Raw genomic sequence first — 138,844 nt, forward strand, 5'->3', positions numbered from 1 at the left:
AGTTTGAGTCTGGCCTGAGCAAATTGGCAAGACCTGTCTCATTGTTTAAAAAAAGGGCTGGGGTGTAACTCAGTGGTAGAGAACTTGGGTAGCAAGGCCCTGTTCAATCCCCAGAAATGCAAAAGGAAGGAAGGGAGGGAGGGAGGAAGGGAGGAACAATTGACCAGATTCTTAGAGAAGTTAGCTGAGCTGCCTGGGGCTGCCCCCTCCACCAGGAAGCCTTCTGGGGTTTTCTCCTCTCCGTCCTCTTCCCACCACCAGCCTGTACGGCCCTCTTCTGTGACTCGCCCGTGGTGTGGGTCAGTAATGGCTGAGTCACACTTGTCTTCACCTGTTTGCTCCTCAAGGACAGGGGCACCACCTTACCGCCCAACCCCCAGCGCCTTCCACAGCAACACAGAGCCAGTGGTGGAGTCTTTGCTGAGTGCCGGCTGCGCTGGCCCCTGCCCCATGCCTGCTCTATCTCCCAGGCATCTTGCAGAGGGGGTAAAATTACCTCCATTTAACTGTTGACACAAAGGAGGCCCAGAGAGGTGAAGCAACCTGTCTGAGGTCACAAAGTGAGGAGTGGCTGACTTGAGCCCCGAACCAGGTCTCCCGAGAGCGGTGCCTCAGTCCATGCTCTGCCCGAGCCTCCCTGCTGTGGCCTGACACCTGCTGGGTGCCCATCTGCTGCAGAGATGGCGAAGTGGGTGCCACCAGCTGGGAGGCAAACCCTGGCTCTCCTTTGCCCACAGTCCTCTGGATGCTCCGGAAAGACACCTTTGGGTTCACACTTAGCCATCTTCCAGCAAACTCCCCTTCCTTTGGGGCCAGTGGCCAGGTGGTTGGGGTGGGCGGGTGGCTGAGGGGGGGTCCGAGGCGGCTGGAGGACAGGCTAGTTTCCAGGAGCCTCCAGACAGAAGAGCAGCCTGCCTGGCAGATGGGCACCGGCAGCCTCCTGGTGGGAAGGACAGCTCAGAAGCCAGGGCCTCGGTGGAGAGAGCTGAGGGTAAGTGCAGGAGAGGGGCCTCAGCAGCCCTCGTCCCAGCCTGGCCGGCCACAAGCCTCCGGAGGGCCAGGGATTGCCCGAGTGTTTGCCCAGGTCAGCCAGGGGCGCAGCTGGCCGCGGTTTGGCCCTCTCCAGGGGCTGGCCGGAGAGACGGGACATGGGCCCATCTGGGGTTCACTGATGGCCATGCCACCCTCAAGCTGGTCACTCCCATCCCTTGGGCCTCAGTCTCCTGGCTGTGATCCTGTCACCGATGCCGCTCGACACCTTTGGAAACGCTCCTGCAGCCCTGGACTCCATGTGCACCTGTGCCCGGGCAGAGCAGGCCCACCTGGATCCACGGCCAAGGCCTGCCTGGCTCCTCCTGCAGCCCAGAGCTGCTTCTCAGCCCGAGACCCCAGACTTCTTTGCTCCTAAGGATGTCACACTGTCTGAACTGCCTATGGCTGCTGTGACAAATGCCACCTATTGGGGCCCAAGAAGAGGAAGGTATTGGCTTGGGTTTGGACTGTAACTGGAAGTCTGAGGTCAAGGTGTCCGAGGGTCCGTTCCTTCCAAGCCGTAAGAGAGACGCTTTCCTGAGTCTCTCCTGGCTCTGGTGGCCCTCGGCATCCCTTGGTTTGTAGGTACTGCAGCCCAGGCTCTGCTTTAGTGTCCACCTGGTATTTCTCCTCGTATGCATTTGTTTCTGGGTCCAAATTCCCCTCTTCATAAGGGCACCAGTGACATTGGTCAGTGGCCCAGCCTACTCCAGTGTGACCTCATCTGAACTCATTACATCTGCATTGACCTAATCCCATAACTGGAGACATAATTCCACCGTAACAATGCTGTTGTCAAGTTGGAGTCACAAACACAGCCTCAAAAACAAAGGGACTTCGCTCCTTCCCAGCTGTGTGACTTTGGACAAGTGGCCTTACCTCTCTGGGCCTCAGTTCGCAGAGCTATAAATGGTGATTGTGCACATTGTTAGCCAGCAGTTCTAGCTGCTGCCCTCTAGATCTCCCCTCCCATTCCTACAGGAACAGGCTGCTCCCAGCCAGCGACTGAGCACAAGGGGGCTCCTGAGAGATTGGGGACCCCGGCTGGTCTGGTCAGCACTTCCTTAGGCTACACGAAGGTCTGAGCCCCTCCTACCAAACCCCCTTCATCTCCCCTAACCCCGGTCCCCTGTGCGGGACGCTGACCTGCCTCTGTCTGGGGAATTCCCTTCTTCTCTGGCTCCCCTCCTTTCCTCCACAGGGGTCTCCCCAGAATACCTGATCTTGGCGCTCACTTCTGGAGGGCCCGGAGAGCAGGGATGACAGCCACACACCCGTAGCCCTGGCACAGGAAGTAATGAATGTGCCGCTTGGTGAGCGCTCAGTATATGCTCATTCACCAAGCATTTATTTGGTGACTGCTGTGTGCGAGACACTGGGGTGGCAGAGAGGAGTAGAACCGACCCCTGCTTCCTGGAGGGCCTGTGCCAGGAGGGACAAGAAGGTCTGAAAATCAGGGTGCACAGAGATACCAGGGACAAGACCTGGGGACACTGTCTGAAAGGGGTGCCCCAGAGGCGCGACAGTCTCTCACCCACAGCCCCACAACCGGTCCTGCCCCGCAGCTAGAGGGAGTGTCCTCAGGTCCTGTGTCCCCTGCTGCACGGCAGGCGGGGGGACGCCGGTCTCTACCATGGTTCGGAGTGTGGCTGCTCCGGCCCTGCCAGGCTGGCCGTGGCTCCCTGTGGACTCACCACACTCAAGACAGCCGGGCCTCTGCGTCCAGGTGTCCCTGCGGCTGCACCGTCTCCACCAGCTCCCTGCCCTGGCCAGTCCCTCTCCGCCTAGGCACTCTGCAGGCCTCAGCTCAGGTGTCACCTTGTCCAGGAAGCCGCCCCTGATTTCCTGAGTCAGAAGTGGTGGCCCCCCGGCTAGGTCTCCTACCCCATCCTCTATTCTTAATTTTTTATCTGTTCTTTTTAGATAGACATGACAGTGGAGTGTATTCTGAATTTTGAATTTTTTATTAAGAGACATTTCAAATATACCTTTCAAAACAAGAGAGGGCAACAGGAAATCCCACTCGCCCCGCACCCCAGATCCCACAGAGATCTAGATTTCATCCCACGGGTCTTCTTTTTTCCTTTGCTGAAGTGTTATAAAAACAAATCCTCCCCTTCCCGCGGCATTTCCCTGTGCCTCTAAGAAGTTCAATAAGTAGCTCTTAAATGCACAAGTGAGTCCTCAGTGCACAGCAACTGCAGAGAAGTTTCCTGACCGACCATCTCCAATTGATGCAGCCATTAAGATGGTCAGTGCCAAGACCGCTGGACACAATGCTCGCAATAGAGAAGGAATAAGAAGGCCAAGGGCTCGGCTGCTGCTCCTCGCCCTCCCATCAAACATCTGTCTGGGATCCGGGTCAGAGCAAGGGGAAGGAAGGGGGCGGAGGTGGGCGAGGGGAGAATCTTATTGTCCCTCCAAGACCTTCTCCCACGTGTCATCTTTTCAAGGAACTGCCTGCAAACCAGGTGGCTGCAACACCGTATGAGAGGGCGAAGGGGCGACTGGCATCTGCTGGCTGGGTGGCGCTGCTGGGGTGAGGGGCCCTCCTTGTGACGTAAGAGGAGGTCTGGAACCTTCCCTTCTCGGTTCCCAGAAGGTGGCTGTTGCGGCCAAAGCTGATGGTGTCTGGGCCTGGAAGGTCACAGTGCAGTCATCGCAGATGTGTGTTCCATGGCGCATGGGGACCCTGGTCCACCCCAGCCAGCCCGCCCACGGGGACAGCTTGATGTGGCCCAGAGCTCACTCTGGCTGTTTAAATGGTTACCAAAGCCAGTGGCTGCGGTGCCTCTGTCCCTCTGGCAGGAGACAGTCTTTTTTTTTTTTTTTTTTAAAGAGAGAGTGAGAGAGGAGAGAGAGAGAGAGAGAATTTTTAATATTTATTTTTTAGTTCTCGGCAGACACAACATCTTTGTTGGTATGTGGTGCTGAGGATCGAACCCAGGCCGCACGCATGCCAGGCGAGCGCGCTACCGCTTGAGCCACATCCCCAGCCCAGGAGACAGTCTTAACTGACTGCAGACTCCAACATGACATGCACCGTTCTCCTGGGAGAAGAGGATCCATTTAGTTTGGCTTCCAGACACGCTGTCCCTAGAGGGGAAGGAGGCCCGTCCACAGCAGACGTCCTTGTGTCCTTCCTGCAGTCCTTCAGAGCTCAGTCCCTCCAAACAGAAGGTGCTGACTTAATGTGTATTCTCCAAGGGCCACTCTGGGCTCAGGGTCCTCTTATTTATTATTTTATTGGGGGGACATGGTCCAGGGATTGAACCCAGGGCAGTTAATCACTGAGCCACATCCCCAGCCCATGTTATATTTTATTTAGAGACAGGGTCATGCAGAGTTGCTTAGGCCTGTGAGGATGGCCTGAGGCCTGAGCCTAAGCAACTCCATCTTAAAAACTCCAGTTTAGCCTGCACTCTCCCCAGGCACACCCACAGAGCCCTCCAGTGTGGCCTCAGACAAGTCACTTCCCCTCACCCTGATAAACAGAGTGAAGCCCCCAGCAGGCTGTCCTCGCCTGGAAGTAGGGAAAGGCCAGAAGAGCAGGGTGGGAACCACCAGATCAGATGTCTCTGACCCCAGACAGAATGATGTCACTGAGAAATCTAGTGGTAGCTGATAAGGACTGAAAGGGGGGTCAAAAGCCCCCAAAATTTAGTATAAATAATAGAGCTGATGAGCAGGGACTCAGCCAGCGGAGACAAGGGTGCACTGGAGCTGGAGAGCCTGATGAGGACCTGACATCCCATCACTTGTCATCCTTCCCGATCCTCTGTGTGATCCTCACAGCTCCAAACTCTACCCTGGTGAGAGCCGCAACTTATCCCTGCAACCTGTGCGTGCAAGAGCCACCAATCAGGTGCCAACAGAACTGCCCGTCAATCAGCGGGGTCTCCTGGCCAGTCCTGGATCATAGCCAGCTCCCCCGACCAACCCCAGTAGGACAAGGGACTCTAAAAAACCCCCTTTTCCTGTCCCAAGCCCTCCCTTCCTGTCCTAAGCCCAATAAAAATTCCAGTCCTGTGGAACCCTGCATGCTTCTCCCCGGATCCGCCCCGGTGGTCTGGAGAGACTCTCCCGGGAGTGAAATCTCTATAAAGCCTCGTTTGGTGGCGCTGCCTGACCTTACAGCTATCTATGGGGTGACTCACCGAATTGGGGTTTCCTGCTGTACAGCACCCTCTAACTACCGACTTGAATTCTCTTCTTGTCTCAAAAACACCTCAAACTCCACATGTTCAAAAAGAACTCACAGCCATTCCCTTCACTCTCCCCACAAGCCCACCTGTTGTTACCTGAATCTTTGACACCTCTCTTCCTGTCACCACTATCTAAGTCCATTTTCTGTTGCTGCAACAAAATACCTGAGACTGGGAAATTTATAAAGAATAGAAGTTTATTTGGATCATAGTTCTGGAGGCTGGGGAGTCCCAGAGCCTGGAGCAGCTGCTGGCAAGGGCCCTGCGCTGCATCACAACACGGCGGAGGGCGCTGCAGGCAAGTGTTCGAATGAGTCTCTCTTCCTCTCAAAAAGCCATTAATGACATCGTGAGGCACCCCCTCAGGATCTCCGTAATCCTAATTAAGTCCCTAAGGCCTCACCTCCAATTACCATTAACACATGAATTTGGGGTTTAAGTTTCCAATATATGAATTTTGGGAGGACACTTTCAAACCTCAACAACCACCCACAACCAATCCAGGATCAAATCATCTCCTAAATAAAATTCACCCACAGCCATCAGCCAACACAACTGTTAACCTAGAAGAGTCCCTAAATTGGTCTTCCTGTCCCCACTCCCATCCCCCTGAAAATATCAAAGGACTCTTTCTACCAAGGGGACGGTAATGGCTTCCTCAGGGTTCGACAGCTTTGCCTTCAAGAGGGATCGCTAAGCTTCTGCCTGGGCCCACGCCCCTCCAAGCTCCTCTGGCTGGCCTTGGTGGCCCTCTGTGACCTGCATGCTTCCTGAACTCACTCTTTTCCCTGGTTCCTCTGCACCAGTTCCCTGCACCTGGCCTGTGTCCCTGTCGCCAGCAATACCACACTCCAGTGCCTCTACACTTGAACTTCTTTCAATCATTCAAAACCTTGGCAATGTTTTTGGTATGTCAATTCTGTCCTTGCAAATTAAAACGTTAGCTTCCGGAAGGCCTGTTCTGCTGGTTGTGAAATTCACTATGGGGCCAGGCACAGACCAAGAGCCTGAGTTCACTGAGTGAATAATTCACTCCCCTGTCCCCCTGATTCAGAGCCCTAAGCCAGAGCCTTAGGAACCTTAGGAACCCCCTCGGAAAGGCATCCTGGAGATGGCGCACGCCTGCAATCCCAGTGGCTTGGGAGGCCAAGGCAGGAGGATCGCGAGTTCAAAGCCAGCCTCAGCAACTTAGAGAGGCCCTAAAAAACTCAAGCGAGTCCTTGTCTCTAAATAAAATAGAAAAAAAAGAGGGTGGGGATGTGGCTCAGTGGTTAAGTGCCTTGGGTTCAATTCCAGGAACCAAAAGAAGAAAAAAGAGAGACGGGCTAGGAACAATCTCATATGGAGTGTTAAATAAGATACTCCGCATATTCCGTCCCTGGGGCTGGGGGGTAAGGGTGGCAGAGCGCGCCTGCGCACATGGTCCGCGCGCCCCATCCCGCCTCCCGTCCTGGGTGGCGCTGTGCTCACGCGCCCGGCGGCGCAGTCCTCCGCGGCTCCTTAAGCCGCTCTAGCCACCCTACTCGTTGCTCCGCCCAGAGGAGGGCGCGCCGCGGGGGTCCTTCCAAGATGGCGGCGCAGAGGAGGAGTCTGCTGCAGAGTGTGAGGATCCGACCCACTCCAAGTTTGGGGGTTGGGAGCCCGGGAGGGCTGTCGGTGCAGGCGCCGCTCCTGTCGGTGGCGGAGTGTGTCCGCCGCCCTAGCCTCCCTCTCGAGGCCGACGGCGCGTGCAGCGCGCGCGAGACCCAAGGCCCAGCGTGGCCTGCGCATGCGCGCCGCGGGCCAGGCCGCCGGGGTCTCGCCCGGCGGGAGCGTCCGCGGGCCGGAAGGGGTCTGTGGCGCCGCGGAGCCCCGAGCGTGCGTGCAGTAATAGCAATAGCCGCCTCCGCTTGCGTGAGACGTGATGTGCCAACGCCCTTACGTCTGTGAGTTTAATTTTCATGACAGCCTCAGGAGATAGGTACCATAGTGATTCCTGTTTACAGATGAGGAAACTCAGGCACAGAGTGGCCGTCATCGGCCCCCGGCCACGCAGCTGGTAAGTGGCAGAGACAGGATCAAAATCCGGCAGTTTTTCTCCCCTTAAATTAAAGCCCCGTAATCTCGGGGCTGTACTGAAGCCATGACAAGCGGTGGGGACCCGGGTTTTGGTCCCCCTGTAACTCACTGTGCCTTTGGCCTCCGAGAGAGTGGGGCCCAGGATGCGCCCACTCCCCCAGTCGCCCTCAGGGCTTTCTAGCCCCTGCATTTCCTGACAGGCAGGTGCACACGCAGGTTGGCACTGTGGCCTACTCTTGACCTTCCAGGGCAGGGTGCCTGTCCCCTGAGTCCTCCCCTGTTACGGCGCTCTGTGGGAATTGCCTGTGGACTTTTCTGTCCCCTGAACTAGAAAGTGGACTCCTCTAAGACAGAGGCTGTGATCTCTTGCTTACCATTGTGTCTCCTCCTATCACCCCTGTACGCTGGGTGCTCAATTAATATCGGTGAAATATGAGTAAAGTCAGGCCCAGTGTTAAACCTCTCCCTTACAGAAATGAGCAGACTGTGGCCCTCCTGCTTGTGAGGGTTTTTGTCGTTGTTCTTTTTAGGTATACATGACAGTAGAATGTATTTGGACATATATACACCTGGGGTATAACGTCCCATTCTTGTAGTTGTACATGATGTGGAGTTCCACTGGTGGAGTCTGGGAGGGTCTTGAAGCGTGAGGGGTGGCCATCACTGCTGCATGCTAATGCGGACTTTGTGTAGACTGGAAGCAGAGAGTTCTGGCCCTCTGCTCTGTAAACTCCTGGAGGGCAGGGCCCCTGTATAAATGTCCTCATTGTAGAAAGCATCCAGGAAACACTAGCTTGATTGCACCCTTAAGAAAGAAGGACTGGGAAGAAGTGGTAAATAGGGCAGATTGAGCTGTTTTGCTGAGGAGCAAACAGTCACCTGGATCACGCAGAGCAGGGTGGCTGCCAGCTTCCCTCCCTCCTAGGTGTAATTGGGCCCAAGGGTCCTGAGTTAGATAGAAGTTCAGCTTTATGAGCTCTAGAATGTGCTTCTCTGGATGGTGGTGGGCTTTTTTAAAGAAAGAATTGTGTCGTGGGGCATGGTGGCACATGCCTGTAATCCCAGTGGCTCAGGAGGCTGAGACAGGAGGATCACAAGTTCAAAGCCAGCCTCAGCAACTTTGTGAGACATTGTTTCAAGATAATTTTTAAAAAGGGTTGGGGATATGGGTCAGTGTTGAAACACCCCTGGGTTTAACCTCTGATACCAATAAATAAATAAATAAACAAACAAACAAATAAATAAGAATAGCGTTAAAAACATAGCATCTTGATGTAAGGCAAGGGGCTGGCTGGCAAGGTTGTCTATACAAGGTCCCTCCTGGCCTCATAATAACCAGGACGTTCCTACGGATGTGAGGGTCTAGTCCAGAGTGTAGGCCTTGCTGACCTGGCCTCTGACCCAAGTCTGCTGAGAGCATCTCAGACACCTGTGCTTAGCCACCTGCTCTGTGGCTGCTGGCCCTGCAGGTGTGAAGATGAGTGAGGCCTGGTGTCCACTCTTACTGTGTTTGCAGTTCAACTTTGTGAAGGAGCCTATACCACTGGCACGGTGGGTAAGGCACTCTTGGGAATGTAGACCTGGATCAGCTAGGAGCCCTGGGCAGGTAGCAGAGAACTGCAGAGGCTTTAAAGGACATTGGAGCTTGCCAGGCAGGGGAAAAGAGGGACATTCCAGGGGGACATGTGTTTGTTTATTTTTTTATTTTATTTTTTTTTAAAGAGAGAGTGAGAGGAGAGAGAGAGAGAGAATTTTTAATATTTATTTTCTAGTTCTCAGCGGACACAACATCTTTGTTGGTATGTGGTGTTGAGGATGGAACCAGGGTCGCACGCATGCCAGGCGAGCGTGCTACCGCTTGAGCCACATCCCCAACCCCCCGGGACATGTGTTTAAATATGTATGCATTAGGTGTCTGGAAAGCCTTTCCCAGGCTAGAATGGGTACCAGAGTCTGTGTTGAGCAGTGCAGCCTTCTCAGGTGACTGGGGCAGTGGGATTGCAGGCAAGGGTGGGGGTTTGCTGATTTGGTGCTTACCAGGCTGTACCCTGATGTTGGCAGAGCGGAACATCATCCTGAAGAGTTTCGCCGTTCCTCCCTAGGTAGATTGATACCTTAATACATCTTTTTGAAGAAAGACTTTCAGGGCTGGGGATGTGGCTCAAGCGGTAGCGTGCTCGCCTGGCATGCATGCGACCGGGGTTCGAGCCTCAGCACCACATACAAACAAAGATGTTGTGTCTGCCGAAAAACTAAAAAAATAAATATTAAAATTCTCTCTCTTAAAAAAAAAAGACTTTCAGAGAAAGCTTGATATCTTCTAAAGAATCCAGCCGTCAGCCATGCACAGTGGTACACCCCTGTAATCCCAGCAACTTGAGAGGCTGAGGCAGGAGAATCTCAAGTTCAAAGCCAGCCTCAGCAACTTGGTGAGGCCTTAAGCAATTCAGTGAGACCTTGTCTGTAAATAAAATATAAAAAAGGGCTGGGGCTTGGTGGTTGAACGCCCCTGGGTTCAATCCCTGGTACCAGAAAACCAACCTCCCCCCCCCCAAAACCCCAGCCCTTTCAGCCTGATAAAACAGAGTCACTTGTCCCTGAGCCTCAGTTTCTCCAAACCAAGAAGGTTCCTGGGAATATTGCTGGTGTTAAATGAACTCACACATTATTCCCCTAGCCTGGCACGGTCACACTCTAGCCATGAACTTCCAGCTTTAATCCTGCTTTTGAACGTCTTCCGTTTGTCCCCTCCAGTGTCACTGAGCACTCACCATGTGATAGGTGCCTGCAGGTACAGGAACATTGTTGTGGTGAAGCTTATGTGTGGAGACAGGCAGTGAGCCCTGAGCCCGCACGGATGATCGTGACGGCACAGTGTCTCTGATCCAACCGCAGGTGTGTTGTGAGGCACACACAAGGGTGGAGGGCCATTTTTGACAGGGGATGACATGTCAATTTTTGATGAGATGAAGTGGGGGACATGGGAAGGGAATTGGGGGTACAAAGGCCTGCCCTTTTTAGGACTCCCAAGAAGGCCAGTGTGGCTGGAAAGGATCACGTTGGGTCAGTACCATCCAAGGAACTGGGCCCTTTCAGGTCTGTGGGTGCTGGAGTAGCCTTTGGATTCCATCCTAAGCATGATGTGAAGCTTCTGGGTGGTAGGGGCCTGATGTGGTGTGATTTATGATCAGAGAAAAACCCTCTTTTTAGTGGCAAGAATGGAAACCTGGTGCCTGCCAAGTGGCTACTAGAATAATCTAGGTGCGATAGGACAGCTGGTAGCCGGAGTGGTTGGAAGTCTCAGAGTCCAGCAGTATTTTGGCAGAAAAGCTGGTGTGTTTTACTGATGTTGGGGGCATGGCAGAGGAAGAAAAGCCAAGAAGGGCTTCAAAGTTAGTTTTGAACAACATTGGTGCCTTTTATGGTTTGTGGTCAGGGAGGACAAGTTTTTGAGGACGGTCATGTAAGTATAAAAAGAAAATCATGGGGTCCGCCTGTAACCACAGCTACTTGGGAAGGTGAGGCCATAGATTGCAAATTTGAGACCAGCCTGGACAACTTAGCAAAACTTTGTCTCAAAATAAAATTTTAAAATAAGGGCTGAGGATGTAGCTTAGTGATGGTGCACTTGCCTAGCAAGCCCGAGGCCCAGGGTTGGGTCCCCAGTCCTGAGAGAAAAAACAGTCAGCCAGGCACTGTGGTGTGTGCCTCTCTGGAAACTGAGACCGGAAGTCACTTGAGTTCAGCAGTTTGAAGCCAGCCTGGGCAACACAGTGAGACTCTGTCTCCAAAAAAAATAAAAGTTAAATACAAGATAATGAGGTTGAAATCGATTTTTTAAACTTAGACATGCGTGTTGTAAGCAATTACATCTATGAAATCACAGGTGCTAGTCATGCATTTTTTTCTATTAAAATAAATATATACCTACGAAAGTAAAAACATCTTTTAAAAACATCATTAGGCTGTCACCTGTAGCTGTTCAGCGGCAGTCAGTCATGCAGTCCATCTGCTGCCCTGGTCCCCATAAGTACCCCTACAGGTGTTTGTTAGGGGCTCTGAAATGGCAGCTCAGGGGGCCTTTGGTGGAAACCCTTGGGGCAGTGGAGGCTAGGAGGGAGTTGGCCTTGGAGAAGTGGGTCATTCAGCAGGATAGACATGGCTGGAGGCTTTCTGGAGAGGAGAAACTGCCCCTGTCGCTGAGCCACCTTCCCGGAGGCCTTTAGCCCCCCCTGTGAGTGCCTTTTTGCCTCAGACATCCGGGTGCTCTCAGCACAGAAACACTTGGCCTTTCACACCATAATCTGACATGGAGGCTGAGCCCTGAGCTTGGAATTGTGCTTTGTCCTCGTGTGCGACTCAGGTTGGAGATGTGTGTGGGTGTTTGCTCTCAGTGTGACACCACCACATGTGCGTGTGTAGAGTTCATGCTCAAACAGACCTGCTCAGGTGTTCGGAAGCCCCTGGCAGGTTAAATGGGTCTCTGCAGAAGCTCTTCATGCCAAATAGGGCTCATGCCAAATAGGGCTTCTGGACACAAAGTCAAGTCGGCGTGAGGACCCTTTTGAGCAGCCTTCTCTTTTTGCCATATTTTTCATAAATTTCCTTTGAATGGCGGAGGAGGGAATTTTCTTGTGCTCACTGTCGTGTGCGAACAGATCTGTGCTGAGGGTGCCAGCAAAAGTCGCCCCCTTCTCAGCTTCCTGGAGGCTGGTGCCCTGAGCTCACCGCCTGGCATTTGGGGATGTGGGAGAAAGCATGCCTCAGGGATGGCAGGGCGGGTGGGCGGCTTGAGAATAGCAAATGTGACCTTTCTTGAAACTGTTCCAAAGCGGGGGGGGGGGGGGGGGGGGGGGGGGGACAAGCCTTGGCAGGCTTGCTGGTGGAGGGCCCTGGGTGCCTTGCGTGGGTGACTCCTGCCAGAGATGAGATGGGAAAGCTCGAAGCTCGGCCTCCACACTTCGAAGTCTCCTGTTGGTGGGACCTCCTGGAATTCTGGGCCACCTGTTACTGAGTCAGTGTCTGAGATGCTCTAAGGATCACCTTCCAGGCAGGGCTGCCACCAAAGGAGGGCCCAAATGACACAAGAAATTGCCCTTTTGTTAGTGAACCTGAGACACCATTATGGTAAGGACACATCAGTATTTTTCGGTACTACTTAGGAAAAAAAATGCTAATTAGCTTGTAACATACCCTCTGCAGACATCATAAAACAGAAAGTGCAGGTACTTAAGTCAGCTGACTAAGGGAGCTAATTAACAGTACCAGGCTCTGCCTGGGCACGGTGGCACACGCCTGTGATTCCAGTGGCTCAGGAGGCAGAGCCAGGATTGTGAGTTCAAAGCCAGCCTCAGTAATTTAGTAAGGCACTAAGCAACTAACTTGGTGAGACCCTGTCTCTCAATAAAAATACAAAAATAGGTCTGGGGGTGTGGCTCAATGGTTGAGTGCTCCTGAGTTCAATCCTCAGTACCAAAAAAAAAAGAAAAAAAAAACCCCACCAGGCTCTAGTGTGACAATGGACAGAAGCCACAGGCTGCATGTACATAGAGTGCCAAGGTGAGGCCACGGGGAGAGTCTCAGGGCAGGAGCTCCAGGGTTTGAGCCCTGTGCCCGAGTCTGGGCCTCCATGAGCTGGTTCAGAGTGTGCTGGAGGGACAGGGAATAAAACTGATCTTAAAAGCCAAGAAAGCTCCTTGCCTTTCCGTTTTCAGATTTCTGATGTTCTCCAGGGAAGACTTGATTTGGTCTTACCAGTCTCTGGGACTGTACCTGTGGGGACAGAGCTTCTTTATTTGAGGTCCCAGATTGTCTCCTGCCTTCCAGGAGTGCAGTGTTTGGTGGAAATGTCATTCTCTTCTGTGTTTGGTGTGGGCCCCTCCTGCCAGAAGTGGGTTGGTTAGCTTCCCAGGAGTTTGGTCTGGTTACAGTTTACAACAGTCATTTGGAGCCCTGCGTAGGTGGCTTTATCTGCACGCGATAGAGGCTGCGTGAGGTTGTTGGTGTGAGAGGGCAGTGTTCAGTACTGCGCCAGCCTCCTGGGATGAGAGCATGAAGACAGAATCAACCTATATAAATCTAGATTTAAAAGTTTTCTGCAGGAGTGTGGTTGGGGGACACTGACACATTAGGACTTACGGGAAGATGTTGCTGGTTTAGTTAACAGCAGATAGGAACTTTGAGAAGCCAGCTAGCTGCCCGTCTTTCATTTAATATATGAAGGCTGTTGGTTTTTGAGTGTTAACTTTCTATCCTGCCACTTAATTTCTTTTATTGAGTTAATTTTAATGAATTCTTTAGGATTTCCAGGTATGCTATCATATCAACTGCAAATAGTCCCTTCCCCCTTCAATTCTTATGCTCTTATCTTTTCTCTGGTCTAGGTGCCTGGGTTGACTCCTCCAGTGGAATGTTAAGTAATGGGGAGAACAGGCATTCTTGCTGAGTTTCTGATCATAATGGGTTCCTAATCATAATGGGAAAGTCTCTTCTGTTGTCTTTCCTACTAAGTAAGATGCTGGCATTGGGACTGACTAAAGTATACATTTATAGCATATTTAAAAAGTATTGATCACTGGGTGTGGTGGCACATGCCTATAATCTCAGCTACTTAGGAAGCTGAGGCAGAAGGATTGCAAATTTGAGGCCAGACTCTGCAATGTAGACCCTGTCTCAAAATTAAAAAAAAAAGTAAAATGAGGGCTGGTGGTATAGCTCAGTTGGCAGAGTGCTTGCCTCACATGCACAAGGCCCTGGGTTCAATTCCCAGCACCACAACAAACAAATAAATAAATAAATAGATAGACAGACAGATAGACTAGGGATGCAGCTCAGTGGTACAGTGCACTTGGGTTCAACCCCAAGTACCTCTTCCCCATTCCCCTCCAAAAAAAGTCTTAATCAATTTCTATTTTCTTGATTATTTTTATCAAGTAGAACAAATCCAGTTCATAAGAAGGGTTAGGGATGTAGCTCAGCACCCCTGGATTTAATCCCTAATACCAAACAAAGGAAGAAAGAAGGAAGTAACTAGACATTAGTCTGACTCACTGTTCAGCAGACTTCCTCAGAAATAAGGTGCTTGCTGAGTAGGTTGATCATTGTCACGCACATAGGTTTTCTAGTTTGGGAGAATTTGTTATTCCCACATCAGCCAAATATGACAAATTGTCAGTACAACTTCCTGCCTGCTAGCATCGTCCTGGGCACCCCCATGAAGTGCTTCCAGGTGAATTGTCCTTGTGCCATGATACCAGTGTGGCGAGCCCTGCAGTTGTCTATTTGAATAGTTTCCTTCTTGGCAAGACAACTTCACTAGTTTTTTTAATAGTGTATCTCTAATATCAAGTTGGCCCATAAATTGTTTGGGTAATGTTTACTTTTTGCTGGAAAGTATGGATTGTTAGAAAGATTCCAGCCCCGGATGCCTGTTCCTGCCCCTTGTGGGAGTTAGAACATGGCAGAAGAGGCACAAACTGCAGTATCCATGACAGGCTTTGCATCGTGGGCGATGCATTTGTATTGTTCATCTCACAGGATGAGCTCAATCAACCCTTTGTTTTTCTCTTTCAATACTGAGGATTGAACCCAGGGTGCTCTATCACTGAGCTACACTCCAGCCCTTATTTTCTATTTTGAGACAAGGTTTTGCTAAGATGCCAGAAGCCCTTGAACTTGGGATCGTCCTGCCAGCCTGTTGCAAATGCTCAGCAGATGTTTGTTGAATGAATATATTAGTTGAATGTCCTATAATCACATAATATCACAGGTGGGTTCCCAAGACTTAATTTCCCATTTATGTAAAGGGAGACATTTATTTTGCTTTAAAATGAGACAGGTCAAGCTGGGCGTGGTGGTGCATGCTTGTAATCCTAGTGGCTTGGGAGGCTAAGGCAGGAGGGTCACGAGTTCAAAGCCGGCCTCAGCAACTTATTGAGGCCCTAAGAAACTTAATGAGACCTTTTCTATAAAAAAAAAAAAAAAAACACATGTTGGGGGTGTGCCTCAGTGGTTGAGTGCCCCTGAGTTCAATCCTCAGTACAAAAAAAAAAAAAAAAAAAAAAGATGACATAATAAGTATGGAGACATGCCATGTTGATGGATTTAAAAGAACAGCCAGTGAAGATTCCAGTTCTCCCCATATTGACCCATGGGTTTAAAACAGGTGTAATCAAATTCTGAACAAGACCAGGCGGGAGGCGCACACCTGTAATCCTAGTGGCGCAGGAGGATCAAAGGTTCAAACCCAGCCTCAGCGAAAACTCAGTGAGACCCTGTCTCTAAATAATATTCAAAATAGGGCTGGGGATGTGGCTCAGTGGTCTAGTGCCCCTGAGTTCATTCCCCAGTAACCCAAAAAATAAAAAATTCCTAACAAAATTTTTAAAATAAAATTTATATGGAAAGGCAAAGGACTAGAACAACCAAAAGAATAAAGTTAGGGCTGGGGTTGTGGCTCAGCAGTAGAGCACTTGCCTGGTATGTACGAGGCCCTGGGTTCGATCCTCAGTACCACATTAAAAATAAAAATAAAGATGTGTGTCTACCGAAAACTAAAAAATAAATATTAAAAAATTCTCTCTCTCTCTCTAAAAATAAATAAATAAATAAACGAAATAAAGGTATTGTGTCCAACTACGTCTAAAAAAATAAATGTTTTTTTTTAAAGGATAAAATTAGAAGAATCACATTGTGTGATTTTAAGACTTAACTATAAAGCCACAGTAATAAAGCTGAGGTAATAAACTGTGATATTGGCAGAGAGACACACAGATCAGTAAAATAGTGGAGTCTGGAAATAGACCCATACAATGTGGCCAGTCAACTTTGACAGATGTGCAAAGGTAATTCAGTGGAGGAAGGCTAATCTTTTCAACAGATGGTGTTGGGACAATTGGATATCATGTGCAGGAAAAAAATGGACCTCAAGCTCCTAGTTTCTACACAAATTAATTCAAAATAGATCACAGATCTGTAAGATATAAAACTAAAAACTTTCAGAAGAAAACAGAAGATCTTTTTGACCCGAGCCTGAGCAAAAAGTTCTTAGGACTCCAGAAGTGTGAACCATGAAAGGAAAAAAATTGGTGAGATGGATACCATCAAACTAAAGCCTGCTCTGCAGAAGACACGGCTGAGGGAGTGGAGTGAACGGCTGCGGACTGGGAATTTATTTATTTATGTAATTATTTATTTTTGGTCCCAGGGATTGAACTCAGGGGCATTCAGTCACTGAGCCACATCCTCAGCCCGATTTTGTATTTTACTTAGAGACTGAATCTCACTGAGTTGCTTAGCACCTTGCTATTGCTGAGGCTGTAAGAACTCAAAAAACTCAATAGTTAAGGAAACTCCATTAAAAGGGGGCTTAAGACTCAGATGCTTGAGCAGAGAGACAGGTGGCAAATAGGCACATGAAACTCAACATCACTGACCTTGAGGGAAGTTTGAATTAAAGCAGGAGGAGCGCCTGCAGCCTCCTTGAAGTCCAAAACAACAAATGAAACCACACAGCGGGGAGGGGGAAGTGCAGCCAGTACAGCCACCCTGGAGGACCGCCTGGCAGAGTCTGATAAACACACATTCACCGTATGACCCAGCAGTCCCACCCCTGGGTATTTACCCCAGAGAACCAAAGTGAATGTTTATAGCAGCACTGTTAATGATCACTAAACCCTGGAATCAGCCCTGTGCCCTCCGGTGGATGAGTAAGTAAACATCCGTTGCTCAGAGAATGGTCTGCAGCATGAGGAGCAGCTGTGGGTGTGCACAGGAGCACACAGAGGGGTCTCGGGCATGGTGTGGATAAAAGAAGCCAGCCTCAGAGGGCACTGAGATGCACGCCCATAATCCCAGCTACCCAGGAAGCTGAGGCAGGAGGATGGAGGATGGCAAGTTCAAGGCCAGCCTTGGCAGCTTAGTGAGACCTTATCTCAAAATAAAAAGAAAGGTGGGGCCCTCCTCTGGGAATGTAGCTCAGTGGTAGTGAAATACTGTCTCAAAAAATAAAAAGGAAGAGGGGCTGGGAGGTGGCTCAGTGATAGAGCATCCCTGGCATCAATCCCTAGTACAGAAGGGAACGTGAATGTACACTGCATGATTTCACTTACACGCTTTATTTTGTTTTGTTTTTTCCTTGTATTGGGGACACACATAATAGACAGGTATTCTACCGCTACTTCAACCTTTTTTATTTTTTTGAGAAAGGGGTCTCACTGTTGCGCCAGCTGGCCTTGAACTTGGGATCTTTCTGCCTTAGCCTGCCAAGTTGCTGGAATCAGGGGCATGCACCACTATGCCCAGCTGCAGTGATCTCTCCATGTGTTAACAGGACTCTTAAAGTGAATTTTACTATGGGTTAATTTAAGAATAAAATAGACTCCCACACCCTGCCAAAATTGCTCCTGTGTACTAAATATAGAACTAAAACACTGAAATAGATAAATGTAACATAAAAGTATTTAAAATGGGGAGAAAGGTAATAAAGCAATTCCCTCTAAGTATGTAAATAAACAAAAGATGAAAATAGTCACAAAAGTTAGACATAGAGCCTGCTGTGGTGGCACATGCCTTTAATATCAGCTATTCAGGAGGCCGAGACAGGAGGATTGCAAGTTGAGACCAGTTTGGGCAATGTAGTGAGACCCTCAGCAAACTAGCAAGACTCTGTCTCAAACAATAAAAAGGGCTGCAGCTGTGGCCGAGTGGCAGGACCTGTGTGAACCAGGGGTGGTGCTCAGGTGACAGGCCAGGCAAGGAGCAGGAATCACACCTGGGCCGTGTTTTGGGTTGTCTCTGGGCTTATCAAGATACAGCTACTCAGAGCGCACCCCATAGAGATATAGGAAGTTCATCACAGATCAGGGCCTGGACACCTGGGTGAGTATGCACGTGTCAGCCGCAGTGATGGTGTGTGGAGTAGGGTGGGAGTCAGATGCGGACAGGCGGAGGGTGGAATGGCGTGTAGAATGAGTCCCCCAGAGCAAGGTTCCTGAGCCAGAGTCCAGAGGACGTGGAGGATTGCTGGGCAAGAAGACGCGGGGTGCTCTGCATGGAGGGAGAAGGGTGTGCGCAGGACTGCGGGCTATAGGTGTTGGCCCAGGAGGACAAGCTGGAGGGGCAGAGGAGAGGATGCCAGCAGCAGAAGCCCCAGTGTCAGGGAGAGGGTCTGCGGCCAGCTTGTGAGTGGGAGTTTCTCAAGTTCAGGCCCCAGTGAGAGTCCCGTGTGGGGAGCTGTTTACCAGGCAGATGTCCAGGGCTGTGCCCAGGTTGGACGTTGAGACCTGCAGGTGTAGCCGGTGCCAGGGGACTCCTGTGCATGCAGTCAGAAGCTCTACAGGGAGGAGTGGGGCTGTGGGGAGCTTCCTGCGGGGCGTTTGCTGCACAGCTCCCTGGTGGAGACCTCCCAAGCCTTGTGCTTGGGAATGCCTCTGTCTTGGGGAACCAGTTTGCGGACTAGCAAAGCCCCCTCAGGTGTCTGTTCACAGAAGCATCACTGTTCTCCAGAAAGAAGTGGAGCCCTCTGTGCGTATTGCAGGGGGTGGGGTCCAGGCTCTGCTGGGCCTGGTAGGATTTTGTTGGGAAAGAAGGTAAAGGGAAGCAGGTGGTGCACACCTGTGATCCCAGCCGCTCGGGAGGCTGAGCGGGGAGGATTGCAAGTTCAAAGCCAACCTCAGCAACTTAGGGAGACCTTGTCTCAAAATAAAAACTAAAAAAGGCTGGAGGTGTGGCTGAGTGGTTGAACGCCCCCAGGTTCAATCTTTGGTACCCCCCCCCAAAAAAAAAAAAAAGAAAGTGAGATGGGGTCTGCCCTGGGAAGGTGACTTCATGGCTTCCTGGCCCCCTTTTCTAGGAGCAGCAACCGAGTTGGACAGACGACCTGCCACTCTGCCACCTCTCTGGAGTGGGATCAGCCTCCAACCGCATCTACTCTGCTGATGGCAAGGGCACCGAGAGCCACCCTCCAGAGGACAGCTGGCTCAAGTTCAGGTGTGCATGCTGGCCTTGCTTTTGGCAGAGGAAGTTGGTTTGTAAGCAAGAAAAGGCGCCAGTCTTGCCACTGTCTTCGTGGGATTTGCCGATGAGATGTGGCCTACAGGAGTGGCCTCTGTTGTGGTCCCTTCATGTGTAATTCAAGGCCTGATACAGCTGGGGGAGGGCATCCCAAGAGAGCACAGCCACAGTGACATGATAGCTAAAGTGGGGGGACCCCGGTGGGTACCTGAAGCTGCAGCTGATCTACCTTAGTCTCCCCAGTTCCTTTCCCTCTCCCCCGCTGTCTGTGACGCCCTGGTCTCAGGCCTTCTGTGCCTTGCCTCCGCCAGGAGTGAGAACAACTGCTTCCTCTATGGGGTCTTCAATGGCTACGATGGCAACCGGGTGACCAACTTTGTTGCCCAGCGGCTGTCCGCAGAGCTCCTGCTCGGCCAGCTCAACGCCGAACACACCGAGGCTGACGTGCGGCGGGTGCTGCTGCAGGTACGGGGTGCAGGCTGCTGTGGTACCCTCGCCCACTGTGTGTCCTCCCCGTCCCCCAGAACTCGGGTTCCGCAACTGTGAAATGTGACAGGATTGTTCTGAAGACTCCTGGCTTCTTCATCCCACCCAGGGTCAGCCCTGGAAGCCCTTCCCAGCGGCAGGGAGGAGCAGGGCCAGGCAGGGAGGAGCCATCCCTCCTGTGACTGGCCAGCCAAGGAGGCAACTCGGCTGGAGAAGGGGAGCCAGGGTTGTGGGCTCCGGCTGAAGTGTGGGTGGGTGCGGCCAGGCCTGGTAGGTGCTTTAGAGCGACTCCTTTCCTTAGATGTGGTCAGGTGCTTGCCTCCGACTGCGAAGAGTCCTGGGTGGGTATTCAGGGGCCTGGCCTCCCCACGCTTGCTGGGAGTCTGCCTTTCCTTTTTCTTTTAATGTGTTTTTAGTTGTATTTTATGTATTTATTTTTATGTGGTGCTAAAGCCAGAGCAGCAGGAGTTAAGGGAACAGTTCCTGATGGGGAGGCTGGTGGGTCCCAGCCCCCGGGGGGAGTCTGCCTTTCTGCTGCTGCTGTGTGGGGAGCCCTCCTGCGGGCTCCTTTCAAAGCCTAGCTGGAGGCCTTTGCCTGAGGTGAGGCTGTCCTCCTGATCCAGGAGAGCAGCCCAGCCTTCTCCTGTCCTCCTGGGCCCCAGGGCTTCTGGGCCAGTGGTTCTCAGCAGGCCCCACACCCCAGGGAAGGTGTCCGTGTCACCAGTGTCCAGGGAGCAGGAGGATTTGCAGAAGCCCTGGGAAAGGCCCCCTGGCTCCTGCAGAGGTTGTGCCCAGCCCTCCTCTGGGCCGGGGATGTGCGGAAGGCTGGGGAAGCTCATCTCACTTCAGAACCTTGTGGTCCCGTTCTGCAGCTGAGGAGCCCAAGGTGGCGGAGCTGCCAGTCTGATTCTAGGTCTGTGCTCTGGTCCTGCCTCCCTGAGCCTGTCTTGCTGTCCCTTCTACGATGGCTCCCGTGCAGTGTGCCTGTCCCTTGGGCCTAAGTTCTTTGTCAGAGGTGATTTGCAGGAAGCATTGGGCGCCTTGCAGTTTGTGAGACAGGACTGCTGTGTGCAAAGCCCCTGTCACATGACAACGGTGTCATCAGTAGGGACATTTTTGGCGTCAGGTGCAGTGGTGTGTGAGCCAGGCTCTGCCCCCTTTCTGTCCCCACAGGCCTTTGACGTGGTGGAGAGGAGCTTCCTGGAGTCTATCGACGACACCCTGGCTGAGAAGGCCAGCCTCCAGTCCCAGCTGCCAGAGGTACACTTTCCACACACCCGGGGAGGTCAGGGCCAGACACCTCCACTGTGTCGCTCGCATGCTGGGCCCGAGCAGCAGGAGCTAAGGGAGCAGATCTTGATGGAGAGGCTGGGGAGTGCCAGGGGTTGTCCTCAAGGGGCCTCCCTGGCCTGACGTGGGCAGTGAAGGGCAGGAGGAGAGGCCTTTCCAGGGCCCAAGGCCTAAATCAGTCCTCAGCCTCATCACTTATCCCTCTTGTCACCCACCAGCACCTTTGGGGCCACCACTGAGCTGGGTCACTGCCACTCCCTGGGGTTCAGCCCAGGCCTCCCTCCTGGTGGTGCCACAGACCATCTGTCCTCCGGGGCTCACATCCTTGCTCCCAAGGGTAGGAGGGCATTGGTCAGCTGGTCCTCGAGGCCCAGCCCTGCCCTGACCCTCTGGTGGTGTGTTGCAGGGCGTCCCTCAGCACCAGTTGCCTCCTCAGTATCAGAAGATCCTTGAGAGGCTCAAGGCGCTGGAGAGGGAGATTTCAGGAGGAGCCATGGCCGTGGTGGCCGTCCTTCTCAACAACAAACTCTACGTCGCCAATGTAGGTGAGCTGCTCACCCATCCAGGCGCGGGGAGGAAGTTTTGGCTTCAGGGTCCACACGCGTGGATGCTTTGGACGCAGAGTGTCTCAAGGCCATCCTCTGTTTCCTCCTCACTGCCACCGTGTGTCGTGTCCCAGCTGGAGGTGGGCAGATGCAGGCATGAGATGCCAGCTGTGGGAAGTGAAGGGCAGGAGGAAAGGCCGTTCCAGGGCCCGAGGCCTAAATCCCTCCGGGCTGGGGGTTCCTCTCCTCCTCCGCTAAGTCTCTGGTCACTGTTCAAATCCTACTGCAGGTACGAACCGGGCACTTCTATGCAAATCTACGGTGGACGGGTTGCAGGTGACCCAACTAAACGTGGACCACACCACAGAGAATGAGGATGAGCTCTTCCGCCTCTCACAGCTGGGTGAGAGGGGGCACCAGGCCGAGGGATAAGTGGGAGAGGAGACTGGCTCTGGGACTCCCCTGTCCTCCTTTGGTGGCAGGCAGACAGGTGCATAGTGGAAGAGCCACGAGACCCTGGGACCAGCCTGCCTGGGGCTTTGTTCAGCTCTGCTGCTTACTAAGTGGTGACTTGGGGACATATTTAAGCTTTCTCTGCCTCAGATTCCTCATCTTTGTAATGAGAATGGTAGTAACACCTACCCCAGGGTGTTGTGAGGGTTAAAAGAGTTAATAATACATGAAAATGCTCCCTAAGGTACCTGGCACACAGTAGTACTCACTGTTATTGACAGAAACTGAGAAAAGCCAAGGAACCCTGAGATTCCAGCCACTGCCTAACTTTCCTTCTTTTCCTGAGCTCCTGGCAGATGTGACAGACATGGAGGCCCTGAGGGCAGCTTGCTGCTCCCCAGGCAGACAGGGCCATGGTGGGTGGGGCCGCAGTGTGTGGAGGAGGGCCTGGGCATTCTCGTGGGAGTGAGGCTGAGGACAGCAAGGGACCTTAGGTTGCTCTCCAGTGCCCTGACGTCTTCACTTCCTTCTTGGTGGGTCCTCACTCCTCGTCTTGGTGGATCTGCCTCTGTCCCCTTTTCTTGGTTTTTCATGTGCACTGTTCTCCCTCTGGTAGGTTTGGACGCAGGAAAGATCAAGCAAGTGGGGATCATCTGTGGGCAGGAGAGTACCAGGCGCATTGGGGATTATAAAGTCAAGTACGGTTACACTGACATTGACCTGCTCAGGTAGGTGGCCAGCCCAGCTGCCCCCAGTTCTTTGTCAGACTTGAGGGTCTGGGGCAGAAGCACATTGCAGGCTGCAGGGGTGGGTACAGTTGAAATAGTTCAGAGCACAAGGGTATTCTGTCTTCCTCCCAAAGAGGTTGGTGTAGGGTGGGACCCGAGCTCAGCAGAGTTGGGGGTCTGTGAAGCCAGACTGGCAAGGTGTCATAGTAGGGCACTGGGCCAAAGCCCAAGGCAGCGGTAGTGCCCCAGAGCCTGGGGCGTGAAGCACCTGGCATGGATGTACCTGGCATGGATAGAGATGGATGGCTGATGGATGCTGCCTGTGACAGGCCAGGCCAGAGTTGAGATTAGTTGTCCATTTCCCTCCAGGGACAGTTCCCTTCTGGGTGTCACCCAGGTCCTCATGGCAACAAATTAGCAGTAGTAGGGATGGCGAGCCCTTGAGTCCACCCTGCACAGCTCCTCAGACATGGACCCCCCACTCAGCAATGACGTGCATGCTGTCACCACCCCATAGGCATGTTCCTAGGAGGAAACTGAGGTGGCCGCCAGTCTCAGGGCTAGGGATGGTTGCGGCGGGCCTGCATCCCAGGCAGTCTGAACTTGGAGCATGTGTCCTCACCTGCTGGCTGACCTTCACGGGAAACAGGCTGGGCAGACACGCCTGTGCACTTGTAGGGCACCAGTCACAGCCAAGGCTGCAGGGATCCTGCCGGAGACCCCAGCTGCAGGCAGGCCTCGTGGCTTAGTTTCAACTCCTTGTCCATCCAAGGTTTAGGAAAGCAAGTTTAGAACCTTTGTCCCTAGTTTGTGGGGTTCTCTTTGCTTTATTTGAAAGTTAGGTCTCTGGTGGGCTGGGGATGTAGCTCAGTCGGTAGAGTGCGTACCTCACATGCACAAAGCCCTGGGTTCAACCCCCAGCACCATGGAAAAAAAGAAAAAAGAAGAAAAAAATTAGGTCTGTGGTACCTGGGTGTGGTGGCCCCCTGCTACTTGGGATGCTGAGGCAGAAGGATTGCAAGTTCCGGGTCAGGCTCAGAAACTTAGCAAAGCTGGGCATAGTGTCAAATGCCAGCCACCCAGGAGGCTAAAACAAGAGGATTGCGAGTTCAAAGCTAGCCTCAGCAATAGCGAGGCACTAAGCAACTCAGTGAGACCCTGTCTCTAAATAAAATACAAAAAAGGGCTGGGGATGTAGCTCAGAGGTTGAGTGCCCCTGAGTTCAATCCTTGGTACCCCCCCAAAAAAAAACAAACAGTGAGACCCTGTCTCAAAATCCCAGTACCACAGGGCTGGGGTTGTGGCTCAGTGGAGATCACTTGCCTAGCACATGTGAGGCACTGGGTTCAATCCTTAGCACCACATAAAAGTAAATAAAGTAAAGGTATAGTGTCCATGTGCAACTAAAAAAATATATACTAAAAAAAAAAAAAAAAAATCCTGGGCTGGAATTGTGGCCCAGAGGTAGACCGCTCGCTTAGCATGTGTGAGGTACTAGGTTAGATCCTCAGCAACACATTAAAATAAAATAAAGATATTATGTCCACTTATAGCTAAAAAATAAATATTAAAAAAAACCCAACCCAGTACTACAAAAAGAAGGAAAGTAGGTCTGGTTAAAGTGCTTTGAACAGGCCTTAGGATATGTGTGGTGAAAGCCAGCCAGGACCCCCACCCAGAGCCTTCTAGTTTCTCATGTGTCCTGCCCACAGATGTCTGTGCACGTTGTGCATACATGTGCCTCTGCATAAGTTTGTGTTTTGTGGCAACTGAGAAGCAGGCTGCCACAAGTTTGGACACACCTTCCTGGCGTTCTGATCTCACCCTTTATTGAGGTTGACACACAAAAGCTGTGTATATTTAATGTATGCAGCTCGGTGAGGTTAGAACTGAGTTTACACCGACCCCCTGTTTTCACAAAGAATGTGCATCCCTCCTCCCCTCACACCTGCAGTGGAGGTTGCTGGGATTCCCATAGGATTCCTTACCTGAGTAGCCCCCAACTGACCAACCCTCAGGATACACTAGATTTCTCTCTTCCAAGTATTGTTACCAGGCACATCCTCATGTGCACATACATACAGACACACACTGGAGTTTTTTTTTACATCTAATGACCCACACATCAGAAATGGTCCCCAAGCCCTTAGTCAGCATGGGAATCTGTTTTGGTGGAGCCCCAGTAACAGCAAGAGGCGCAAGCTTTAAGAGACAGCCATTCCTAGCCAGCACGGTGGTGCCTGCCTGTAATTCTAGTGGCTCAGGAGACTGAGACATGAGGATCATAAGTTCAAAGCCAGTCTCAGCAACTTAGCAAGGCCCTAAGCAATTTAGTGAAACTATCTCAAAAGGACGGGGATGTGGCTCGTGGTTAAGTGCCCATGGGGTCAATCACTGGTATAAAAGAGAACCCACAAGTGTGCACATGCTACCTCTTGCTGCTCTGCCCTGCAGCCTGCCAGGGCTGAGCTCTTGGGGGTAGGAGGATGGAGCAGGGCCAGAAGCCAGCACTGGGCCTTTGCTGTCTTGACCCCACAGCCTGCCAGTTTTTCTTGCCCTCTGAGCTTTATTCTAGCAGCTGACTTTCTCTTGTCTCTCTTTCTTTCCCTCTCACCAACTCATGCATTTTATTTTACACTCTGGGTGTAGATTCTTCCCCTCAGCAGACTCAACGTTTACCTGGAGACCTTTCCACACAAAGTCCTCCCTCCACTCTCTCCCCATAGTGCTGCCAAGTCCAAACCCATCATCGCAGAGCCAGAAATCCATGGTGCACAGCCTCTGGATGGGGTGACCGGCTTCCTGGTCCTGATGTCTGAGGGGCTGTACAAGGCCCTGGAGGCCGCCCACGGGCCTGGCCAAGCCAACCAGGTGAGCTGGTCGGGACAGAGCTGGCAACCACGGGGCATGACTGGCTGGCCTGCAGGGTAGGTGCTCTCCTGGCAGCCCAGAGCACTGATCCCCAGATGCCATCACCAGACACCTTTTCTGAGTGCAGAGCTGAGGGAAGGGACAGCCCAGAGCTTGGGCTGGGGATGTGGTAGAGCACTTGCCTAGCACGCATGGGGCCCTGGGTTCCATCCTCAGCACCACCAAAAAGAAAAGCCCATAGCCCTGAAAACACCTGTCCCTCCCAAAGCTCTGTTCCTGGGTGAGCAGCAGTATCAGCGCCCAGGGCCCTCAGGCCTGAGGGCAGAGGGCAAGAGGGCAGTGAGTTCCCCCTGGCAGCCTTGTTCTGGGGTGCTGGACAGAGGCCTGGACCCAGGGGGGCAGTGGGTCAGGCTTGTTCCCCTTTCCAGGAGGGGTTCTCTGGGGCTTCAGTTCCTGGTCAGAACACCAGAGTGTCCTCCCTCCTGTAGTGGATGGGGAGGGTGACATCTCCCTTGGAGGGACTGTGGTGAGGTCAGGCGTGGGAACATGGAGTGGCTTATTTCTTCTGCACCGTGGCAGGAAGTGGGACTTGCGGGCAGGTGTTCAGGAGGAGGCTGCCCTTGCCTATCCTTGGGTTGTGTTCCGTGTCTTCCTCCATCAGCAGTGGGTGTGATGGGAGGCTCACCTTTTCTGCCTCATCCTTCTTCACTAAAAGGAAAAAGTCTTAAGTGCCTGACCATCCCTGATCCCTGTGCTCAAGGTTTTCCCACCATTTTATCTTATTATTCATTTCAGCAGCCTCCTAACAAGGGGGGCCGGTGGCTTACTTAGTTCTAGTTCAGGATCTTGCCTGAGGTGACAATGCTGATGGCAGTGGAGCTGGGTTCCTCAGGTCCAGGTCCGGGTCAAGGTCATTGCCCTTAATTGCCCTCCCTTCCTGCCTCCAAGAAGCTGGAGCCAAAGACTGGGTGCAGTAGTGATGCCTGTTATCCAGCTACTCAGGAGGCTGAGGCAGGAGGATTACACTTCAAGACCAGCCTCAGCAACTTTGTGAGACCCCATTTCAAAAAATAATAATGACTGTGTACAGAGCTCTGTGATAGAGCACCCTTGGCCCAGTAATGGGGGAGCAGGCTGTAGCCAGCCCTCATGTAGAGGATTTTGTGCTTCTAATTTTTTATTTTTTGGTACTGGGGCCTGAATCAGTACTAGCTCTACCACTGAGCCATATCCTCAGCCCTTTTTATTGTTTATTTTGAGGGCCTTACTAAAACTGGCCTTGAATTTACAACCCTCCTGCCTCAGCCTCCTGAGTAAAATGGGATTAGATCCATTTTTGATGTTTTCATCAGTGTGGTTTTCTTTTTCTTTCTTTTTTTTTTTTTTTTTTTTTGTCTAATCATTAGAATTTTCCAGTGGCTTCTACGGGGTTCTAGATTATGCTGGACGGGGGATTTATCTGAAGGCAAGAACAGTGTCTTTGTTCCGCATCCCTAATTGCTAATAAAATGCCTGATCTGGTGCATCATAGCCTACATGAAGTCTTTCCAGAAGGAAGTCCTTACTGATGTGCATCTACACTGGACCCCATGGTAGTGTGCAGAGTGCTATCACATCCGTGTTATGTAACCCTCATAATGACCAGCAAGGTGGATATTACCCATTTAAACAATCAGAGAGGTCACAAGGTCACACACTTTTGCTAATGAGAAAGTTCTTAATACTCTTAATACTCTGGTTTCTCTTTGGATCATATAAATCTTTTGCCTTTTGCTAATGAGAAAGTTCCAGAAGGATTATCCTGAATGCCTTGACAAACTCAGATTATAGGCTTGGCTAACGGGGTACTTCCTTCACCTGCTGGTCTGGTAAAACCTAAGTCTCTCAAAGAAGGCTCTGGAGTGACCACCCCCAGTCCCTTGGCCACCCCTCATTTCTCACCAGGTTCATTGCCCTGTCCCCAGGAGATTGCTGCAATGATTGACACTGAGTTCGCCAAGCAGACCTCCCTGGACGCAGTGGCCCAGGCTGTGGTGGACCGGGTGAAGCGCATCCATGGTGACACCTTCGCCAGTGGTGGGGAGCGTGCCAAGTTCTGCCCACGGCACGAGGACATGACCCTGCTGGTGAGGAACTTTGGCTACCCGCTGGGTGAAATGAGCCAGCCCACACCAACCCAGGCCCCAGGTATGTGTACCTTATAGAGAGGCTGTAGGTGGGTGCAGAGCCGCTGAGCCTTGGACTCGCACCTGGAGTGCAGGTGGAGCTAGGAGGTTTGGGTTGCAGTTCTAACCCAGGCCCCTGACCTCCAGCCTCTGAGCCGCCCCTTGTTGTTTTGTTTTATTTATTTATTTTTTGGTACCAGGGATCGAAGAACCTGGGATGCTTAACCAAGAGCCACATCCTCAGCTCTTTTTTTTTTTTTTTTTAATATTTTTTAGTTGTTGATGAACCTTTATTTTATTTATTTGTATGTGGTGCTGAGAATCAAACCCAGTGCCTCACACATGTTAGGCAAGAGCGTTACCACTGAGCCACAACCCCAGCCCCGTCAGCTATTTTTTATATTTTATTAAAGGCAGGATCTCACTGAGTTGATTAGGGTCTTGCTGCTAAGGCCGGCTTTGAACTCGTAATCCTCCTACCTCAGCCTCCCAAGCTGCTGGGATTACAGGCGTGCGCCATTACACCTGGTTGCCCCTTTATTCCTTCTGTCTGTGAAATGAGGGTAGCACCACCTGCCCTGTCCTCGTGCAGACCTAAGGGGTGAACAGGTGGTGTGCAGGGTCACAGAGGCACATGAAGGTGACAGCACCCCTGGCTGAGGGCCTGCGAGGCCAGATCCTGACCTGCATTGCTTGCTGTAGTCCTTGTGAGCAACCGTAAGGACAGGAAGAGAAAACAGTTTCAGAGCAAAGGGACCTGGGTAAGATTAGGTACTGGACAGATGGTCAGGCTGCAGCATCTGGCTCTGTCTCTGGCCTCATTGGACAGGGAAGACTGTTACTTTCTTCCTTTTTCCTTTTAATTCTTAAATCATAAGCGCAGAGGTGGTCGTGCCTTGGGGTGTCCCTCCCAAGGCATCACTGGGCTCCTCAGGGCTGACTTCCTTTTCTTTTTTAAACAAGGAAACCTTGGAGCCCAGGCATCCCTGATGCTTTGTGCCCCTGGGCTTGCTGGAGTTTCTCAGGCTCACTGTTCCTGCAGCCATGTTTGTATTGGGTCGAGATCCACTAGGAGCAGACCGTCCTTGGATCATCCACAGGAAGCCCCGTCCTTGGATCATCCATGGGAAGCCGGGCTCTTGATTCCATTGAGCACCAGTGGCTTCCCTGGTGGAGGGAGGTCCCAGCCTCTCTGGAAGAATCTCTGCCAAGGGACACTCCTGGCTGCCCCAAGGGGCAAGGGCTGTGCCAGGGCTTGAAGGGTTTCAGCCCCCAGGTGCCTGTCAGGCCTCAGAGTAGCCCTAACCCTCCTCCTGATCTGGTGCCCAATGCTCTCTCCCCCTACAGCTGCAGGGGGCCGCGTGTACCCTGTGTCCGTGCCCTACTCGAGTGCCCAGAGCACCAGCAAGACTAGCGTGACCCTCTCCCTCGTCATGCCCTCCCAGGGCCAGATGGTCAATGGGGCCCACAGTGCTTCCACCCTGGACGAGGCCACTCCCACGCTCACCAAGTAAGCCCTGGGGCCCTGCTGAGGGAGATCTCCTTAGAGCCCAGGGCAGGAAGAGGTGGCACTGTTGGTCCAGCAGCTGGATGAAGCTGGACCTGCGGGGGGGGGGGGGGGGGGGGTTCTGCAGGGGGTCTGCCAGGGAGCGGGGCTGCTGAAGGTGCCAGCCTGCTGGTCTGCCTGCTGGGGCCTGTGTTCTGGCTTTTGTTCACCGGGACATGCTCTCATTCTTCTCCCTGTGGCGTAGGTGGCTCCCTGTGGCCTGGCCTGGCACAGCTGCTGCTCTCAACTGTGATGCCCAGAGTCCAGCTTCTGAGGGGGCTGTCTAGATTAAGAGGGGTGCGTGGAGGCCGCAGCCTGGGTGGGATGCAGGGGGCACCTCGGTGCAGAGCTGCCTGGCAGGCCTGGTGTCCACCACCCACACCCCCCACCCCAGGAAGCCCTGAGACAGATCTGGTTTCCACATTCCAGCACAGAATAATAGAGATGACACACCCAGCCCATCCCAGGGTGGCTGACAGGATGTGGCCAATTACAAGTGGCTGAAAGGAGGGAGTGGCCTGTTTTCCTCCACTCTGCAGGGGTCCTTCCTTCCCCTGCCTCCCCCCTGCTGTCCTTGCTGTCCTTGCTGTGGCGGGTGGGAGCCTGCCAGGCAGCCAAGCTCCACCTCCAGCACAGGGTCCGGTGCCGATCCTTCACCCCTGTGGGGCTGCCCCAGGAAGCCACCAGCTGTGTCCACAAGGCAGAGCCTGATGGCCGTGGACTGTCCCGGATAAGACAGGACACTCAGCATCCTCTGCCTCTAGCCTCCTGGGCTGCGCGGCTTCGTCCATCCCCAGCTCCGAGAGTTGGTTGGGTCCCACCAGGGCTGACCCTGTGCCTGAGCTAGGTGTCCTGGGCATTGACAGGTCAGCGGCTAACAGATAGTTCTGTGACAGAAGGTGGATGTCCAGGGCCTTGGAGAGCATGGGCACCTGTCCCTGTGTGGCCAGGGAGGGAGCAGGGGGAAGGGAGTGGAGGCAGGTGTCTGGAAGGGACTGGCTGCCTGTGCTCAGTGGGCCGAGGGTGGGGTGGGGTGGAGGCGTGGCCAGGCAGACTGGGAGGCTGGCAGGGGTGTGTCTGCCTGTCCCACAGGAGCCACTCACCAGGAGTGGCTGATTTAAACAGCCACATGCGGCCAGTCCTTAAGAAACGTGTCTGACATTTTATCTGTCCTGTGGCCACCTTTGCCAGAGATTCCTGTGGCCCAAGGGCCTGATGAGTCAGGGAATTCTCTGTCCCCAGGCCAGGGGCCAAGGCCCCCTTGACCCAGCCATCCCAGAGTGGTTCTCCCCTCTTGTCCCTGCAGCCAGAGCCCGACGCTGACCCTGCAGTCCACCAACACGCACACCCAGAGCAGCAGCTCCAGCTCCGATGGCGGCCTCTTCCGCTCCCGGCCCGCCCACTCTCTCCCACCTGGCGAGGACGGCCGCGTGGAGCCCTACGTGGACTTTGCTGAATTTTATCGCCTTTGGAGCATGGACCATGGCGAGCAGAGCGTGATGACGGCGCCGTAGCCTGGCCAGCGAGTGCAGCCCAGTGGACCTCAAGTGAGGGCAGGAGCCAGCCCTGGTTCAGCCTTTTCTGACTGCCTGTGCCCAGGAGCAGGGGCACCCCCGTCCTCGGCCTGCACCGGCCTCTGCCCCATGGCTCTTGGGCTGTAGAGCTGCGGGTGCAGACTGTGCTGCTTGTCCACTCCTTGTCACCTCACGGGATGTTGGAGGCCTCTCTCTGCCGCAGCCTCAGCCAGGACATTGCTGTTCCTCAGAGCAAGGGCCCAAGTGTGGAAGCTGTAGCTGGCCTGCAGGCCACCGGGGATTCCTTCAGCCCTGCAGCAGCATGGGAAGAGGCTGTCCTGTGGGCCCCGAGTGCCACCATCTCCTGTAAAATAACCTGGGCCACTGCTAGCGCCCCTCCACTCCCAGGAAGTGGTTTCCCCTCTCCAGCTTCTCAGCCTTGTGTTCCCATGGCCACCGGGACCAGGTCAGACGGAGAGGACCCGAGAGAACTGGCCCAAGAGAAGCCCTGGAGCTGCCAGAGGGGCATGCACTGGGCAGCTGGGCCTTCCCAAGAGGGTGCAGGAGAGGTGAGGCTGAGCCCCACTGAGCTGTGAAGAGGCAGGGGAGGCCCAAGTTAGTGAGCCAGTTCCACCCTGCATCCTCCCTACTGGTGCTGGGGAGGCCACATTAGGAACAGGTGAGGTGCGTGGCCTTTACACTGGGGACGATTCTGGAGGACTCTGGTTGACACAGCCTGCCTGTGGGTCAGGCTGATGGGCGTGGTCAAAAGAGAAAAGAGCAAAAACTGGTTCCACGAGGGAAGAGATGCCTCAAGGCCTTGAAGGGGAAGGACTGGGCTGGCCAGGCCTGGGCTGCACCGCTTCACACGGTCTGTCACCACTGGAGGGACACCGCCAGGGCTGCCAGGCAGGGTTGCCATTCCCATTTTCAGAGGAGGAAACAGAGACTTGCTCCTTGCCAGTGTCACACCATCGATGGCAGAGCTGGAGCTCAGGCCTGTGGCTTCTTTAGAGTCTGCAACCCATGATGTCCCTCTGGCCAGGGACCTGCCACCACTGAACAGCCCCAGTGTGCTTGTTCTCTGCAGTGTGGAGGCTGGCCCCAGGATCTCCTGCCCACTCCATGATCCCAAAGTCCATTTCTGCAGCAGAGCTGAGGCCAGTGCAGTGCCAGGGACAGGCCGGGTCTCCTGGGGAAGCAGAGGAAAGGCAGCTGCCCGCCCCTGTGAAGCCACCCATCACTCTCCTGCAGGGAGCAGGTTAAACTGTCACAAAGGCTCTGGAACAAAGGGAATTCTCCCAGGAATGTCTCTGTCGCTGTTTGGTCTCTCGCAGTGGAGTTCTGTTTTTAATGCAGTAAAGTCACACACGGTGGCATCACATGGTGCAGTGTTCGTGCTGGCACGTCTGTCCCACATGACTCTCTCCCTGGGAGGTGGCTGCCTCCTGTCCTGCCCAGGATGCTAAGGACCAAGCTAGCCAGGCTGGTAAGGGCAGGGATGGGGTGGAGCCAGGGGTCCTGACTACATCTGTGCCCATCGTCCCCAGGGGAGCACAGGCGCTGCCTGCCTGGCGCTCACAGCCACACCGTTGCCAGGCGGCAGGGCCCCAGCCGTGCCAGGGGCTCCCCTGTGGTGCTCTCCTCACTCCCTGAGAAAGTGGAAGCCCAGGGCCTCTGTGTGGGGGTGGTGCTGTGGTCACCAGGGGAGGGGCCTCGCCCTCTGGCTGGTTTGCTCTACTTGGCTTTGTTTGGTTAAGGATATTCTATAAGCACCAGGCCGCAGGGGGCCTCTTTCTGCTCCCTGGGACAGATTCTCCCTCTGGAAGTGCAGGCCTGGCAGGCTGGGTGCTGCTTTGGTCCAGAGCTGTGGGTGTGGTCAGGGAGTCCTGCACACCTGCCTCGCTGTTGGGCCTTTCAGAGTCTCTTCCTCCCTCAGCACCCAGCCGTGCCCTGGTGTCTGATGACCACGGGGCCCTGCACACTCCTGCAGCCATGGTGTCCCTCCGGCCACCCGCGGGGAGGTTGTGAGAGCACTGCTCTCTGGTGAGCCACAGGTGCAGGAGGCTTGAGCTGGCCAGGCCTGGGCTGCACCGCTTCACACGGTCTCCGGAGGAAACAGGCCACATCCAACCCGAAGGCCCTGGGCATGCCCTATTGGCCTTGTCTCCGTCCCTTGCTTTGGTGTCATTTAGCTCTGTGTGAGCCCTCCTGAGGGCAAATGGAAGGACACCACTGGAGGCCGGGTCCCCTTGGCTGATGGTGAGGTGAGAGCGTGGGACTGAGGGAAGAGCCAGAGGTCAGGATTGGGAAACGTCCGACTGCCAGGCAGAGCTGTGCCGTGGCCAGTCACTGGTGAGCCTCTTCTCCAGGTGTCCAACAGGTGGCAGGCGGCTGGCCCTGGGCCCAGGGTCTTAGGGCTGACCCCTCCCACAGCTCCAGGGGGAGACCCTCGTTCCCTGAGGCAGGTGAGAGCCGAGAAGCCCACTGCCAGCCCCATCCCTTGACAGCAGCCTGGGGCTCCACTGGGGCCCTGGACTGGACCAGCCAGAGAGCAAGGTCCCCAGAGCCACTGCACGGCCCAGCTGAGGCAAGAGGGCACTGAGGGAGGCCCACAGCACCTGGGCCACCACTGGTTGCTGTGGCTTCCGGGCCTGGCCCCGGCCTCTGACTGTCCTGAGCTGGCCATCCACCAGGCTGCAGCGCAGGTTCCCAAGACACCCCTGCTGATGGGGCACCTCCATGGGTGGCTGTGGGAAGGGACAGGAGCAGGGACTCTGGCTGCCCTGGGTCACAAGGGAAGGCACAGGTGCTCTCTGCATGCTGCCCCCTTCTCGTTCCCTCCTGTGGGAGGCCACCCGCCCACTCTGCTCAGTTTTCCTAGAAACTCACGAATGTCACTTGCTTCTTTTTCTGTGTCATCTCCTTTGTTCACTGTTATCCATTTTGTGAGGACAGCGACTTTGTGACCTTTACTCCACTGGGTCCAGCCCTAAGGCCCCTAGTGGGCCCTCTCACAAGTGCTGAGGGACTCAGTGGACAAGTGAGTGGGAGGAGGACTCGTCCTGTGGCCTGGGCCAGGGGCTCGCACTGAGCCTTGGTCTTCCCCTCTGTGAAGATAGGATCCGCTTGTTGAGATTGGCCAGTGGCCCCAGGCAGTCCCCTCCCTGCCTCTGCCCTCCTGCCCGCATGGAGCCTGGTCCAGGACACGTCCCTAGAGGAACACTACCCACAGGCACATGCTCAAACCTGGGGTGGGGGGCACGGACAGCAGGCTTGATGCCCCTGTGGCTGCTGGGACCCAGGGGCTGGGTGGTGGCTGTGGTTCTTGCCTCCTCTCAGCTGCAGACAGAGGCCGTGGCCAGGCCCCCTACTCCCCCTCAGGAGTCTTTGGTGATGCTTCCTTCTGGGGACCTCCTGAAACCTGGGAGAACTCTGGTCACTGCCACTCCTGGTGGGCTCAGCACAAGCACACTCTGTTCCCACTCAAAGGTGACACCAGCCCAGAGCAGACCAGTGCTGGACATTTCCTTGAGACTGGGTGGCCTCATGAGGACAGACCACCTGGCAGCCAGCCTTGAGCAATGTTGACCCCAGCGCCTGGACCCCATAACTGCCTTTGGAGACCCCACAGGTGTCGGAGGACCCTGGACTGTGGCCGTTGCCAGATGCAGCCCTCTTGCCTTGTTCTCGGGTCACCAAGGGACCGGGGTAGGGCAGAGGCGGGCCTTCAGCGCCGTGGCTGGTTTCCACGTGCACCAGGATGAAGGTCCTGCACTGTGGCCTCGCAGAGCCATCCCAGGACCCGCTTCTGAGCTCAGGCACCTCCATGGCCCCAGCCTCTACCTCCAGCACCTGCTTTGCCGCTGGTCCTCCCCAGCCCCAGGACGACCACGGACAGGTGTGAGCCACAGAGCAGGGCTCCAGAGCGTGGCTACAGGAAGGTCTTCACCCCAGGCCCCAGGGTGTCAGTAATATTAAAATTCTCTCTCTCAAAAAAAAAAGAAGTTAGATGTGTCCTCATTTTGTTCTATGTATGGGGGTGCCGGGAATTGGACCCCTAGGCAAGCACTCCCCTAGAGCTATGTCCCCAGCCCTCGTCGTTCATTCTGAATACGTGGATTCTGTAATTAAATTCATACTATCCCTGTGTTGATTTTATTTTTTTATGTAAAAAGGATATTTAATAAGAATACCTTTCTATTTATTTACCTTTTTTTTTTTTTAATGCAGCAGAGTGCATTTCTATTGCACACAAATGGAGCGCACCATTTCAATTCTCTGTACACGGTGTAGAGACGCACTATTCATGCAATCATACCTGTACTTAGGGTAATGATGTCCATTTCATTCCACCATCTTTACTGTCCTCAGAACCCCTCCCCATCCCCCCCGTGTTAATTTTTTTTTTTTTTTTTTTTTTTTTTGGTACCAGGGATTGGACTCAGGGGCACTCAATCACTGACCCACACCCCCAGCCCTGTTTTGTATTTTATTTAGAGACAGGTCTCACTGAGTTGCTTAGGGCCTTGCTTTTGCTGAGGCTGGTTTTGAACTAGCGATCCTCCTGTCTCAGCCTTCCAAGGTACTGGGATTACAGGCATGTGCCACCACATTCCCAGTTCCCTGTGTTAAATTTTTTGTTTTGTTTTGTTTAGAGTAGGGATAGGAATTATTTCATCTATGTAATTGACAAAAGTTATACATGTATGTGTTTGTGTACCTTAATATTTTTTTTTTAAAGAAAGAGTGAGAGAGAGAATTTTAATATTTATTTTTTCAGTTATCGGCGGACACAACATCTTTGTTTGTATGTGGTGCTGAGGATCGAACCCGGGCCGCACGCATGCCAGGCGATCGCGCTACCGCTTGAGCTACATCCCCAGCCCTGTACCTTAATATTTTGATACATGTATACATATAGGAATACTAAGTCAAGCTAACTAATGTTTATTAGCTCACACACCTATCATTTTTGTATGTCAGGTCCTGTGTTAATTTTAATACAAAAATAGCATCACTTTTTTTTTTTTTCAAAAACGATATTTCACGGGGCTGGGGTTGTGGCTCAGTGGTAGAGTGTTTGCCTAGCACATGTGAGGCCCTGGGTTCAATCCTCAGCACCATGTAAAAATAAAATAAAGGAATTGTATCCATCTACAACTAAAAAATGTATTTAAAAAAAAACGATATTTCAAATTACTCATTATCAAATCAGTGCATCAAAAAAAAAAAACATCATGTTAATCATACAGGTTTGAAGACCCATGTGGTCTGGCCGAGGGGCCCAGGTGATCCTAATTAGAGACTGACTGTTTTGTGTGGCCGTGTCCCCTGGGTGCTCACAGTGCCTTAACTCCGGCCTCAGGTGGGGGTGTGAGCTTAGCAGGGGGTGTGGGTCTGGGCAGGTGGGGGGACAAGGCAGTGGAGTGTGGGAAGGGGTTGCCATCGCCAGTCTTGTCCAGTCCTGGCCAAGAGCTCAGGCCCCTTGGACTGAGCCCAGAGAGCGACATGTACACCAGCAGTTCTGTGACCTTGGGGGCAGGGGCGGCTGGAGTCCACTGGCAGAGAAAGATAACTGGCCAAGCAGCAGGCCCCACACCCCACTCAAGCCAGGTGGGCCACCCTTCAGGCCTAGGACTGGCCTGGACATTGGGCAGCTGTGCCTTTGCTGACACTCCCTGACAGAGCTACTCACCTACAGGCCACAGCTCAATGACACCTCCCTCCCCAGGACATCCCTGCTCCCAGGCCTTCCTTGAATCCCAAAGGCCCAGGGCATCCGGGACAGTTCCTGGACTCAGTCCACAGTGTGACCCTGAGGCTCCTGCTGACACCCACATGTGGTTCATCTGTAGGTCCCAGCACCCTGCACAGGGCAGCATCTGGGCATTGGGTGGGACTGGAAGGGCCACTACTGTTCTGTGGAAGGGACCACTCTACTGCAGAGTCCGGGAGCTCAAGATGGTGGGTGGCCCTGGGCATGGGCATGGGTGCACTTGGGCTTCCATGGGCCTCTTCTGCAAAAAATAAATAAATAAATAAATAAATAAATAAATAAATAAATAAATAAAATTGTATTTTCTGACTGTGTTGGTATCATTCATATATATATTGGTCCTGGGGATTGAATCCAGGGGTGTTCTGCCCCTGAGCTACTTCCTCAGCCCTTTTAATTTTTACTCTCTCCAAGTTACCCAGGCCTCGAACTTGCAATCCTCCGCCTCAGCCTCCACAGTTGCTGGGATTGAGGGTGTGTGCCACTGCATCCAACTAAAATTCTTTGAACTAAAAGTTTTGGGTTTTTTTTCTGACTCAAAGAAAGTGAAACATTCTCATAGGCCCCTAAAAGCATAGAGACCCAAGGCTCTGTGCCCCCTGCACCCAGTCAAGAAGACAGCTCTGTCACACGGACCTGCAGGGCCTAAGTCCTCAGTGGGGTGGCCTGGGGGAGGCCTCAGTCCCAGCCTTCTTGAACCTGAGACCACTGGGGTCTGGAAAAGTTTTAAGAACAGGCCAAAAGAGACTGGAGAGGGAGGCAAGGGAGGTGCCCACAGGGGCCCTTTGTGACCTCCCGGGGTTTGCAGGCTATATCTCCACAGGTGCCCGCCACTCTGTTCTGCAGCACAAAGCACAAGACGGGGCTGCAGTTGGAGGGCGCAGAGAAAGGAGGACTGGGTGAAGGAAGCCACTGGGGGCCCAGCAGAATGGGCACTGAGGCCAGGCCAGGGGAGCCTCCAGCTGACAGGGTCCGGGAAGCTTCCCAGAGCAGGCGGGCGCTGCACCAGGGCTGGGCACTGCTGGAGGCTGGTCTTGTCCTGACCAGGCTGCTAAGTTGGCAGGCGGAACACAGGAATTTCTCTCTCATTAAAATGACAGAAGAGAGGGCTGGGCTATAGCTCAGTTGGTAGAGTGCTTGCCTCCCATGCACAAGGCCCTGGGTTCAATCCCTAGCACCACAAAATAAATAAATAAATAAATAAATAAATAAATAAATAAATAAATAAATAAATAAATGGACAGAAGAGGACAAGCACTCTCCCTCTCCCTTCTTTCCTTCCCTCCTGGTTAAACCCACAAGGAGGTCTGCTCAGTAGTAGAGCACTTGCCCAGCATGCCTGAAGGCCCTGGCTCCTCCCCAGAATAGGAAACAAAACAGCAACCACAAACAAATCAAAACAAAAAACTCTTAAGAATTGAACAGTGGGTGGGGTGAGCTGAGCAATAGAGAACACCCCCCTTCTTTTTTTTTCTGGTACCTGGTATTGAATGCAGGGCACTTCACCACTGATCCATATCCCCAACCCTTTTTATTTATTTACTGACTTATTTATTTTGAGACAAGGTCTTGCTAAATTGCTGAGTCTGGCCTTAAACTTGTAATCCTCCTGCCTCAGCCTCCTGAGTCACTGGGATCATAGGCGTGTGCCTGGCCATCCACATGATTTCTGAAGCTGGGAAGTAGATGTAAAGAGGCAGCTGCCTGGGCGGGCTGTGGATCTGTGGCAGAGCACCCGCCAGCATGCGTGGGGCCCTGGGGCCCATCCCCAGCAGCACAACAACAACAACAACAAAAAACAAATAGTGGTGGAACGCTTGCCTACCATGTGTGAGGCCCTGGGTTCAATTCTCAGCACCGCATATAAATAAAGGTCCATCAACAAATAAAAACATTTTTTTAAAAGCCTTTAAATAAAAAAAAAATCCAAATAAAAAAAATAAAGGTGTTGTGTCCCTCTACAACTAAAAAATGTATTAAAAAAAAAAAAAGGCAACTGGCCAGGTGCCGAGGCACACACCTGTAATCCCAGCAGCTCAGAAGGGCCGAGGCAGGAGGATCATGAGTTCAAAGCCAACCTCAGCAACAGTGAGCAAAAGCAACTCAGTGAGACCCTGTCTCTAACTAAAATACAAAGGAGGGGCTGGGGATACAGCTCAGTGGGTAGAGGGCTTGCCTTGCATGCACAAGGCCCTGGATTCGATCCCCAGCAACCACAAAAAGAAAAAGAAAAAAAAAATTTAGGGCTGGGGATATGGATCAGTGGCTGAATGCCCCTGAGTTTAATCCCTGGTACTCCCATGCCCCATAAAAAGAGGCAACTGACTTAGGGACACTGAAAAGCTATATCCCAAGTGTTCAGGGTAGCAGCTGAGTCACCAGTGGGCAGCCAGGCCTACACCCTCCAGGAAGGACATGAGAGATGCCCAACAAGTGCTCCCACACCTTACCTCACTGAAGTCAAGTGTCTGTCCTCACACTCTTAGGAACCAGCTGACCTTGGCAACTTGGAACTTTGATAAATAAGGTAAATGTTAAAAAGACAGAAGGAGCCAGCCATTGCTGTGTGAGCCTCAATTCTACTCCTAAGAAATGAAAACACGCATCCATACATAAACTATACAAGAAAGTTCACAGCAGCGTTACCCATAATAGCCAAAAGGAGGAAACAATCCACACATTCATCAACAGATCAAGGGGTAAACACATTGCAGTATGTCCATACAATGGAATATTATTCAGCTGTGCAAAGGAATGAACGTTTTCATGCCTTACAGTGTGAACAAACCTTAGAAACCTCATGCTCACTGCCCGGTATCGTGGCATACAACTGTAATCTCAGCGATTCAAGAGGCTGAGGCAGGAGGATCACAAGTCCTAGGCCAGCCTCAGCAATTTAGCAAGACTGTCTCAAAAATAAAAAGGGGTGGTAGAAAACCCCCAGGTTCAATCCCCTGTACCCACAAAACAAAACAAAAGCATCATGCTCAGTGACAGAAGCCAGACACAGAAGGCCACGTGTTCTATGATTCCCTTGAAAGGAAACGTTCAGAAGAGGCAAATCCTAGGGATGGAAAACACTGCAGTGTTTGCCTGGGGCGGAGGCAGGATGGAACCAGCGGGGACCTCGTGTTCTCTGTTTGCCACGTCGGCAGAATCTGGCCGCCTTCTGCTCCTACAGAACATTCCCACAAGGCCGGCCACCCTCTGGGGCTGCTTGGCCACGGGGTTCAAGGTCACCCCACTGGATGGTACAGCTCCAGACTGTTTCCAACAGAGTCTGGACATCATCTGAAGAGTGTGAGGGGGCTGGGGATGTGGCTCAAGCGGTAGCGCGCTCGCCTGGCATGCGTGCGGCCCGGGTTCGATCCTCAGCACCACATACCAACAAAGATGTTGTGTCCGCCGAGAACTAAAAAATAAATATTAAAAATTCTCTCTCTCTCTCTCTCTCTCTCTCTCTCTCTCTCTCCTCTCTCACTCTCTCTTAAAAAAAAAAGAGTGTGAGGATTTTTTAACTTGATGGATTTTTTGAGTCTATAAATTAAAACCATATTGACTATAATCCCATTTAAGATCATGTAAATAAGCACCTTAAAAATGTCCTAAATAAAAAACCGACTTCCCTCTGGACCCCACAATTCTTCTTTGGGGTACACATCTCAAAGATTTGAAAGCGAAGACTTCAGCAGATGCTCCCGGTGAGACTTGCCGGGGATTGTTCACCATGGCGGAAGGTGGGAATGGGCGCCACGGGGGATGGATAAGCCAGATGCGTCTGTCCAGACAGCAGAATGTCATTCAGAGAAAGAGGGTGGGCATCCTGCAAGGCCACAACCTGCATGAGCCTGAGACCCTGCCAAGGAAACGCGCCAGTCACGAAAGGGCAGATAGCACCTGGCTCACCACGTGTGAAGACCAAGGGCCAAGTTCATAGACCGAAAGTGCTCGAGGAGAGGAGGACATGGATCTCGAGACGGGCAGAGGTGACCAGTGGAACACGCTCAATGCCCCCAGGCTGTGTTCTCCCCGCCCCAGGCCACACCCTCGAAAGTGGCCAACATGGTACTCGTGCTGTGTATATCCACCACAGTCTTTTTGTTTATATTTGTGCTTATTCAACACTGGAGATTGATCCCAGAGTCCCTTTTTCACTAAGCCACATCTCCAGCCATATTTTGTATTTTATTTAGAGACAGGATCTCGCCGAGGTGCTTAGCGCCTGGGTTTTGCTGGAGGTTGGCTTTGAACTTGCCATCCTCCGGGCTCAGCCTTTTCCTCCTACCTCAGCCTCCCCAGTTGCCGGGATTCCAGGCGTGCGCCAAGCTTGGCCACCACAGTTAAAAACTGTCCTCCTGCTCAGTGTGTTAGGGTTGGTGTTGACCAGGGCACTGGGACCTTGTAGTCACTAGAGGTGGATCAGAAAAGACGGGGAAGACTTAGTGCCCAGCTGAGGTGCCCGGAATGGCCCTGTACTGTCAGGCACTATGTCGGCCAACGGTTCACAGGGTGGCTGGACACAGGAGGGGACAGGGAGAAGCGGGGCCATGGTGGCCAAGGCCACCTGGCCCTGGAGACCCAAGCCCTCCTGGGCTCCTGAACTCCTGCCTGTCGTGAGCAGGGAAGCCTCTTCCTGCTGCCAATCTGGATTTGGATTGGTTCCGATGCCTCCTCTATATTCCTTTGTAAATTTGCTTAGCGTCGGAGGCCAGCTGCACACAGCTGTTTCTACCTGGCTCAGCGTCTGCACATATTTAAGAAACATCCTAATAAAAATGACTGAGGACCACCCCAGGCTACATGAGAAGGAAGCTCAGGCATCACTGGGTGGTGAGTCATGCTGTGGTTTGGCTTCTGGTATCTTCCTTTGAAGCGAGGTCATCTGTGTCCCCAGGGGTTGCATCCAGGGCCAGTCTCAGAACTGTTTCCTGAGTGAAGCCAGTGAGGGAGGGGGTGAGTGGAGGAGCAGGGGGAGGAGGAGCTCATCCCAGGGGAGGGGAATCAGGGAAGGCTTCCTGGAGGAGGCCTGCATCCCGGCCTTGGGGGAGCAAGAGATGAAGGTGGAATGGCATATCCAGGGGGGCCGCAGCCCCAGTGCAGGGAGGGTTGAGGGCACCTGGCTCTGCCCCCATTATGTCACACCTGGAACCCAGACTCTGAGCCCGGTTTGCAGGTTTGCAGGGGTGGGTAGCCAAGGGGCAGCCTAGCCCCTCAGAGCCCCTAGAGTCAGTGCCCCACCCCTTCCTGCCCCAGCCTCCACAGAGTGCCTGGACCTGTTGGCCTCTCCTCCTTTCTAGCCTGCACCCCTGGCCCAGGCCCCTTAGTCACACCTCTCGCTACCCAGCGGCCCCCATGGGCCTCCCCTCTGCCAGTCTTGTCCATCTGACCTGCATCTCCAGGAACGGCCAGTGGACGCCGACTCACTCCTTTGGCAAATACGCATTGAGCACCTAGTATGTGCCCGGGGAGAGGAAGCCAGCACAAGAGAAATGGTGCCCGTATCACACCCAGCCAGTGGCCAGGGCAGCAGGGGAAGACAGGCGAGGGAGGAAGGGCGCTCGGGAACCTCTGTGCCCTCAGAGGCCTGGCCCCAGGCCTCCTGGGAATGCCAGCCCTGCCCCGTGTGACCCCTCAGCCTCTGTCAGCTGTCAGGTCTGCACACAGCCCAGTTGCCTGGGCCGGACCTCGGCCCGACTCAGTCCCCACAGAGGATGGGGTGGCTGCGTGATCTGGAGCAGGTCAGTCTCCAGGGGGTGTGGAGAGCAGAAACGCTTCGGGGGTCACAGGATCCCCAACCCTTCTGGGAGGCTGAGGGACCCCATTTATAAACAGCCCCTCTCCTGTCCCCAAGCAAGAATGCAATTGCCCACGCGCCACGAGTCCAGTACCAGAGGTCCCCTCCTGCGGTTTCAGGGGCTGCCATGGGATCATCAGTGCCTCCTCTTGTCCCCAGGTCCCAGACACCAGCAGACCTGGGAGTGTGGAGGGACCCGCAAGGCAGAAGCAAGCCAGGGTCCCCGGGCAGAGACACCTGCTCAAGCCACGTGGGGCCCCGATGTCCGGCTCAGGGCTGGCGCCAGGCACCTGCTGGGGCCAGGCTTCCCCGTCACCTGTGACGTGGAGGTGGCCCCTCCAAGGTGGGGGGAGCAGGTCATGGGAGGAGATCGCACACCCTCTTCTACTGGAATCAAGGGTTAAAAGTCGGTGGCTGAGGAGCAGTGGCCACCTCCGCTCTCCCTTAAGCCCCAGGGAAGGAGACGCCATTTCCGGGAGCTGCTGAGATCAGATCAGAGCCAGGTGCCAGGCTCAGCCCTTTCCTGCTGTGTGACTTAGGCAGGTGGGACCCCCCTTGGGCCTGTTGGCTGTGTCTTGAAGAGAGGCAGAGCCCCCTGCCCCATTACAGTCCGCCAGCAAAGGTCACAGGGGACACAAAAACTTATCTCTATCTTCTTAGGGACTTTTGATAGGACATGAAAATTAAACTGTTATAAGACAGAGAAGAGAAGAACATGCACATTTATTTAATATAAATTTTAGCACATACAGGAGCCCTCAAGAGGAAAGGAAGACCCAGGGAAGTCAGGAAACGGGTGGGGAGGCAAAGGAAGGATTAGAATATTCAACGAGGTCCGCAGAGAACCTCTCAGTCTGGGGTGGGGGGATGTGGGATGGGGTCCAGTGGCCCAGTGGTACCACACTAGCTGAGCATCCGTGAGGCACTGAGTTCCATCATCAGCAACACACACACACACACACACACACACACACACACACACACACACAGCTGTGGTGCCTTCACAGCAACTCATGAGACTGAGGTAGGAGGACAGCCGGGGGCAACTTGGTGAGCCCTTGTCTCAAGTTAAAAAATAAAAAGGACTGGAGATATGGCTCGGGCTTGAGCGCTTGCCTAGCATGTGCAAAGGCCCTGGGTTCCATCCCCAGCAGTGGAAGCAAAAGAAACCTCTTGATCCCAACTTCCTGCCTGGAAGGTGAGCATGGTCCTTCCTGGTGGTGCACAGAGGACATCTTGCACATGGAATTTCATCTGTTTTCAGGAGGAAAAAGGAGAGGCTCAGAGAGTCTTGCACCTTCTGTTTAAGGGCCTTTAGCCCCAAATAATTCTTAAAATGAGGGGCTGGGGATGTGGCTCAAGCGGTGGCGTGCTGGCCTGGCATGCGTGCGGCCCGGGTTCGATCCTCAGCACCACATACCAACAAAGATGTTGTGTCCGCCAAGAACTAAAAAATAAATATTAAAAAAATTCTCTCTCTCTCTCCCCCACCCCAATCTCTCACTCTCTCTAAAAAAAAAAAAAAATTCTTAAAGTGACATCTCTGGGGAAGGCCTGTTCTGTCACTCTTCAGGATGTACCACCAAGGGCAGAGGCTAGAGAGGCCTCTGGCTGGGTGGGCCCCCAGGGGTCAGCCCCAGGACCTGGCTGCCCTGAACCCTGCTAGTGGATGACAGGGTCTTGCTTGGGTCTTGTCTGCTGCAGAGGTGACCAAGATAAGGGGGCTGGCGAGCAGTGGGCAGTGTCCAGGCCAAGCAGGAGGGTCTAGGGTGGGCTCTGGGGGGAGAACCATGCCCAGGCGCGGGGGATGGAGCGGGCAGTGGGAAGCAGGCCCTGCGGAGGGCAGACCACGCAGCGCCGTGGCGGTTTCCAGGGGTCTTGGTGACCTCCAGTCCCCACGGGCCTCAGATGAACCTACCACTGACTTACAAAGGACGTGCTTGCTGGCCAAGCGGACATGTGTCCCCAGGCCCCACTGAGCCCCTCTGTAGAAATTTAGTCCCACAACCCTTCTGGGTGGGCTGAGCACCCCGAATTTCTGGCAGTTCCTCAAACTGGAGAGCCTGACGTGAGGGGTGGGAGCAGGACTTGGCCCAGGGGAGAGATGGCCGGCGGCCATCCTCTTGCTGTGTGGCCCGGGGCGTGGCGCCCACTTCTCTGGGCTCTGGGGACACTGGGCTCCTGAGGGTTCTCAGGAATGTGGCTGATGGGGGAAGGCGTCACCCCTCCCCATGACAAGCACGTGGCTCCTTGAGCCAAGCTCTTGGTCACCTTGCCAGAGAGTGACAGGCATGGGCAGCAGAGCTGGGGGGGAGGGGAAGAGACACGGGGTGGACACTGTGCCACTCTCCAGTTAGCCTTGGCAGGTGGCCCTGCTCATCTTCCCCTCCCCTAGAGCAGGGGAGGACTAAGGTCAGGTAAAAGGAGGACAGACCCAGGGCCACCAGACCTGCCAGGCCTGGGCTGGGGTCCAGCTCTGCCCAAATTCTGTGACCGCGGGGAAGTCACTTATCCCTCAGCCTCCCGCCTGGGGCTGGAGGAGGCTCAGACGTGGCGCAGGGCGGATGTCACTCAGCAGTGGCCTGTCGAACGGGGATGTCCATAGCTCCCTGGGGCCAGCTGGGAAGGGGTCCACCTGCTTCCGTCCTGGGGCCTTTTACCTTAGAAGACCCAATCCCAGGAGCCCGATGGCTTCCCTGAGCGGGGAGAGAAAGACCCCCTTCCCCCCGCTCCATCTGCCTGGCTCAGCTGACGAAAAGCAGCCACCATGGCTGGGCAGAGCGGTGACAGGAAGAGGCCACCCTCCCGTGGGGTGGGGACCCTCCAGGGAGCCCCAGTGCCCACCCCCTAGCAGCAGTGAAAACGGCGCCTGCCCTTAGCCCTTCTAGTAGCAGAAGCGGGACTGGGACCTGTCTCTGCAGCACGCAGGGCAGGACAGCTGGGCCCTGTCCCTGGGGGTCTCCAGGGCTGCTGCTTCCTCGGTGGCCTCTCTCCCCAGCACCAGGGCCATCAGGTTTCCTTCTGCGACCTCCGGCTTCCACACGGGAGGACAGGGACACTGCAAGGTCTCCTGAGGCCCAGGCCTGGAAATTTCCAGGTCACTTCCTCTATTGGCCAAGGCGAGTCACAGGCCAGCACACATTCCAGAGGAGGGGGACTGGGAGGCGTGGGCTGTGGCTGCGAGGGGGGACGGGCAGCGCCACCTTGGCAGACTCTTTCACCCGTGGGTACCCACCTCGGAGGCAGAGTGGGGACACAGAGGGCTGCCAAGGGGCTCCTGGGCGACAGGGTGGAGGGTGGGTGTGCCCGTGAATGCTGAGGCGGGGCCCGCGGCAGGCGCTGGGTGCTCAGCTGGCCGGGCCGGCCCTTTCTCCCAGGCCTCAGGGCCTTTGTCTTCCTGGGCCACTGTCACCCTGCTTCCCGCCCAAGGGTGAACCGCCAGGCCCCAGCGAGGAATGAGGCTGGGCCTGCTCCTCCTGTTGGGGGTCACTCAGTGGGCCCTGCCTGTCCTCTCAGGCCTGCCCCTCCCTGCCTTGGGCCTCCGTGACCCTGAGAACCTTCCTCCCCTGCCCCTCCCTGGCCGCACCCTGTTACAGGTTCTGAGAAAAAGTGCAAGGATAATGACGTTAATGATTTTTTTTTTTTTTTTTTTTTACAAATACAGAGACAGATGAGGCGGGTCTCCTGTGAGGATCTTTTTTTTTTTTTTTTTTTTTTTTTTTTTTTTTTTTTAAGAGAGAGGAAAGGGGGAGAGAGAGAGATAATTTATTTATTTATTTTAGTTCTCGGCGGACACAACATCTTTGTTGGTATGTGGTGCTGAGGATCGAACCCGGGCCGCACGCATGCCAGGCGAGCGCGCTGCCGCTTGAGCCACATCCCCAGCCCCGTTAATGATGTTGATGGTCTCTGGGGAGGGTGGGGTGGGTGGAGGGTCCTTCTTCCTCCTCCACCCTTAGGAAGTCCCAGGAAGTCTCAGTGGCCACCCTACCCAGGATGCACCTGGCTTTATAGGCAGGAGGAGATAGGCACCGAGAGGTCAGGTAACTTGCCTGAGGTCACAGTTGGGGAATTCGGGATTTGGGCCGGGGTGGCCGCTCTGCCCCCCACCCCTTCTGGTGTCTTGGCAGTGTGGGAAGAGCCAGCCAGCTGTGGTCAGTGCCTCTCAGTGGCTCTGATCACTATCACACACTGTCACCATCCTGGATCCTCCGGGCCCTCTCCGCTCTCCTCCCTGTCCATGCGGCTCCCAGGTGCAGGCCAGTGGTGTTGGGGGCCGCCCTCACCACCAGCCGCGTCTAGAACGTTTTCATCTTTAGAAACAGACTCTGCGCCCATCAAACCCCAGCCCCTGCCCCACACCCCCAGTGGCCTCTGGCCGCTGTCCTGCTGTCTGTCCTGTCTGTCTGTGGAGTTGCTCGGGGCCTCACTGCGGTGGAGGCCTGCGGCTCCGCCCTTTTCTGATTGGCTCATTCCGCTTGGCACCACCCCAGGCTCACCCGACCCGGGCAGTGACAGACGCCCTTCTTTTTAAGGCCAACGTCCCACCGCGTGGACATGCGACTTCTCTGGACGGCTGGCTTGCCTCCATCTTTGGCGTTTGAGTGGCGCAGCCGTGAACATGGCGCCCTGCTTTCCTTTCTTTTGGTGTAGGTGGGGACTTGCCGGGTCCTGTGCCAACTCTTACGTTTGGTGGCTTCCCGGGGGCCATTGCGCGGTTCGACGTCCCTACCTGTGGCGCACGGGGGCTCCTGGCCCTCCAGCACCCAGTTTGACTCCATCCCGGGCACCAGGTTGGCCGCTGCCGCAGGCGCCTGGCAGGATGGGCGAGGAGCCAGCAGAAATCAAACAGCTCCAGCGCGGGTGGCCGGGGCAGGGTGTCCTTGCCACAGGTGGGCCCCAGAGCCGGCTTGCCGGGTCCCCACAGTGGTCACTGAGCCCTTGGCCCTGCTCTACCAGGGCAAGGAAGATGCCCGAGGCCAGCCTGGGGGACACATGGCACCTGGTAGGGCTCAGGCCTGGGGAGAGTCAGGCCCTGGGGTAGGAAGCTTCCTGTCACAGGGTCCCTAACGTGACCTGCTGTGTGGCCTCTGCCACACACCCTGCCTTTCCTGGGCTCAGGGTTCCCTTCCCCTCCCTGGGTTGACAGTCACTGGGGGCACAAGGCTTGAGGACTGGCTTTATGAACTTGGACGCTCCCAGCTCCTCCGAGGAATCCCCAAACAAGCTGCTCAGTGTCCAGGTGACTCTCGGCAGATCAAGGGGCCTGGCCCCAACTCCTGGAGCCCACCCCTGCTCTCTCCACACCCCGCTCAGGCCTTCGGGAGGTAGGTGTAAGGACAGCAGGCCCAGAAGTCCCTGGTCCCATGCTGAGGTGTTGGTGCTGTATCCTTCGAGGGAAGGTGCCAGAGGCAGGGTGTCCCTTCTGCAGAGCCTCTGAAGGTCCCACGGACCCAGACTCTGCAGCCCCAATCTTGGCTGGGGGCGGGGTGTCCATCATTCTCAAGGGTGGCAGCACAGTGCCACAGGAGTGGTCAAGTGTGGGTCCTTGGTGCCATAGTCCTGCTGAGTGGTCATGGTGCTGGGGTCCTATCCTAGCGGCTTCCTGTGGCTCTGAACAGGCCAACCTCCCTGAACCCCATTTCCTCACTGGTGTAATGGGGTACTCCAACTCAGGAGCTGCCAAAGAGCTTCCCAACTAGACTTCATGACCCTAAATCCCCAGAAGGAGGGGGACCCTGAGCAGCCCGTCTCTGGGCAACACCCACAGAGTAGTAGCAGTAGTGGCACTGGATGCGCGTGCACCCATTCCGTCCCTGCCACAGCTGCTCCAGGTTCCCCTTCCACAGATGAGGAAACTGAGGCACAGAGAGGTTGAAAGATCGGCCCAAACATAAATAACAACAGAATTTGAAAGCTTTCGTTTTTTGCAGTACTAGGGGTTGAACCCAGGAGCCCTCTACCACTGAACTGTACCCCGAGATGTTTTTATTTTATTTTGGGACAGAGTCTCCCTAAGTTGTCCAGACTGGCCTTAAACTGGCGGTCCTCCTGCCTCAGCCTCCCCGCAGGGTGCCTAGAACCTGGGCAGGGAAGTAAGTGGTGAGAGAGCTGCCGGGTTCCTGAGGAGGACCTGGTCCCATGGCAGGTTCTAGGCAGCCAGAGCTGCCCCATCAACAGGAGCTGGCAGAGCGGCAAGGGGGTTGGGGAGGAGATGGCCTTGAGCCCTGAGAGCCTGGCAGTTCTGCTGCCTCCGGGAAGGTCATGCAGAGCCCCTGCTTCTAGCTCAGGCCCCCAGCAGGCAAGTCGCCTTCTCCTGCTGCAGGTCAGATTCCAGGGGCGAGTTTCTCTCTTCCAGTTCCACCCACAGGCCTGACTCCGCTGGACACCAGACCCTTGCCCGGGGTCCTGCAGCAGCTCCCCAGCTCGTCTGAGTTTCCTGTCATCAGCTGGTCCAGAGAGACCGCTGGCCCGCGCCGGCCACCTCTGGGCCTGTCGTTCTCAGGCTCAGAAAAGATCATTTATAGCAGATGCTCTCAGGTCCCTTCCAGGCCTGGTCTGCACCCGCCTTCCTGTGTCCAGGGGAGTGTGTGGCCCAGTGTCCGGGCCTTGGAACCTGAAGCAGCCCAGGAACTGCAGCTGCATTAGGTGGACGGGCTGTGAGTCGGCGCTGGCTTGTGGCCCCACGTCTGTGTCACAAACCACCTTCACCCAAGCAGGCGAGGGGTGCGGCTGGAAGAGGAACCTGGAGGAGGGGGCTCTGGGGGGCTCATGCCACTGTCCTCGCGGTTCCCAGCCCTGCCCTCCCTGCCGTGACCCCGCGGAATACTGTCAGGGGAGGTGGGGGGGAGTGCCCCACCTGGTGTGTGGGTGTCCACTTTTCCTCTGGAAGAGTCCCCAGGCCAGAAGAAACCAGTTGGGGCCACTGGTGTGACTCAGCCCGTTCCCCTGGGGCATCCAGCCTCATTCTGCAGGCCACGTGCCTGGGCCAGCGTGGACAGTAGTTTTTGCTCCTTGCTCAGGGGACCTTGGGAGTGTCTAGTTACTGGCTTCTGCTTGGGGACTGCATCCAGCCTGCAGCACCTGGGCATATTGGAGCTCACAAGGGTGCAAGCCTGAAAGACCTCCCTCGTCCCATCCCTGCGTGACCCACCCCTCCGCTAAAGGCACTTGGTGCTGATCCTCAGCCAGACGCTGCCCGATCCTAAGGGCCTGGGGGAAATGCTGGCCCACTCCTTGGTCCCTGTGTTAGCTTTTTCACTGCTGTGACCAAAAGACCCAGCAAGAACAGTTTTAGAGGAGAAAAGTTCATTTGGGGGCTCACAGTTTCAGAGGCCTCAGCGCCTAGATGGCTGACTCCATTCCTCAGGGCCTGAGGTGATGCAGGATATCATGGAGGAGAGGGTGGTGGAGGACATCGGCTCCAGACAAGGGACCAAGGAGCAGAGAGAAGGAGCTCTGCTCACCAAGAACAGAAAGTATCTATAGCCCCAAGGCACGTCCCCAGCAACCCACCTCCTCCAGCCCGGCCACCTGCCCACAGTTCCCACCAAGTTAGTCTCTTCAGGGGACTAATACAGTGATTGGGTTAAGGCTCTCATGACCCCATCACTTCACCTCTAAGCCTTCTTGCATTGTCTTGCACAAGGGCTTTTGGGGGACACCTCATGTCTGAACCCTAAGAGTCCCTAAAGCAGACCACCCCTCCTCCCCTCTGCTGGCTCCTCCCTGCCCTGGTCCAGGCTCTCCTGGGGGTAGGGACAAGTTCGACTCATATTCACGCCCAGGATAGCCAGGAGTCCAGGGCCTGGCGTAAGCAAGGCACCCAGTAAATAAGCGAACACCCCCCATGCTCATCTTCCTCTCTGTGGGGTCGGCCACTTCTGGGTAGGTAGCTGGGCGGGGCCTGGCCCTGGTGGCCAGAGAGACCACTGACCCTGCGGGTGGGTAGAACTGGGAGAAGAGAGAAATTCACTCTGGAGTCCCAGACCCAGGTCCCAGTCCTAGCTCCCTCCCCTGGGGGCCCCACAGTGGAACATTTGGGGAAGACAGAGAGCCACGGCTGTGGTCACAGTGGGGTGTCGGAGACACAGTAGGTGCCTGAGTCTTCCGGGAGCTGTTGCCAGGACCCAGCTAAGAGGACAGCACATGGGTGTATCCTGTATACAAAAGGCTACAGTATCCCAGGTCACACTCAGGTGATGCGCAGCCACCCTGGCCTCACTCTGGGGACTTTCCAATGCAAAGGTGTCCCCTTGCCTGGAGGGCTGGCGCTCCTCTCCCTGGGCTCCTACCAGCCCGTGCCCCGGTACTAGACACTCCCAGCTGAGGGGTGTGCACCCCACATCACACCAGAGCCAAGGAGGGGGGTTCTGACGCACCTTACTGTGCAGCAGTATCTACCAAGCGCCTACTGGGTGCCAGGCTGAGCTCAGTGAGGGGTCAGCAGCAAAGGTCCCTGCCCTCCTATGGAGGCAGGCCGACAGGGAACTACAGTGAGCTGCCGGGCAGCTGGAAAGTGAGACCTGCCCGGAAGAGAAGGAAAGTGGGCAAAGGGACCAGGGAGGCTGCGCTCGGTCAGGGGTTGGGGGGGGGGAAGGAGGCCAGGATGTGAGGGAGGCTGCATCGAGGAGCTGTGGGCACCTGGGGAGAGCCGTCCAGGCCGAGGAAGCAGCTACGGGGGACCCGGGAAGCCAGCGTGCTGTGGCCGAGCCTTAGGGGCCCAGGGCAGCACCAGCCAGAGCAGGAGGCCCTGAGCCAAAGGACGCTGGCCTCATTCTGGGCAGGGTGGGAGCTGTGGCAGGTTTGAAGGAGGGAAGGCAAGGAGCTGGGTCCAGGATCACCCTGCTGCCTGGGGCCACTGAGGGTGTGGAGGTGGGGAGAGAGGCTCTGGGAGCCCTGGATCCCCTCTGGGAGGAGCCCAGGATTCCTCGCCTTGGTCCTGACCCCTTGGAAAATCGGAAAACAGCACGGAGCCTCCCCAGGGAGCATGCGCTGGGCAGGCCTGTGTCCACACGCAGGGATGGGTGTGCAACACACCAGTGTTCACAAGCTCACCTATGACCACATGCGCACGTGCGCCCTTACACGCGCACACACATAAACCCCGCCCTGGATCACACACAGTCACACATGCTCACAGACACTTGTGCCACACTCCTGGGGATTTTAAGAGATGCCTGCGGGACACCCTGGACCCCAGATAGCGGATCCTGTCCAGTCCACGGCCCCCGCTTGACGGTGAAACTGAGGCTTGCGAGAGGAAGGGACTCGCCCACGGTCACACAGATGGAGAGGGACTGGTCAGCAGGACTTGGCCAGACACCCAATCTGAAGCACCAGGGGTCCCTGCCTGAGGGTCCTCTGACCCCCAGCTTCATCTAGGAGCCAGCAGGAGCCCTTGTCATCCTTGTGTCCTGAGAGCCAAGAGCAAGCCAGGCAAGAGGCCAGGATTCCAGACAGAAGGTGCTCGGGTCCCAAGAAGGTCCCAGGCGGCCTGTGGTGGGCCAAGATGAAATTCTGAAGGAGCCTGGCGAGGTGGCCTTTGAACTGGGCCGGCAGGCTGGCTCGGGGCCTGGGCTGGGTGGAGAGAACAGGGAGAGGGCTGGAGGGACACTTTTGCCCCAAAGCGGCAAAGGCCTTGAGATGGATGGGAGCGAGGCCTCTGGAAGCCAGAAGTCCCTCAGGGCCCTTCAGAGAGGGGGCCATCTGAAGGACATTTTTCAGAAAAGCCTTCTGGGCGGGACTTACATATGTCAAGTGCCGAGAAGAGAAAAACTAGCTGCAGAAGCGGTCACTCCCGAGGGCTGTGGCTGTGTGACAAGGGGGGTAGGGGTTAGGGTTGGAGGTTGGGGGAGGGGAGGAGGCTGGATGACTTCACCCGACAGTTAACAGGGAAGAAAGGGACCCAGTATGTACTGGATGCCTGCCCACTGCTGCCCTGCCCCCTGTTCTCTGTGCCTCGGGCCCCGGATGCCATGGGGCAGCCCCCTCCATGCCCATGGGGGCAGACCACGCAACCAAGGCTTTGAGCACAGAGCCGGGCACGCAGGGAGGGTGGACTCCATTGGAGCCGGCTGCTGCCCACCACCTCCGTGCTCCCTGCCCCCAGTGGGCTCCCACTGCTGGTGGGCAAGGCATGGGTCAGTAGACCCCCACGGAGAGTGCGATGGCCAGGGAGGACCAGGGAATGCAGGTCCCCAGGCCAGGCAGCTGCTGCTGAAGGGATAACAGACCTGGCAATTGTTCCCAGAGCCCAACCAGCCCCAGGTGACAGGGGAGGGCAGGGCTGTAAGGCGACACCCTGGGGCTGGCTAATCTTGTACTCTGCCTCTCTGGCTCCCACGGACTCTGTCAGCCAGCCAGTCCCCAGGGGTGCGTGGCGGGAGGACCATCTGCCCAGCCCTGCCTTCCTGTCCTCACTAGGGACTGGAGAGGACGGAGAGGACTGTGTCACTGAGGTGGAGCCAGTGATCTTCCCATCCTACAGAAGAAGAAATGGAGGCTGCAGCACCCAGTGGAGCTGGGTCAGAACCAGGTCTCCACACCCTTCACTCGGCTGCTGCACCTGCTGCGTACCTACTACGTGCAGCCTCTATAAACGCCGGAGGGCAGAGGCTGAGAGGCGGCTGGGGGAGGAAGGAACTAGGATTCATTTTCCCCTGTGGCCAGCTCTCTCCGAGGCGGCCACGGGTGCCACAGGGCAGGAGCTGGGAGGGGCGAGGGTGGAGCCTGGTGTGCCAGGCTCTGCCAGGGGCTGGCTGTGTATGTCTCTTGTTATCTCTGAAGGGCTGGCAGAACTGCACTGGGGAGATGGAGGCGGTGGACTTTGGAGGCGGACTTTGGTATGGCTACACAGGGCTGGCTCCCACTTCCTCCCTGAGGCCTCCCAAGAAGCTTGGGAATCTGGAAAGGTCGGGAAAACAAAGACCCCAGTGGGGGAGGGGGGATGGAGAGCAGGCAGCAGGCCCCAGAACCCTCCTGAAGGGGCCAGCTCTGGGCAGGGCAGGGCAGTTCCACACTCAGCCAGCCACACAACTGCCACACAACTGCGAGTGGGTGGCGGGTGCCTCTCTGCATTTTATGAGCAGAGGCTAGAGGTCAGGTACATGCTGGTATTGTCTGTTTTGCATCTTGTTTAAAAACCAAAACAGACTTAGCTCAGTTATCCAGAGCACTTGCTTTGCATGCACGAGGCCCTGGGCTCCATTCTAGCCTGCAAATAACCAAACCAATTAATTGATTAATGCATTAATTTAATTAAAAACCTAAAAGGGAGTCAGCTGTAAGTGTGGTGGATTGGTTCTTGAGTGTTCTTGTTTGCACCAAGAACAATGCCTTGTCAGAGGTAAAGGCACACTGCTGTCATCCCAGCAACTTGAGAGGCTGAGGAAGGAGGATCATAAGTTTGAGGCCAGCCTAGATAACTTAGAGAGACACTGTCTCAAAATAAAAAAAATAAAAGGACAGGGGCTGCAGCTCAGGCTTAATGCTAGAGAGCCCTGGGCTCAAGCCCCCATAGTGAGGAAGGGGGAACAATGTCTTGAGGGTTACTTACAGGTCAACGGGGGGCGGTAGGGGCAGGGGCATGGCCTTCCTTTTTTTCGCTGGATGCTTTGGTAATATTTTTTAATATTTTTTTTTAGTTGTAGTTGGACACAATACCTTTATTTTATTTATTCATGTTTTATGTGGTGCTGAGCATCGAACCCAGTACCTCGCACATGCTAGGCAAGTGCTCTATGGCTGAGCCACCACCCCAGCCCAACAGTTTTTTGTTTCTTTTTTTGGTGGTGGTGGTGCTGGGGATTGAACCCAGGGCCTTGTGTATGCAAGGCAAGCAGTCTACCAACCGAGCTATATCCCCTTATGGTAATTTTCATAATTTTGTGTGTAGCTATAATCTATTCACCTGAACTCATTTTTTTTTTTTTTAATAAAAAGGCAGGGAGGGGCTGCAGAGGTAGCTCAGTGGTAGAATGGTTGCCCAGCAAGCAGGAGACACTGGGTTCCATCCCCAGCACCACAACAAACAAATAAACAAATATAATAAAGGACAAAAAGTCACATTTTTTTTTAGCTCAAGTTTTGCTCCAGTCCTCAGGGCACAGAGTCCTGGGAGAGCAGAGTTTGTCCTGGGAAGAAAGAGTACGTGCTAGGTGACAGATGAGCACTAGGGACACCCACCTGGAGCACGCTGACAAAGGGAGTAAAGAATGAGACCCTCCTATCTGGGGGTGAGCCCCAGTTTCAGTGCTTCTGTGCCCAGGTGAATCTTGGGGGACCAGCCTCCAGGCTTCTTTGATGACCAGAACGTGGCCCATGGAAATGTCAGATTAGGAACAGTGCCCCTTTCCCGGGGGACGCCAGTGTGGGAGGGGCAGAGATCCGGGCAAGGACCATGTCTGCCAGAAGCCAGGGATCTGGGGCAGAGGCAGCCCGCGAGCACCTGTGAGCAGTAGTGAGTGTTGGATGGGTGGTGGAGGGACACACAGAGTCCCCTGCAGACACAGGTAGGGGACAGAAGGCTGACATAGGGGCAGGGGAAACAGACTGGATCTGCATGAAGTGACGGATACCCCAGGCCGGGAAGTGGGGATGTTATCATGGGCTCAGAGAAGCACTCAGAGCAGTGGGGACCAGGAATGTCTTTTATATCCCCAACTGGTTGAGGGGACAAATGAAAAGAATAATGCTTCTGGACCCAGGAACATGATGCGAAATTCAAGTCTTAATATCCATAAATAAAGTCTTATTGGAAGGCAGCCCTGCTCCTTCCTTGACACATGGTCTATGGTTGATTTTATGTCCAATGGCTGAGTGGAACAGTTGTGACCGAGATCGTATGGCCAGCAAAGCCCAAGATATTTACAATCTGGCCCTTCCAGAAAATAGTTTGCCCACTCTTGGCTCAGAGGGAACCTCCAGGAGAGGACAGCAGTGTCTGTGTGCGGGGGAGAGGGGTGAGATGAGAGAAAGTGGCAGGGCCATGGCACCAGGACCTCCTTGTGCCTCACTAGACACTCAACTCAAACTGAGGGTAAGTGGGAGCCATGGAAGGGTCAGGGAGGAGAGTGACCTGCCCAGAAAATGCTGGAGAAGAGTCACTGGCTGCTTGGCAAAGACAAAGGAAAATGGACAAGGGAGCACCTGGAGCAGGAAGCCTGTCCTGAGAGAGCACCAAGGTTCTCCAGGACTTCTGCTGTGACACATCCTCAAAGGCGTCTCCCCATCCTTGGCAACACACCGGTGCTGAAGGCGCCTGGTAGGTACCCAGCAGGCAGTGCAAGCAGCATAGGTGGATGCCCTGCAGAACCCCGAGCCCAACAGAAACCACTGGAAGGGCAGGAATCACACAGAGGTCCCTTCTAGGAGCTGAGAGAGGTGTGTGGAGTCAGGGTGCAAAAGCCTGGGCGTCCAGAAACCACAAGGAGCAAGAGCAGAGGCTGCAGAGGGGAGCAAGGCCTGCCAGGCCCAGTGCCCCTGCAGGAAGGTCTCCCCAAGAAGTCACACAAGTGAGAGCAGCAAAGGCCGGCTCTGGGCATACTGGTGGGTGTAGAGGGTTGAGGGACAGGGGCCCTGGAACACGGCTACCACACCCAACCAGACAGCTGAGTAGACAAGGAGGTGACAGGCCCCACACGACACACACACCACAGGCCCAGCCTCTGCACAGAGTCACAGGTGCGTGTGCACTTAATCACAGCCTTTAGGGCCCGGCACAATCCTCAGCCCCGGCCCCAGAGTCCTCCCCTCACCGCATGTGCGCGAAATCACGGTCCAGGAACCAACGGTAACGCGGGTCTGCACATCCACACACACACAGGAACCGGACGGGCACACGCCGTGACTCAGACCCCAGTGCACCGCAGAACGCAGACACACACGTCCACGCACACTCGGAACCCGCCGCGCAGCCCCACGCGCACCCCCCACACGCACTCTGCCCGGCCCCGCCTCCCACCGCACACACACAACCGCACAGGACGCCCGGGCCGTGGGCCGGCGCACGCACGGTCACAGGCAGGGCGCGCGCACACTCACACACTTGATCCGAGCACACGCGGGAGGCGCGGAGCGCGGCACGATCTGCGGTCCCTGGCGCCCCCGGCCCGGCCCGGCGCGGCGAGCGGAGCCCGGAGGGAGCCCGGCGGGAGCGCGGGCGGGCGGGCGGGCGGGGAGGGGGCTGCGCGGGGCGGGGCGGGGGACGGGGCTGCCCGGGCCGGCGGGAGAGGCACCTCCGTGCGCAGCGCTCGGCCTCGCGCCGCGCCCCCCGCGCCGGTCAGCCCGCTGCGCCCCCGCCGCCGCCCCGGGGTGCAGCGAGCGGCCGCGCCGGGCCCGCGGGACGGGGTGGAGGTGGGGTGGGGGGCGGGGATCGGGGCCCGGCCGGGGCCGCGCCGCCTGCGATGCCGGGCGCCCGCCGCAGCCGCCGCCGCCGGAGCCCGGGATGGGGCGAGAGGCTGCGGCGGACGCCAGCATCTCCCCGCCGGGGGCCCCGGGGGCCGCGGAGCCGCCGCCGCCGCTGCTGCTGCCGCCGCTGCTGAGACCCAGCGGGCGATGGGTGAGTTGATCCTGGCGTCTGGGGACCCGCGCCGCAGCCCCGCAGCCCCGCGCCCCCGGCCCTCGCCTCCCGCGCCGCGCGGCGCCCCGGCTCCGCTCCCGCCGCCCCTCCCGGAGCGCGGCCTTCGGGGCGGGGGCCGGGGCGCGGGAGCCGGGGGCCGCGGCCGAGGTGGGGGCGAGATGCACCGAGGCTCCTCGCCCGCGCCCCCTCCCCCAACGCGGCTGCTCCGCGGAGCTCTCTGGGGCCGCAGGGCAGAACTGCGTCGCGGCCACCCCCTCCCCCGGCTGGGCGGGGGGCGTCCCGAGGCGCCGAGCTTGAGCCCTGCTTTGTGCGCCGCGGCCCCCCTACTCCGGCGCGGCGCGGGGCTCGGGTTGGAGGCCTCGGCGCCCGCCTTCCCTACCCCCCGACCCGGGGCTGCGGCGGCCGAGGCCCAGGCGCGCGCAGGGTGCTGGGCGGGTGCGGGGGCTGGGGCCATAGCGGCCAGTGGGGACCAGGCAGAGGCCAGGGGCAAACAGCCCCCATCCTTTCCAGAGGGGGAGGGGTGCTCCCGCTCTTTGCACTGCACTGCCCAGGGCGGAGGAGGGATCGTGGCTGGGGGAGGGCGCTATAAATATCTGCAAATAGTGAGTTCTGGAACCGCGGGTGTGGGGGGGAGCCAGCCCCGTTGTGTTTGTAGGGAGGGGTGCCTGAGCTGGGGTGCAACAAGGAGAGATGGGTAGCTCAGCCATCCCCAGTGGCCTGAGGTCAGATGACTCCAACCCTGAAAGGCACCCCAGAAAGGGTACTGGCAAGAGCGCTACTTCCCCGGGGGATTCCTCTGTGGTCCCCCTTTATTCCTGAGACAGACACCAGTACAGCTATGACTTGATGGGGGAGTCCTGGTGTGTCACCTGGAAGGGGTACAGTTAAAGGTCCAGACAGTGGGTCACACACGAGGATGCCGGGGACAGCAAGGCAATGCCTTCCCACACCGCAGGAATGTTCAGGCTACCCCGAGCTAAGGAGATAGGCTCAGGTCCTGGGAAAGTTTGAAAGAGGGGCTCCCAGCCCAAGGGGGTAAGAACTTCCAGGAGGAGAGGACAGGAATGTGAAAGGGCTTGTGGGGGGAGAAGGGCAGGAGGGATCTGGGCAGAGGCAATGACATGGGCGAGGCTCAGAGGCCTGAGTGCCTGGCCTGGGCTGTGCCGTGGAGGTGGGGCATGACAAGCCCCTTTGCTACCACAGAAGTGATGAGGAGGCAGGTGAGGCAGGGGGAGGGCAGAAGGGCTGGAGGACCAGGTGGAGTCAAGGTGACTGGCCATGCTTCATTTGGCACTGGTTCCTGAGGACAGCAGGGAGCTGAGATGACGCTGACCCGGAACAGACTGGCTCAGCGGCCCTGAGGTGCTGATGTGGGCAGGGCTGCTGGTGGACACTAGCCATCTCCTCTGTAGTTGCTGGCCCACCTCCAGGGAGTCGGCTTTCTGAGTCTTCATTTCCACCTCTGTCAAATGGGATTTCACAGGATTTTGGAGGGAGTTGAGTAAGATGTTGGGCGTGGGATGCCTGGCACCTGAGAAGTTTGGGAGATTGCTGGCCACCACATTGGTGTTATTACCTGTCAAATGAGGACATCTGAGGTCAGCTGTCAGGCCAGGCCAGAGCCCTCTAGCGCAGGCAGGTGGGCTGGATGGGAATGGGAGGCAGCTGAGCGCGGAGCTCAGTGTCCAGTCCTCAGGTAACCCTGGGAGGAGATATGGGGCAGCGGCAGGGTGGTCTGCAGACCCACACCTCTGCCATCTCACAGCCGGATGTTTGGAGTATACCGCTCTGTTTCCACATCCTCATAATGTACCCCGATTTCCACAAGGACTAGTGCTCCCTTCCAGAAGTTTCTTCTGACATTTGGGCCAAGAAGCACAGTGCCTTCAGGCAAGGAGTCCTGTGCTGGGTCGAGAAGACACAGGCCATTCTCAGGATATTGGCATCTAGTTGGTGGTAGATCCCCCCAGGCACCCTCTGTCTGCCCAGGGTGGTGCTGGCTGCCTGGGTCAGGGGGAGTTGCTAAGAGTAGATTCCAGATCCATCGTCCTGGTTCAAATCCTGCTCACACCACTTCTTACTGTGTGACTCTGCATCTCTGTTCCTCAGTTGCCTTGTCTGTAAAATGGGGATGGTGCGCTCTATTACCAGTTGAACAGGCTGGTTGGTGTGTTTTCCGCTGGCATGTGCTTCTCCACCTTCAGAGTGAGCCTCCTGCTTTGCCCTTGGCAGAGGACTGTTCCCTTCCCTTCTGACTGTGGCCCTATGGCCTTTTCTGAATTGTTGCCCCAGCAGCAGGCAATGGTATGTTCTCTGAGAAGATAAAATCCGCCCAGTTAGTGCTGACTGATTCCCATGCTGTACATCTTCCCTGTGTGGCTTAACAAGAGTCTCCTAATGGGAGGTGGTGCATGCCAGCTTCAGCATCCAGGCATTCAGTAGGTGCTTAATAATGATGGTTGAACATGGAGAGAAGACCCCAGGTACCATTGGTCAGATAGACTCAGGGGAGCTAGAGCCAGGAGATACTGTAGGTGAGGGGCTTGCAAGGGAGGTGTGGATGGGCCCGAGAGCTGGGGACGAGTGGCCACCCCCAACAGCCTGCCGTGGGATGGGGCAGGCACAGTTTGAGAGTCTTCCTTTTATGAGACCTTCCAAACCTTTTAACCTGCCTTAACCTTGACCTTGGCCTTGGGTTTTGCACAGAATGGCCCAGCTGGACCCCATGCTTTAGCTTAACAGAGCTCTGAGCTGAGATCCAAACAGACCCACACCAGTTCCTATCCTTGAATATCTGTTCCGCTCCTCGCTCTTCTCTGTCCCTTAAGACTCTGTCACCCCTCAGAAGTTTCTTCATATGCCTCCTCTGAGCTGCCAGCCTCCACCCCAGGATCAGACAGACCTTCTCCCCACTGCTGTTGCCACCAGCCACACAACCCCTTAGATATGCACATGTCTGCCCATGAAATATTAATAACTGTCATTTATTGGGTCCTCTGCAGAGGGGACACTGAGGCACAGCTTCTTGTTGGCACTCACCCACCCTTTCCAAGGCAGCTTGGGCATGGCTGGCTCAGGGACCCCTTGTGAGTCAGGTCCCCTTGCTGAAGCCCCCCAGAGCACATGCTCATTTCTCTGACAGGCTTATTGTTCCCCTGATGAGTGACAGTGACGGATGTACCAGGTGCATGAATGAATGAATCCATGGGTGAATGAGCGATTCTTGGCCCAGGCCCTGCTGTCCAGGCCTTACACCCCCTGCTCCTCCCCTGGTGGGTGGACTGACCCTTCAGAGGGCAGCTTTGCACTGGAGGGGGATGGCCCCCGGGAGCTGGCTTGGCAGGGATTCCTGCCCCAACCTCCCAGAAGGGGACAGGGAGCACTTCTGGTGGAAGGCCTGGGACCCTCTCCCGTGGTCTGGAACCGGGCTGGCCAGGGGCCACGCCTCTCCTGTAGCCCAGGAAGCTACCATGATCCTCCAGGACTTCCCTGTGCTGCCTGAAGTGGAAATTCCTCCTCGGCTCACTTATTTTCATCTTTTCTATAAAAATAAAATTGGAACAATAGAAATCGCTCATGCACCTAATTACTCTGTTGTTTTATGGACTCAGGGCTTATTGGGCTCAAAACTTGCCACTGAAGTGGGCTCCCCACGGGGGAGGGGGGGCCAGGACGGAAGGCTGGATCTGGCAGAGACCTGCGGGGCTCCTCAGGCCTGTCCTCTTGCTGCCCTGTCCAGGCAAACTGAACTTTCCAGAAGGAACAGTGCAGGGTCTGAGCAAGGGCGGGTGACGCTGGTGGGCTCTGGGCTTCTGGCTGGCAGAGTCTTGATGGGCGAGATAGGCTTTCTAGGTGGTTCTCTCCATCCCCACCTCCAAGACACAAAGACTTGCTGCTGTTTGTTGAGTACTCAATACGTGCAGGGCAAGGGCCAGGCACTTTGTGTGCTCTAACCCAGTGACTCTCCATAACTTCCTGGGCATGGATCCTGTTGTTATCATCCCTGGACAGTTGGGAGGAACCTGGAGTTGGGGGTTCATAGCCAGGAAGTGGCAGGGCTGGGATTGCATTCAAACCCTAGGACCCCAGAGCCGTCAGGGCTGCCCATTTGGGCCCCTTGGTCACCCAGACCTGCCCTTTCCCCATGGGATCCCAGCAGGGGGCCTGCCCTTGCACCCCCAAGGCAGCTGCCTCCTGGCTTCCTGGCCTCAGGCAGCCTCCTTTAACAGCAGGCCTCCTTCCTGTTGTCCTGGGCCGCTGGGAAAGCCCGCACTTCCCGGCCCCACCCAGCCCCTCTGCGTCAGCATCCTGCTGTGGCAGCCTAGGAACCCAGTTTTTAAAATGCTGCCCTGCCCTGCACCTGAGGGGATCCGTGGACCCCAAGATGCCCAGTCCCGCAAAGTGCAGTGCCAACTGCCACATGAGACCCCCGACCCCCACCTGCTCTTGGCCTCCGTCCCTGGCCACCCAGCTCTCACGCACCTGCTGTCCCCACCCTGAGCAGCAGTGTCTCTTCCTGGACGCTGGCAGGGCTGGGTGTGCCCCTCCCCCACAGCTGCTTCACACTCTGGACGGGTCCTGTGGTCCCTGCTCCTCTTGTTACTGGACGCAGCCTTTGGTTGGGTGAACCCTGGCAGGCGATGGATGCCAGCCTCCCCAGGAGGGCGCGCAGGGAGAGCCTCGGATGATGGGAAGGGCCGGGCTCCAGGGCCAGCACCCAGGTGGGCACTGCCCGTGCCTGGCACACAGAAGGCAGAAGGCGTTCCACAGATAATGCCTTTAGGTATTTGTTGACCGTTGGTTTCAAGAGCTGCCAGGGAGGGAGTCTTCCAGAAATGGCCGGAACTGGCTGGTTCTGGGGAAGGCACCCGTCCAGCAGCCGCGTGAACATGAGCTGGTGTCACTCATGAATGGCATGGACAGAACCAGTGTGCCACAGTTTTCTGTAGGATCCCCTTGAAGTGTCACAGGACAGTCGCGTGGAAATAACCCTCTTTTCACTGTGGAAACTGAGTCTCTGGCGGGGGCAGTGACTAACTCCTGTCACACAGGCTGGAGGAGGCTTTGCAAGACAGGCTGGGCCCTCGGCTGGGTGACCCGAGTGGCTCTAGCTAGTGAAGTTCAGCCTGGGATCTGGGGTGATTCTCACGGTGGGCAGGAGGGGACGCCCTGGGTTCAGAAGTCACCCGAGGGGCGTGCTGCTGCGTCTGTGAGGGGTGCGGAAGGGGAGGAGCCCCTCTGCCCAGGCTTCTAGGAGATGAGATGCACTCGGGTCAGGGAAGGCAAAACCAGCCCTGGGCTGGGGCCCGGTACCAGCTAGTCCCTGGTTTGGCCCCGTCTGGAATGTTTACTATTAACTTGGTTCTTGAAACAGCCCAAGATCTTTAGTCCTGACACAGAGGCCCAGAGAATGGGGTGATTAGTCCAAAGACATACTGCTCATGCCCAGTGGAAAGTTCTGGTTCAGCTAAAGGGCTGGAGCCGAGAGTCTGGGCCAGCTTGAAGAGGTCAGGAGCTGGCCATGAAGGCTGTGGTTCTGCAGAAGGGACTCTGTTAGGATCCCTCAGGGACTCTGCTGTTGGGACTAGCCTTGGGCAGAGGGCACACCCCAGGATGTCCCTAGCAACCCTCCTCCCTGGGGGCATCTGGACACCAAGACGTCTCAGGCTGAGTGGGGCCTGGCATGACACTGCTGTCACGAGTGTCTGGAGCCATACGTGGCACAGGCTGGTGACCCGCACACTAGGGGAAAATTGAAGGAAACCTTCAGGCACTTGCCAGTGGGGAGGGCTAACGTGCCCCACATTCTCAGGGAGACGTACCAGCACCCACCACCCCAGAAGTCCCCCAGGGGCTGGTTTTGCCCTGGGGCCTTTGTAGGCCCGGTCCCTGTCTTGAGTGTGAGTGCCCCCCTTGTGTTCTGGATGGTTCTGATTGACCTTTAAACTTCCTCCGGGACCCCACCCCCAAGTGCAGTGAGGCCGGCCTGTGGGATGTCTGTCCTGTGGGATGGTGAGACCCTGGCTGAGGGTCTGTGCAGTGCTGGGCCTGGTAGGAAATGCTGGTGGAGTGAGCAGAGGGGACGGACCAGGAGGATGCTGGGTGCGTGTCACCAGGGCCACCAGCAGGGCACACTTTCCTTGTTTCTAAGGGCAAAGGGAGAGATTCGTGGGAGGGATCAGGGGGCCTCCTGACCCAGCTCCTGCCAGTGTTGGTTGGTAGTGGGCAGCTGAGTGCAGGTGATTGTGAGGTCAGCCCAGAGAGGCCAGCAGAGGATCTTGCTCAAGGCCTGTGGCCAGCTGAACCTACCCATTTTGCAGAAGGAATACTGAGGCCTGGGGTGCTTGGGGCTTGGCCAGAGTGCCACAAGAGAGGCTTACGGTCTCCTGCGTGGGGAGTGGGAGGAGAGTCGAGCAGGACTTCACGGGACTGCACTCCTGCCCTCTCCGCCGTCTCCAAGCAAGGACATTTTCCTACAGGTCAGATCTGGGAGTGGACAGGAAGGAGCCAATGAAAGCAGGGTCCCCAGGGCTCTGAGCTCCTGTCCTTTAACATGGAGAAGGCCCAAAGCTGGATAGAAAGAAATTTGTGTTGCCCCCATATTGGCAAGAAGTGCCCGGAGATGGCTCCTTCCAGCGAGAGGGGGAGAGCGGCTGAGGCGGCCCGGGCCACGAGGTCGTTACTGCCTCTTGCTGCTGCTGTGCTTTCCGGAGTTTCTAGAAAGTATGAGAAACAAGAAAATGAAGCTCTATCCTAAGGCAAGAGGGAAGAAGAGGTGGCAGCTGCTCGCCTTTGTCTGATCCTGGGGCCTCCACTCGTGAGCAGCCTCCGGGTGTCGGCCGCGGGCTCCCCACAGGAGCTGCCTGGTAGCAGGTGCATCCCCAGGCTGGGCGCCTGTGCCAGCGGCCTCTGCAGCTCTCATTCGGGGAAACTGGGTCACGGAGTCCAGGCCTGGGGCTCCTGGGGCAGTGCCCAGGAATTCATCCAAACACATCTGGCCTCCTTCCCGCGGCCCAGCCTGGCCTCTGCACCTTCTTCCTCCGAGCCCTGTGTCCAGCCTCTGGGCCGTGGCTGCTCATCTCCATGTGGTCCTCACCTTCCTACTCTTGGCCTTGGCTGCTGCTGGGCCCAGCCTCCTCCTGAAGAGCCGCCATGGTCATCCCCAATGGGGAAGCCATCCTGCTTCCCAGCCAGGGGTGGCCCCAGGGCAGGGTCCAGGGCGGATGGTTTGACCACCCCCCCCCCCCCCCGTCCCTGTTGGCTGCAGTCCTCACTGACTTTGGCCTCCACGCTCCTTCCCGGCCATCCTCCCCGGCCATCCTCCCACACGGGACAAGCTCTGTCCTGTGGTCCTGTGGTCACTTGTAATGGCATCTGAGCCTTATCCTGGGTGAGAACTCAGTCTGCCTCCCTCCCGGCTCCTGATTCTGTACCTGGTTCAGAGTGCTCACCCCACGCCCTCAGCTATTGCCTGAGTGCCTACTGTGTGCCAAGGGCTGGGCAAGTGGCAAGGCACAGATGGCGCAGATTGGCCAGTCTCAGGGTGACTGCATGCACCTGTGTGTTGGTGCACACCATCAGAGTCTTTGACCCATGGATACACGCCTCTTACGCTTTGCCCATAATCTGTCCTGGGGTGCCCATTCAGCACCTTCCAAGCTGTGCCAGCCCTGACCTGGAAGCCCAGTGACCCACAGTCTCCATCTTGTGAAGCTCCTGTCTTGTGACCATTGCGGGGCGTCTGGTGAGGGCTGGGGAGACCGGGAGAAGGTGCAGAGGGGCGTTGCTGCCTGCCTGGGTTGTCTGTGACGTCGGTGGTTTTGTGGCTCCAGAATCCCCTGGAGGGTGATGGGCCCGGGGCCTGGAGTGCTGGGCTGGTTACAGGGTTGGGGGAGTGGCAGGAATACTGAGCCCTGAAGAGGTCACATGGTCACTGGAGGGCACAGAACGTACGACCTGAGGACGCTGGAGGAGAGCAGAACCGTTCCATGGGGGGAGAGCCTGGGACCAGCAATTAGGACGCCGCTCCTGTGGGACAGGCTCCTGGAACATTGGCGCTCCATGTGACGCAAGGGGGCAGCGTGGAGGAGCAGGCCTAGAGAGGGGTCTTCTGGAACACTGAAGTCGGCTCCGCGGCCCCTGGGGGGTGGAGGCCAGGGGGCGATCCTGAGCCTGGTGAGGACAGGCAGCCTCTGGCACACGCAACCCCTGCAGGCCCTCTCCACCACTTGCTGGGTACCTGATAGCAGGCAAGTCCTGTCCCCTCGCCAAGCCTCAGCTTCCTCATCTGTAAAATGGGTTGTGGGAATGGAATGAGGTGGCACACATCACTTGGGAGCCTGGGGTCGATGGGGGCCGTAGTGGCTTTGCTGAGACGGAATTCCCTATGCATGTCACGTTGCTGCCACTTCATTCTCACTCCTTCCTCAGTGTCAGCGGGACGTTTGGGCACTCGCGTGCCTGTGTGGTAGCATTCTCTGACTCTTCCAGGTGAGAAAGGTCAGGAGTTGACAGGGCGAGGACAGATGGGTGGTGGTCTCACAGGGTTAAGGAGCAGGCTCGGCCCCTGCAGCCCTGCTCGGCATCCCTTGTCATTTAGTGACAGCATCCTTTGTCCCAGGGAAGTGGGGAGCTAAAATGCCAAACTTCAGTGCCTGCATTCTGACCAGAGAGAATTCAAGTCAGACACCAGGAGCCATCAGGAGAAGTTTAGTCCAAGTGACAGGGGCCGGGACCACCTCTGCACTCTGCCAACCAGGTGTTCAGTGCCTTCACGCTGGTCTGTGGGGTTGTGACCTGAGTTGTCCTCTCTGGAACTCTCCTGGTGGCCTTCCTATTTAGGGGGGCTTCATCTACAAGTCTGTCTCATTAACATGGGCACTGGGTCAGTGACTGGTCAGAAGTTACCTTAGTGTGCCTGTGCTACTGAAGGAACCGTCCCTCCCAGACAGATGGAGTCACCCGTGGCCATGATCCCAGCTTCACACCCTCCTCAGTGGGTCAAGAGTTAGCCCCAGGAGCTGGGGCTGGGGCTCAATGATAGAGCACTTGCCTGGGTTTGATCCTCAGCACCATATAAGACTAACCAAACAAAATAAAGGTATTGTGTCTATCTACAACTGAAAACGTTAAAAAGGGGCGGGGGAGTCCCATGGATCCTTTCTTGTAAAATGAGATCCATTTTACAAACAGAAGCAAAATTTCCCATTAGCTCCTTTGCTTCTGTTTATTTCCCACAAATTAACTACCACCCTTTGCTCTCTCATCTACTTTGAACGGAGTTCAAAGAACTCTAAAGTAATCTAAAGAGTGCCTGTGACCTTGCCTGCATTTCACTGCTGTTGGTAGCTTCTGCCTGACATCCCCCTCTCTAGACTGGTGACCCTGAATCACAGGGAATAAAGGGTATGAAGTCAAATCAGTAGCTACTTCCTGCTGAGCTGGGGCGTGGGCTTACAGGGTGGGTGTATCCAGTCCTTGCTATCTATCAGGGAAATGCTTCAGATTATGAGTCAGGTCTATCCAGGGGGTCATGGTGATTCTCTAGGTTAGTAGAAACAGGTTGTAAAGCCACCTGGGAGGCCGATGCCCTATGAACAAAATGAGAAGACATAAGTATTGGAAAAAGATAGACACAACAATAGACACAACAACATCAAATACTCCAGTGATGTGATAATGACTCAATATCAGCAGTTTCTTCCACCAGGAAGTGTTAGAACGCTGGTAACTAAAACATTGATCCCAAGATGAGACAGGTGAGGACATCACTTTGTATCTCATTGAAAAGGTAAATCTTAGCCGAGCACAGTGGCCCACTCCTGTAATCCCAGCTATTGGGAGGTTGAGGCAGGAGGATGGCGAGTTCAAAGCCAGCCTCAGCAAAAGCGAGGCACTAAGCAACTCAGTGAGACCCTGTCTCTACATAAAATACAAAATAGGGCTGGGGACGTGGCTCAGTGGTGGAGTGCCCCTGAGTCCAGTCTCCCGTACAAAAAAGAAAGAAAGAAAATGTGAATCTTTAAGAATTTTCATTACATTGTCAGAGTGGTCAGGAATGCAGACACAGCATTGGGTAATGGCGCAAGTGCCACCCTGAGCTGCAGTAGGAACATCCAAAGCCATCCAGTTGTGTAACACAGCTTTTCTCATGAGAGCCACCTCCGTGGTAAGGAGAGAGAGACCTCTTTGAGGGTCATGGAGAGCTTTTGGGTGTAAGTGGTCAGAGTTTCCACATGCCAGATTATGTCCTATAGACTAATCGGAGGGATAAATAGCAGAGTTACACAATCAAACCAGTGAAAAACAGATTAAGTTTACCTATGTAGGAGGTTAGGAAAATTTGTGTGTCTCAAATTGACCCAGAACAAGTTGTGGCGATGTCTTTTGTAATAGTTATTAGACACTCCTGTATAAGAGTCTCAAGTTACATTAAAAGGACCATTGTCTTTTTGGGGGGTGAGGTGGGGGGGGTACCAAGGATTGAACTCAGGGGCACTCAACCAGGGAGCCACATCCCCAGCCCTATTTTGTATTTTATTTTGAGACAGGGTCTCACTGAGTTTCTTAGGACCTTGCTTTTGCTGAGGCTGGCTTTGAACTCGATCCTCCTGCCTCAGGCTCCCAAGTAGCTGGGATTATAGGCATGGCCAAGGCACCCTGCAGCTTCACCATGCTTGAACCAGGAGCAGTGAGTTTGCGTCAGTACTAGAAGTCAGCATTCTATTTTGTCTTTCCTTAGGTGATGACTTACTGTCTTTAATTAACTCAGGTTGTTGTGTTAAAAGTATTTCTTCTGGGCTGGGATTGTGGCTCCGGGGTGGAGCACTTGCCTAGCATGTGTGAGGCACGGGGTTCGATCCTGAGCACCACATAAAAATAAATAAATAAATAAATATAAGGCATTCTGTCCATCTGCAGCTACAAGAAAAGTTTTTAAAATGGTACTTCTGCAAAATAGTAGCAGGTAACAATTATAAAGTCTTAGAAGGAAAACACAAAATGAATTTAAGAGCAACAACATAGTTTGTATAATAACTTTGTATCAAAAAACATACTCTCTATCATTGCACTAGTGTATATTTGATATCTATTTAGCCTATGTAAAGATCCATTCGTTTATGAACTCAATTACATGTCAAATCCTTCACAAGTTTTATTTTTTTTTAACTCTTACAACCTTAAATACCTTTTATAATTTACCAAAATCTTTATGTAATTTTGTACTCTATCCCTTGTTTATTTTGAGATCATAGTAATCTTTACAACAAAAATCTATCTTTTGATAACAATTTTAAATAAACTTAATTCTGGCCTACTTTAGAGCCATCAACATGGAGTAAGGTGGGAGGCAGTCTTAACTCAGGTGAGGATCCAAAACAGACTCATTATCTTATATACAAATGTATCTTATTTATGTAACAATGAAACATTTATGTAGTTAAAGCAAACAGATGCAAGCCAGGTTTTAAAGTGGGCACGTAGCCCTTTATGTCCAACACAACCTATGAAAGAGCACTTAGTGGTCACCTTGTAAACCTACATAAACCTTTATTTTACAAACTTTTACAAGACTCAGACAAACATAGTTAGTTCTCAGATGTATGTATATCTCTAGTCACATATATTTTGGGTGTCAACTATATTGTAGTAACCTAAAATAATAGTCTTTTATTAACCAGCTATGAAGTCATCAATTAAAAGACCTTAGAACAGCTACAAACCTTGATTCCTTTAAGACTTAATTTCTCTAAGTAATAGAACTTAAAAGAAAGAAATGATCTTGATGGATAAGAGCAGATCAATGTTTTAATAAAACCTTGTTTTTTAAACAGATAATTGGAATTTGTTTCATATTAATGTATTAAATGTTGACTTTGGGGGAGGGAAACCCTTAAATTAAACTTTGTGCTGATTATAGCCAAATTAATCACACACAAACATTTTGAGATTTACCTTTCACCAACCTTTTGTGACTTACTTAGACATTTTAAACCAGTTTACATCCTTAGTTTTGTCCTCTCTTTCATCTTGAAGTTTAGAACAAAGATATTATTTTACCCTACAAGATGCTTTTTCATCTAGAAATATTTCCTTTCCCCTTTAATTTTTCTTACCATAATATGTTTCTATACCTCTAACTTGATTACATTTCTTTCCTAGTTACTGACCTTTTAAGTTTACATTTTAAAACAATCCTTAAAAATTTATGAATGTATACAAAATACATTTTAATGAAATAAAATACTTTGTTTTTCTCATAGATTTTTTTAATTGAAACTAGTTTGGTTTTTCCCTCCTCCTCCTCCTCCTCCTCCTCTTCCTCCTCCTTCCTCCTCCTTTTCTTCTTGAACTCAGGGACACTCAACCACTGAGCCACACCCCCAGCCCTATTTTGTATTTTATTTAGAGACAGGGTCTCACTGAGTTGCTTAGTGCCTCACTGTTGCTGAGGCTGGCTTTGAGCCTGTAATGCTCCTGCCTCAGCCTCCCGAGCTGCTGGGATTACAGGAATGTGTCACAGTACCAGGCTGAAAGTAGAATTTTAACCCTTAATCATCTTGCTTTTAGAAACAAAGTAATCTTAATTGCTTTCCATTGATCAACAATTTATAAAATCATATTTATAAATGTTCATCCTGTTTATGTTAAATCTGATTTACCCATTTTTAACTTAGGTTACCCATGAAAACCAAGTCAAGTTAATATTTTAAGCCATCTTTTAAAATTTAATATTTATTTCTTAGTTGTAGTTGGACACAATACCTTTATATTATTTATTTTATTATTATGTGGTGCTGAGGATTGAACCCAGAGCCCCTCATGCATAAGGCGAGCGCGCTACCACTGAGCCACAACCCCAGCCCCGACATCTTCTTTATTTTAATTTATTTTTTTAGTTGTCAGTGGGTCTTTTATTTCATTTATTTACTTATATGTGTTGCTGAGGATTGAACCCAGGGCCTCACACATGCCAAGCAAGCGCTCTACCACTGAGCCACAACAATAGCCCTAAGCCATCTCTTTTGTTGAAAAATCCTAGAAGCAATGGACATTACACTTTAAGCATTTTTTTTTTTTTGCTTTTTAAAAATTTCTTTCATACATGACAATAGTGGAATGCATTACATTCATAATTATCCATTCACAGCACAATTTTAATAACTCTGTATAGAAAGTATGTTCACATCAAATTATGCCATTATACATGAGCTCTCTTATTGATTTTTTTTTTGCATTACAATTCTTAATACACCTTTATACCATAATTTATCATATCTCTGTTTGTATATAAGATATGTTGACACCAAATTCACTTCTTCATACATGTATTTTGTATAATGATGACTTAAGCAGTTTTTATACATATATTTTTTTAGTTGTAGTTGGACACAATAGCTTTATTTTATTTACTTATTTCTCTGTGGTGCTGAGGATCGAACCCAGTACCTCCTACGTGAGAGTGCTAAGCCACACCCTCACTGTAAACATTTTATAGAAAACAACTCTCTTCATTGGCTGATCACCTAGGGAAAAAAAAAGTGTGGTTTAATAACTTTAAAGACATTTTTATTTTTATCTCTTTTCAAGTCGTTTTAAATCATGTAAACTAAAAGGTATTTGAATTATTATTATTATTATTTTTTGATGGGTGCTGAGGATTGAACCCAGGGTCTTGTGCATGCTAGGCAAGCACTCTACCAACTGAGCTATAGCTCCAGCCCTGAATCCATTTTTTAAATATTTTGTGAGCACTCTTGGGCTGGGGATATAAGTCAGTCGGTAGAGAGCTTGCCTCACATGCACAAGGCCCTGGGTTCAATTCCCAGCAACACACACATACACACACACACACACAAAAAAAAAAATTATGAGCACCCTTTATCTATATGCCAATTTTGGCCCCATGTACATGATATATAGACACAAGCACACATGTAGACACCACTTAGAATACACACAGGTGTGCGCGCGCACACGCAAACACATATATATAAATCAAGAGCAAAGACCTTTTAGCTTTTTGTCAGGTATGACTTCCTCCATAGGCTACAAAAGAGCTATAAATATTTATCATACAGACTGTCAGATTTAGTCCTTTAGAATTGGAATGGAGCCTGTGAAGTTGGGAACCTGAAGAATGGCATCCTGTCAGTCAAGGTCAGTGCTGAAGTCCACTGGCTGGGGGCAAATTCACTCCCACCACCACTGTTTATTTCCCCAGCTTAGGGCTCCTCAAAGAAGATCTCTTCCTTTTTCTAGTGTATTTGAGAGTTAACATTGAACACTGGCCTCTGAGTAAAGACAGCAGAAAGAAAAACAGAGGACAATAAAAAAGACTAATTAGTTCAGGAGAAAAGGTGAATTCATTGTTAACAACAAAAACCTTGAACTCAGAAAAAAAAAAAAAAAAACCACTTAGCTGTAATTACCCTAGAGAAGGAGGACACAGAACAACCTTATCAGACCAGAGTGCCCTTTTGCATGAGTCAGCCCAGATATGTAAAGAATGTGGGAGCCTGTGGAGTCCTTAGGAAAAAAAAAAAGCTTTTAAGAAAATGAAAAGGGCTGGGCATGTGGCTCAAGCAGGTTCGATCCTCAGCACCACATACAAACAAAGATGTTGTGTCCGCCGAAAACTGAAAAATAAATATTAAAAAATTCAAAAACAAAAAAAGAAAACTTACACATTTGGGATCTTTCTATTTTTCTTCCCTGTGCCCATCTGGAGAGAGGAGAAAACCCTTTAGGGAGGAATTTATTGAAAGCGCATAATCCCAGAGTGTGAGGAAAGGGAAGCCGTTTTGTATGTGCCACAGCAGCTTGGATCTAAAGGTGACACTTTCCCTCTGGCCTCCAGTCAGTTTGGGCCCTTGCTTATGCAGCTTACACCCAGATGGTATCAGACCAGCTGCTAGGGAGCAAGGGAAGCTGTTGTTTTGATTGTGAGGGGCAGAAAGCTTATACGTGGGCACTTTTGACCATTATTTTTCTAGTCCCTGGTAACTTTTTGTCTCCTCTTCCTTGAGTGGCCATGGAAGGTCGAAGGCTGCCAAACTATGCGCTCTGACTGGTGTGGCTTGAAACCCTGTGAGGGAGTATTTCCCCTCTGTGAGAGGAAGCCAGAGTCTGTCCATACCCCAGTGTCCCTCAGCAGTGCTGATGACCAAGAGAGATGGATGTGTGAAGGTGTCCCTCCCGGACACTCCATTCGAAACCCAGAACCAGGATGCGTCCCTGCCCTGGTTCCCGGGAACTTGATGTAGCGAGTCTAAGCTCTGCGACTCCTGGCTTATCATCTGCTGACCCACTGTCGCTCAATCTCGTCATCTAATTAAAAAAAAAATCTTCAATAACTTGGGGAAGTGACCCTTAATCCTTCTGCATAGCATTTTTAAGAGTAGCTTAAGCTGGACGCTGAAAGTGGAGGAGAGGAGTGGTGTTTGTGTCACTATGTTGAAAACAGAGCACATGACCACAGGACAAATGGCGTAAGAAAGAAAAAGGAGCCTGGAGTCGGGTCGTGGCTCAGAGGAAGAGCGCCCGCCTGGCATGGGTGAGGCCCTGGGTTCGATCCCCAGCACCACATAAAAATGAAATAAATGTATTGTGTCCACCTACAACTAAAAGATATTAAAAAAGAAGGAGGATCCTGGTCGACGAAGATGGTGACCTGTGTACCCCCCAGATTCTGGATAGAGCCTCTAAAATGAGATGGTGCAGTACCCACTCCTGAAGGGAGGTGGGTGTGTGCCCCAAGACAATAGCCACATCAGTGGAGGTGGCCTGTCTCCTCTGTCATGCCCCTCCTACAGATTAAGAAGATGCTGCAAAAAGCAAGGGAGAGTACAAGTCTGCGTGCCACCCAGGACGGACAAAGTGTCACTGCAGCTGCTGCCTGAATAAAAAGCTGAGCAAAAACAACAAGATGACGTAAGACGAGTCGAGCAGGTGGGCGTGACACGCAGGGGAGCTTTGGGCAGAGGTCAGTGAACCCCGGGAGGCTCAAGGCAGAAGGCAAGGTATCCGAGGCCAACTTAGATGGGTGACGAACAGTGTCGATGCCCGTCCCGTGGTTGGCTCTTGAGCGGAGTCCAGGCACCAAGTCATAATGTCCCAGGAAAGCAGCGAGTGGAGACTCCACACCTCAGATCCGATGAAAGAAGATTTCAAGTCAGACACCAGAAGCCATCAGGAGAACTTTAAGTGCCACGAGGAGAAAGGAAAGGAAACCGCAGTGAGGCTCCTCCAGACTCCTCACTGTCCGGTGTTGACCGGGCCGGGACCACCTCTGCACTCCGCCGACCAGGTGTTCAGTGCCTTCACGTGGGGGTCTGTGGGGTTGTGACCTGAGTTGTCCTCTCTGGAACTGTCCTGGCAGCCATCCTATTTAGGGGGGGCGTCATCTACAAGTCCGTCCCCTGTTAACATGGGCACTGGGTCAGTGACTGGTCAGAAGTTACCTGAGTGCGCCCGTGCTACTAAGGAACCGTCCCTCCCAGACAGATGGAGTCACCCGGGGCCATGATCCCAGCTTCACACCCTCCTCAGTGGCGCCCGTCAGGAGATGGTACCTGGATCCTTTTCTTTTGACGTAGCTTCCGGTTAGCGTTTTTGCTTCTGTTGATTGTCTACAAATCACTACCGTTTGCTGTTTCATCTACTTTGGAAGTGGTTTAAAGGAGACCCTAAAATAAGTTAAAGAACAATTGTGACCTTCCTGCATTTCATTGCTCATCCTGAGTGTCCCTGGTGATGGCCAGTCCTGACCCAAGAGGGCTGTGGCCCCTGGTTGCGGAAGAGTCCAGCCTGCCCTGCTGCAGCGTGGCCCCGGGTCCTCACCACCACCGTGACTGCACCCCTAAGACAGCTGGAGGGCATCTTGCTGCCCTGGGCCCTTCACTGTCACTCTCAGGGGCCTGGTGGATGGAGGAAGTGACTTCATTGAGGTATTGCCCCTGGGGCTGTGGCTGTGCTGGGCAGGTGGGGCTGCCCTGGCACAAGAGGGGCACGAGCGTCTCACAGGCCCCTCACTTTTCAGAAAAGCAAACCACGCTTCCAAGAGGGCACAGGTGGCTTAGCGTCTGTGGGTGGCTTTTCCAGACCCAGGCCTGGTTCTCAGCCAGGCACAGCAGAAACGTGAGGAGCGGGGCAAAGTAACTGGGCAGAGGAGGAGAGAAAGGCACATTGTGCAGCTTCCCGCTTGCAACAGGCACCTCACCAGGTGCCCGGAGCCCAGGAGAGTTCTGCAGGTTCGTCCCTCCTCCTCTGGGGTTAAGTCCATCCCTGCACCTGGGGGCGCTGGCTGAATGCCCGCTGAGCCGCGGGCCTGCGCTGTGCACTGAGCTGCAGTGGGGACAGGCCAAGGAGGGTCCCGCCTGCTCGAAGCCATTTCTCCTCAGATCCCCAGCTTCTCTCCTGTCACTCCTCCCAGGGCTTCCCACGGAGTCCCCGCAGGCTGCGTCATTTCCTATGTCTTTCCTCTGAGCCTCCCACATTCCAGTTGGAGGGGACCTTAGAATTCCCATAAATGAGCCGCTTCAGTGGCATGAGGAGCCTAAGGTGGCATGGCAGGCAGGACTGAGCCTTGGGCAGCTTTTCTGAGACCCGAGACCAGCAGCATGGTTGAAAAGCAGATGTGTGGACTTGGCTGGGCTGAGGCCTCTCTGTCGCCATGTTCTGGGGCCTGGAAATGCAGGTGGTGGAGCAGCACGGCCCGTGTGGGGTATGGGGCGCAGGTGGGCGCAGGCAGGTGCCAGGAGCCTGCAGGGACTGGCCTGGGGAGGGAGTTTGCGCAGGAGCTCCAGAGCCTCCTCGAGCACTTGGACTTTATCCCGGGGTAGTGGGTCCAGGAGGGAGACCAGCGTCAGCTCGGCCTTGGCTGGCTCCTGGGGACCTGGTCGGGAGTCCCTGAGGAAGCTGCTGTGGTGTCGCAGTGAGAGCCGAGGGGTCAACCAGCCAGGCCCCGGAGGAGCAGGGCCTGAGAAGTACCAAGCCGCGGGACAGACTGGGCGGTGGGTGAGTTGGTCACTGAGCGGGATGATGCCTTGGGGCTCCTGGTGTGGGCTGCCGGTCACGTCACTGATGGGGCCCAGAAGGGACTGGTGACTTGTCAGAGTGCCCCTCGGTGTCAGGCACGGCTCACACATTATCAGCCTGGGTTGTCAGAATGATTCAGAGTTGGCCTGCAGAGGAGGGTTCAGAGAGGCCGGTGGAACCAGCGCTGTGTGACTAGGGCCCTGCTCAGGCTCTCCTTGCCACCCCACCCAGGTCACTCCTGCTCAGCTGGCAGTTAGGCCCCTCCGATGCCCGGGAAGCCTGCACCAGCCTATCCGGGAGCCGGGTGGTGCCTGTGCCAGGAAGCACCGCAGTCCTGCTGGGGTGCTCTGGGCCAGCCCTCGCCCGCGCCCTCTGCAGGCCCCTGGCCACCACCACCCCATGACATCTGGGACAAAGCTTCCCAGGCCATAGCCCTCCTGCTAGAGAGGGCCCCAAGAGGACAGGGAGGGGTGGGTCGCACCCTCCGCGCCCTTCCCCCAGCCTCAGGGCTACAGACAGAGCCGAGGCTCCACACTGAAGTGGCCCTTTGTACATTGTCCCTGGAGGACAGGGAGCCTGGGCTGGCGGGAGGGGCTGGCCCTGAGCTGATCTCAGCAGGGAGGGGGCGGGGGCTTTCTCTGGACAGGGGCGGGCACCCTGTCAGTTGGGCGTGCTCACTGGAGGGGCTATACCCCATGCACCCCCAAACTAGTCCCCCACTCACTAGGGTTCCCTGAGTCTTGGGGTTGTCACTTGGCAGCTGTTTAGAGAGCCTGGGGCAGGCTGTGTGTGTGTGTTGGGGGGGACAGGCAGGGACCCTTCTCTCCAGGGATTGCTCTTCCTGGGGAGGACTCGGGCCTGGGGTGGGAGGAAAAGCAGATTCCCAGAGATGAGCCGTGGGAGAAACCCAGAGTCGGGGCTGTTGGCGGGGGCGGGGGTCAGGAAGGTCTGTGGGACCACTGACATCAGAAAGACCGGAGGTGGCCAGCACACAGAGATCTGAGTGTGAGGACCCTGGGTTGGGACCCTGCGAGGGGGCACCAGGGTCAGGAAGGTGGGGAGTGTGGCTGGAGCCTCAGGGACTAGGGGTCAAGGTTGGTGAGGATATTGGGGACAGGTCTGCAGGCCTTGTAGGTGCTCAGAGGTGTCTTGGCTTCAATCCAACTGTGACAGGGGCCACATCTGGGCAGTGGGCAGGGGATGATTCATAGAGGGAGGTGGCCTGATGGGGAGTTTGTGGTGACCCTGGCTGCTGCAGAGACAGGGGGAGGTCATGAGCAGGGCTTTGGGGGTCGAGGGGGAAAGGGAGTCGGGGTGCAGCAGGCCACATAGCTCCCTGCCAGGCATTCGGTGTCTTGGTGTAAGAGGCCACCGAGCCCCAGCGCAGGGACTTGGCCTCTGTGCCAAAGCTCTTTGGATGTCATTGCATTTGATCTCATGGGTCAGGGGGTGGGTGGTCTCACTTTGTGAATGGGGACACCAAGGATATTCAGTGGCCCCCCAGGATCCCATGGGAGAAGGAGGGAGAAGGGGCATGACTTGAGTCCAGACCCCAGGAAGCTGCTGCCTCAGCTGCCCCTGGTCCACGCTGTCCTCTGAGAGGTTGGGCCGAAGGGATCCTCCCCAGCACTGGCCAGAGGAGCCCAGAAGTCTCTCCGTCGTGAACTGAAGCCCCTCAGCCCCAGCTCCTCGGGTCTTGCTTGACCTCGGCCTCCGTGGTAAGCCGATGAGGGCCACGTGTCTCAGATCACTGCCACCCTCCAGCCCCAAGATGATGACACCACTTTACTCAGGAGGCATCCTGTCTCCCGTTGAGCTCTGGTCTCTGTTCCACAGTTGTGGAAACCGAGGTGGGCAGAGCTGGCCTCAGCCCTTGACCCCTGGCCTTGTCTGCTGTCCCTCCTTCCCCACTCCAGGCAGGACAGGGCTGGTCCTGTGGGTCTCGGAAGCCAGGCGGCTGGGGTAGTAGGGAGCCACAGGCCTTGGGTGCAAATGACCCTGGGAGATTTGTGCCCACTGGCCTCTGGGCTCCTAAGGACTCCAGCAAGAGGCCTGGTGGCTGGCCGTGGCTCGAGGTCGGTAGGCGCTGGGCTCTCCTTCCTCTAAGCAGAAGCTGTTAATCATTTGCCCAAGTAACAACTCCAGGCCGGTGCGGCCCCTCCCCATGGCTTGACCCGCTCTGGCCTCCTCTCTGCTCCTGAATCCTTTGTCCTCCTCACACCCCACACCCAGCTGCCCTCTCCCTCTGTCCCAGCCTCCCTCTGCCCCAGCCTCCCTCTGCAGAGATGCCAGGGCCTGTGCCCTCTGGAAGCCCCCATGCCTTGTGCACACCAGGGGCCCCTTGGACTCCTTCTCACTGGGGGCGGTTCTCAGCAGCCTTGCAGGTGGGTGGATGCCCTCCCCTCTGACAGATGGAGGTCCGGGGCGCGGGGCAGCACGGCCTGCCGAGGGCACCCCATTGCTGAGCGGGCCTGGGTGGCTCCTGGCTGCTGGTGGAGGCAGCCAAGCAAACAGGAAGTTTCTCTCCAGTCTCAGCCGCCTGGGGAGGGGGTCTGATTTGTCTTCAGCCTCTAGAGAGGGTGACTATTGACAGGGCAGGCGGGGCCTCGCTGAGGGGGCCTCCAGGCCCAGAGCCCAGCAATGCAGGGTGATCCCCTAACTCTCCCCATTTCTGCCTGCAGGGATGTTGGCACTGGCCACCTTTGGCCAGGAACATGGGCTCTGGCCTCTGGCCCCTGGCTGGGCCAGGCACGCCCCACCCACTCTGGGACACTGGTCCTTCTGCGCAGAGAGAAGCTTTCTGACCTACGTATGCTCCTCTGCTCCCGACCACATCCCTGTGGAATGTCCAGCAGCGACCAGTCCCCCCAGTCAGGTGGCCATCCTCCAGGACCCTCTGCCCAGGGAGGAAACAGTGAGAGGCCCAAAGAGGAGAAGGCCTCATGGTTTACACAGCCTTGGCCTTGAGGGCACCTGGCCGCCCAGCCTGCAGGGTGGGGCTGCCTCCACTGTTTAGTTACCTGCTTTACAAATGAGGAGACTGAGGCCCAGGTCGGGAGTCACCAGCTGGGAAGAGGTGGAGCTGGGAAAACAGTTGGGTGAAGGGCAGGGCTTAGAGGAGGCCAGCTCCTTATGTAGTCACCTGACACCTGTGCTGGGCCCAGGGAGGCTGGGGACAGCCTCTAGGGAGAATCACCAGCTACTAGAAAGCCAAGTGCAGATGCTGCTGCAGGGGGGACTGGGACCAGACACTGCCAGCTGTGGTGGTGCCCCTGGGGAGCCTTGAGGCAGGTACTAAAACAGGGGAGGTGGGCAGCGATGGCCAGGAGGGGCCCAGGCAGTGACCTGACGTGGGTGGTGGGGAGTGCTGGCGCAGGTTAGTGTCGGAAGAGCTCTTTGCAGGGAGAGTGTCCTTGGACTCAGAGCTGGCTGGTGTCAGGATGAAGCACTTAGCAAACCCTGCCAGAGGGTGACCTTGGGTAGGTCTCGGCAGAACCCTCTCCTTCCCTATTTACTGGCTGATGGGGGAAGTGTGGGCTCAGGGCTTGGGGCAGCCCCAGGCTGTACCACCAGAGGCTGCTAGAGGCCAGGGTCAGGCAGCCCAGGAACCCTCTCTCGAGTTCCTGGTGACCAGGGCTAGAGGCAAACAACGAGGAAGAAGGAGGGCAATGGGGTGGGGGGACCTATGGCACAGCAGGCTGGCGCAGGCAGCTTGGGGCAGGGTCCAGGGGTCTGCCGTGCAGAGCACGACCCCTCCAGAGTCTCAGCTCCAGCCTTACCTTGGGGTTTTCCTGACTTTTTAAAGCACCAGCATGTCCACCCCTGGGTGACCCACCTGCCTGACCCACCACTGTCCAAAGTCACCTGTTCCTCTTGGTGTTGGGGGCACAAGGGCTGCTGGGACTGGGGGGCCTTGGCCCCTTAGGGAACTTGGGGCTTTATGAAATGTGTTTTTAAAGTCCCTGCCATCAAGCCTGGTCAGCGCTGTCCTGGGGCTCCCCAGCTCCATGCTGGTGATGGGGGTGGGTCCGAGGGTTGGCAGGATGGGCTGGGGCTCTTGTGGTCACCTGCTGCAGGCGGGGAGGTGTGACCCGGAACAGCAGGCAGGCCCTTGGGCTCTTCACAGCAGCTGGGTGGACCTTGCCCTGGGCAAGGCTAAAGGCAGCCACCTGCACCTGGCCCCAAACCCTGGGTGAGGAGCCCCAGGTGGCAGACAGGCATGAATCCTATGGTTGCCACCAGCCAATGGTCCTCTGGCCTCTGCTTGTGAAGGTAACAAGTAATCAAGTGGCACACAGTTGGGCACCAGAGGTCTGCCAGCCGGCTGTCTCCAAGGAGAATAGAACCACAGAGGTGACTACTCCTGGGGAATGTTCTGGGCTCAAGTGTGCCCACCCTTACCCAGAGGGCTTAGCTGTGGAGGGTGGTGACCGAGACGCTCAGGCAGTGTCCTCGCCATGCCCTCGAGAGCCCTGGTGTCCCTGCCAAGCTCACTGCCCCCTTAACTGCAGGGCTGAGTGCTGGCCTCAGCTCCTGCGGCCACCCTTGGTGCTGGTGGCCAGCCTACCCGGAGTGCTGCTCCCTCTGTGCCGCAGCTCCCTCTCCCCCTGGGGTCTGGGCTGAAAGGTCCTCTTCCCAGGAGGCCCTTCATCCCCTGGTGTCCCTTCCCTACTGTTTTCTCTGTCCTCCATCCCTTCTGCACTGAGCCGGGTGAGGGCCTTGTCCTAGCCCAGGGGCCGTCCTGCCCAGTGTGCCCACCCCAGCGTCTGAGCTGCAGGCCTTGGGTCCCCAAACCCTCTCACAGCCGGGCACCTTCCCCGCGCTGCCCAGCGCTCACCAGCCCTTGTAGACTCCCAGCTTTGACTCGGTCCATGATGTGTGTGGCCCTGCAGGAGGGGGCTGTGCTGACCAGGCAAAGCCACATCCCCGAGAGACACGGCCCCCTGTGCTAGAGCTCCCCCTTCCCTCGGGTCTGCTCGGGTGGACCCACCACCGTTTCCTCCCTGGGCTGCCAGGCGGCTCGGGAAGCCTTGCCCTCTCCTGGCCTAGCTGTTCCTGCTGCCCAGAATGCTGTTCCCTTGGGCCACGTCTGTCGCTGTACTAGGCAGTGAATTCATAAGGCCCTTCTGAAGCGGCCCACTCACCCTGGGGCGTCTGTCCCTTGTCTGCCCTCTGAAGTTCAAATGGTTTCATCTCTGCTTGACCAGGGCTGGGGCTGGCATCTGAATCGGAGCAGATCCAGCTCTTGGCCCCTGGGTTCTGCCAGCTGTCACTGCCCTTGTTTGGGCTCAGTCCCCTTGTCCTCGAGTGAAGGTGGAGTCACAGTGGGGTGTGTTGGACATTTTTACCTGACATTTGATTCTGTCAGCTGCCCCCATGCTAGAGAGGGGGCTAGAGGCCCTGTCCCCCTCCTCCTCCTCGTCCTGTGCACACCCAGCTGGAGCTTGCTCTTCGAGGCGCTGTTCTGGGCCCTTTAAATAATCCCCCGAGATCCTCACCATGGCCCTGCGACAGGGACTCCACTCACCCTCATTTGCCTGATGAGGTCACGAGGCCTAGAGAGGTGGGGAGCCCCCTGGCGTCTGGTGCAGGGTCCAGATGCTGTTCCCTACTGGCCCTGGCTGCCTACACGGTGGCCTCCCCAGTGTCCAGCCCGTGGCCTTCTCCCAGCCTTGCTGCGTTGGGCGCTGATGGTCCCTGGGCGCCGGCTCGTCCGCGGCCTTCTTCTTCCCGGATTTCCCAGGCCCCACCCGCAGCCCTGCCTTTCCTTCCAAGGTGGGGGCGCCACCACCAGGGTCTTCTGGTGTCCCCGAGCCAGGCGGCCCCCAGAAGTGCACCCCTCCCTGCCACAGTCGTCTGCTGTTTGAGGAGCAGCCCTCTGTGCTGGACCTTGTCGTCAGCTCACCACTGACCTGCCCCTGTCCTTCTCTCCCCTGCCTGCTGTCCCCTTGTCCAGCCCCATCACTCCGCCAGGGCTAGTGCAGTGGAGCTGGCTGACTTCCTGCTCCTCTTCTCCCTAGATGGTCTAACCCCACCTGGTCTCACACAGTAGCTGTTGCACAGGTGGCTATTAAAATTAAGTTGCAAATAGGTTGTTCAGTTGCTGTGGCCAAGTTCAAGTGCTCAGTAGCCGCATGTGGCTAGAGGCTGTTGCACTGGACAACACAGGCCAGGGACATTCCCACCATCACAGAATGTGCGGCGGGACGGCGCTCAAGGCTGGATAGGTTGATCCTCTGCAGGCACAGCTGGCGGGACTCGCTCTGCTGAGAGCCTTCCATGGCTTGGGGTGGAGGCCTGCCTGCTTAGAGGAGGGGTCAGTGGGGCCTGGGCCCTGAAGATCAGTGAGTGTGCCCAGGTGAGCAGAGGAGCGGTCTAACAAGTTGCTTTAGCCCTCTGAACCTCAGTTTTTTCATCTGTAAAATGGGGATGAGGGCTGGGGATGTGGCTCAAGCGGTAGCGCGCTCGCCTGGCATGCATGCGGCCCGGGTTCGATCCTCAGCACCACATACCAACAAAGATGTTGTGTCCGCCGAGAACTAAAAAAAAAAAAAATATTAAAAATTCTCTCTCTCTCTCTCTCTCTCTCTCCTCTATCACTCTCTCTTAAAAAAAAAAAAAAAGAATATGTCTCTTAAAAAAAAAAAATGGGGATGAATATTCCTAGCTCGGAGGATGGGGATGAGGGTAAAGCGTGTATAAACCTCCCTCCGTCGCTTGGGACACAATAAGCCTGAAATAAGTGTTGACAGGAAAGAGGTGAGGCAGGGGCAGGTCATGGAAGGGGAGGGTCATAAATGGCCCGAGAGCAGAGCCATGAAGGCTTCTGAGCACTGCCACCCTACTGGCTGGCGCCGGAGGGTGCTTGGCCTGACCACCAGCACTGTCCAGTAGAACGTTCTAGGCTGCTGGAAATGTTCTGTATCTATACTGTCCAGGGGTCTCTGGGGACCAGAAACTGATATCTTGGGTAGGACTATAACCCATTTGGGGAGGGGGGTCACCCTGGCAGGGGCAGGTCCCAACCTTGGGAACCAACTTCCCTGGGCACTTGCCCCCCACTCAGTGGGAGAGTTCTGCGGCAGCCAGCAGGTGCCGGGGTCAGGCTGAGCAGGGGCAGGTTTGGAGGGAGAAGGGCCAGGTGTAGGGGGAGGGTGCAGTGGGCCCCCCATGGAAGGGGCTCTTTGGGGCAGGCTTTGAACAGAAGCTTCCAGGGAGGTCACCTTGAAATGGCCAGGAGGGCTGGGTACTGCCGGGACCTGGACCCCAGTCTGCCCAGACCTGCCTGGCTGGAGCATGGCCTCCATCTCCCCGCTGGGCCCTGGTTTCTTCACCCAGCACGGGCACCTGGCAGCTAGTCCACTTGCCCCAGAGGGAGCAGGATTTACAAGAATCTCTGGCTACCCCGGGAAGATGGCGCCTTGGGGCAGGCCTGGCCCCTAAAGCAGATTTCCTCTCTCTGGCTTTGTCAAGGAGCAGAATCCTTGGGGCAGGACATCATGGTACCCAAATTCTTCCCTCCGCCCAGCTATTTGTGTTTTGTCTGGAGAAGGACCCTCCCGTCTGCAGCCCCCTGGACCTCGGGTCTGCTGGTCAGCAGGTGCGGGATGCTGGGGTGCCTCGGTTTGCATCTGTCTCAGTCCCACCCGCTGAGCAAGCAGCTCAACTGCTCCGGGCCTGTGTCCACCTGCAGAGTAGATGCACACCTGCCTCCCAGGGCTGGGCCCAAGAACCGGCCCCTAATCTCTCTCCCCTGTTCACACACAGCAGGGCTCGGCAACTTCGGTGGTTAGCCTGGATGATACACTGGCTGTAGTGTGGCCATCAGGCCCTGCCTGGCGACATTAAAGGACAAAGCCACAGGGCTGAAGGGACAAACCCAGCATCAGTTTCCCTCTGGTCTCGTTCTGGGGGTGGGAGGGTGTCACAAAACCTCAAGTTGGAAGGACTCTTGTTGGTCTCGGAGACCAGGGGAGGTGGGCACCATCTCCTGGGACACTGGCTTTCTCAGCTTTACACCAGGAAATGAATCAGAACCCACAGTGAGGACCCCAGGGAGGCTGATGTGGATCAACAGAGTGGAAGGAATGTCCGACAGTCCAGGGGGCTTGGGGTTGGAGCACGGGGGCTGGACATGCACAGGCCAGACTCGAAAGTAGCAAGGTCACTGGATCCAGGAACCCTCAGAGCCAGGAATCTGGACCCTCTGCGAGGTTCCAGATGCTCTGGGTTCTGGCCGCAGGTCTTTTTTTTTTTTTTTTTAATATTTTTAAATTATACATGAACACAATATCTTTATTTATTTATTTATTTTTATGTGGTGCTGAGGATCGAACCCAGTGCCTCGCATGTTCAAGGCAAGCGCTCTGCCACTGAGCCACAATCCCAGCCCCCTGGCTGCAGGTCTTGAAAACCTGATGAGTCACTGAGAAATGTCCCTTAGGATGGTGGGGGCCACTTAGTGGCAAGCACCCCCAGTTGGCCCCATCCTTTAGCAAAGCCAGCCAGGAGCAAGGCATGCTCCTGCATTCGGTTGACTGACAGGAAACCCAAATGGAAGGAGAGCAAAAAGTAGGCCTTTAAGACAGAGCATCTCTCAGTATCAGCCTCTGCAGGATGCTTCGACAGCATGGCTCATCCCGGTCTCCCACAGGACAGCCAAGCAGAACATGACTTTTTCCTGAGGCTCAGAGAAACTCAGCAACTTACCTAAGGGCACACAGCTATTTAGTCACAGCCTTGGGATTCAAACCATCTTCCAAACTTCCCTTAGCAATGAGGGCCAGGGTTAATAACATCCGGTGTGTGCCTAGGCATATTTCTGGCTCTTTGTGAGGATTTTTAAAAAAGGGAAATAGAGACATGGGCAGGCAGAGGAACTCACCGGGATCACAGGCATGTTCATATCTGGCCATCATAAGCCACTAGCCTGCCCTGGGCCTCTGGAGCTACCAGTCAAGGCAGGGTAGGCTGCAGAGACCCACCTCCTGCCTGGCTCTGCTGGTGGTGGCCTGGCATGGGCCTGGCATGGAGTGGAAGGTGAACCCAGGGAGGCAGGCGCAGCGCAGTCAAGATGTCCTCGAAGTAGTAGATGATGACTCAGGAGGCAGTGAGGGTCTCTCCTGGACTGGCGGCTGTGGATGGGCCACTCCTGCCCAGGAGAGGAGGCGGAGGGCAGGCTGGGTGGTATCCAGAACTCCCCTCCTGAGCGCGCCCACTGTGCCTGGAGCACTTACTGGGTGTTGAACCCTCTGCTGCCATACAGGGGTGAGGCCTGCCCTCGGGGCCGAGCTAGGACCCTGGTCAGCGCAGGAGAGCTCAGGACCACGGAGAGCTCCACAGGAGCCTCCTGTCACTCTGGTGACAGCTGTCATTGTGAGTTTGTGCCCCAGAGCTGCTGCCTGCTCAGGGAGCCCCACTGCACAGCCTCAAAAAGCACCTGGCTACCCTTCACCTGAGCCTGACTCTGAGGTCATGGCTGGGTCATTGTGATGGGTAATTTTTTTTTTTTTTTTGGTGGGGGTGCTGGGTGTTGAACCCAGGGCCTTATACACACAAGCACTCCACCAACTGAGCTATATTCCCAGCCCTGTGATGGGTAATTTTTTTTTTTGGTATCAAGTATTGAACTCAGGGTCACTCGACCACTGAGCCACATCCCCAGCCCTGTTTTGTATTTTATTTAGAGACAGGGTCTCACTGAGTTGCTTAAGGCCTCACTTTTCCGAGGCTGGCTTTGAACTCATGATCCTCCTGCCTCAGCCTCCCGAGCCAGTGGGATTACAGGCGTGCGCCACCGCGTCCAGCTTGTGATGGGTAATTTTAAGTATAGGTATCACCTTGACTGAATTAAGAAACACCTAGAAAACTGGTAATGCATTACTTCTGTGTGTCTGTGAGGGTGTTTCTGGAGGAGACTGGTGTGTGGGTCAGTGGGCTAAGGGGAAGATCCACCCTCAGCGAGGGTGGGCGCCATCGCTCAGCTGGGGCCAATAGAATGAAAAGACTGAGAAGGACAAGTGGACCTGGGACACTTCCCCTGCCATGAGACACCAGGCTTTATGTCCCTGGGACTCCAGGACGTGACACCGGTCCTCTCCCTCCCCGCCAACCAGTTTCTCGGGCCTTTAGCCTCGGATGGAGGATTACACCATCAGCTTTCCTGGTCCTGAGACCTCTGGACTTGGCCTGAGCCTCGCAGCCAGCATGGGAGCCGGGCCTTAGGTCAGTGCTCGGCAAGGATCCGGCAAGTGGAGGGCACTCGGCAGGTACGTGCTAAGTGGTGAGTGACCTGGGCCGGTTGGGTGAGCACCCTGCGGGGTGGTGTGTGGATTAAAAGTGACCGTGGCTGTCCACCTGCTGGGCGTCTTCACTGGCCGCAGGTGGACTCCTTACGGGTTCCTGTTGTCCCACTTGGGTGGAACTTGGCAGATGGAAGGCACCCAGGGGAAATTTACCGTGGGCTGCCGTCCGACCAGGGACCCTGCAGCATCAGATGTGGTTCTGACTCGCCGTGTTTGGCACAGTGCGACTGACATCATCCCTCTGGCCTCAGTTTCCTTGTCTGAAAAATGGGGGTGACATGACACCTGCTCTGTGTTGGGAAGATTTGGGGAGGTCCCATGTGTACCGTGCTCAGGACAGTGGCACATGTTGGCATTGGTGATGGGTCATCATTATGCCTGGGGGGTTCTCAATGACACTTTGTAACAGAGGCAGGAATGCCACCACGAGCCCCATGGCCCGGGTGGCACTAGCCTGCCTGCAGTAACCAGTGCTGGCCACCTGCAGTCATGAGGGACAGAGGCCATGGCCAAGTCCTGACTCAGCCACGTCGTGATGTCCTTGGGGAAGGACTTGCCGTCTTCTCGGGTCGCAGGGCGGTTTCCAGGAGCCCCTGTGCTTGTTTATACTCCATTCTGCTTGGCGCTGCCTTGGTCCGAAAATGTTCGTGAGACGCTTGACAAACTTAGTGAAGAGCAAAAGGAGGGGGCTACGGAGAGTGAGCTGCAAAACACCACAGGGAAAGGGCCACAGGGAAAGGGCCGAGAAAGTGTGAGGGTGGATCTTCCCCTTAGCCCCCGACCCACGCCGGCTTCACCCGCCAGTGGCTCAGCCAGGAGGGGACCTGCTTAGTTCCAGGTTCGCAGCAGCAGGCCCTGCCCTGGAGGCCCCAGCCCATCAGAGGAACAGTCCCAGGCGCTGACGAGCCTGTCCTCGGAAGGGCACAGCTGCTGGGTGTAACCGGATCCTGGAAGCCAGCCAGGCCAGGGAGCCCAGGGGAGGCTGGGTCAGTTCGACCTCAGCGGGTACCCGGAGGCCCGTCCCACCAAGCAGGGTCCCCAGCCTCTTACCGTGCCAGGGAATTGAGTCTGGATGGCAACCCCAGGCCGCCCTTCACAACTCATGGCCAGTTGAGTCCAGCAAGGGCTGGGATTGGGGCGTGTGCCCCACAGGCAGGTCCCCAGTAAGGAAGAACCATCCACCAGAAGGATCCAGGTCCCGGAACCCCACAGTGGTCTGCAGTGTTACCTTCTGCCGGTCCCTGCGGGTCACGACCTCCTCTCCACCTGCCCTCCTCTGCCTGACGCCCTGCTGGCCTGCTCTGCTCTGTCGCACTTGGCCAGCCCAGGGCCAGAACGCAGGGTGGAGAAAGGAGCCCGGGCACCCCACTTCCAAATGCTCCCAGGGAGCAGCCCCTCCCCCCAAGAGCCCCATCTCTGGCCTGGGTAGCTGGCATTTAGCCAAGGTCAGGCCCCCGCTCTGGCTTGTCCTCCTGGCCTGCAGTATGGTTCTCAGGCCCCCGGGGAACAGCTCTAAGGGGCAGGCATTTCAGTGGAAGGAAGCGAGACACCTGGGTCCAGGGTTGGAGGAGATGGTCCTCCAACACTGATCTCCACGTGATTTCGGGGTCACGCACTGCATGGTGCTGCGCCTTGTGACACTGAAGCTTAGAGAAAGTGAGGTTGGGGCTCCCAGCCTGAGTGTCGAAGGAGCACCCGCAGCCCGCCAGGGACTCCACCCGTGCTGCCGATGAGGAAACTGAGGCTCTGGGGGTGAAGCGCTTGCTTAAGAACACAGTAGTCTGAAGCCAAGTGCTGTCCTCGGCTAGAGAGCAAGGGGACTGGATGGCAGGAGGGCACCCAGATGACCTGGAGGAAGAACCAGAGAGTAAGGACAAGCCACAAAAAGGGATATTTTGAGGGAAGGAATGTCATGGGTGGAGGGATGGTGCCAGATGCCAAAGGCCAGCTGCTCCTGTGACCCAGTGCCCACTGCCCCCAGGCAAGGTCACCTGGTGTCAGGTCACCTCTGTGCCTGCTCTTCTTTAGACAAAGGGGTGTGATCTCCTGGCCTACCTGCCCATCTCCCCAGGTTCAGGGACAAAATGAAGCAGGTGGCTGCAGTCTGAAGTGCCCTGCACAAGCTCATTTGCAAGATAAAAGTGTCCTTAGTGGGGTGTGTGGCCAATGGCAGACCTGAGGCTCTGAGTTCAGCCCCAGCACCCAAACCAAAACCCACTGAAACAATTAAAAAACCCAGTGAAGGGTGGCGTCCGGTTAACAGTGGCACGTCAGTGTTGGTCTCCCCCTTGTGACTAATGTGCCGTGGTGGGGTCGGGTGTTAACTCGGGGGACCAGGTGAGACATGTGAGGGACCTCTCCTGTATGTGTGACCTTTCTAATAATCCACAAATATCCCCCAATCCTGTATGGGATTGAACCCAGGGTGCTCTTCTACTGAGCTACATTCCAGCCCTTTTTATTCTTTAATCTGAGGCAGGATTTTGCTAAATTGCCCAGGTTGGCCTTGAACTTGCAATCTTCCTGCCTCAGCCTCCCGGGATGCTGAGATTACAGGCATGTTCCATCCAGCCTGGAGATCTACAAGTATTCTAAAATTAAAACTAAGTTGGGAAAAAAAAGAAAGAAAAGAACATACAAGCATCTCTGTTGCATAGCCATAAACCAATCATAAACTGCATACATATAGCAAATGGCTGTATCGTGCATCCCTCGGGGACAGAGAGTGTTTTAGTCAGATTTTTTGCTGCTCTGACTGAAAGATCTGACCAGAACAGTTTTGGTTCAGAGGTCTTACTCCATGGAAGGCCGGCTCCATTCCTCAGGGTTTGAGGTGGGGCAGGACATCATGGAGGAAGAGTGTGGCGGAGGGAAGCACAGAGAGATTCCACTCCCAGATACAAATATCACCCCACAGCCACGCCCCCTGAGCCACTTCTCCAGCGACACCCCGCCTGCCTCCAGGTCCCGCTCAGTGAATCCCTATCAGGGGATTAATTCACTGATTAGGTGAAGACTATAGCCCAATCTTCTCTCCTCCAAACCTTGCATGTCTCACATGAGCTTTTGGGGGACACCACATCCAAACCATAACAGAGAGTGAGTGATTCATTCAAAAGAACCAGGGAGCCGGTTCACTCTCTGTTGTGGCTCAGTGGTAGAGCACTTGCCTGGCATGTGTGAGGCACTGGGTTTGATTCTCAGCACCACATATAAGTAAATAAAATAAAGGTCGTTCAACAACTAAAAAAAATCTTTAAAAAAAAAAACAGGGAGTATTACATGAGATTTAAAAGGAAATAGGAAGGCTGGGGATGTGGCTCAAGCGGTAGCGCGCTCACCTGGCATGCGTGCGGCCAGGGCATGAGTGCGGCCCGGGTTCGGTCCTCAGCACCACATACAAAAGATGTTGTGTCTGCCAAAAACTAAAAAATAAATATTAAAAAAAATCTCTCTCTCTCTCTCTCTCTCTCTCTAAAAAAAAAAAAAAGGAAATAGGAGATTTGTTTCTACCAATATGAAAATCATTGAGGAAAACAACTTGATTGGATACGGAGTCTAATGTAAGACCTATGACAAATATTAGATCAAAAACAGAAAAATTGCATGGAAAACCAGTAGTACACCTCAAATTGTAGGGCTTGGGTGAATGCAAGGTACTAGGGATTAAACCCAGCGGTGCTTAACCACGGAGCCACATCCCCAGCCCTTTTTTTAGATTTTATTTAGAGATAGGGACTCACAGAGTTGCCTAGGGCCTGCCTAAATTGCTGAGGCTGGCTTTGAACTTATGATCCTCCTGCTTCCGCCTCCCAAGACACTGCAATCCCAGTCCTGGGCCGCCGCGCCTGGCTAAGCAAGAAATATTTAATGTGTTTCTTTCTTGGTACTGGGGACTGAACCCAGAGTCACTCCTCCCACTGAGTTATGTTCCCAGCCCTTTTGGTTTCTCATTTTGAGAGGGTCTCACTGAGTTGTCTAGGCTGGCTTCCAACTTGTGATCCTCCCCAATCAGTGTCCCTGTGTAGCTGGGATTACAGGCGTGGGCCACCACGCCCAGCTCTGTTTAATTTAGTTTTTAAAATGAAATCCCAGTGATTCCACAGCTGTGACAGGACAGCAATTTAGTGAGACCTTGTCTCAAAAGAAAACTTTAAAAAAGGGGCAGGGGAGGCAACTCAGGGCTTGCCAACATGGGCGAGGCCAAAAAAGAGTCAGAACTGGGGCTGGGGATGTGGCTCAAGCGGTAGCGCGCTCGCCTGGCATGCGTGCGGCCTGGGTTCGATCCTCAGCACCACATACAAAGATGTTGTGTCCGCCAATAACTGAAAAAATAAATATTAAAAATTCTCTCTCTCCCTCTCTCTTTAAAAAAAAAAAAAGAGTCAGAACTGAGTGTTTCTTTGAGATCTGTGCATTTCTTTTTTTTAGAGACAGAGTCTTTTTTTTTTTTTAAGAGAGACAGAGAGAGATTTAATATTTATTTTTTAGTTTTTGGCGGACACAACATCTTTGTTTGTATGTGGTGCTGAGGATCGAACCCGGGCCGCACGCATGCCAGGTGGGCGCGCTACCGCTTGAGCCACATCACCAGCCCGAGATCTGTGCATTTTTTTAAATATATTTTTTAGTTGTAGATGGACACAAGATCTTTGTTTATTTTTATGTGGATCGAACCCAGTGCCTCAAATGTGCGAGGCAAGCGCTTTGCCACTGAGCTACAGCCCCAGCCCTGAGATCTGTGAATTTTTTTCAATGAAAAAGTATTGAAATGGTGTGTCTATGTCCACAAGATCGGTGGATGATGGGATGCAGGATACGAGGCTGGACACCTGAGGGGTTTTCAGGAAGCTGGTTTATTGGCTGCAGCTGGCCAAGAGTGTGGCTCATGTCTAAAATTCTCCTCTGGACCATGAGTCTAGAAATTCTTTGAACTTTTACCCAGTGTGTGTGTTGGGGAGTGTTGGTGTTTTACATTTTTGCAAAAGTTTACATAAAAGTAATTTTTTTCCCCGCAAACTGCCATTTACAAATCACGATTACCAAACCATGGTGCCCCCTGCAGAAGATTTTGCTGATAGCTGATATCTAGAGGCTCAGAGGAACTTACATGTTACAAATATAATGGGAGGGCTGGGGTTGTGGCTCAGAGGCTGAGCGCTTGCCTCCCATGTGTGGGTCACTGGGTTTGATCTTCAGCATCACATACAAAAATAAATAAATAACACAAAGATATTGTGTCCATCTACAACTGAAAAAAAATATGGTGGGGGTTTCTGCTTATTATGGTAAGAGTCTTCTGTGGTCTCTGGCTTGTTTCATTTCTGCCTTTGAATGATCTTTATTTATTTATTTATTTATAATTATTTATTTATTTTTTAGTTTTCAGCGGACACAAGCCCCAATCATTATTTATTTATTTATTTATTTTTTGTTAAGGAACTCTTATTTTATTTTTTTTTTTAAAGAGAGAGTGAGAGAGGAGAGAGAGAGAGAATTTTTAATATTTTATTTTTTAGTTCTCGGCGGACACAACATCTTTGTTTGTATGTGGTGCTGAGGATCGAACCCAGGCCGCACGCATGCCAGGCGAGCGTGCACATTCCCAGCCCTCATTATTTATTTAAATCAAACATTATCATCATCCTCTTGGCTTAAAGCATTATAGAATGTCACAATCTTAGTTGTCATATCTTTTTTTTCCAACAGCTGCTTCTATAGTGGACCCAATAATTTTAATGCACAGGGAGCCAAACATGGGAGTAATAAACAGGTTCACGGCAGAATACCTACTAGGCCAATTAAGCTTTTGAATCTACCAAGAGTAGAAAACCACAGGATGTCAAAGGCCAGAGCAGTTTGATTAGCAATAATTTCCAGTACAGTCTGTAAGCCAACACTCCAATGTGGCAAGACAGTTCTGTAGCCCCAGCTGCCCTCCAGGGTCCAGGCAGCAAGACCAGAAGTGGCGATAATTCTCTGGGGTGACCATTCATCCTTACCCCAAGTTTGTTGACCTCCTAGATTAAATCCTTTTCTAATGGATCCCTAGGTCTTTTCCAGAGACAAATAGTCATCCAATTACAGCATCTTTCTGGTGGGGCAAGTCCTAAATATATATATAATCACTCCCTAATTATAATAAATTGACTTGACCCACAGTTCACAAAATTTCTACCACTGAGGCAAGAGTGGGGTAGAGCCCCCTAAGATTAAAAAGGAAACCAAACTAAGTGATAGACCAACATATAGGTTAAACAGTATAAGTTAACAATGTCAAATTAATAACACCAAACAAACCCTAGAAAACCTGATAAGCAAGATTAATATATATATATATATATATATATATATATATATATATATATATATATTAATATATATATATATATATATATATATATATATATATATATATATATGGGAAATTTTGTTACCAAGGGTCCAGTCAGTTGGAGTTACTGTTATCAAATCTGTAGCAAAAACCAAGTGGAGAACTACATATATGATATATGGCTAGAGGTGGGTGACAGTGCATTACAGTAGGGGGACTGTCTTAGAGGATGAACCGAGTCCATTTGTCCTGGTGGGAAGATTCTCTTCTGCCGTGTGCTGATCAGCCAGGCCCTGGGCGGCTGAAGCAGGGCTGTGGTCTCCTCAAGCTTGGACCATGCTCGGGTTAGTGAGCTTCCGGAGTGATCAGAGGTGGGCTGTTGTCCTTCTGACCCTCAGTCTTCTCTGGTGTTCCCTCTGGGGTGCAGCGGGATCTGGAGTTCACCCCCAGGCTTGAGCCTGGTGTAGTGAATCCAGGGACACACCTCTGCAACTTTTCCTGCAGTTGGGGTGCACAAAATAACAGTGACAGGACCCTTCCAAAGAGGTTCTAGGGGCTGACTATTCCATTCTTAGGCCTGAGGGAGGGTGCAGCTGCAGCCAGACTGACTGGCAATCTCTCTGACCCACTGGTTGGGAGTCTGTGAGGTTCCCCCTAAAGCCTGAAGCTGTTGCCTCAATGTTAATTCTCCTTTTCCCTTAAGTCCCCTGTAACCCCCTGATTAGTGGGGGTCCTCCATGCACTAGCTCAGAGGGAGAGCATCCAGTCCTCTTGATGGAGTGATCTAATCCGTAATGGAGTAGTAGGGAGGATTTCATCCCAATGCAGGTGAACTTCCAGACACAGTTTGAGCCTTTAAAGTCCAATCCATCCTTTCTACTTTATCAGAACTCTGTAGTCTGTAGGGAGTAAAAGTTGGCCCGTCATCTGAGCCAATGGTTATGGGGATACCAAATCTAGGAATAGTTTTCTGGAGGAGCGCCCTGGCCACCACCCTATCCCCCTCACTGTGGGCTGGAAAGGCTTGCACCAGCCGGATGAAGAACATACAGGGCTGGGGATAGAGCCCGGTGGGTAGAGTGATTACCTTTCATGCACAAGGCCCTTGGTTGGATCCCCAGCACCAAAAACAAAACAAACAAAAGAACATACAGCCAGGCACAGTGGTACATACCAGTAATTCCAGTGGCTCAGGAGGCGAAGGGAAGCTGGGGCAGGAGGATCAGCCTCGGCAATTTAGCATGGTGCTAAGCAACTCAGCGAGACCCTGTCTCTAAATAAAATACAAAAAATTGGGCTGGGGAGGTGGCTCAGTGGTCAAGTGCCCTTGAGTTCAATACCAAAAAAAAAAAAAAAAAAAAAAGATATTTCTAACCCCGTGAGCACGGCAGTTCAGTGAAGTCCACTCCCAAGTCCTCAAAGGTGCTTTCTCCTATAGCCTAGATTCCTGGTGGGAGCCTTGGCCCCTGGGGGGGGTTGTTGCAGGCATGAGTTTTGCACTGTTCCCACGTCACCTGGGAAGTGCTCGAGAGCCAGGGATGTAGGAATGCTGACTCAGGACAGTCTCAATGCTGTTTGGCCCATGTGTGCTCCCCCTGGACCTGCCTGATGAAGGCAGGGGCCGGAGTCTCAGGGATGGCCAAGTGGCCATCAGAAAACCTCCCCCATCCGCCTGGGAGACACCTTCCTTTTCCAGTCTTAAACCAATCACCTCCACGCTGGGGATATCTTGGCTTTGTCCTGGTGGGACCCTCCCTTTGGGTGACTTCTGGGTTTGTGGTGAGGGCAGCTGCAAGGAGACCCCTCTTCTTGGTCTCAGTTATGAAAATTGTGGTGGCTACTTCATCAGCTCATTGGCATTTTTTCTTTTTTTAGCAAAGTTTTTGGCATTTTTGGCGACTATCTCTGTGGGCTAGTTTTACTCGCTGGCAGTCTGATGCCTCAGGGTTGAAGGGAGGGTTGGAGGGTCTTGCACAGTTGTTCCTAGAACTGGCTGGGGCTTTCCTCAGGCTTTGGAGCACTCCGGATAGCTTGTTCATGGTTAGGGCTCTCATTTCCCCTTCCTTTAGGCTGCCCATAAGGGCCTCTTGATATCTCTTTATCTTTAGGTGCTCTTACTCTTCCTGGGGTCCCACCCTGGGTCTCTGTTGGGGCACTGGGCCTGGGCATAGGACTGAATGTTGCCTTGTGCGTCCGGAGCGTGTGCCTCTAGCCACTTGCAAGCTGCTGGGATCACTGTCTGGGCTCTGTCGTCAACCCAGGTGGGCAGGTGGGTCTGGGTACTGGATCACATCAGATCAATCAGGGCCCAAGGCTTCTCCATGTAAGAGGGAGTATGATTTTTCCAGTTCAAGAGATCAATGGTGGTGAAAGGCTGTCTGCAAAACTACATTGTCCCCCTCAGACGTTTCCCTCCTGGTCAACATAAGTAGGTCCTCTACTCTCTCGAAAGGGCATTGGGAGAGCGCTCACCTGAGTCATGGCTCTGGTCTTGGGACAAGTTTTCTGCCTTGGTCTTGGGGTGGAGGAGTCTGGCTCTGAGGAAGCCTCTGGCACTGAGGACATTAAAGGAGGATGGAATAGCCAGTGTTGAGGACCGTTGTCTGTTGCCTCTGAGGACAAGGGGGCTGAGGGGACAGTCTGCTGTCTCAGTGGTCTTGGCAATGTCGGGTAGAATGGCACATAAGGTGGTGGGTTCTCTTGTGGCTCATGGAAAAAACTGGTTTCCTTTCTGTCTTGTCTTTGTCAGGATTTTCCTGTTTAGTTCCCTTCTGTTGAGTCCTAGAGGCCACTATAGCCCGGGCTAATACCAACTTAGACCTTCCTTCCAGACAGGCTCTCAGCCAAAGGAACTGTTTCTGCACTGTCTCTTGCCAGCGTTCAGTGTAAGGGAACTGGTCTGGTGACTAGGGGTTCTGTCAACTATTAAATGGACCTCACCAAGGACACTTTTATCTAAAGATCCTTCTGGTGGCTATTCCACTTCAAGGGCGGGCCATTCTAATTCACAAAGTATATAACCTTTGTGGAGTGAGCTTTGCCCCACAGTAACCATTCAGAACTTTTCTTATAGTTTCCTAACATACATTTCAAAAGAGTCAGTTTCCTTTGTGTGCCTCCCATGTTCCACCCTGCGTGGTGTCTCACATTAGGACAAGACTCACTTTGTGGTCTCCGGCTGATCTCCTCTTGGGGACTTAGAGTCCTCTTAGCTTTATGGGTGGGTAACAACCCCCTACCTGGAGCTTCCCCCTAGACGTGGGTTGGTGGAATCTGCCTCAGACTGAGGTACCACGGAACCACGGATGGGGACACTGCAGTCACTTGGGCCCTTGGGTCAGGTCGGAACCTTCCCTTGTCCCTCTCATTCACACACTTGCACACAGACATGATCAGAGAAAAATTTCTGTACCATCCCAGCTGCACAATTCCAAAACCAAAGAAGGGAGTCACGGCCTCCCCTACGCTCACTGACCCAACAGAGACTCCTTGGGCAACTCCCTGGGTCTTCTTAATAGTTGACAGGACCCCTAGACACCCGGACCAATTCCCTTACCCCGAATGCTGGCAGGTGACTCAGGGCCTCAGAGGTGATCAGCCTCTCTTCCACCTGCTCAGGCCTCCAGGGGGAAGTCAGATGGGCTACCACTAAAGGAGCCGGTCCTACCTGTTCAGCTCCCTAGTCCTGGTGCCTGCTCCCAGTGGGTTCCACTGTGCTTCAGGGTGGCTGCTCTAGGGCACCTAGTGCCTCCCCCACAGGCAGAGTCGCTGTGGTGCACCAAAGGGAAGCATTGTCCTCCAACGCCCCGGGGAAGCCAGACCCTGGAGAGATGGAAAAGCCATCTTTGGCGCCACTGTCCCATCTGGAATTGCCAAATGAGGTAGGACAGAGAGGCAGTCTATTGGCTGCACCGGCCAGTCCAGAGTGTGGCTCGTGTCTGAAATCCTCCTCTGGACCATGAGTCTAGAAATTCTTTGAACTTTATACCCAGTGGCAGCGGGGTGGTGGGGGTGGGGAGTTGGGGGGGGGTGTGTATGGCCAGGAGGCTTGGAGTTTTACATTTTTAAAGAAGTCTACATAAAAGTAATTTTTTTTTCCTGCAAACTTGGCACTTACAAACAGAGGAAGGTCCAAACCACAGTGCCCTCTGCACAAGATTTTGCTGATAGCTGATACCTTGTGCAAAAACTTTCTGACAAGGCTCAGAGGAACTTATATATTACAGAAATGGTGGGGGTTTCTGCTTAATTATGAAAAGGGTCTCCAGGGTGAGGGTCTCTGTCCTGTTTCAGATGGATGAATAGATAGATAGGGAACAGCCCCCCACCCTCTGCAGTGCAGGATGGGACCCCAGTGGGTAGGGGTTAGCCTGCTGGCCCCTCCCCTGGGGCAGTACAGCATTTCCATGGAGCGTTCCCAGGTTGCACATTGCTTCTGGAGCAAATCCTAGCCCTGCAGTTGGTCCAGTCATGGTGGGCCAGGCAGAGAAGCAGCGGGCTGAGGGGTAGCCCTGGTGGCTTGGGATCTCTGGGGACAAGGGCTGTGGGAGCAAGGGGCAGTTTCCTTGACCCTGGGACTTCCAGGGGCTTTGGTGCTGCCGTGGACCCCTAGGGGGCAGGAGATGGGTGACTCTATGCAGGATGGCCTCAAACATGGTGCCAATAGTAAAGGCTCCCCCTCCACCCTGCCCTCACCTGTCCTCCCTAGGAGAAGAGCCCCAGGCTGCCCCTGATGGTCCACTCTCTCCTTTTTTCGCAGGATGAAGATGAGACGCTACAAGCTCTTTTTCATGTTCTGTATGGCCGGCCTGTGCCTCATCTCCTTCTTGCACTTCTTTAAGACCCTGTCCTATGTCACCTTCCCCCGAGAACTGGCCTCTCTCAGCCCTAACCTCGTGTCCAGCTTCTTCTGGAACAATGCCCCCGTTACACCTCAGGCCAGCCCTGAGCCTGGTGGCCCGGACCTGCTGCGAACCCCACTCTACTCCCACTCGCCTCTGCTCCAGCCCTTGTCCCCCAGCAAGGCCACCGAGGAACTCCACCGGGTGGACTTTGTGCTGCCCGAGGACACCACGGAGTATTTTGTGCGCACCAAAGCGGGGGGCGTGTGCTTTAAGCCAGGGACCAAAATGCTGGATAAGCCACCCTCAGGGCGGCCCGAGGAGAAACCCGAGGGGGCGTACGGCCCCTCCACCCGGGGCCCGCGGCGCCCTCCCCGGCACACGCTGACGGCCCGGGAGCGTGCGAGCAGGCAGGGCGCAAGGCGCAAGTGGGTGGAGTGCGTGTGCCTGCCCGGCTGGCACGGGCCCAGCTGTGGGGTGCCCACGGTGGTGCAGTACTCCAACCTGCCCACCAAGGAGCGGCTGGTGCCCAGGGAGGTGCCGCGGCGCGTCATCAACGCCATCAACATCAACCACGAGTTCGACCTGCTGGACGTGCGCTTCCACGAGCTGGGCGACGTGGTGGATGCCTTCGTGGTGTGCGAGTCCAACTTCACGGCCTACGGGGAGCCGCGGCCGCTCAAGTTCCGCGAGATGCTGACCAACGGCACCTTCGAGTACATTCGCCACAAGGTGCTCTACGTCTTCCTGGACCACTTCCCGCCCGGCGGCCGGCAGGACGGCTGGATCGCCGACGACTACCTGCGCACCTTCCTCACGCAGGACGGCGTCTCGCGCCTGCGCAACCTGCGGCCCGACGACGTCTTCATCATCGACGACGCCGACGAGATCCCGGCGCGCGACGGCGTCCTCTTCCTCAAGCTCTACGACGGCTGGACGGAGCCCTTCGCCTTCCACATGCGCAAGTCGCTCTACGGCTTCTTCTGGAAGCAGCCGGGCACCCTGGAGGTGGTGTCGGGCTGCACAGTGGACATGCTGCAGGCCGTGTACGGGCTGGACGGCATCCGCCTGCGCCGCCGCCAGTACTACACCATGCCCAACTTCCGCCAGTACGAGAACCGCACCGGCCACATCCTGGTGCAGTGGTCGCTGGGCAGCCCCCTGCACTTCGCCGGCTGGCACTGCTCCTGGTGCTTCACGCCCGAGGGCATCTACTTCAAGCTCGTGTCCGCCCAGAACGGCGACTTCCCCCGCTGGGGTGACTACGAGGACAAGCGGGACCTCAATTACATCCGGAGCTTGATCCGCACCGGCGGCTGGTTTGACGGCACGCAGCAGGAGTACCCGCCCGCCGACCCCAGCGAGCACATGTATGCCCCCAAGTACCTGCTCAAGAACTACGACCAGTTCCGCTACCTGCTCGACAACCCCTACCAGGAGCCCAAGAGCACGGAGGAAGGCGCGCGGAGCAAGGGCCCCCGCGAGGGAAGGCCACCCGCCGCCAGGGGCCAATCGGACGTGGTCGAAGGCTAGGGCTGCGCGATCGCATAGGCAGATGGCAGTGAGGCGTGGTGGCTACCCCCAGAGTTCTGGCCTCCTGCCGGCTTGGGGCTTCTTGGGAGGACCAGGAGTAGGTCGGAGATCTTCCCTGTGCAAGTCCTTGTGCGTCAAGATCAGGTCTCTAAGCTCAAAAAAGAAGAAAAGAAATCCTTCCTGCCAGGACACGGGAGCAAGCCAGACAACTCCGCAGTCCTTCTGCTGCCAAGAGGGCGGTGGCCAGGAGGTGCTACTGGAGAGTGCAGCAGGTGGCACGGAAGGGAGCCTGCAGGGACTCACCAGGCAGCCACGTGGGGGCTGCAGCCTGGGGGAGAGAAGACGGCCTTGGGCCTCCTGGGGCTTGGGACCTGCAGAGAGATCAGGACATCCCAGGAGGCCGTGGGCTCTGTAAATAAGTGCGTTTGGGTCCAGGAGCAAGAGGGGGTACCTAGTGGGAGGGCAGGGAGCATGGCATGGAGCTGAGAGGAGCGCTAAGGGGGCTTCACAGTGTCCTTGGAGTTCTGGGCAGGAGGGATTTGAGGCCCCACGCCGCCTGCCCCTTGCGGCTGAGGTAGGCTGGGCCCCTGGCCTTGACGGTCCCTCTTGCCTCTCATATTGCTGCCCGTGGGCTGCCTCACAGGGACCCGCAGTCCAGTTCTCAGGTGGGATGAGAGCAGGGGCTAGGGGGATGGGGAGCTTAGTAGAGGGTCCCAGAGAGGGGAGACCCACTTGAGGCCTCTCCCTCCACACACCAGTGGCCCCAGCCTGCCTCCGTCCCTGGGGCAGTCACTCTTGTGCCCCTCCTTAGGGCTGATTAGGGTCCAGGAAGGGGCCATGAGGCTCTTCTGGGCCCAAAAGGGACATTAAGGCCAGTTATATGTCAACCCGTTCCTCTTAGTTTGCCTTGGGAGAGGGAAGGTGTTTGTTGGAGTAGGTTCTAAGCTATTGTAAGTAAAGAAACTGAAATTCAAGCAAGACAAGCTTGTGGGTGGTTCATTGTCCACAGGGAGATGGTTGAGGCCAGAGGGTGGCTCTGCTTCCTCCAGCCACACCTTCCAAGTCTGGATACAGGGCTGCTCCGGAGCCCCCTATCAGGGGGTGGGAAAGGCACCTTTCCCACTAAGGACAGGAGCCAGGAATCCAGTCATTTTCATGGCATCTCATTGGCCACAACTTGGCTACAATAACCTCCAGGGAGACTGGGATATGTAATCTCTGGGCTCCTGGTGCCCGGCCTCGACTTGGGAGAAGAGGCTCTTAGGATGGATGTGGGGAAGCAGCATGTTGGGGAAGGGGCAGAAATGAGTGTTTGAGTCGTAGGGTCCTGCTCTCCGTTGTCCAGAGCTTCTAGAATGAGCCGTTCCCACTCTCCTGTCCGCACAGGGCTAGGGTACAGCAAGAGCCTGCAGGTCGGGGGGAGGGCGGCACGCCCCCCTCCCCTGACCCCCCTCAGCCGTTCCCCGTGATGCCCGTGTGCAGAGGCTGCTGTGGAATGGCCGTGTTGTGTGTGCGTGTGTATTTACGGGCATGGGTGCATGCTGGTGTGTATTGTCCACGTCTGTGTCGACGGTCCCCGTATGTAGGTGCTTGTGTGTAGGTGTGGGAGTCCCGGTCCTGGACCTGGAGCCGGTGGCCACACTTCCCATGGCTCCCCCAGATGACCGAGGCAGAAAGCCCATGGAGAGCCCAGAAAACAAAGCTGAATGGGGATGCAGGGTGTCTGTCTGTCTGTCTGTCAGTCTGAGGAATGAGAATTGTCCCGATCTGAGGCCGAAAGCTTCGAGCCCTCTACCCCTCAGCCCCTCTGGCCCCACTGTGCCTCCTGATCCCCACACCTGGTGGGTTTTGGGGGAGTCTTACTGGAGGGTTCCTGATGGGCTGGGAGAACAGGGGTCTCTGCTGCCACTGCTCTGTCTGGGGATGTGCCAGATGTAGACATGGTGGGGGAGCTGGCCTCAGCAGCTCAGGGCAGGCATGGAGCAGGCTGAGAGGGCTCCATGGCTCCTCTCTGCCTCCATCTAGTGGACACCCCCGAGGGAACCCCTCCTTTGGAGTCATAGAACCTCTCTCCTTGGTTCCTCTTGGGGCTGAGTCTTGGCTCTAGAAGTCAGGCTTCGGTTGGGGCAGGGGCCACCTCTGCTGGCCCTGTGACAGGCTGGCCCCCCAGCCCTGCTCAGCTGCTTCAGGGATGGCCCCTCCCAGGGCAGCTGCGGCCCCTGGCCCAAGGCACGGCCTGGACTCGGGGAAGAACAGGAGAAACTCAGGCCCGTGCGGCCCTCCTCGCTTCTCCCACCGTGCGGAGGGCACACTCGGCCAGAAGTGGAGACCAGGCCTTGGGTGCAGAGGGCAGCCGTGAGAGCCAGGGCCGGGACATGGGGTGAGAGTTCCACATATGACCGCAGCATACACTGGGAATTTGGGGGGCAGGGGATCCCCAGGGCTGTTCCCCAATATGAAAGGAAACCAAACAATGTGAACCGCAGGACACCACTGCCCTGTCACCATATCCAGATCTCTCCCCAGCAACCAGTGGCCCGTGACCTCCAGACTGGGGTGGGCTTCTGTGTCGGCATCCAGCAGGCCTCGTCCACCTGGGGGTCACAGGGTTCTAGGGACAGGTGCGGGAGTGCTTTAGGGCAAAGGTGAGATTCTGAGTGGGGACACAGGACTTGCCCAGGCAGAAGGCAGGACCCTGGGAAATGTGTAATTTAAGGACACCAAGAATAATTATTTTTTTTGTAAAGGAAAATCAATATGTACATTCTGAAATCATTTTCTCTGTAAATGGTTGAATTTCATTTCACCCTTAAAGGGATGCTTAAAGGAGAAGATAATATTATTAATAAAAACAGCTGCGAAGTCTGAAGGTGTGTGTGTGTGTGGAGGGTGGGAGGCAGGGGTGGGGGTGAGAGGCAGAGGTGCGGGCGGTGGCCCTGGTCTTGCCACCAGGTATGGTCAGTGGGTTATGAGGCCTCCCTGAGGGCTAGATGGCCACGGGGACAAGGGGCCCCACTGAAGGCCTTCACTCAGGGAGATGGCCACCCTCCAGCCTGGGGCGCCTCTTCCCTCAGGCAGTGGACACAGGCTCAGCAATGGAGGATGCCAGTTCAAGGTCCAGCAGGAGGAGGTGGCCAGTCCGGCCCCTGGTCTGCTGGCCCCCTGGGGAGGAAGCATCCTCCTCTGCAGGAACAGTCGTCTTCTCTCTGTGGAGCTGGCCTTGGACTTGTGCTGTGACAGTACCTGTGGCCTTGGAGTGTGGGGGCCTTCCTGGAGGCCTCTTTCCAGAGTGGACACTGGCATTTGTCCTGGGAGACCCTGGTGTGTTCTAGGAGAGTCCCGGCGGCGGTGGGAACAGACACTCTGAGCCCAACCTGGTTCCTTGTGGGTTCCTCTGGCTTAACTGGCAGGCCCAGAGGGTGGAGCAGTGGTGTCAGGTTGGTGGCCTGAACAGGGACTCCCGTCTCCCGAGCACTCATGGGGTGCCAGGCACTTTAACAAGGCTAAGCTCTGACTCCCTGGGGCGCAGGCTTGGGGCACAGGGGAGGGGCCAATTCCACCTGATAAAGGAAACGAGTGGACACCTCTATTCAGCCAGAAGGGGGCGATGGTGAGCCATGTCCTTTAGATCAAGTTTACAACTTGTAAGTCACGTCCTGGGTGAATCCACCACACCATCGTCGCCAGTATTTACAAGCATTATTTATTAGTTGCCTATTTTGTGCCAAACTCCGGGCTAAATGCACAGATGTGGAAGGTGAGACGTAGACACCGACGCCCTAGGTGTGTGCATGGCGGAGTGGGTCTGCCCCACTTCACAAGCTGGGCCTCCCTCCATCCGCAGCTGCGCGCTGGGGAAGAGGCCAGGGAGAGGAGGGGGCCCGAGGTGGTGCTCATGTTCTGAGACCATCCAAGCTCCTGACAGGCCCTGCAGAGCGCCAGGTCAGGGGACCCAGAGAGGGATCACGGTCAGTCGTCAGGGAGCACAGGTAAGCACTGGCTCAGAACGGTGATGTGAGGGCTGGCGCAACGTTAGCAGAGCCAGGAAGAGAGCATGGAAACGGCTTGAAGGCCTCCTCCCGGCCAGAAGGTAGGTGTGCAGGCGCTGGGCGGCCCTGCCCTGGGGGTGCACATTCTCCTCCCACTGAGTCCCCTGTCTCTAAAGATGGCCCATGGCGTTTCAGTGCTCCTAGCCCACAAGGACAGGGCCTGCTTAGCGACCTGTGAAACCTCACCCAGTGGGACACCAGGGCAGTGGGACAGCAAGTCCATGCTGAAGGGCCATTCCTGGCCAGGTCTGAGTGAGTGGTGGGCAGGGAAGCCCTGAGTCCTGAGAGTCTATCCCTGAGGCCCGCCAGGAGCCCCTCCTGTCACCCCAAGTCAGGAAGCACCCTGCCCAGGGCCAGCCCTGGCCAGCACCCTTGGTCCCCCACTTGATCTTCTAGTGAATTCTCAGACTCGGAACAGAAAATAGATCCCTTTAAATTAAAAAGAAAAAAATACTTTTAGTTTCTCGAACATTTATTTATTTATTTGGGGGTGTGTGCCAGGGATTGAACTCAGGGGCACTCGGCCACTGAGCCCCCATCCCCAGCCCTATTTTGTATTTTAGTTAGAGACAGGGTCTCACTTAGCTGCTTGGAGCCTCGCTGTTGCTGAGGCTGGCTCTGAAGTCACGATCCTCCTGCCTCAGCCTCCGGAGCCACTGGGATTACAGGCACCGGCTCAAATATTTATTGTTGGAAAACAAACCACCGGAGTCTGAGTAGATTCGAACATCAATGTATTTACTCACAGTTGTAGGGTCCAGACTGGGCTCCGCAGAGGGGCTCTGCTGTCCGGCAGCAGGTGGACAGTAGCCACAGGACGCACTTGCCCACGTGGGCCTGGGCAAGTGACAAAGGAAGGAATAACAGAGGAATGAGCCCGTCACCCATCTCTGATCACCACCACAGACAGGACTCCAGGCCCCACAGACCCACTGAGATGAGGCTCTGAGAAAGAGGCCTGCTGCCGATATTGTCACTGAATCTCATCCCGAGGACATGTCACACAGGCTCCAACTGGAGGACAGTCTAGAAAACCGGCTGCTCTCCCGCGCACGCTTCGCCTGCCACCCTGACCCTCTGTGGCAATTGCAGACGCAGCCGGACCCTGAAGCAGGTCACAAGCCACCTTCAAACACTCCCTCTGAGTACTCGGAGCATCCACAGGGAAAGCACCAAGAGTGACACAAAGCTTTGCCACGGTGGCTTCAAGGGCCACCTGCTTGCCCAGCGTCCCCTGTGTGTGTGCCCGGCTGCACTGCGATCCAGTCTCCAAGCTCACGCGAAGCCGCAGAGCTGTGGGGTGGTTTGCTACACAGCTTGATGGCAGCCACAGGTGACTGAGCCATTTTGCTTTTAGTGATGTCAGAAAAGCCAACCAAGGGAGGCAACTAGTGAGGCAGGGAAGGAATCTGCTGCTTGTTAACATGACACTGGGGGCACTGCTGGCTTCAGGTGCAGCCCGAGGAGGAGCTGGTTGCACAGGGCCAACAAGCTCTGTGTAGCTCAGCTCAGCTCACTTCCCGACCTGCGTGTTCCTGCTCTCACAGGGGTTTGCCTTGTGATAGTCAGCTCTCCATCCTGTGACGAAACGCCCGAGACCATCAACTGATAAAGCATAAAGGTTTACTTTAGCTTGGGGTTTCAGAGGTCTCAGTCCATGACTTCTTGGCCGCGTTGCCTTTGAGCCTGTGGTGAGGTGGCAGGCAGAATGTAGCAGAGGCTGCTCACCTCGTCACAGCCAAGGAATAGAGACCACAAGACACCCACTGCCCAAGGACAACCCAGATCAACAAATGGGAGGGTGTCACACTGAAACGCTTCTTCACAGCAAAGGAAACAATCAAGAATGTGAAGAGAGAGCCTGCGGAATGGGAGAGGACTTGGCCACCTGCACCTCAGATCAGCACTAATCTCCTGGAGAAAACCGTCAGGTGGAATGTCAACTGTGTGCCATGCTCCCACGGGGACCCCCGATTCCTGGAAGCTCCCAGGACTCTCTCTCTGGCAGTCTGTCCCCGAGGCCTGCCACCCTGTGGGCCCACTGAACCCCTTGGCCACGTCTCCTCCCAACCCAGGCCCACCAGCCAGTGCTGGCTGCTGAGGGACGTCTTCTGCCCCCGGAGTCAGAGCCACCTGGCAGCAGGCCAGGGTCTCCTGACGACGCTGTGGCGACCTGGGTGCACCCGACGTTCAGTGCAGCACTGGGCTCCACCACCAGGTGCCAGGAGGGGACTCCAGGGCACAGGGCCAGGCTCTGGGCACAGGCCACCATGTTGGACCCTCAGGGCATGGGAGTGGTCAGGGCAGGTCACCCTTCCTCCTGTGCAACCGAGTGGCCCCTGGAGGGGCCCTTCCGTGTTCCAGCCTGCAAGACAGGAGCTGGGGGACCTGGAGCACCCCTGGGAGGTGCCTGCTCCTCATCAGGGCCAGGTCCTGCGGCTCCTGCGGCTCCCAGCCGCTCTTGCTGTGCTGCGCTGCCTCCTGGTGGAGGGCGAGGCGCCTGCCCTCGCTCCCAGCTTCCGCCTCATCTCACTTGAGGCCACCTGCGACGTGAAGCTGTTTGTACAAACACATGTCGCAAAAGGCGAGAGCAGTACGTTAGAATACAGGGCCATGACGATAAAGCAAAATCAAGCCTCAGAAATAACACAGGAGGAAGACGGCGGGGCAGAGGAGAGAAGGAAACTTCTAGAACATGCTCAGAGGTGGCCACACTTTGAGGATAGACACTGATGGGGGCATCCAGGTGCTGACCACGCCAGGGCTGGGCGTCTTCCTCACCTTGGTGTCCCTCCCCAGCACTCTGCCCAGGGCCCAGCGGTGCTCACTGAATCCCCGCTGGGTCCTGCTGCTGCGGTGAGCACTGAGCAAGCTCCCTGGGCCTGCACCCCGCGTCATTAGTAATGATTAGTATTGACCTGTGCCTCGCGGCAGGTCCCTGAAGAGTCAGGTCCCAAGGAGCCGCCCTCAGGCAGCCAGGGCAGCCACCCTCTTAGTGGAGATTCACTTGTCCCCTTGCCTGAGGACAGAGGCCCTCCGTGGGGTCAGTGGGAGGCTTGTTAGACGGTGACGTCACCAACTGGAAGTCACCGCGCATAGTGGCTCTGGCCTGAGCGGCCTGGGCTGCTTCCTGGGTGCTGCCCCCTGACAGGCTCCTGTGACCCTCCGACAGGGTGGCTTTCTCCTCCCGGAGCAGGTGGCCCTGGGTGAAAGGTCCCCCGGGTTCCCAGCCTTCTGAGGGCCGTGCCAGGGGGAGGCTGGGTGTGGGGGGCACCGGGGGCCAAGAGACTCAGAGACTCCAGGAGAAGAAAGGGAGCCGGTGGCACCGCCACATGTGTCACACCAGGCCCTCGAGTCCCTGGGAGCAGACCTGCTCGTCGTCCCGTGCCTGTGCTGCACCTGGACACAGCAACAGCCCCCGCTGCCCCTTCTCTCCTCCCATCCATTCCCCAGCAGGGCCGCCACAGCCACAGGGGCCTTGGTGCAAATTGAAAAGGGCGTCCTTCCCCCAAACAGGTCACTGTCATCCACTGGAAAGTGGCCGTGAGGCACCAGTTTCATTAGCATGATAAACTGCAGCTGGGCATGTGGCCCAGGCCTGTAACACCAGCAGGAGGATCGCGAGTTCAAAGCCAGCCTCAGCAGTGTCGAGGCAACTCAGGGAGACCCTGTCCCTAAATAAAACACAAAATAGGGCTGAGGTGTGGTCAGGGGTTGAGTGCCCCTGAGTTCAATCCCCGGGACCAAAATAAAAAATAAATAAATAATAACTGCCTTGTGCTGAAGACTTCTTCTAGGAAATGTTCACCTCCATGAGGTCAGTGACATGAACGGGCTCCTCAGATGGAGTGCCCTTGTGCAGTATGTAGCCTGAACAACCATCCCCAGCACCCCTGCTTCTACATTCAAGATTTGATCCTCTCACACTCCCAACCTTAAAGTCACCTCTGGCTCTCCATCATCACAGTGCCAAGTCAGAGTTCTTGGCACAGCTTTGGGGAGTGCCTGCAACCCTGCCATTAGCCACTTGGACAGAAGTAAACAGCTGACTCAAAGGTAGCCTACCCACTGTGGCAGCACTGCCCAGCACACAGGGTCCTTTGAGGAGCTGAGCCGGGCCAGCAGAGGAAGCAGAAGCTGTCAAGAGGTGGTGAGTGGAGCGGTGCAGGCAGAGGAGCGGTGACAGATGCCTTCTGTGCTGGGGGGTCCTTGGGACAAACCAACCTGAGCAGCCCTAGGGGGACTCTGGCCGTGGGCTCCAAGTCACCTCCAGAGCCACAACTCAGGGGGGTCTGCAACGACCCAGAATCGGCAGGGTCTGGGCAGCCTCAGGATTCTGAAGATGGGGTCCTCAGGTCCATGCAGGAGGCTTGCACATGACAAAGGTGACACTTGGTGGCACTGGGAGGAGGGATCATCAGTAAATTCCTGACAGTAGAAAAAGGACTCATTCTAAGCCAGGTGTGGTAGCACAGACCTGTAATCCCAGCGGCTCAGGAGGCTGAGACAGGAGGACCAGGCGTTCAAAGCCAGCCTCAGCCACTTAGTGAGGCCCTAAGCAACTTAACGAGACCCTGTCCCTAAATAAAGTATAAAAAGGGCTGGGACGCGGCTTAGTGGTTAAGCGCCCTGGGTTCAATCCCCGGTACAAAAAATAAAGACTCGTTCTAACCCCTACCTCCCTCCTTTCATGGAAAGGAATCCAGGTGAACACACCAAAGATGGAACATTTTTTCTTTTTTGCCAGAGCCTCGTGCTCCTCGGCTGAGCTACAGCCCCGCCCAGCCCGGACTGCTCCCCCCAGTCCTGGGGTGGCACCCCGGAGCCACTGCATGCTGACAAGTGCCCTTCCACGGAGCTGCCTCCTCAGAACTTTTTACTCCGTATTTTGAGACAGGGTCTCTTTAGCTTGTCCAGGATGGCCTTGGACTTGTGATCCTCCTGCCTCGGTTTCCCGGGGAACTGCTAGATTGGGATCATGGGCAGGTCCCACCTCACCAAACCAGAAATATTTTTCTTTTCTTTTCCTTTGTTTTTAACAGTACCTTTACTTTATTTATTTATTTTGTGTGAGGCTGAGGATTGGACCCAGACACATGCTAGGCAAGCGCTCTGCCACTGAGCTACAGCCCAGCCCAGAAATTTTTCTTAAAAGTGCAATTCAGCTTGTCCTTATTCGAAGCTTCAGGGGCTTTGTGACTGAAGACTGAGGGCAGTCACTCTGATTCCACTCTTCCAGTGAGGAAGGAGACCCCAACGAGACCTTGGCGGACCACAGGAGCCTGTGGGTGAGAGTAAGCCACGGGGGTGAGACTCCAGGGAGCGGTGGGGCTTGGGGAGCCGGGAGCTCATGTTCTGTCAAAGGTGGTGGCCGTTCCTCAGCCCAAGGTGGGGGGGAGCCCAGGGAATCCAGATCCTGTGGTGATTTCCACAAAGTGGAGAGCTGGTTGGTCATTTTCTGGGGCTTATTTCTTTTTGAGGAGAATCTGAACACTTCCTGGGGATCCAATTTGCCCCTGGAGGAGGTAGGGGCTGTAATCAGCCCGGGCGATGCGACCCTGTCTGTGCAGGGGGTATGTTGCAGGACCCTGGCAGAGACGTGGGACACCAGGACATTCGGTGTTTTTATCTGTGCCAACAGAGGCTCAGCGGATTCCTAGCCAAAGGCTGAGCCCCTATGGCAGGGGCACATGGCCTCGTGTACTCTTGTGAGATTTTCTTTCTTTCTTTCTTACCTACTGGTTCTTTGTGTCCCCAGCGGTCCACTTCCAGGCCACCGAGTAGCAACACTGTTGCAGTGGCTTGGGGGGCGAGGCCAGGCGGGCAGAGGGCAGCCTGTTGAAATCTCCCCCACAGGTACCCTGGCCCCCGCCCCCTCAGGACTGCAGCGGGGACCAGCAGCGAGACACACGGAGCTCTGAGGGGACAAGTGCTCTTCGTGAGGCAGCTGCTCTGGCCTGGCGCCATGGGGGCAGCTGGGCCTCCGTGGGCCCGTCGAGGGCCCCCCCTGCTGCCCGGGCTGTGGGGTTTGGGTCTGGTGAACTCGTGGCTGATGACATCCAATGACAGCAGACCCCAGGAAGGGGAGGCGAGGGTCTGTGACCGAGATTCCTGGGTCCCTGTCTGGCTCGCATCCCACCGACCCCCCATTACCCCAGCAGCCTCTGTCCACCCCGGGGTCTGCGGGAGGCGCAGGGCAGGGGGACCTTCTGTCCTGTCCACCAGGATCCTCCCAGAAGTTCGGAGGAACATTTACCGAGGGTCTCAGCGTCCTGAGGCAGCCACTGGGCAGAGCAGGTCAGGGGCAAGGTCAGGGGCAAGGTCAGGGGCGGCTGCCTGCCCTCTGTGATGTCACTCCACAGGGCCCCTCCCTGCAGTGTTTTCAGCTCTCTCCCAGCCCCTCCCAGGGCACTGCCCGCTCTCTCCCAGCCCATTCATTCTGCAGGCCCCGGCTCTGCCCTGAACTCTCAGGATTGCTGACCTTTGTGACCGCACCCCCAAGCCTCAAGGACACTCTGTCTTCTGACTGTTCCTCCCCAGCGTCCCTCTGCTTCTTCAATCTTAGATTCCAGGGTCCCCAGGGTTCCCTCTTCTTGTCCTCGTTCAGCACCCTGGTCCCAAGTGACTTCGTTTGGCCTGTTGACGGTGCAGAGCCCCAGACCTGACTTCAGGTCCTCGTCCCGCCACCTGAAGCTTTTTAAGGTCCCATTTCCTCGGATGCTGTCGGGACATCGCCACTTCTCTTACTCTTGCCCACCTGTGCTGAGAATAATGGGAGCTGGCGCTGCCAGGGCCACCCACGAGGAGAGTTTGGTCCCTGTGAACTCTTGCTGATGAGTGGACGCGGTGGTCACCTGGGGACGGATCTGCTGGGCTCGGCCAGCTCACAAAGCAGCCAGCCTGATTTTCCCCAGACACAAGCTGTGCCATGGCGCAGACTTCTCACTGCTGTTAGGTCAGGGTCAGATTCCAGGCTGTGGCCTGCCAGCCCTGGGTGGCTGATCCCTGTCCTTGGGCCATCACCTGGAAAGCCCTCTGAGACCTCTGTCATGGTTATAAAGCTTGTTGCAAAAGCTCCATGTGACCCATGCGATTTCCCCCCCGCCCTTGCTACAGTGGGTTGGTGTCCATCTCCCAGCTCTTCTGGGTCCCTGTGGCACCTGTGAAGTCTTCACTCTAGTGCTTGTCCCCTCACTGTCTCTCCCCGTGACCCTGACCTTCAGGAGGACGAGAACGGCACGTTTATTTCCTCATTCCCTCCTTTAATCCTGGTTCATACTAGGTGCTCAATAAACGTGAGTGAGTGACCACTTAACCCAGATTCATTTCCACCCCACTGGAGATGGGGGCTCACACGGGCCATTCAGCAAAAACGTTTGGTTCCTTTTCGTTTTGCATCCTGCCTTGGCCCTCCAGAGCCCAGACCCTTGAACGCTGAGACTGTCCAGGGCCAGGGGACAATGACTTAGGATTCACCTAAGGTCCTGCCCTCGAGCCGCTGTCCCTGGGGTCCAGTCTGCTTGTGCATCAGTATTTCCATGTGCCCGTCCACGCCACATAACGACACAAGCCCCCCTTATTGCAAACTGTCACCCCTTACAGCCCCCTCTCTAGCTTCATTGCCAACAGCCTATAGGATGGTCCTTGTATCACCTTCTCCAGCCACCGACATGGAAGCTACGGCTCCAGGGCCCAATTCTGCTCGGCTCCCACCAACCACGTGCCCTTTTCAAACTAGACAACTGGGTCCCATCGAAAGGGTCCATTTCTCCTGGTTCTTTGTCTTTCTAGAAAGTATCCATCCATCCATACATTCAACACCACACACCATGTGCGTGTCCCTGTCTGGGGGGACAAGTGATCTCCTTGCCTTCAGACGTGAGACCTGGGCTTACATCAGTCTTGCATTCTCAATCCAAGAGATTCCAGAAGGCCCCGTGTTCCATGAAACCCAGCAAAGCCCTGAGATATGGGTCAGTGCCCCTGTTGAGCGCCTCTGGTCTACAGTACAAGCACCATGGGTATACATCTGGGTGCAGATGATGGCCTGCTGTCCATCCCCCACCCCACAGGAGCAGGGGGGGGGGGCAGGAGGGGCATCCTGACTCTGGGGAGGCCGACCCTGAGATTAGACCTCCTCCGAAGTATCTCCCTCCATCCTTCCCTCCTAAAAATAATATTCTACAGACCAGAAGGTCAGGAGGGATCAGAGCGGTCACCTGGTCTTCCAGCTGAAAATGTCACCAATTAGATTTAACTGGGTCACAAAATTATTCCCTTAAAGAGCAAAGTAGGGCAGTCAAGAAGAACAGAAAGGACACACGTTTCAGTGTAAAGCAGACTTGGGTCCCACTGTGCGCCTCTCTGCTGCCCAACTCCATGTCTCAAAGATGTTATGAACCTTTCTAGGTCTTTGTTTCCTTTTTCTTCTTTTTTTAATACCCGGGACTGAACCCAGGGGCCCTTAACTACTGAGCCACATCCTCCCCTTTTCAAATATTTTATGTAGCAACAGGGTCTCGCTGAGTTGGTTAGGGCCTCACTAAGTTGTCGATGCTGGCTTTGAACTTGTGATCCTCCTGCCTCAGCCTCCAGAGTCGCTGAGGCGTGTGCCACCATGCCCCGCTTAGGTCTTGGTTTCCTCATCTATAAAATTAGGATAATGGTGACTAGCAAACAGGGACACTGAATTAGACTGTGTTTGGCCCGTGTTTGGCATGTAGTATGTGCTTAGTGAAGGCGGCTCTGGGGTGTGGTCCTGCCTGGGTGGTGGGAGGGAGATCATCTTGTTTCCTAGGCCAGGCCAGCCCTTGGGGAGTGATTCCTAAGGCCCTGGAACACACAGTCATTAAGCCTCCTTCAGGCCTCTACCTGGGACTCTCCCTTCCCCAGAGGGCCCAGGGGCTCACAGTCTCCCCCGGGCTGCAGTCTCAGGAAGTCCCCTCCCCCACCGAGTGGAGACTGGAAAGTGGCCTTCTCCCAGCGATTTGAAATCCCCGGAACAGGCTCCTAATAGTGTGGAGCAGGATGGTAGCAGGGCCATTGCTGGGGCAGAAGCCAGAAGCCATTGGCTCTTCTCTGTCATAGCCACAGTAGCAAATTCTGCCTCCCTGCCTCCAAGTACACTCCAGAGCGGGCCCCTTCTCCCTGCACCACCCCTTTCTGGCCTGAATGCCATCCTCTCTTCCAGGGGTTTGGCAATGCCCTCTTGAGGGGCCCCCTGCTCAGCCCCGGCTCCTTTCCATTACTCTCCCTCCAGGTTGACCCTGTTGAACGGGAAGCCAGGTCCCATTGCCCCAGTTCCAAACCTGCTCACCTGCGTCTCCCTCCCCTGCCCCTCTGCTGCTTGAGAACAATTCAAGTTTAAGGCTCTTCCCTGGAGAGTTGTCCCTGTTATTAGGAGGGCCTTTCTGGATCTCTCCCTCCTGACCACTGGCTGGCTGGCTCACTGCCTCCTCAGGCCCTCTTCCTCCTGTCCTTGTCCGCCTACATATGTGGGGTGTGTGTGCCTGTGTGTGTGCCTGTGTGTGTTTTAGTGACACTGGGAACTGAACCCAGGGGCATGGTACCACTGGGATACATCCCCAATCCTTTTTATTTATTTTAATTTTGAGACAAGTTCTTGGTAAGTTTACAAGGCTGGCCTCAATTTTGCTATCCTCCTGCCTCAGCCTCCTGGGTAGCTGGTATTACAGGAGCGCACTAACACAGCACTGCCATCTCCCAGCTCTTGAGATAGCAGTTTCCATCGGGGCCACAGCAAGGCCTAGCTCCTTAGAGGTCCAGGATTTGTGGCTTGAAAGAATGAATAAGTCGACAACTACTGTAATTCCCCAAGTCTCTCCTGCTGAACAGTTTAATCCCAACAGTCTAGGTGCGAGAAAGCTTAGGAGACTTGTCAGAGAGCCACTCGCCTGAGTCCCAAACCCCAAGCATCCCTGGCTGGGGGAGGCACTGGGGGCTGGGCTCACAGATTCTGGAAGGACACGGCCACCAACCCGAAGTACAGTGAGAGACAGAAGCAGATGGATGAAGAACACGGAACAGGTGCGGAGAAACGGGTTCATTGTTGGACAAAGAGCGGTGCAGGCATCTCTGGGGGCCCAGAAACAACCTGAGGGTTGGAGGAAGGGGCTGGAAAAGGCGGGGACATTTGAGGTAGACCTGGAAGCAAGGGCTGGAGTTTGCCGGGAGACAAGAGGCCCAGGAGGCCGGCCCGTAATGGAGGGATCAAAGGAAGCCATCTGAGACAGTGGGTTTGGAAGAGCTCCGAAGCCAGAGAGGGTATAAGGGTGTCAGAGTCCCTCAGAGCCCGGGCCCAAGGTCAGCAGTCAGCGCAGGGGGCTGGCCAGAGCCCGTGGCGGCCAGGGGCTGGCAGGAGGTGGCCGGTCTAACAGTCCGAGGGCGACACCCGCAATCACTCCCCACCGCACACTCTGGGAATCCGCGGGGCCCACCGCCGCCCCAAGAAAGCCGGGGGCGGGGCCCGCAGACTTCTGCAGGCCCGTCCCTAGGTGACGTCACTCACGGAGGCGGGGCTCAGGGAAGTGGGCGGAGCCCCACGTGAGGGGCGGGGCCCGACGGAGCCCTCGGCCCCGCCTCGGGAGGGAGGCAGTGGAGCGAAGACCGGAAGTCCGCCCGCTCCTGGCTCCCTTCAGTCCCTCCCTCGGCTCGGTGCGCAAGGTCGCGCCCCGGAAGTAAAGGGGCCATGTTGATGGGTGACCCCGAGAGAGGTACCGGGCCAGTGGCGAGTCCTGAGGAGTGGTAGCGCGCGGCCCGCGGTGAGTGAGAGCAGGCGTAGGGGCCGCCGGGGGCCGCCTCCGGCCCAGCTCGCCTGAGTCTCCCTCCGGCCTCTCGGTCGCTCGTCCTGCCTCATCTCCCGGGTCCTCCCGGGGTCTCGGCATCGGGGGAGCGAGCGTGGACCGGAGGGGCCCGGCGCCCTTCAGGAGCAGCCCGCGGGTTGGTGGCTCTCTGCATCGGGCACCTCCCGTTTCCTGCGGCTTGTCCCGGGGCCCTCGGGGCCCTCGGGGTCGCGGGGGCGCCTCTGCAGCTGAGGGAAAGGGGACAGCGACGGTGGCTGGCCCGAGCGCGCCGGGAGGTCGGCCAGGCTGGGCTGTGGTCGACTCGCCGTGGGCCCCAAGTCCAGATCGCCCCTCGGCCCCGCCGCTCCCCCGTGTCTGACACGCGAGGTTGTTCCTTCCGCGGAGGCACGTCGCAAACCCCGAGGTCCGGTGGGTTGAGCCGGGCAGTGCCGGCGCTGCGCTGGGGAAGTTCAGGGCGCCCCGAGAGCCTCGCAGGCCTCCCTGCACAGCTGTGGGTCCTGGGCGAGCCACTTCCTCCGGGAGCCCCGCTGCCTCCACTTACACGGGATAACGTGACACGGGTTGCTGAGGGAGAGGGGCCCGAGTGGGAGGTGCTTAGAACATGCCTGGTGGAGAGTCGGGATCACTTGTTAGGAACCCTGACCACCTCCTGGCTCTCAGTTTAGATGTAATAATGGATGACAAAGCACTTTACTCCATCCCTGTGTGGGGCTTCTTGTTACTGTGGTCCGTGTGTAACTAGTGTGTCAGGGAGCATCAGCCTGGAGGTGGCACCGTGGTAGCTGTCCTGATAGGCTCAGTGTGTGCTGAGAGCTGCTGTAAACATACTCACACACTTTAAGACTCAGACCAACCATCTGGGCAAAATATGATCTCTCCCCACTAACAAGATGAGGAACTAGGCAAACAGAGGTTAGGGAACTTGCTCCAGGTCATGCTGCTCATAAGTGGTGGGCCCAGGACTCAAGTGTGGCTGAGTCCTTATCATCAACTACTCTACCATGGCCATCTACTTAACAGGTGCTTTACATGGCAGTTCTCAAAATAACCTTATGTGGTAGGTACTGGTACCATAATAGCATCATCTCCATTTCATAAGTGAAGAAGCTGATGCTCAGAGGGGCAAGTATTTTACCTAGAGTCATATAGCAAGTAAGTGGCAGAGCAGTATTCCAGCCCAGGCACAGACCAGGATCTGAGCCCTGGTGAGCCACACTCTGGACTTCCCCAGGAGGTAGTGTTGGGAGGCTGAAGTCCAATCCTAGCCCTGCCACAAGTCACAGTGTAACCTTGGAAGTCCGAATCTTGGATTGAAAACCTGATCTCCCCGGGAGTGGTGGTACACTACTTTTGTCCCAGCTGCTTGGGAAGCCAAGGAGGGAGGATCACAAGCTGGAGGCTGGTCTGGACAACACAGTGAGACCCCATACATAGTCTCTGTATGCTCTGCTGTCATTAATTCTGATTCTAGGCTTTTATATCTTCCCTCTGCTTAGAGTGTGACGCCCAGCCCCTAAAGTCCCCCATGGCCCCGTGGAGCCGAGAGGCGGTGCTGAGTCTCTATCGGGCTCTGCTGCGCCAGGGCCGAGAACTTCGCTACACTGATAGAGACTTCTACTTTGCCTCCATCCGCCGTGAGTTTCGGAAAAATCAGAAGCTAGAGGATCCTGAGGCCCGGGAGAAGCAGCTGGAGAAGGGCCTCGTCTTCCTCCGCAGCAAACTAGGGGGGCTTATTTAGGATCCTCTCTTTCCCCTCCCACTCTAATTTCAAGGGAAAGAGGACAAAGGTGCCTTCTGTAGACATTCCTGCTCTCTTCCAGCCCCTCCTCACAGATGCATTAAGACTCCTCAGGTAGGTCCTTGTTCCTGTAGGTTTCTTTTTTTTTTTTTTTTTCTAATATGGGGGACCAGGAAAGGAAGAACCTTTCCTTTGTGACCAGACCCTGCCCTTTGATCCTTTGAAATCAGTGGAGGAAATGGACAAGTTAATAGAAGTGGGTTCTCTTATTGAGAAAAACAGGACCTGAGTTTCAAGTCCCACCAGAACCATTTTATCACAACTTTATTTCATAGAACACTTTATATATAAAAATGTTAGGAAAGACGTTGGTTAATACCATTTGAGTTCAGCTTCAAGCTCACCTGTTCTTCAGTTAGATTCAGGTATACTGTGGGTCAGATCATGCTCTGGAAGATAGCTGTTCTGTTAACAAGACAATTTATAAAGCAAGCATAGCATACAGACTGCAGCGTTCAAAGATTGAGATTTAAATCCTGGCACTGCTGCTAATGGCTATGAGGCTTAGGGCATGTCACTAAACTGTTCTAGGCCTTCATTTCCTCATCTGTAAAGTGCAAATAATAGTACCTCCCTCTTTAGGTTCCATGAGAATTGAATGAGTGCGCACACAGCACTGGGGATGCTATTGTGAGGGGTGTGCTAGCTGTCTTTAGCTCTCCCAGTGTTATTAAGAAGTCCTACTGCAGTATAGTGATCATATTTAATTCAGCAGCCTTTCCGGAAGGCCTTGTATAGCCCTGGCATTCTGGTGGGCTCTGGGGAGAGAGATTAATGATGCTGCCCATCAAGGAACTCACTCTAAGGAGATCGGTGGGAAATAATTCTAATGTAAGCAGCTCTATCCTTGAGGGTTGTAGGAAGAGTTGTGGAGACAATGAAGGCACAGCTCTGCCTTGGGCTGTGTGGTGGGAGGGGATCCCAGGTGGCTATAAAAAAGAGGACATTTGAGGTGTACCTCATATGAGAAATAGAAACTCATCAGACAGAGGGATGAGAATAAGCAGGTGCCTGGACATGGGAACTGCATTTCGTAATGGCTAGAAACATCTGTAAGGCATGTGGCTGGAGTTGAGGCTGGGCCAGATCTGGAAGAACACTGTTAAGGACTGTGATGGGACCATCACAGCTTTGTAAGAATGCAGTGACATTTGTGTCTTGGAGCATGCCAGGGTGATGTGGAGAGTAAACTGGTGAGAGAAAACAGAGGCACTGAATCTGGCCAGATGGATTAAAGGGCTAAGGTTGTGGTGGATGGTTAAATATAAATACAGCATGTACAACTAGGGCAGCGCAGTCAGTTGGCTGAGGCAGGAGGAGACAGAATGAAGGGTAGCTGTGGTCTAAGGCTTATCAGTTGGGTAGAAGGTGCTGTTTTGGGTAGAGATGGAAATCAGGAGGAGGAGCCTTATGTAATGACTTTTGGTTCTCATTAGCCATGTACATTGATTGGCAGAACTGCCTTTGGTAATACAAGGTCAGGGGTTGGATGATGCCCCTGGGAGCCTGCTTGCACAGGGAGGGGTAGTGGATATGGAAGGGAAATAGCAAATTATTAAAGCCTCTGTGTTCCTATTCTGTTTTTTTTTTTTTTTTTTTTTTTAAAGAGAGAGTGATAGAGGGAGAGAGAGAGAGAGAGAATTTTTCAATATTTATTTTTTAGTTATCGGCGGACACAACATCGTTGTTTGTATGTGGTGCTGAGGATGGAACCCGGGCCGCACGCATGCCAGGCGAGCGCGCTACCGCTTGAGCCACATCCCCAGCCCCCCTATTCTGTTTTGACTCTGAGCTACACTATATCTTGCTATCACAACCCACTCAAAAAAAAAAAACAACTTCAGGTTAAGAGGGGTTCCCTATGGTTCATTTATACAATGGATATTCACTATGTTAAAAAGTGTACCCTAAGTCTGGGCGCCGTGGTTCATGCATGTGATCCCAGCAGCTTGGGAGGCTGGGGCAGGAGGATCATGAGTTCAAAGCCAGCCTCAGCAAAAGCAAGGTGCTAAGCAACTCAGTAAGACCCTGCCTCTAAATAAAATATAAAAAAGGGATGGGAGTGTGGCTCAGTGGCTGAGTGCCTCATTTTTTTCATCTTTAAATTGGAGATAACAGTATTACTGACCTCATAGGATTGTTGCTGTGAAGAATTAATGTGTGTAAAGTGCCCAGCACAAGGGCTCGCTTTCCTACCCATCACAAAGCATCATGAGGGACACTCTAGGAAAACACAGATCAACAAGACAAAAGCATAATAGATTAATCAAAGTTTTATATGTGCACAGGAGCCTTCATAATGAAGGCCCAAAGACCCAGGTTAAATTACCCATTGTTATGCTTAGGTTCTTGGAAGTGTGAATAGCTGTGCAGAAAAATGACTGGACAGAAAGTATGATTTACAGTGATGGATGGAGAGGGGAAGCCCAGCAAGGCTGCCTGGCCTTGTTACCTTTGGCTCCTCAGCTGTAGCATCTCCTCCTATGGCTCCTTTATGGAATGGGAAGGGGCGTGTCTTAGGACTGTAGTCAAAAGAAGGTCAGAGAATGTTATTGCAAAAAGATGGGGGAAAGATGGACTAATATTTTTAGGCTTTACTGCTGGCTTTTGGGTTCTGGTTTCCATGACTTGCCATAGAGAATGAGGGGTGAGAGACAGGAGGGTGGGGAAAGGTTAGAGGGACTTTGTTCCTGAGGCTTTCCCTTTGGCTGTCAGGAGCCTCCACACTTGCTATTAGCTCTTCTCATGTACATGCCAGACATATTTATAAAAAAGCCTATGACTTTCAAGTAAACTAAGTTGGAAAGTTCATAGCTCTGACCTTTCAAGCTAGAATGCTTACTATCTTAAGTGATGAGTGTTTCTTTACCCATTTTTGTGTCTAGGGAAACAAGTAAAACTTGCCCAAAATGTTGGCATACCTCGTCCTGGCCATCAGCTCAGAGTTCCTTTTTTTTTTGGCAGGCGGGGGAGGGTACCAGGATTGAACTCAGGGACACTCAACCACTGAGCCACAAGCCAACCCTATTTTGTATTTTATTTAGAGACAGGGTCTGAGTTGCTTAGTGCTTTGTTTTTGCTGAGGCCGGCTTTAAACTCATGATCCTCCTGCCTCAGCCTCTCAAGCTGCTGGGATTACCGGCGTGTGCTACCATGCCTGGCTTCTTTTTTTGTTTCTTAAACTATTTAAGCATTTAAGTGTACACTTCAATAGTATTAAGCTTACGCACATTGTTGTGGAACAGATCGCCAGAACTTTTTTCATCTAGCAAATCAAACTAAACCTATTAAACAACACTGGTCCTTTATTGCCCTAAGGAACCAGGCCCACCTCCTTGGAAGGTGGAGTTCCTCTCAGCTAGTGGGCTGCAGGATGTGCCATGGAGAGCAGTTTCACCAAACAGGTTGAATTAAGTTAGAATAAGGATGGCATCTCCTTGTAGGAACTTGTGAATGCTCTTTCTCCTCCAGGTTACCCGATCTATGATGTCACCTGGTCCTTGGATGGGGTGGGGGCATTGCATTAGGGCAGGAGAGTCTTTAACAAGCCTGCTCTACTTAATAGTTTCAATCTGAAGCCCAGGATAGTTTCAGCATGAGTTTTAGAGGCCAGTGTAGCTCCACCTGAAAAGGTGCAGATTGTCTTAGAGGACAGGTGGGACTGTCGAGTGCTTCCTGGAAACTGACCTTGTGCCCTGTAGATGGGAATCTTAAATAACTTAATGACAGCCCTCATTTGTGGAACATGTTTACAGTTTATAGAATGTTCACAGACAGCATTGCAACAGAGTTTTTTTCCTCACTGCAGCCTGTGATTTGGGGCCATGCGGGGATCATTTTCCCCTTTTCATAGCTGAGGGGTTAAGTAACCATTTGCGGTCACCCAGCTAATTAGTCAGGGCTCTAGGCAAATTCTCAGTCTCACGATTTCCTACTGTAAAGCCCATGTTTTTGTTAGAATACCATGCAATTGCTGGAATGAGTATAGTCAGAAGTATTTCTTTTTTGAGGGGCACAGAAGGATAGGCAGGGGCATGAGATGTGACACTAGTAATATCCTGTTGTTACAGGGTATTGAGAGAAATGTGATCTGATATTGGAAGATACCACATGGTACACAATTTCATTTTTCCGGGTATTTCCTGAAATATAGGTCACAGGCAGTGGGAGAGAGCAGCAGGCTGGGAGCAGGAGTCAGGTATGGCCCACAAGGCCCTCCTTTACTAGGGAAAGGCTCAGGGCTACTTTAATCAGGATGATTCCAAGATGTAGCCCGGGAGCAAGTGTGTACTTGCCTTGCTTGAGCACCAGGCAGGAGGCCTCTTCTGGTTTGTGTCATGTACACTTTGTAGGTGACTGTGTTTTGAGTTCACAGGACATTTGAGCAGATGGCTGGTTGGTTGGTTTTGTTTTCTAGTCTACAGCTGAGACTAGAGTGTTGTGTTTTTTTTCTCGGCATTACCTGAGCTTTGGTAGTCCCACTGTGTACTTTCCCCAAGAAACAAGCATTTGTCAAGTAGCAGCATTCACAAAGTGAAAGAGATCACTTTCTCTCACATGGACTTGTAGTTGTGTTTCTATGCACAGGGTGTTTGGTCACTTTTATGTTTATAACAAGGACTGACAGTGAACTTCATGCTCTCTGATTGCAGATCATGGGGCGGTTTACCCACAGTATACATGGTCAGTTTCCCCTCCCTTGTATCCAGTTATATCATAAGATCTGGTGCCTTTCTTAGGCCCTAGTGCTTGAGTGCTAGAGGCAAGACCTGACCTTGACAGGAGAGGGGGCGCAAGGCGCATGGTTCCTGAGGTCCCAGGTGGTGATAGCTGTGTTTTTTGTTCATTCGCAGGTGAGCAATGGCAGGCGCTGGTGAGCGCAAAGGCAAGAAGGATGACAATGGCATTGGCACAGCCATTGATTTTGTGCTCTCCAATGCCCGGCTGGTGCTGGGGGTGGGTGGAGCAGCCATGCTGGGCATCGCCACACTGGCGGTTAAGCGGGTAAGTGCACACAGCCAGGGCCAGGGGTGGGAGGCAGTAAGGCAGCCTCACAGAGTAGAGCTCAGTAGGAACAGGACTTTGATACTGCCAGTCTAACTTGATGTTGAAATCAGATATCTGAGGCCTTGAGTCTGTTTCCAGGACTCTGCCCTAAAGAAATGATTGGAAATAAAATAAATGTATCCTGGCAAGTAAAAAATTGCAAATAACTGAAGTGTCCTTTAGAATAGTGGCACTACACCAATTGCATACTTCTATTTCCCTTGCCTACCTTTTTTGTTTTTAAACATTCATCTCTACCTGTGTACTTTATATTTAGCTTGTTTGTTATGTCTTGCCTACATCTCTCTGGGAGACTAGAAACTGATGAGGGCAGGGATTTGGGCCTCTTTGGTTTGATGGTTTATTCTTGGCACCTAGAAAAATGCCCAGCATGCAGTAGCCTCCCGATAAAGTCAGCTCTCTTTATCTGTGGGTTCCACATCCACAGACACAACCAGCCACAGATTGAAAATATTTAAAATGTGTCTGGGGGACCACGGATGTGGCTTAGTGGTAGAGTGCTTGCCTTGCATGTGTGAGGCCCTGGTTTTGATCACTGCAAAAAAAAAAGTGTACTGAACTTGTAGAGACTTTTTTCCTTGTTATTATTCCCTAAACAATACTGTTTAAGAATATAGCATTACCATTACATTAGATATTATAAAAAATCTGCAGATGACTTAAAGTATATAGCAAGGTGTACATAGGTTAAATGCAGTGTATTGTGCCCTCAGAGGAACTTGAGCATGAGAAGGTTTTAGAAACTTTAGGGTGTTCCCCTGGAATACCAAGGGATGATTTTTTTGTTGTTGTTCTAGGGATTAAACCCAAGGGTACTTTACTACTAATCTATATCCCCAGTCCTTTTCATTTTAATTTTTTAAAATATATATATTTTTTAGTTTTTGATGGATTTTTATTTTTTTACTTATATATGATGCTGAGAATTGAACCCAGTGCCTCACACATGCCAGGCAGGTACTCTACACTGAGCCAAAACCCCAGCCCTTATTTTAATTTTTGGAGACAGGGTCTTGCCAAGTTGCTGAGGGTCTTGCTAAATTGCTGAGGCTGACCTTGAACCTGTGATTTTCCTCCTTCAGCCTCCTGAGTAGCTGGGATTACAGGTGTCCACTACTGTGCTTGGCACTATTTGTTAAATAATTGAATCACTGTTCAAAATCATGGTGTATTCATAATATATGAATGTATAGTCAGAAAATGTGGAAGCATCCTAGTCATATGAGGAAATGATCAAAATGATAAATGAAAAAATTCCATATACGGTGTGGTGGTACATGCTTGTAATTCCAGCAATTTGGGAGGCTGAGGTATGAGGATTTAAGTTTGAGACCAATCTTAGCAATTTAGCTAGACCCTGTCTTAAAATAGAAAATAAAAAGGGCTGGGGATGTAGTTGATTGGTGGAGTGCCCCTGGGTTCAATTCCCAGTACGACACCACTGGAAAAAAACAAAGTATTGGAGGCTGGGGATGTGGCTTGGTGGTAGAGTGCTTCCCTAGCATGTGCTAGGCTCTGAGTTCAATCCTGAGCATAGGTAAAAGAAGTAATTGGCACTTACTAGGGCCAAACTTCTGGGGAGCAGGGGATTGGAAGGAAATAGAGAAGGAAAGGCAGGTATATGTCCTGGGCCCTCTGTGCCATTTCAGATGTATGACCGGGCAATCAGTGCCCCAACCAGTCCCACCCGCCTGAGTCATTCAGGGAAAAGGAGCTGGGAAGAACCAAACTGGATGGGCTCCCCCCGACTGCTGAACAAGGACATGAAGACAGGCCTGAGCCGGTCCCTACAGACCCTTCCCACAGACTCTTTGGCCTTTGACACAGGTGAGAGGGAATGTTACCCTGCTGGAACTGCCTCTGGACTTGATCACTACTCCTTCGTTGCACAGACATTTCTTGAGCACACTTGTGCCGGCACCGTGCAGGTACTTGTCCTTTGTGCCCAGCCCTTCTCCTTTCTGGGGCTGAGGCAGCTGTGGACTGAGCGAGCATGGGAAGAGCTCATGTGCCTCTCTCTCTTGCCTTGGCAGATACATTCTGCCCGCCCCGGCCCAAGCCATTGGCCCGGAAGGGCCAGGTAGACTTGAAGAAGTCACGACTCCGCATGTCCCTGCAGGAAAAACTTCTTACTTACTACCGGAACCGGGCAGCCATCCCTGCTGGAGAGCAGGCTCGGGCCAAGCAAGCTGCCGTGGACATATGTGCTGAGCTCCGGAGCTTCCTACGGGCCAAGTTGCCTGACATGCCACTTCGGGACATGTATTTGAGTGGCAGCCTCTATGACGACCTGCAGGTAACATGGTGGTTCTCACAAAGGGTGGGGCTGGGCTCTGACCAGAAGCTTCTCAGTTGTGTCATCAGTCTAGAAAGTCCTGGGCTGACCAGGCAGACTGAGGTTCTCCTGCTGTGAACCTGCTCCTGGGCAGCTTTGTTTTTGCTCACGTCATCTTTAACCTTCTCATTTTTAGTCATATTCACAATTTTGAAGAAAGTGTAAGAAAATTGCTCCTTCCTATATTCTTGTTCCCATCTCTCCTTTCCGGTTTCCTCACGACATGGATTGCTTTGGTGACATGAAAGAATTCTTGGCTTCTGTTCTTGTTGGGGAATGCAAGATGGTGGCGCCTGTGTGTGGGGAAGCATGTCCCTTGAGCAGAGTAAACCCCTCAAAACCTTTTTAATTTTGCTCTGGCAGGTGGTGACAGCCGACCACATCCAACTCATTGTGCCCCTTGTGCTGGAGCAGAACCTGTGGTCATGCATCCCTGGTGAGGACACGATCATGAACGTCCCTGGCTTCTTCCTGGTTCGTCGTGAGAATCCAGAGTACTTTCCTCGTGGTAGCAGTTACTGGGACCGCTGTGTTGTCGGGGGCTACCTCTCCCCAAAGACAGTAGCAGACACTTTTGAGAAGGTTGTGGCTGGCTCTATTAACTGGCCGGCCATCGGGTCCCTCTTGGACTATGTGATCCGGCCAGCTCCACCTCCAGAGGCCCTGACACTTGAAGTGCAGTATGAGCGGGACAAACATCTTGTCATTGACTTCCTGCCATCAGTGACCCTTGGTGACACTGTCTTGGTGGCCAGACCACACCGGCTAGCCCAGTATGACAACCTGTGGCGGCTGAGCCTGCGTCCTGCTGAGACAGCGCGTCTGCGGGCTTTGGACCAGGCTGATTCAGGCTGCCGATCGCTGTGCCTCAAGATACTCAAGGCCATATGCAAGTCCACTCCAGCTCTGGGCCCCCTCACTGCCAGCCAGCTAACCAATGTCATCCTCCACCTGGCCCAGGAGGAGGCTGACTGGTCTCCAGATATGCTAGCTGACCGTTTCCTGCAGGCTCTGAGGGGACTCATCAGCTACTTAGAGGCAGGAGTCCTGCCCAGTGCCCTGAACCCCAAGGTGAACTTATTTGCAGAGCTCACCCCTGGAGAAATAGACGAATTGGGATATACTCTCTATTGCTCATTGTCTGAGCCGGAAGTGCTGCTGCAGACGTAGGGCAGTGAAGGCCAGAGCAGGTGTTGGGCGGTCAGGCACTGGAGTCTCTGATAGAAACAGCTGGCTACATGGCTGGTGCCTCACAGGGTCCCTAGGTGCCTCCTGTCTTGCTGGCCATCTTCCTGGTCACTTCATGCTGATTAGAATGACATCTCTTCGATCTCCTATTTTCTCACCCAACCCTTTTTATTTTTGTTACCAAACACTGTGCTCCCTACTCCCTGCCTTGCTCCAGGCTGATTTTTTTCTGGAATGAATTGAGAAGGTACAGTGCTGGCCTGAGTTGTTGAGACCACTGGGTGTTTTGCATTTTGACCCAGGTTTCCTTTTGCCTCTTCCTGTTCAGTGTCTTTTCTATCTTTTCCTCTTGTTCATGCCTTCTGTTTTGCTCTTGTCCTTGGAGCATATCTGCCTAATCAAGGTGTTGCCTTTTAGTTGAATATCACAGAAGAGCTGTGACTGCATATTTGCAAGCTGAACTCTGCAGAGTGAGTGCTGAGACAGTATTTAGGGTTTCTGGGGCTGAGGCTAGTGGAAAGGAGCCGGCTTTTGACCCTGGTTCCTGGAAAACAAAGCCATCCTCCCCGTCCCCTCAACTAGAATTCTTAAGTGCTGATAGCATCTCTCCTGGGAACACAGTTGTCAACCCACACAGGATAAACTGGATGCAGAGTTATTTGGAGATTGTATTTCTTAGTGAACCATCAGCAAGACCACAGGATTGGGGGTGGGAGAGACGGGTTCAGAGGGCCTGGTGGAGGGCCTGCATGCCCACTGTCTGTCTCTCCGTGTCTCCCAGAGCCAGACAAGGGAGGCATGGGGCAGCGAGGGCAGCACCTCCCGTGGGTGCTGGCTTCGTCTGTTTCCTACTCTGTTGCCAACAGAACAAGGCCTTGTAGGAACACAGCCTCAGCAGCAGAGGCTCAGTGTCAGCTGGAAAACTCAGTCCCAGTTGGGGCCTGGTGCCTGTGTGTGGCCCCCCAGTGGGCCCTGCCTTTCTAGGAGGCTGCCTTAGAGTAAGGACAGGCCCAGCAGCCAGTCCTCCTTCCTGCAGTGTCTGCCACAGCAGTAGGAGAGGAGTGTTTGCTAAGCGTTCCTGGCATCTCCAGAGGCCAAGGGGCAAGCGAACATGCACAGCCCTCTTTTCCTGGTCTTGCCTTTCACTTGACAGCTGGGCAGATGGGTGCTAGCCAGGGAGAGAGGACCCGGAAGAAATTGCAGAAGAGGGAGGCGGGCACTCCCCACACTCCTTCCTGTTTCCTGCTGCTAAAATCACGCTACTTATGGCAATGGATGTATATCCAGAGGGCAGGGGGGAGTGGTTAATACTCATCAGTGTGTCTTCCTGATTTTGTGTTTTTTTCCCTGTTGGAAGCAAGAGGCTGACAGCAGTTCTCTTATCTGCCTATTCAGTATTTCGTTCTCCCATCAAGTCTTATTTTATGAATTCTTTACTACCTCTCCATCAGTGGGATTCTGGGAAGCTGTCTCAGCCCTTCCCTGACAGTGACATGATTCTTTAAATAGCACTGACACCTCGGCATCCCAGAGTTTAGGGCAGAGATAGGTGTCGTCCCTTTTTTGTCAAATTCGGAGGTTAGAACTAGGGTAGCCTGGCTGTTTGGTCTCTGCCTCTTCTCTGGTACATACACAAGGAGTCCTTGTGGGAGTCCAGTTGTTTCTGAAAAGGCAAGAACCTTGACAGAGCTGAGCGTCTGGTTGTCCATCAGAAGCAAAGGGGAGTTTAAAACCTCTGTGTGCCTGCGTACTACCTGGGTGACTGATGTGGAGGGGATGGAGTGGGACCTGACATCTGAGAGCTCGGATGACCCATCTAGAGCCCAGTAGAGGGGAGGGTTGATAGCTACAGAAGCAGATTATTATTTGTTGAGATAAAGGATTTGGTTTCTAAAGTAAATTTTATAAATATTATAAAACTTTAAAAATTCCCAAGTTGCCATCTCTGACTAAATTCTATATAAAACATTGGGAAGAACTCAAAAATAAGAAAAAAAAAAAAAGGCTTTAAAGACCCTCAAGATTTCAGAGTCCCAAATTATCAAAGCCAAGCATACCTGAATTTAGGTGAGGAAATGAGTTTATTTCCTGTTTTTCAGGGCAACTCTGACTTAATAACTATGCTTCACAAAACCATAACTTCATTTTAGAATTGAGCCTCCTACTAGTCCTGAGAAGCCTTGGTCCTGTGGGTCCGCTGACTGGGCTGGCTGTCCTCTTGCTGCCATTTTCCTCACAATAAAATGTGGATGATGACCAAGTGCTCTGGGCTGCTTGGATGGAAGAGGGCAAAATTCTGCCTTTTTAAAAACTCTTTGGGGAAAGATGAAGTAGCTGTCCCCATTACTCTGCCTCTCTGTTCAGCGTCTCCCACTTTTGCCGTGAAGGAACAGCACCTGCTTTTCCTCCTCCCTCTGGAGATCCTGTTGGCACCATCTAGATTAGCAAATCATATACTCAGCTTGATGCCTAAGATGTACTCATTGTTATCCCGAACACCTAAAAACTCCATGTTTATTTTGGTTTGTCCCTGTTTCGCCTCTTCCTAAAAAATGAGTTCTGGATAGCAGTATTTTTCTTTTTATACTTGGTTTTGACTTTTTAAAACTAAAGGAAAGAAATGGTGAAGGCCACGTTTGGAAAAGCTATGTTGAGGCGGTCTCTTGGCAGCTGGGTCTTGGCGTGATTATCTACCTGTTCACATTCCGGATGAGCTGATTTTGCTTCCTTGTTTTCTACTCAAGCTCAAATGGTTTAGAGGAAGCATCAGCTTTAAGATCAAGGGCCCTGGAGAGGCTCTGAGGGGGTTTCTGTAGGGAGGCATCACCTTGTGTCAGAGCCCTCGGCCACACATGGTATGCTTTCACTGGGTTAGAACATTAACTCTCAAAAGAGTTGCCAGAACTCTGCCCTTTTGCCTTAAGTTTAAGGTGAAGGAGAATGGTAAGAGACATTTTAGGACTAGAGCTGATTCCTGCCACAGGATGTAGCCTTTTTATAAATTATTTATTAAAGAGTGGCCAAAATTCCAGAAATGTGGGTTCTGTGGTCAGCTGCATACAGGGTGTTGTTTACCTTTTCCTTTTGATCACCTCATAGTCTCTAAGTTCTTGGTCCTTGAGGTCAAGTCTACAACTTAACTTCCAGCCACTTGCCTGCCCTTCAGTGGTGGCTGATGTGTTAGTTCATAGACTGGAGTCCACCACCAGTCTTTGTGTCCTGTCTTGGCTAGGACTATAATAGGAGCAGCTTAGCCCTGAGACTCAGAGAACCGTTATCCTTTTTTTCTCCTTGAGGGAGGAAATTTAACTGGGGAACACAATGTCCTTCCACAGCATGGGAAAAAGAAAATAAAAATCTTTCCAACAACTTTGACTTTTGTGTGTGATACAGAACGTTTTACTATGGGAGTGCTGGGTCTGCGTTTTTCAGTTAGAAACTGACATGTTTCACCTGAGTCTCTTTAATGGCATGGGTGGGACAAGGTACCACCAGACTCATTTTTCTATGGCCTTGGCAGTGTCAAAACTGGGGAAGTGTCACTTTTTAAAATTCTCAACCACTTGAAAGGTCCTCAGACGCCTCAAAAGTCTGTAGAGCAAAAGGAGGACACCCCTCCCAGGGGGCCTGAATTATTCCTTTGAAAGACATGAATAATGGCTCAGGATTCTTACTGCCTTTCACTGAAAGACAACTTCTGTATGTCTCAAGGTACCCCATAGGGAAAGGAAAACCACACTTACCCAGCATCCAGGATGCCTTGGATCGCGTTCTAGTGTCGGTTTCATGTAACTATAAACAGGAGTCCTCTGCGGAAGTAGGTGATGGCATGGGATTGGGAGGTCAGGGCCTGAAACCTGAGTTCTAATAATAGTAACAATAGCAACCATTTATTGGCCACTTTGTAGGAGGCAGCGTGCTAAGTGCTTTATGTATATGGTCTCACTCCATTCCTAGGACGAGGATGCTCAATCGATGAGAAAACAGGTATGTCACTTTGTCAGATGTCCCAGCTAATAAATGACGAAGCCAGCATTTGTAGAAATGATATTTGTATGGCAGACGCAAGTGGAGGGGAAGGTTTCTACCTTCACGGGAACGGACTGTGCAGGGAGGTTTCTCAGCACTCCGGCCTCCCGCGGGTGGGGGCGCGGGCCCTGCCCACTAGGACCACAGTTTCTAACCACCACCCCGCCCCCAGCCAAACGACCCTGAGCAGGCTTCGCTTCACAAGGCCATTGGGAGGGCTTGTAGGGAAGCTGTCCGTGCCTGGCAGTTAATCAGAACTCCCCTAGGGCGACACCAGTCGCATGAAACCTGCTCTTGGGGGAATCGAGTCTGCACGAACCGAAGTCCTCATACTTTTATTTTCGAATGGGCAACGTGAACATAGAATAGGGAGACGACACGCATCCTTCCGGACTCGGGCTCAGAGAAGGGACGCAGAGCTGGCCCTTGAGGGAAGGTGGGCAGGGCTCGGGTGACCGCCCAATGAGGCCCCACCAGGAGCGCCGTCCCAGTCCCCGATTTCCGCTGCGGTCCTCGAGCCTACCTGGGGCGGCCTGGCCAGCCGCTCGCTGTCGGCTCCATTGGAAAATAAAGTCTTGGGCCAGGTGACTTTCAGGGACCTTTCCGGGTCGGAAGCAGCTCAACCGTCCGGAAGGGAGCGAGCGCCCTGGTGGGTGGGAGGGGGGACTTGGGCTGTCATTTGGCTAATTCAGAGTAGGAAGGACCCCCAGCCAGGCCCGGCTGCCACTATTTGCGGCGTGCCGGGTAGAGCTGCCTGCTAGCGGAAGCCGGCCCGTTTGTGGCCGCTCGGCAAGGGGCCGGGCTGTGGGAGCCACTGAAGCCGCAGGGTCTCAAACAAGAATAGAGGTGACCGCCCTGCTAGGGGCTCCTACCCACCCGGATCTTGGGCTTGCTGAACAGCCCGCCCACCTCAGGCCTGGAGCCAATAGGAACTCAAAATAGACATGATTCACCACGCATGGGCCAATCGGCTCGACGCGCGCTTCCCATCAGCATCTCGCGCGATAACCAGGCGGCTCGGTCTTCTAAAAAAAGCTTCCCTGGCAAGAAAAACTTCTCTCCCCGCCCTTTCAGCTAACACCGGAAGTGAGGCGTGTCTGAGAGATCCCTCCGCGACCTGCGGCGGCCGAGGGAAGGACATGACTCCTACGTTGTAGGGCTCCTGTAAAATAGTGCGCCCTTTTCTTTCATGAGACCTTGAATAAACTCCTCTCCCTCCAAAACTACTTCCCTGGCATACAGACAGGGCTGGCGCCGGTGGGGAGATCACACATATGGGAATGAGTGAGTCGATGGCTAAGGTCACGTGGTCGCAGCGGAAGGATGCGCTCTGTGCTGCGTCCCATAGGCAGAGCCTATAAAGAGCCGGCGGGCGCCGCGCGCGGCCATTTCTGTCCTGTCCGCCGGTAGATGTAGTTGTGATTGAGCGTAGGCCTTCCCTCCTCCCCCCGCAGGGCGCGCAGCCACCATGGCGTATTAGAGGCAGCAGTGCCTGCGGCAGCGTTGGCCTTTGCAGCGGCGGCAGCAGCACCAGGCTCTGCAGCGGCAACCCCTGACGGCTTAGCCATGGCGTGAGTACCGGGGCGGGCCGCGCTGCCGGGCGCCCTGCATGGGCGGGGGCTCTCGGCTTGGCTGGGCGCGGCTTTCTGCCGGGCGCGTCGCTGAGGGGGAAGCGGTTTTATGAGCGCCCGGACGCGCGGTCCTTGTTTTGGCGTTTCCGGGGCGCGGGCGCTCCCGGCCCTCGCCACTCCTGGAATCGCTGGGGTCCCGGCCGCCCCGCGAACGTGGCAGCAGCCAAGATGGCGGCGGGGCTGTGAGTCAAGGGGCGGGGCGGGGCGGTGGCCCTATTTGGAAGTGGGGACGAGCGCCTTCCCCTGGGTGACCGGCTGCGGAATGGCCGAGACTCCTCCGCGTCCATTTTGTGCAACCTGAGCTGGAGGCAGGGAAGGCGGACACAATGGCCCTGGCGCCACGTGCTCCCGACTCGCCACCTGCGTGTGTGACGGGATTCCCAGCCCAGCCCACCTCTAAGGGGTCTTGCCTTCTGATTCCCATCCAGGCTTTTCACGGCATCCAGCAGCAGTGTTGCTGTAATCGACAGAGACACCTTCGAATTAAGCACATTCCTCGATTCCAGCAAAGCCCCACAACATGACCGAGATGAGCTTCCTGAGCAGCGAGGTGTTGGCGGGGGACTTGATGTCCCCCTTCGACCAGTCGGGTTTGGGGGCTGAAGAAAGCCTAGGTCTCCTAGATGACTACCTGGAGGTGGCCAAGCACTTCAAACCTCATGGGTTCTCCGGCGACAAGGCTAAGGCGGGCTCCTCCGAGTGGCTGGCTGTGGATGGGTTGGTCGATGCCTCAGACACTGGCAAGGGTGAGTGGGCCACTTGTAGGTGCTCATGTGTGGCCATTCGTGATGGGTCTGGGGTCTGTAATGTAAGTGACTCAACTGGCTCCCGTCATCCTTCACTCTGAATTCTTTTGCAGAGGATGCCTTCTCCGGGACAGATTGGATGTTGGAGAAAATGGATCTGAAGGAGTTTGACTTTGATGCCCTGTTGAGTATAGATGACCTGGAAACCATGCCAGATGAGCTTTTGGCCACGTTATATGATACATGTGATCTCTTTCCCCCTCTAGTCCAGGAGACTAATAAGGAGCCACCCCAGGTAGTGAACCTAATTGGCCATCTCCCAGAAAGTTCAAAAACAGACCAGGTTGCCCCTTTCACATTCTTTCAACCTCTTTCCCCTTCCCCTGGGGATCTTTCTTCCACTCAAGATCATTCCTTTAGCTTAGAGCTCGGCAGTGAAGTGGATATCTCTGAAGGAGAGAGGAAGCCCGACTCTGCTGCTTATGGTACTATGATCCTTCAGTGTGTCAAGGAGGAAGATGGCCCCTCAGATAATGACAGTGGCATCTGCATGAGCCCAGAGTCCTACCTGGGCTCTCCCCAGCATAGCCCTTCTACCTCTAAGGGCTCTCCTAATGTCAGCCTGCCATCTCCAGGTGGCCCTTGTGGGTCTAACCGCCCCAAACCTTATGACCCTCCTGGGGATAAAATGGTTATAGCAAAAGTAAAAGGTGAGAAGCTGGATAAAAAGTTGAAAAAAATGGAGCAAAACAAGACTGCAGCCACCAGGTACCGCCAGAAGAAGAGGGCAGAACAGGAAGCACTCACTGGTGAGTGTAAAGAGCTAGAAAAGAAGAATGAGGCTCTGAAAGAGAAGGCAGATTCTCTGGCCAAGGAGATCCAATATCTGAAAGATTTGATAGAAGAGGTCCGCAAAGCAAGAGGGAAAAAAAGGGTCCCTCAGTAGGGTAGTCAGGAGTGCTGTGCTTGTACATAGGTGTCTCGTGCTGAAGCTGTGTTGTAATAAATTATTTTGTAGTTAAATAGTTCAGTCTTGCTGTTTCTTGACTCTGGTAAGGAACCCCTCATCAAGCAACCCCCCTTACACACACTCTTTGTGTAACCAGAGGATATTTTCACAAGGGATAATCCTGGAGTAGTGAGCATCTTCAACTCCACTGGGCCTGGTTTCCTCAGATCTGGTGGTTTCTATTTGATCCCCTAGGAGAAGGCTGTTGGGCCAGATGCCTCATTGTGCTTTTGCTCAGTTCTGAGACAGTTGGCAGGGTAGAGGGGGAGGGGCTGCCTGGGTTTCGCCTGTTTCCTTGTTTGGCATTGGGCCAACACCTGTTAATACCAAGATGAGGTCACCCAGTCCTTAAGTGCACAAGAGGATTAGGTTCCACTTGGAAGATTTGAATTCTGCAGTGGCCTCTTTAGTGGCTCCCTGAGTTAAGCCTTGAGGCAGGACAGCTGAGGATTATATTCCCCATATTTGGATTCATTGGAGGGGAACTATAAATTGCAGCTTTACTGCAGTCTCAAACAGCTGGGTGACTGTCTTGGTAATATAAGCCCTATTGTGGCATGTGGGTGCATGGCCCTGCTCACCTTTTTCCCTGAATGGGAAACTACCTACACAGGTTTTATGTGTGGGTAAGAGGTGATGGATGAGATCCTGGCCTTCCCACAGCTGTCTCCTTTCAGGCCTCTAAAGTTTGTCAGGCTCACTGATCACACCCCACCTAAGCAGCTTAAGTCTTAAATTCAGCAACTTTCATGGATGCCATATTCATGCTGGTTGGTTTTCTTTTTTTTTAATATAAGGATTTGTCTCAAATCTAGCAGGCTTAGGTCACTGACTAGTAGGTGACTCCAGGACACTTTAAGGCAGTCTATGGTTGTGGGGTGGGACTTTAGCTAAAGATTCAAAGAAAAGCAATGTGAGGGCCTGGGTTTAATCCTCAGCACCACATAAAACTAAAATAGAGATGTGTCCACCAAAAAATATATATTTAAAAAAATGATGGTAGCCACGTATCCACATAGCCATCTCATCTTGTGAGTGCCGGGTGGTGACAGGAGGCCTGAAAGTTGAGATGTACAGCAGCTTTGGAAAATGACTCAGCCACCCTGATGGGAGTCAGGGGTGTGGGATGCCCTCATTTGGCAGGAAAACTGGTGCTAATAGGATCAGCACAGCCAAAGCTGGGATGCTGGTTGTGTTTCCTGCAGCTCCCTGACCCAGAGGCACTGGTAAAGCCCAATATCTCTTTACCTTTGAGAGGCAGGAAGCATCTGAGTGTATGGTGATGGGTGTGACCTCGTTAGGAAGGGGCCCTGGAGCCTGGTCATCCTTACACTATGATATGAGCTGAGTGCTGAGCCAGCTCCTTGCTAAGCTGCTTAAGACAGTTAACAGCTGTCCAAAGATGCTAGAATGTGGCCCTCCCACCCCCAGCAAAAACCAGCAGGAGGGAAAAGTTGGAAGATCCATCATCACTCCTTTGGAACAGTCCCTGCTTGGGAGGCCCTCAAGGTCCTGGTTGCTATAGTTATGATTGGTGGCACCCTCTCCCGCCTGCCCTGACCTGGATAGGCAGGCGGTAGGTTGAGCTTCCTAAAGCAGGTAGAGGCCACCTGGAAATACGACCTGACTCCAAACTGCTTTTAGGCAGTTTCCCCTCCTGTGTACCCACTAAAGTGAGCAACTAAAGGCTAGGAAGAGGCCAGGGTATGTGTATGGAAAACTATTAAAAACCTGCTTTTTAAAATTTTTATTTAAAAAAAGTTGAAGAGGGATACAATGTTTAACTCAGGGGTCTTACACTGCAAGGCAAGCACTGTACCTCTGAGCCACAACCCCATGCCCTGCTTTTTATTTTTTAAATGTGGTGTTAAGGATGGAACCCAGTTTCACACCTGCCTGGCAAGTTCTCTGCCACTGAGCTACAGCTCCAGCCTCTCTGCTTTCTTCAGGGGGCCTGATTGGCATTCCCACCTCTGACCTACCCAACCTCAAAGGACCCACAGAAACCTTGGGAGTTCTCAGGTTAGGGGAGGGGTGGTTGTTAGAGGCCCCCAGTCCTCCATGGGGCCACTGTGTGCCTCTGCTAAGTTGCACCATTCATTCCACACTACCTATCCCTTACCTGTCCTGTCATTGCCTGCTGGAAAGGGCCCAGTCTGCCCTCCTGTGGTGGTGTGGCTCAAGTACAACCTGCTCAGGCAGATCAGAGTGAGACACTGCTTCTTCTGGACTACTCCCAATGCGGGGAAACTGCCTTACCCTATGTGACACAGGAAGGATCCAGTGGGCTTCATACCAGAGCAGGAAACCTGGGTGCTGTGGGGGAATTGGCAGAAACCACCTACTGGTGCCCATAGCAGAACCCAGCCTCCTGGGGGTAGCTGAGGCAGCTGCACCTCTGTCCTCCCCAGACTTGCCTTCTTGCCTGGAATAAAGCTCCCAGCAGCTACAAATGTTATTTTTGCCTCAAAAATAACAGCAGCACACCTCTAGGGAGGAGCTGGGCAAACAGCTCCCTGGATGGCCATCTGCCTTAGGCCTGGACTGGAAGAATTCTGACATGGAGCTCCTAGATCCATGCAGAGGGGGAGTTCCAGAGGAGATGGAAGACACCCCATAAAATATCAGAAGCACATAGCTCAGGTCCATGTTTATTAGGGCCCAGAAGCCCATCGAGCAGCCACCTTCATGTTCCTGGAGTGCAATCCCTAAGGGCCCATTACCGACAAACAGCCCAGAGGCCTTACCTGGGCAAAGCAAAAAGAAGTGTTCTTTTCTGGCAGGTGCAAATGGCCCCTCATGACTCTTTCAACAACCAAGCCTGCAAAGGTCAGCTCCAGTCTGAGTATAAATCTGCTCCAAGGCTTCTAGCTCATTAGCTCCATTCCTATCTTCCAGTGCTTCCGGCTATAGGGCTTCCTTGAACCAGGCTGGTCGTGCATCACCATCTGCTGGCTGTGCCTGGCTTGGCTGAGTCCCAAGGCCAGCAGAGGCAGGGAAGTCCTAGGAAGATGGGCCCAAGTGCCTAGCTGCCAAAGTATTCTTGTTGGAACTTCTGGAAGTCTTCCTCAGTGAACACAGTACCCTCGGCTACCTTCTTCTTCTTAGTCTTGGCCACAGGCCGGTCACAGGCCTTGCGGCCCCGGTTTTGGCGCAGAATCTAGGGAGTGTACAAAGTGAGGGTAAACTGCTTCTATTTTCAGAAAAGCAGACCAAGGCCCACAGGTCACAGGGGAGTATGGCTCAAGGTAGGACTGGACCACCCTCTCCCCAACCACTCTGCTGACCTTCATGGGTTAGCCCAACTTCCACCCTGTATCCAGGGCAGAGATACCATGCATTCTGAGGAAAGGCCTCAGCCATCACTCTCCAGGACAAACCTGTTGGGTCACAGACTCCTCTACCGTGCTTCTCTTGTTGGTCATAAACTTCAGGTTTGTTCTGAGGTGGTTTTGACACTCTCGCTTCTGGTACTCAGCTGTGGGTGGCAAGCAAGGACCCTCGTTTTAGAATTACTCTCTGGAAGTCTCCTGGGTCCCTGGCCCTGCCAAAGGCCCATCCTGGATAACTGCAACAGTCTGGGCACTTCCTGACCAAATCTGTTTTCCACACAGGTAGGTCCTGCTAAACCCTCACCTGTAGGCCCCTGGGGTTTCCAGTTGGTCCTGACTCTTTCAACAAATATGTCCCTAGCACAACTGTGTCAGGCTCTGATTTGGGTGTTGGGCACACAGCAAGAAACAGCAAAAACGCTTGCCCTCATACAACTTATACTGTAGTAAGTGGGAAAAGATGGGAAACCAGGTAAACAATAGTTTTGAGACTGATTCACTTTATAGAGAAAAATAGGAGATAGAAAAGAGGAATGCCAGGGGTAGAGGGCTGCAATTTCAATATAGGAAGGTCTAAGAAGCAAATTTCACTGAATGACACAAGAACAAAGACCCAAAAGACAAGAGTTGTGGATGTTTAGGGGAAGGACACATGTCTGGGTAGAGGGAGCAACCAGTTCAAAGACTGAAGCAGAAATGTGACGTGTTTGAAGAACAAAGTGGTGGTGTGGGGAGGAAGCAGGTCATGCAGGGTGTCATCAAACACTGAAAACTCAGGGCTCTTATGGAGAACATCAGGAGACATGGAAGGGTGAGGTAAAGGGGAAACAAGGCTTGAGGATCACTTGAGATCCCCTTGGTGCTGATTAGAATGAGACTACTAGGAGAGTAGTGGGTGGAAGGCAGAGACCAGCAAGGAGGCTCTGGCAATAATTCAGACAAGAGGTGAGGCGTCCTAGACCAACGAGCAGCCACAGAGGTATTTTGTGGGGTGGCTTATACCCATCAATTACGTGCCCACCCTTGGGCTGGACATCAGGGCCACACACAAGCCCAAGGGAAGTCTGGTGTGAGGAGCTCCCAGTCCAGCAAGGGAGACAGCAAAAAGGAACCCCAGTGACAGAGTGGTGAAGAAAAGGGCTGAATGGGCAGGAATGGCCTCTTGGGGACTAAGCTCCTGTGGCACAGCACATTTCACTGGTGCTCCAGTCTGTCCCACTTCCCTGCTCCCACATCTTTGCTCCTGCTGTTTCCTCCTTGTCATTTCTAACTCTAGCAAATACATGAACACTTCTTATGCACCAAGCCCTGTGGATTCAAAGACACCCAACAGTGTTTCCCATCCTGCCCACACCTGCTCCTCCCCAAGGCTTTCTATTCTGTTAACAGCAGCACCATTCCTAAGAGTTCTATAAACTGGGATCCCTCTTCACAGTCAAATCACCACTCCAGCCCATGATGCTCCCTCCTCAATACCTTGCAACTACACAATTCTCTGTTATCTCTGCTGCTATCAGCACTGCATTAAGCACAGCACCTCCCACTTGAATGAAGCTAAAGAGCAGGACTCTGGGGGCTGGGGAAGTGGCTCAAGCGGTAACCCAGTCGCCTGGCATGCGCAGGGCGCTGGGTTCGATCCTCAGCACCACATAAAAATAAAACAAAGATGTTGTGTCCGCTGAGAACTAAAAAATAAATATTGAAAAATTCTCTCTCTCTTTCTGAATAAAGTCTATCTTTAAAAAAAAAAAAGAGCAGGACTCTGGAGACACACTGCCTACTGTCCATATGTTCCATCTGGTCAGGTATTTCTTTTTGCATCTGTAAAATGGGGGTGATAGCTGTGCCAACATCACCGGGTTGGTATGGGGATCAAACGAGTTACAATTTGCATAGGGCTTAGAACAGCACCTGGAGGTATTAAACTGTTAAGTGCTCCATCTTAACCCTTGTTCACTACATGTTTCAAAGGCCACAAGCTCCTTTCTCACTCAGGACCTCTACACAAGCTATTCTTCCTAGACTAGTCTTCTCCTTTCACTTGGCCACTCTCACTCTCACGCCGCCACCTGCTCTCAGCCTAAAGGAGGCTGACTTGGCCTTTATTCCAAACTCCTCTCAGAACACCCTCGTCTTTTACATCCCCGCCAGAGCCGCGGTCCAGGAGGGCCCTTATTACGTGTTTCCTCCACCCGCACGTCCAGAGCCCCGCTGCGCCATATCCAGGGAACGTTTCAAGTCCTGCCTCAAGTGCCACCTCCTCCAGGGCGCCGTCCCCAAACCTGGGGCAGCACGTCCAGACCCTCCCGCAACTCACCCAGCGCCGATTTGGGCACCTTTCCCTTGGCTGAGTTTCGCAGTTTCTGGGCCTGGCTCGCCTTCGCCTTCCGAGCCCGCTTCAGCCGAGCTCCGCTCGGCTTGGCCTGGCTTGGCGCGGCCCGGGAGGCTGTAGGGAAGAGAGACTTTGGTGGTGCTGCTGCCATCACGCCGTGGCTGAGTCGGCCCGGGTCATTCCTTACCCCGGGGCTTCTGCATGCGGCTCCCACCGTCCTCCAGCCCGCGCCGGACGCCCCCAGGAAATCCCTCCTCACCCTCGGATTCCGCCAGCAGCTCGAGACCCCTTCGCAGCAACGCGGCCGACATGACTGCGCCTGACCCGGCCCACGCTACTTCCGCGCTGATGGCTTTATTTGTCTCCGCGGAAACCCGCGCTAGAACAGAGGGTTCCGGAGTGGGCGGCGGAAGTGCCCACCTTCCACACGACGCATGCGTTAAAGGTGTACTCGGGCACGGAAGGAGGGCGGGAACTGGGAGCGGGTCAAGGCGAGGAAGGACACATTTGTTGTCCAATCCTAATCCAACAGGCTCCTTGCTAGCCAAACCACGCCTTCTCCCGGAAGTCGCCTGCAGTACTCGAGCTTGGTTGGTCAATTATTCTCCACGGCTGGCGAGGCGTGGCGCGGGGCCCAGCGTTGTATTCTCTAGTTTTAGGAAAGGACATCGTGAGGCCGCATTTGGTTTCAGGTGCTTCTACCTAAGCAATTTACAGCAAGGGACTTTGTGTCCTCTGTTACGCCAGACAGTAAAGACCTTTGCAAACATGCGGAATAATGTATTTTTGTTTTGAAAAAATATACTTTTTCATAAAATATTTGTTACCAATAAGTTTTTTGTTCTGTAAAGTGAATTAATAAACATTTAAGATATTTTCTCAGTTTTAGTTTCTATTGTGTTAAATGTCAGTAGATATTAAGTTTTTAAGAGGGTAAAGGGCTTCTTAGACCCCACACTTTGAGAACGCCTTCCTGTGGGTAAGAGCCTGCTGGTTCAGGGCTCCCCCGGCAGCCCCTGCCCCGCGCTGGCACAGGCGACGCGCAGCACCACTCCGTAAGTGAGTGGCAAACCAAAAGGAACGACTGAATTCAACGAGCAAACATGTTCTGAGGGCCTTCTGTATACCTGGCACATAGTGTGGGGCACTGAGCCTCCTCAGCCAGTCTCCCTGGTAGACCTCATGGTCCAACCTTCAGCTAGCCCCCAGGGAGGCCACATCAATAACAGCACGTGCATCCAGGGTCAGGGTCCTGCTCTGCACGTCCCCAACCCTGAGGTAGGAACTGCTTTCCCCACTTTATAGAATAGGAAATCGAAGCCAAAGAACCCAGCGAGGTCACACCAGTGGTGCCATGATTGGGCATCGAGTCAGATTGATTTGGACACTCCTGCACCAGCGAGCGGTTCAGGGGAGCAGCGCTGTGGTTCTGGGTGGGGCCTGTCAAGCCACAGAGACAGGAAAGCCCTTGGAGGATGAGGAGGAGCTGACCGCGTACGGTGATGGAGGATGGGAGACACAGGAGTGGCCCATGGGAGAGGAAGAGATGACCTGAGGGCCCAGTGGTCTCAGGGGCGGAGCTCTTTAATTTTGTCCTAAGGGCCCTGGGGGCCCTGGAACCCAGCCGTGTGGTCCAACAGGTGTCTCTTTCCTGCTTCTAAGTAACCAGACTGTTTTCTTGTGTGTACTTGCTGTTTACTGTCTGTTTCCCCATCCGCACCCCTCAGCTCCAGGAGGGTGAGAATGGTTTTAGTATTTTATCCCTAGTCCCCGGAGCAGTGCTCCGCATATAGTTAGTGCCTCATAAAGGACAGGATGGAGAAAGGGTGGGTTTGGAATGACAGCGAGCAGCCGGTGGAGATGTCCAGGAGGTAGCGATGTCCAGGAGGTGGGGACGTGGGACATGCCCAGGAGCAGAGCTCCGCAGGATGAAGGAACAAGTTGTCTCCTTCAGATGTGGGCCAGTCAGCACGTGGTCCCCAGGTGGGGGATTCTCCGTGTTCCAATGTCCCTGGGGCTGGGTGGATCCCAGCGTGTCCACCGGTCAGCCAGGCGCTCAGCCGGTGGTAGGCAGAGGCGCTGCCGCCGCGTGGCGGGGAAAGGAACTGACCGAGGCGGCGGTGCTGGACGCCATTCCCACCGGCGCACCACTAGGTGGCGCCGCAGGACAGCTTTCGTGGAGTCTGGTGCCCTCTCCGGAGTGTCCTTAGTGGTGTGGGGTCGGGACTCCCCTCTGCCCGGGCCGGCACTGTGTGGTCAGGCTCCCTTTTCTAGGGTGAGTGTGGGCAGGGGACAGCCCCCCGTGGGGCCCGAGTGGGCCACTCCGCAGCCTACCTGTGATGCCCGCTTCCTGCCAGGCTGTTTTGGGTCAGTAAAATGTGGGGCAGAGGGTGGG

General features: G+C 54.2%; 6 protein-coding genes across 8 annotated transcripts; 5 read left to right on the forward strand and 1 right to left on the reverse strand.

The window, feature by feature from the left end:
* Positions 1–6,694: 6,694 nt before the first annotated feature.
* On the forward strand, positions 6,695–32,291 carry TAB1 (TGF-beta activated kinase 1 (MAP3K7) binding protein 1). The gene is made up of 11 exons (XM_081309741.1): positions 6,695–6,839; positions 19,147–19,283; positions 19,619–19,772; positions 20,967–21,053; positions 21,490–21,628; positions 21,918–22,031; positions 22,698–22,809; positions 25,536–25,680; positions 27,645–27,867; positions 29,193–29,355; positions 30,698–32,291. Exons 1-11 carry the CDS (start codon positions 6,807–6,809, stop codon positions 30,903–30,905), a joined length of 1,515 nt encoding a protein of 504 aa, XP_081165867.1. The 5' UTR covers positions 6,695–6,806; the 3' UTR covers positions 30,906–32,291.
* Positions 32,292–56,843: 24,552 nt separating this feature from the next.
* Positions 56,844–100,964, forward strand: MGAT3 (beta-1,4-mannosyl-glycoprotein 4-beta-N-acetylglucosaminyltransferase). The gene is made up of 2 exons (XM_081309742.1): positions 56,844–57,038; positions 96,496–100,964. The coding sequence occupies exon 2, from the start codon at positions 96,497–96,499 to the stop codon at positions 98,108–98,110; it is 1,614 nt and encodes a 537-aa protein (XP_081165868.1). The 5' UTR covers positions 56,844–57,038; position 96,496; the 3' UTR covers positions 98,111–100,964.
* An 11,264-nt stretch (positions 100,965–112,228) lies between these two features.
* MIURF (mitochondrial elongation factor 1 upstream open reading frame) lies at positions 112,229–114,720 on the forward strand (the record flags this gene model as incomplete). Of its 3 annotated transcripts, none has more annotated exons than XM_081309782.1 (2): positions 112,229–112,940; positions 114,479–114,720. In XM_081309782.1, exon 2 carries the CDS (start codon positions 114,508–114,510, stop codon positions 114,718–114,720), a length of 213 nt encoding a protein of 70 aa, XP_081165908.1. In that variant the 5' UTR covers positions 112,229–112,940; positions 114,479–114,507. The 3 variants fall into 3 exon arrangements, with proteins under 3 accessions (XP_081165908.1, XP_081165909.1, XP_081165910.1); XM_081309783.1 differs by lacking the exon at positions 112,229–112,940 and adding an exon at positions 112,947–113,118; XM_081309784.1 differs by lacking the exon at positions 112,229–112,940 and adding an exon at positions 112,978–113,483.
* Positions 114,721–119,640: 4,920 nt separating this feature from the next.
* MIEF1 (mitochondrial elongation factor 1) lies at positions 119,641–126,745 on the forward strand (the record flags this gene model as incomplete). The annotated part of the gene is made up of 4 exons (XM_081309743.1): positions 119,641–119,784; positions 121,497–121,674; positions 121,881–122,143; positions 122,546–126,745. The coding sequence occupies 4 exons, from the start codon at positions 119,641–119,643 to the stop codon at positions 123,350–123,352; spliced, it is 1,392 nt and encodes a 463-aa protein (XP_081165869.1). The 3' UTR covers positions 123,353–126,745.
* A 2,035-nt stretch (positions 126,746–128,780) lies between these two features.
* ATF4 (activating transcription factor 4) lies at positions 128,781–130,801 on the forward strand. Its single transcript, XM_081309751.1, has 3 exons — positions 128,781–128,970; positions 129,459–129,776; positions 129,890–130,801. Exons 2-3 carry the CDS (start codon positions 129,551–129,553, stop codon positions 130,720–130,722), a joined length of 1,059 nt encoding a protein of 352 aa, XP_081165877.1. The 5' UTR covers positions 128,781–128,970; positions 129,459–129,550; the 3' UTR covers positions 130,723–130,801.
* Positions 130,802–133,810: 3,009 nt separating this feature from the next.
* Positions 133,811–136,866, reverse strand: RPS19BP1 (ribosomal protein S19 binding protein 1; the record flags this gene model as incomplete). The annotated part of the gene is made up of 4 exons (XM_081309781.1): positions 136,709–136,866; positions 136,435–136,563; positions 134,166–134,263; positions 133,811–133,945 (listed from the first exon to the last, which is right to left on the reverse strand). Exons 1-4 carry the CDS (start codon positions 136,758–136,760, stop codon positions 133,811–133,813), a joined length of 414 nt encoding a protein of 137 aa, XP_081165907.1. The 5' UTR covers positions 136,761–136,866.
* Between the last annotated feature and the right edge of the window lie 1,978 nt (positions 136,867–138,844).

This window comes from Spermophilus citellus (assembly GCF_964194105.1).
Source record: "Spermophilus citellus genome assembly, chromosome: 10".
NCBI classification, from domain to species: Eukaryota; Metazoa; Chordata; class Mammalia; order Rodentia; family Sciuridae; genus Spermophilus; species Spermophilus citellus.

Bases quoted from the DNA above. Each gene is read 5' to 3' on its own strand.
- MGAT3 (XM_081309742.1), top strand. From the start codon at position 96,497: ATGAAGATGAGACGCTACAAGCTCTTTTTCATGTTCTGTATGGCCGGC.
- TAB1 (XM_081309741.1), top strand. From the start codon at position 6,807: ATGGCGGCGCAGAGGAGGAGTCTGCTGCAGAGT. The intron at 19,284-19,618 runs GTGTGCATGCTG...TGCCTCCGCCAG, and splicing joins GACAGCTGGCTCAAGTTCAG to GAGTGAGAACAACTGCTTCC. The intron at 19,773-20,966 runs GTACGGGGTGCA...CTGTCCCCACAG, and splicing joins TGCGGCGGGTGCTGCTGCAG to GCCTTTGACGTGGTGGAGAG.
- ATF4 (XM_081309751.1), top strand. From the start codon at position 129,551: ATGACCGAGATGAGCTTCCTGAGCAGCGAGGTGTTGGCGGGGGACTTG. The intron at 129,777-129,889 runs GTGAGTGGGCCA...ATTCTTTTGCAG, and splicing joins TGCCTCAGACACTGGCAAGG to AGGATGCCTTCTCCGGGACA.